This window comes from Salmo trutta, chromosome 23 (genome assembly GCF_901001165.1).
Source record: "Salmo trutta chromosome 23, fSalTru1.1, whole genome shotgun sequence".
Classification (NCBI taxonomy): domain Eukaryota; kingdom Metazoa; phylum Chordata; class Actinopteri; order Salmoniformes; family Salmonidae; genus Salmo; species Salmo trutta.
Window position 1 is genome coordinate 45,417,500 of NC_042979.1, and position 144,179 is coordinate 45,561,678.

Consider the following 144,179-nt stretch of genomic DNA (forward strand, 5'->3'; position numbering starts at 1 on the left):
TTTCCTACATGGCCTAATTGACAGGACAGAACAGTAATCATCTCAAGGGCAAAATGGTGGTGTAGATATTAGCGGGGGCTAACAGTAGAGGTTTTAAAACATTTTCAAATGCATTTCCTGCTATTCTCTACAGTTTGACTTATTCCTCTCTTGAGGGGTATTCTGAAAACACAGTATAAGTATAACCTTTTTGGGTGGGGTGAAACAGCTACCTTCCTGCATTTCAACGCATTTTGCCATGGGACAGAGTGAAAATGTGTAGTTTTATAATGCTATTCTACACATTTTGTCATGAGTCTGAGGTTTTTCTTTGCAGTTTTAAAGCTAATCTCCTGTTACTCTACACATTTTGTTATGAAGCTGAGATAAAATGTTGCAGTTTTAAAGTAACTGTCCACTTTTAAAAGTTAGTATTCTGTTGACTCATACTCAAATAATGTTGTTGACTCGTCCTATATTCGTATTTGTGGCTAAAGCATAAATTGGAGGGGGAAAAAAACATCACAAACTTGTTTCTCAAGCAGACTGCTTAATTAAAAAATGCTATTTCCTCATAGAGGATGATGTTTTGAACTTTAACATTAGGCATGTGACCCCTCTCACCATGTGACCCCTCTCACCATGCTGACCACTCTCACCATGTGACCCCTCTCACCATGCTGACCCCTCTCACCATGTGACCCCTCTCACCATGCTGACCACTCTCACCATGTGACCCCTCTCACCATGCTGACCCCTCTCACCATTCTGACCCTTTCTCAGTTGACAGTTTTTCCCAATTGTTTACACACTAAAACTGGAACTTGAAACGCAATCACTGAAACCTGAAACTCATGTACCAAATCCCTAAACAACTCTGCAAAATTGCAAGACACAATTCCTGCTTTACACTCAGTTTTCAATTCTATATCACACTTTTTGCAAAACACTACACACAGTTCTCGACATTAGGCACAACATTCAAAATTAAAATCTCGTTAGTCCCTTTGGAAAGCAACACCAATCACAATGCCAAGCTCTATACACCAATTGGCAACACCCACTCCTCACAGGTGTAAACACTAGTTGCTGAATTGTTCACTTAGAAATCAGAGCTTTAGCACTATAAAAGGCCACAGATGAGCTCTCCTGTTTTGGAGGAAAATGGAAGTCAATGGTGAAGGAGTGAAAGGAAGAAGAGGAGGATGAGGAAGGACGGCTGTCTCAGATGAGATCAGAGATCAGTTGACCACGTGCTCAACCATGGATTGAGTATGAGGGAGGCTGGGCAGAGTGTTCAGCCCAACCTGAGCTGCTACACGGTTACATCTATCATCCGTACATTCAGAAATGACAACCATCTACACTATGCTCTTTATGTATGTATACTGTTGTTTACTTCAGTCTGACATATCAGTAGGCCTATGTTACTTAGTGATTGTTGACCAATGTTACAGTAATGTAATTTCATATTGAAAGAAAATAGATTATTTTAGCTTACTGTAACCAATCATATCATATTTGTGGATCTTTTGCAGAACTGAGAGACGGCCAGACCACGGCAGAAGACACCGGCTGTTCACGCCAGAACAGGAGACCGCTATTGTGAACATGGTGGTGGCAAGAAATAACATTAGACTACGAGAAATCCAGAACCACATAATTGCAAACAACACAATATTCAATAACATTTACCAGGTGGGCTTGTCTACATTGGACCGTGTATTACAGTGCAACCGAATCCGGATGAAACAGGTCTACAGGGTGCCATTTGAACGAAATTCTGGGAGGGTTAAAGAACAGTGCTATGAATATGTGCCAGTAAATTCTACACTGTGAATTTACTATCATATCAGCACTGTATGGACACATTACAGTACTGTAATCCAGTGTATTGTGCCTCACCATATTGACTGATCTAGTTCTATGTCACATATTGTCTTGTCTGTTTCAGAGAGTCTTGGCGCTGGATGCCGCTGCAATTCAGTACGTTTATATTTACTTTGATGAGACTGACTTCAACCTAGCCAAAAGGGGACGAGGGACAGAACATTATTGGTCACTGTGCCATTGTGAATGTCCCTGGACAGCGTGGAGGGAATATCACCATGTGCACAGCCGTTAGCCAGCAAGGCATCCTCCATCACCATGCCAACCTTGGTCCCTACAACACCGCCCTTCTCACCACATTCCTGGACACATTATAGCAGATGGGTGGGACCAGAGCAGCCCAGGTATGTTGTCATCTGGGACAACGTGAGTTTCCACCGGGCTGCTCTGGTCCGCAACTAGTTCATTGACCACCCACAATTTATTGTTCTATATCTCCCACCATATTGATATTCCCCGTTTTCTAAACCCAATTGAAGAGGGTTTTTTCCCGCATGGCGATGGAAGGTGTATGGCCGCCATCCCCTCGCAGGCCTGCCTCTCTTCCAGGCAACGGAGGATGGATGTGGTGAAGTTGATGTGGGGGCTTCCGGCGGCTGGATCCGTCACTCCAGAAGATTCTTTCCCCGCTGTTTAGCCAGGGAGAACATCACTAGTGATGTAGATGAGGTGCTGTGACCAAAATAAGAGTCAGGATGCCACCTAATATCATTTTTCTTACATTTTGCATTTTTTTTTTGTTGTTGTACAGAAAACACTTTATCTTACTGAATGTTTTTCCTGGTTTTCTCCTGTTGGGTTTGGAAAGTGTTACATACAAAACACAAGTGTTAAAAAAATACTGCATTTTGGAAATAAATGACAATGTTACTGTATTGCATTTGTGTGTGTTTATTTATGTATATTTGAGTACTACATTACATTATGCTTGTTAAAAGATTGTTACATTACCATAATAATATTTTACAACCGGCTATAGTGTAACACTGAAAATGCAAAAGGCATAAACCTACTGCTGGGATATTCATAGTAGTGTCTTGTGTTGAGCACATCAGTGGGTTGTTGGTTGGTAGACAGATCTATTCATATAGATCTGTGTGTGTGTAGAACAGTTTTGAATGCAGTGTTTGCTTTTGCTAGAGATTTGTAGAGGTTTGTGGTTTTGTGTTTAGAGTTTGGGGAAAATGGGCCAAAGATTCAGCAAACGTGTGTAAACTGTCATACGGAAGAATTATGTTCTCTGGCACACAGTAGGAAGGATATCCTAACCCTTGTAGGCTATCCAGAGTGGAAGCAAAGACCTAGAAAATGGACAGAACCCACAGAATCAGAAGTTAGAACATATAGATGCAGTATATATCTATGTACGTACTACTCTGCTATGAGGTAACTGTCTGTCATTGTTAGAATAAACAATTCTCTGTGTACCTTGAAGCCTGTTTGCTGCCTCACTCTTCTCTCTCGCGCTCTCTCTCTCTCTCTCATACTATTAATAAAACATACCACTCCTCGTACTGTCTGTGATTTCACTGTAGCTTCGACTGACCTTCAGTAGGGACAGTCTATAAAAAGTCCTAGTAAGGAAAGAATCCAGAACACAGAAATAGAATCACTAAAACAATTCCATTGGTTCCATATGACTGACCTGCAGTAGGGACAGTCTATAAAAAGTCCTAGTAAGGAAAGAATCCAGAACACAGAAATAGAATCACTAAAACAATTCCATTGGTTCCATATTCCATATCAATGTCCTACATGTAATGCTATAATAGCCCGTTTTAGCAACAAGAAAACAGTTTTAAGGCGCTAAATGTGATCAGAAATAGAGATCTGTGATTGTGAGAAGGACCTGGACCAGGCGTCAGCCTGGGAGACCACTCTCTTGCTGTCTGTGACATCATCAATCCCAGACTGCATAGCTGCAGGGTCAGGGCCCCTTCTGCTGTTTCAGAGCACAGAGCTAAGCATGCTGGCAGAGTGCACTGAGTCAAATAACACTACACTTATGTCCTGTTATTTATGGGAACTTCTCCATGGATGATAGTGGGGAAAGTCAAGAAACAGTCTGGAAGTAAACACAGAAATAAAATGTTTTATTTTATTGTATTTGGACATATACACTACATGACCAAAAGTATGTGGACACCTGCTCGTCCAACGTCTCATTCCAAAATCATGGACATTAATATGGAGTTGGTCCTCCCCATTTACTGCTATAACAGCCTCCACTCTTCTGGGAAGGCTTTCCACTAGATGTTGGAACATTGCTGTTATAACAACCTCCACTCTTCTGGGAAGGCTTTCCACTAGATGTTGGAACATTGCTGCTATAACAGCCTCCACTCTTCTGGGAAGGCTTTTCACTAGATGTTGGAACATTACTGTGGGGATTTGCTTCCATTCAGCCACAAGAGCATTAGTGAGGTCAGGCAATGATTTTGGGCGATTAAACCTGGCTCACAGTCGGCGTTTCAATTCATCCCAAAGGTGTTTCATTGGGTTGAGGTCAGGGCTTTGTGCAGACCAGTCAAGTTCTTCCACACTGATCTTGACAAACCATTTCTGTATGAACCTCACTTTGTGCACGGGGGCATTGTCATGCTAAACAGGAAAGGGCCTTCCCCAAACTGATTCCACAAAGTTGGAAGCACAGATTCGTCTAGAATGTCATAGTATGCTGTAGCGTTAATATTTCCCTTCACTGGAACTAAGGGGCCTGAACCATGAAAAACAGCCCCAGACCATTATTCCTCCTCCACCAAAGTTTACAGTTGGCACTATGCATTGGGGCAGGTAGCGTTTTTCCTGTCATCTGCCAAACCCAGATACGTCCGTCGGACTGATAGATGGTGAAGCGTGATTCATCACTCCAGAGAACGCATTTCGACTGCTCCAGAGTCCAATGGTGGCGAGCTTTACACCCCTTCAGCTAACGCTTGGCATTGCGCATGGTGATCTTAGGCTTGTGTGGGGCTGCTCAACCATGGAAACCCATTCTATGAAGCTCACAACTAACAGTTTTTGTGCTGAAGTTGCTTCCAGAGGCAGTCTGGAACTCGGTAGTTGGTGTTGCAACCGAGGACAGACGATTTTTACAGCTCTCGGCAGTCCCGTTCTGGGAGCTTCTGTGGCCTACCACTTTGCAGCTGAGCTGTTGTTGTCCTAGACGTTTCCACTTCACAACAACAGCACTTATAGTTGACTGGGGCAGCTCTAGCAGGGCAGAAATTTTACGAACTGACTTGTTGGAAAGGTGGCATCCTATGACGGTGTCACCTTGAAAGTCACTGAGCTCTTCAGTAAGGCCATTCTACTGCCAATGTTTGTCTATGGAGATTGCATGGCTGTGTGCTCGATTCTATACACCTGTCAGGAACAGGTGTGGCTGAAATACCTGAATTCACCAATTTGAAGGGGTGTCCACATACTTATGTATATATAGTGTATGAAGGGGTGTCCAGTTGTGTTTTGGGTGATTGTCCTGTTGAAAAACAAATGATGGTCCCACTAAGCGCAAACCAGATGGGATTGCGTATCGCTGCAGAATGCTGTGGTAGCCATGCTGGTTAAGTGTCCCTTGAATTCTAAATAAATCACTGACAGTGTCACCAGCGAAGCACCATCCCACCTCCTCCTCCATGCTTCACGGTGGGAACAACACATACGGAGATCGTCCATTGTTTTCACTATATATTTTACCTCTTGGGGATGTCATTCGAAAACATAATGTTAAATTTCACTGCTATGCTGACGACACACAGCTGTACATTTCAATGAAACATGGTGAAGCCCCAAAATTGCCCTCGCTAGAAGCCTGTGTCTCAGACATAAGGAAGTGGATGGCTGCAAACGTTCTACTCTTAAACTCGGACAAAACAGAGATGCTTGTTCTAGGTCCCAAGAAACAAAGAGATCTTCTGTTGAATCTGACAATTAATCTGGATGGTTGTACAGTCGTCTCAAATAAAACTGTGAAGGACCTCTGCGTTACTCTGGACCCTGATCTCTCTTTTGAAGAACATATCAAGACTGTTTCAAGGACAGCTTTTTTCCATCTACGTAACATTGCAAAAATCAGAAACTTTCTGTCCAAAAATGACGTTGAAAAATTAATCCATGCCTTTGTTACTTCTAGGCTGGACTACTGCAATGCTCTACTTTCCGGCTACCCGGATAAAGCACTAAATAAACTTCAGTTAGTGCTAAATACGGCTGCTAGAATCCTGACTAGAACCAAAAAATTTGATCATATTATTCCAGTGCTAGCCTCCCTACACTGGCTTCCTGTTAAGGCAAGGGCTGATTTCAAGGTTTTACTGCTAACCTACAAAGCATTACATGGGCTTGCTCCTACCTATCTTTCCGATTTGGTCCTGCCGTACATACCTACACGTACGCTACGGTCACAAGACGCGGGCCTCCTAATTGTTCCTAGAATTTCTAAGCAAACAGCTGGAGGCAGGGCTTTCTCCTATAGAGCTCCATTTTTATGGAATAGTCTGCCTACCCATGTGAGAGACGCAGACTCAGTCTCAACCTTTAAGTCTTTACTGAAGACACATCTCTTCAGTAGGTCCTATGATTAAGTGTAGTCTGGCCCAGGGGTGTGAAGGTGAACGGAAAAGGCTGGAGCAACGAACCGCCCTTGCTGTCTCTGCCTGGCCGGTTTCCCCTCTTTCCACTGGGATTCTCTCTTTCTCTTTCTTTCTTTCTTTCTTTCTCTCTCTCGGAGGACCTGAGCCCTAGGACCATGCCTCAGGACTACCTGGCTTGATGACTCCTTGCTGTCCCCAGTTCACCTGGCCGTGCTGCTGCTCCAGCTCCAACTGTTCTGCCTGCAGCTATGGAACCCTGACCTGTTCACCGGACGTGCTACCTGTCCCAGACCTGCTGTTTTCAACTCTCTAGAGACAGCAGCAGCGGTAGAGATACTCTCAAAGATCGGCTATGAAAAAGCCAACTGACACTTACTCTTGTGTTACTGACTTGTTGCACCCTCGACAACTACTATGATTATTATTATTTGACAATGCTGGTAATTTATGAACATTTGAACATCTAGGCCATGTGCTGTTATAATCTCCACCCGGCACAGCCAGAAGAGGACTGGCCACCCCTCATAGTCTGGTTCCTCTCTAGGTTTCTTCCTAGGTTTTGGCCTTTCTAGGGAGTTTTTCCTAGCCACCGTGCTTCTACACCTGCATTGCTTGCTGTTTGGGGTTTTAGGCTGGGTTTCTGTACAGCACTTTGAGATATCAGCTGATGTAAGAAGGGCTATATAAATAAATTTGATTTGTTTTGATTTGATTCACCTACTCTGCGTCTCACAATGACACGGTGGTTGGAAGCAAAAATCGCAAATTTGGACTCATCAGATCAAAGGACAGATTTCCACTGGTCTAATGTCCATTGCTCGTGTTTCTTGGCCCAAGCAAGTCTCTTCTTCTTATTGGTGTCCTTTAGTAGTGTTTCTTTGCAGCAATTCGACCATGAAGGCCTGATTCACACAGTCTCCTCTGAACAGTTGATGTTGAGATGTGTCTGTTACTTGAACCTTATGGAGCATTTATTTGGGCTGCAAACTGAGGTGCAGTTAACTCTGGGTCTTCCTTTCCTGTGGCGGTCCTCATGAGAGCCAGTTTCATCATAGCACTTGATGGTTTTTGTGACTGCACTTGAAGAAACGTTGATGTACTTGAAATGTTCCGGATTGACTGACCTTCATGTCTTAAAGTAATGATGGACTGTCGTTTCTCTTTACTTATTTGAGCTGTTCTTGCCATAATATGGACTTGGACTTAAATAGGGCTATCTTCTGTATACCCCCCATACTTTGTCACAACACAACTGATAGCAGTGGATTGATACTAACACCATGCCACGTATGTTGGCATGTGCTTCTACACCTGCATTGCATGCTGTTTAGGGTTTTAGGCTGGGTTTCTGTACAGCACTTTGAGAAATCAGCTGATGTAAGAAGGGCTTTGTAAATACATTTGCTTTGATTTGAATAGGAATTCCTTTCCATCTGCATTCAGCATTCCCAGGCCCTTGCTTGCTAATGCATGAGATGTCTTTATGTAACTCAACATCGCCATCCTCTGGCCATCACCGAGCAGAGGACAGACACTTCATGAGCTATGCATAGTAGAAAGCGCAAAGCAGATTAACCCAAGCACAGCATTAAAATTCTACCAAACATCCTTAACTACAATCTACTCTTCAATCTACTCTTCAATCAACTCTTCAATCAACTCTTGAGTTGCCCCTTAATCTGCTTTTTATTTTTCCTCAATTCAGCTTTTAGTTGCAAATGTGTAGAAGTGCAAATAAACCTTACTATAAATGTGTTAATAACATGGTAATAACATTGTTACAATTGTTAATAGCATACAGTAATTCAGGAAAACCATTTTTTTGGAAAATGGTTCATTATTGTTATTTGATTTATTTTTCTATTTTTTGAGGAAGACTTGCAAAACATAGACATGCATACAATGCCTTCAGAAAATATTCACACCCCTTGACTTTTTTCACATTTTGTTGTTTTAGCAACAAAAAAAATGAAATACCTGTTTTTGATTTGTCATTAGGGGGTATTGTGATGTCATTATGTGGTATTGTGATGTCATTATGGGGTATTGTGATGTCATTATGGGGTATTGTGATGTCATTATGGGGTATTGTGATGTCATTATGGGGTATTGTGTGTAGATTGATGAGGTGAAAACTATTTCATAATCAATTTTAGAATAAGGCTGTAATGTAACAAAATGTGGAAAAAGTCAAGGGGTCTGAATACTTTCTGAATGCACTGTATAGCAGAACCCAGGATATGTAAAATATTTATTTTTTTAAATACAATCTAACAATTTCGTCACACTGATGCATATTATAAACCTTCCATCTGTCTGTTATACTGCGTCTGTATGGTCCATTCTGATATAACATGTGTATTTTCTTCTCGAGACCAGTCTTTCAACACACTCACACACACACTAGCTCTGAATATGAAAACAAAGAAAACATTACTTTTTGATCCTGGCTAATTCAGCCCAGCTGCTGTTAAGTCCTCCGGCGGATTTACCATTAGGCAATTGCCTCAGGCCTCACATCACCAAGAGGCCTCATGAGCTGGGCATAATATATATATATATATATATATATATATATACAGTACCAGTCAAAAGTTTGGACACACGTACTCATTCAAGGATTTTTCTTTATTTTTACTATTTTCTACATTGTAGAATAATAGTGAAGTCATCAAAACTATGAAATAACACATATGGAATCACGTAGTAACCAAAAAAGTGTTAAACAAATCAAAATATATTTAATATTTCAAATTCATCAAAGTAGCCACCCTTTGCCTTGATGACAGCTTAATCTGCTTTACAATAGGTGTAGAGCCTAACTGGCATACAGTTAGGCTCGAGTCACTCTTTAGGATGGTTTTTTTTCCCGCTAATTGATTGTAATTTTGGAACATTCGAGCTTATAGCCTACTGCTGTGTGTGCATTGCTGCGCTTCTAATGTGATGAAATAGCTTAATAGTTTGTTAACATTTTAAGCTAAACGTTCAGATTTGTTGAGTCATTGCTTTTAAACATTTTTTGCTAGTGGTTGTATTAATTTGGGATTCATCACATCCCACAACTGTTCCTATTTCTCACACAGAATAGAATAGGTCAACTTTTGTCCTATGGGGGATAGTAGATTGACATAGGGTAGTACTTTTTCTGTTCGTTAGGCCTACTCATTTTATTTGTTAAAGTAAAGTAAATGTGGACAGTTCTTCCAACATCTCTAAAATGCGCCTCAGAATTCGATGTGTCTGTCTTCACTTATAGCCTGTGAGAAGGACCCGATCACGTGACGGGCATTAGCAAATAAGAATTGAGATATCTGAGAGAGCCATGTAGAGTGAGAGGTGCTTCGGAGCATGCAGCGGGGAGAAGAGAATTATAATTGTTAGATTCAGCCTAAAGGGCACAACGGCCACTGGCTGCAAAAGGCATGGATTTTTTTAGGGGGCATTACTGCCACACAAAGGGGATACCGACAGGGAAATTCGAGGCATTATCAAGTGCTTGTCAAATTGTGAATGAGAGACTGATGAAGTGTGTACAGCCTGCGCAAAAAAAACTAAGCAGAGCTTGTGCCTTTCATGCGACTTTTTTGAAATCATCATTAGAATCACATCATGCAGCCTTAGAATGTATTACAAATCAAAATATTTAGCCCAATGTTTGTATCACAACTGAAGTTATATAAATAACTCTAAATTAATCATATAGGAGGACCAGTTTCTTTGTAAACCGCTCAACATAGAATACCTGCATGTGTGCACACTCTCTCAAATAATTTGGAGAAAATATCCTTTCTATTTTATTCAGCTATATTCAATTGTACTCTTCATACTATAAAATAATGCCACAGAATTCGAAGCACATCTTGTCTGCTAAATGAACTAGTGTAGCCCACAGCCATATGGCATAGCCAGATCAGGGCCGAACATAAGACTACATTTTCTTCATATCATGTTTCTTTAGACCTAAAAATAATGGATTTATTGTGAAGGTGTAGACTATATTACATGGATTTATTGTGAAGGTGTAGGTAGACTATATTACATGGATTTATTGTGAAGGTGTAGGTAGACTATATTACATGGATTTATTGTGACGGTGTAGGGAATAATACATGGATTTATTGTGACGGTGTAGACTATATTACATGGATGTATTGTGACGGTGTAGACTATATTACATGGATTTATTGTGAAGGTGTAGACTATAATACAGGGATTTATTGTGACGGTGTAGGTAGACTATATTACATGGATTTATTGTGACGGTGTAGGTAGACTATATTACATGGATTTATTATGAAGGTGTAGACTATATTACATGGATTTATTGTGAAGGTGTAGACTATATTACATGGATTTATTGTGACGGTGTAGACTATAATACAGGGATTTATTGTGATGGTGTAGACTATATTACATGGATTTATTGTGACGGTGTAGACTATATTACATGGATTGATTGTGACGGTGTTGGTAGACTATATTACATGGATTTATTGTGACGGTGTAGACTATATTACATGGATTTATTGTGACGGTGTAGGTAGACTATATTAGATGGATTTATTGTGACGGTGTAGACTATATTACATGGATTTATTGTGACGGTGTAGGTAGACTATATTACATGGATTTATTGTGAAGGTGGAGGCTATATTACATGGATTTATTGTGAAGGTGTAGACTATAACACAGGGATTTATTGTGACGGTGTAGACTATATTACATGGATTTATTGTGACGGTGTAGACTATATTACATGGATTTATTGTGAAGGTGTAGACTATATTACATGGATTTATTGTGACGGTGTAGACTATAATACATGGATTTATTGTGATGGTGTAGACTATATTACATGGATTTATTGTGACGGTGTAGACTATATTACATGGATTGATTGTGACGGTGTTGGTAGACTATATTACATGGATTTATTGTGACGGTGTAGACTATATTACATGGATTTATTGTGACGGTGTAGGTAGACTATATTAGATGGATTTATTGTGACGGTGTAGACTATATTACATGGATTTATTGTGACGGTGTAGGTAGACTATATTACATGGATTTATTGTGACGGTGTAGGTAGACTATATTAGATGGATTTATTGTGACGGTGTAGACTATATTACATGGATTTATTGTGATGGTGTAGGTAGACTATATTACATGGATTTATTGTGACGGTGTAGGTAGACTATATTACATGGATTTATTGTGATGGTGTAGACTATATTACATGGATTTATTGTGACGGTGTAGACTATATTACATGGATTTATTGTGACGGTGTAGGTAGACTATATTACATGGATTTATTGTGACGGTGTAGACTATATTACATGGATTTATTGTGACGGTGTAGACTATATTACATGGATTTATTGTGACGGTGTAGGTAGACTATATTAGATGGATTTATTGTGACGGTGTAGACTATATTACATGGATTTATTGTGAAGGTGTAGACTATATTACATGGATTTATTGTGACGGTGTAGACTATATTACATGGATTTATTGTGATGGTGTAGGTAGACTATATTACAGGGATTTATTGTGACGGTGTAGGTAGACTATATTACATGGATTTATTGTGATGTGTAGGCTATATTACATGGATTTATTGTGACGGTGTAGACTATATTACATGGATTTATTGTGATGGTGTAGACTATATTACATGGATTTATTGTGATGGTGTAGACTATATTACATGGATTTATTGTGGAGGTGTAGACTATATTACATGGATTTATTGTGATGGTGTAGACTATATTACATGGATTTATTGTGACGGTGTAGGTAGACTATATTACATGGATTTATTGTGATGGTGTAGACTATATTACATGGATTTATTGTGGAGGTGTAGACTATATTACATGGATTTATTGTGATGGTGTAGACTATATTACATGGATTTATTGTGACGGTGTAGGTAGACTATATTAGATGGATTTATTGTGACGGTGTAGACTAGGTTTTTGGCCTTTCTCAGGAGTTTTTCCTAGGGAGTTTTTCCCAGCCACCGTGCTTCTTTCACATGCATTGCTTGCTGTTTGGGGTTTTAGGCTGGGTTTCTGTACAGCACTTTGAGATTTCAGCTGATGTACGAAGGGCTATATAAATAAATTTGATTTGATTTGATTTGATATATTACATGGATTTATTGTGACGGTGTAGGTAGACTATATTACATGGATTTATTGTGATGGTGTAGACTATATTACATGGATTTATTATGACGGTGTAGACTATATTACATGGATTTATTGTGACGGTGTAGGTAGACTATATTACAGGGATTTATTGTGAAGCTGTAGACTATAGTACATGGATTTATTGTGACGGTGTAGGTAGACCATATTACATGGATTTATTGTGAAGCTGTAGACTATATTACATGGATTTATTGTGAAGCTGTAGACTATAGTACATGGATTTATTGTGATGGTGTAGACTATATTACATGGATTTATTGTGAAGCTGTAGACTATATTACATGGATTTATTGTGACGGTGTAGACTATATTACATGGATTTATTGTGGAGGTGTAGACTATATTACATGGATTTATTGTGATGGTGTAGACTATATTACATGGATTTATTGTGACGGTGTAGGTAGACTATATTAGATGGATTTATTGTGACGGTGTAGACTATATTACATGGATTTATTGTGATGGTGTAGACTATATTACATGGATTTATTATGACGGTGTAGACTATATTACATGGATTTATTGTGACGGTGTAGACTATATTACATGGATTTATTGTGACGGTGTAGGTAGACTATATTACATGGATTTACTGTGACGGTGTAGGTAGACTATATTAGATGGATTTATTGTGACGGTGTAGACTATATTACATGGATTTATTGTGATGGTGTAGGTAGACTATATTACATGGATTTATTGTGACGGTGTAGGTAGACTATATTACATGGATTTATTGTGATGGTGTAGACTATATTACATGGATTTATTGTGACGGTGTAGACTATATTACATGGATTTATTGTGACGGTGTAGGTAGACTATATTACATGGATTTATTGTGACGGTGTAGACTATATTACATGGATTTATTGTGACGGTGTAGACTATATTACATGGATTTATTGTGACGGTGTAGACTATATTACATGGATTTATTGTGACGGTGTAGGTAGACTATATTAGATGGATTTATTGTGACGGTGTAGACTATATTACATGGATTTATTGTGAAGGTGTAGACTATATTACATGGATTTATTGTGACGGTGTAGACTATATTACATGGATTTATTGTGATGGTGTAGGTAGACTATATTACAGGGATTTATTGTGACGGTGTAGGTGGACTATATTACATGGATTTATTGTGATGGTGTAGGCTATATTACATGGATTTATTGTGAAGCTGTAGACTATAGTACATGGATTTATTGTGATGGTGTAGACTATATTACATGGATTTATTGTGACGGTGTAGGTAGACTATATTACATGGATTTATTGTGATGGTGTAGACTATATTACATGGATTTATTGTGATGGTGTAGACTATATTACATGGATTTATTGTGACGGTGTAGGTAGACTATATTACATGGATTTATTGTGAAGCTGTAGACTATATTACATGGATTTATTGTGAAGGTGTAGGCTATATTACATGGATTTATTGTGATGGTGTAGACTATATTACATGGATTTATTGTGATGGTGTAGACTATATTACATGGATTTATTGTGATGGTGTAGACTATATTACATGGATTTATTGTGGAGGTGTAGACTATATTACATGCATTTATTGTGATGGTGTAGACTATATTACATGGATTTATTGTGACGGTGTAGGTAGACTATATTACATGGATTTATTGTGACGGTGTAGACTATATTACATGGATTTATTGTGACGGTGTAGGTAGACTATATTACATGGATTTATTGTGACGGTGTAGACTATATTACATGGATTTATTATGACGGTGTAGACTATATTACATGGATTTATTGTGACGGTGTAGGTAGACTATATTACAGGGATTTATTGTGAAGCTGTAGACTATAGTACATGGATTTATTGTGACGGTGTAGGTAGACCATATTACATGGATTTATTGTGAAGCTGTAGACTATATTACATGGATTTATTGTGAAGCTGTAGACTATAGTACATGGATTTATTGTGATGGTGTAGGTAGACTATATTACATGGATTTATTGTGACGGTGTAGACTATATTACATGGATTTATTGTGAAGGTGTAGACTATATTACATGGATTTATTGTGACAGTGTAGACTATATTACATGGATTTATTGTGGAGGTGTAGACTATATTACATGGATTTATTGTGATGGTGTAGACTATATTACATGGATTTATTGTGACGGTGTAGGTAGACTATATTAGATGGATTTATTGTGACGGTGTAGACTATATTACATGGATTTATTGTGACGGTGTAGGTAGACTATATTACATGGATTTATTATGACGGTGTAGACTATATTACATGGATTTATTGTGACGGTGTAGGTAGACTATTTTACATGGATTTATTGTGAAGGTGTAGACTATATTGCATGGATTTATTGTGATGGTGTAGGTAGACTATATTACATGGATTTATTGTGATGGTGTAGACTATATTACATGGATTTATTGTGATGGTGTAGACTATATTACATGCATTTATTGTGATGGTGTAGACTATATTACATGGATTTATTGTGATGGTGTAGGTAGACTATATTACATGGATTTATTGTGAAGGTGTAGGTAGACTATATTACATGGATTTATTGTGATGGTGTAGACTATATTACATGCATTTATTGTGATGGTGTAGACTATATTTGTCACGTCCTGACCATAGTAAGATGTTATTTTCTATGGTAGAGTAGGTCAGGGCGTGACAGGGGGTGTTTTTCTATGTTTTGTATTTCTATGTTCAGTTTCTAGTTTTGTATTTCTATGTTGGGTTTGTTTGGGATGATCTCCAATTAGAGGCAGCTGGTCCTCGTTGTCTCTAATTGGAGATCATACTTAAGTAGGGTTTTTTTTTCCAACTGGTGTGGTGGGATCTTGTTTTTGTATTGCTCAGTGAAGCCTGCAGAACATGATGTTCGTGTTTCTTTGTTTATTGTTTTGTATAGTGTTCTGAGTACAATAATAAATATTTATCATGAGAACTCAACACGCTGCACCTTGGTCTACTCCTTACGACGATCGTCACAGCAGATCCCACCACAAAAGGACCAAGCAGCGTGGTCAGGACAACTGGACATGGGAGGAGATTCTGGACGGGAAAGGACCCTGGAGTCAGGCTGGGGATTATCGCCGCCCGAGGGAGGAGATTGAGGCAGCAAGAGCAGAGCGGCGTTATTATGAGGCACTATACCAACCACGAGGCAAGCACGAGAGGCAGCCTCCCCAAATATTGGGGGGTGGGGCACACGGGGAGATTGGCAGAGTCAGGTTGGAGACCTGAACCAACTCCCCGTGCTTACCGTGGGGAGCGAATGACCGAGCAAGCACCGTGTTATGCCTGGATGCGCACCGTGTGGAAGCTTGGGCTGTAGCCCGGTGCGCTACAGCCCGGTGCGCTACAGCCCGGTGCGCTACAGCCCAAGCTTCCCGCAGTTGCCGTGCTAGAGTTGTCATTCAGCCAGGAAGGATTGTGCCGGCTCAGCGTTCCTGGTCTCCGGTGCGTCTCTTCGGCCCAGGTTATCCTGCGCCAGCTCTACGCACGGTACCCCCAGTTCGCCAGCACAAACCTGTGCAACCTGTTCCAATGCCCTGCGCTTGCCGAGCTACGGGGGGTATCCAGCCAGGACGGGTTGTGCCAGTCATAAGCTCCAGACCTCTAGTGCGCCTCCACGGCCCAGTATATCCTGCACCAGTTCTACGCACTGTGTCGCCAGTGCGCCTGCACAGCCCAGTTCGTCCTGTGATCCGCCCTTGCCAGACTAAAGGAAGTATCCAGCCAGGACGTGTTGTGCCAGTCATAAGCTCCAGACCTCCTCCAAGGCCCAGTATACCCTGTGCCTGCTCTGTGTACCCGGCCTCCAGCGACATTCCCTAGTCCGGTGAGACCTATTCCGGCTCCACGTACGAAGCCTCCAGTGGCCCGGAGCCTGTAGGGATGATCCATGGCAAGAAGCCTACAGTGGTGATCCATGGCACAGAGCCTGCAGTGATGATCCATGGCGTGGAACCTCCAGCGGTGACCTGCAGCCCGGTTCCTCCGACGATCCACAGTCCAGTGGTACAGAAGCAGAGGGATCAGCGGGCGTTACACCCCGAACCGGAGCCGTCTCCTCTGTGGGAAGATCCGCAGGATGAGAAGGTTATGGGTACTGCACCAGAGCCACCATAGACAATAGTTTGTTGTTTAGGTGCAGTCAGAGTCCACACCTTTGGGGGGGGTACTGTCACATCCTGACCATAGTAAGATGTTATTTTCTATGGTAGAGTAGGTCAGGATGTGACAGGGGGTGTTTTTCTATGTTTTGTATTTCTGTTCATTTTCTACTTTTGTATTTCTATGTTGGGTTTGTTTGGGATGATCTCCAATTAGAGGCAGCTGGTCCTCGTTGTCTCTACATTTTTACATTTTAGTCATTTAGCAGATGCTCTTATCCAGAGCGACTTACAGTAGTGAATGCATACATTTCATTTTTATTTTTATTTTTTTGTACTGGCCCCCCATGGGAATCAAACCCACAACCCTGGCGTTGCACACACCATGCTGGCATTGCAAACACCATGCTCTACCAACTGAGCCACAGGGAGACCGACACTAATTGGAGATCATACTTAAGTAGGGTTTTTTTTCCCACCTGGGTTTGTGGAATCTTGTTTTTGTATTGCTCAGTGAAGCCTGCAGAATGTGACGTTCGTGTTTCTTTGTTTGTTGTTTTGTATAGTGTTCTGAGTGTAATAATAAATATTTATCATGAGAACTCAACACGCTGCACCTTGGTCTACTCCTTACGACGAACATCACTATTACAGGGATTTATTATATTATTGATTTTAAAATGTAGCTGTTGCAAAGGTCTGCATCAGTGGCTTGTAGGTGATGCGTGGAAGACAGAAGACAAAATGTCATGACCGCCACAACCCTAAGGCTGACGTAGCCTGTACTGTTCAATTGTGAACACAATTATTGCTATGACAATTGGCCTACATACCCCGGTCTAGGCGCCGATGATCAGTGATACAGAGTCAGTTTGATATTACTTGATTACTGATCCCCCCCAACTCTCTCTCTCTCTCTCTCCTGTCTTTCCCCATCTCCTCTTTCTCTCACACTCACACAGTTCTGTCACTCAGCCCTATCCAGTGGACATGATGCTCTCAAGGTCCTGCACTACCACCTCCTACAACACCCTGATGAGAAGCAATAAGCCTGGCCCCATGACTCTATGTCTGCATATCTCTCTAACCCTGCTGTACCCGGCAGTACTGAGACAATAAGATTCTAGAACAGTTTTACACCATTTTAAATGGAATGCTCAACAGTGATTATTTGATGTCTGTCTTGACCATCCTCACAGACGGTGTGGTTGATAATACCTGCAGACCTGTTTTGAGGGACAGCTGGACAGAACATATCAAAAAATGTTTGGACCTCAACTGAGACCCTCCTCTCTTTCCCCATTCTTCAAGGAAATCTCCTTCTTTACACTTCCTGTTTGGCATGATGCTCTCAAGGTTTCTCTCTCGTGTCATGTGGTATTACCTATAGATGACTCCTAGACACTGTCAAGTTGTTTGAATGGTTGTCCACGTCAGGCTACTTACTTGTGTGAGCGGACCAAGTCATTTGGTGTTACTCTAAAGGTGGAATAAACGAGTCAGGATTAGGTTTTCTTAATTGAACAAAGTTCTCTATTGAGGGATTTCTTTCAACTCAAACACTCCAACACAATCAATGATGATCTCCCAAGGAAAACAGATTTTCTTCTTTACACGAAAAAGGAACACAAGACGAGTATCTTTAAACTACAACATCAATCACGGATTTGTCACCGTCTTAATGGTTCGTTCGTGGATAGCTCCCCTCTCGCGGTGGCCATCCCCCAGAGGTAGTTTGTCTTCTTCTTTTCGCCTTCCGAAAAGTACGTCTTCTCCTTTGGAGGAGCAAACACTCTTCCCCCCCTCCATCAGGTCCTAACTGCCTGGTACTCAGGTCCTAACTGCCTGGTACTCAGGGCTCTATTGTCCCTCCATCAGGTCCTAACTGCCTGGTACTCAGGGCTCTATTGTCCCTCCATCAGGTCCTAATGGCCTGGTACTCAGCACTCTATTATCCCTCCATCAGGTCCTAACTGCCTGGTACTCCGGGCTCTATTGTCCCTCCATCAGGTCCTAATGGCCTACTACTCAGGGCTCTATTATCCCTCCATCAGGTCCTAACTGCCTGGTACTCAGCACTCTATTTTCCCTCCATCAGGTCCTAATGGCCTGGTACTCAGGGCTCTATTGTCCCTCCATCAGGTCCTAATGGCCTACTACTCAGGGCTCTATTGTCCCTCCATCAGGTCCTAACTGCCTGGTACTCAGCACTCTATTTTCCCTCCATCAGGTCCTAATGGCCTGGTACTCAGGGCTCTATTGTCCCTCCATCAGGTCCTAACTGCCTGGTACTCAGGGCTCTATTGTCCCTCCATCAGGTCCTAATGGCCTGGTACTCAGGGCTCTATTGTCCCTCCATCAGGTCCTAACTGCCTGGTACTCAGCACTCTATTTTCCCTCCATCAGGTCCTAAAGGCCTGGTACTCAGGGCTCTATTGTCCCTCCATCAGGTCCTAATGGCCTGGTACTCAGGACTCTATTGTCCCTCCATCAGGTCCTAACTGCCTGGTACCTGTCGCACTGCAAGAGCCAGCTCCTCAAACAGTTTTTTGATGCATGTAATGAAATGTGTTCTTCTAAGCTCAGTCATGCAATTGCATGTGAAAACAGAGTTTTGATCAGTGGTGTAAAGTACTTAAGTAAAAAATACTTTAAAGTACAACTTAAGTAGTTTTTTGGGGTAGCTGTACTTTACTATTTATATTTTTGGCAACTTTTACTTTTACTTCACTACATTACTAAAGAAAATAATGTACTTTTTACTCCATACATTTTCCCAGACACCCAAAAGTACTCGTTACATTTTTAAATGCTTAGCAGGACAGGAAAATCAATCAAGTGTATTTATGAAGACCTTTTTAAATCAGCAGATGTCACAAAGTAGTGTTCAGAAACCCAGCCTAAAACTCCAAACAGCAAGCAATGCAGGTGTAGAAGCACGGTGGCTAGGAAAAACATCTCCATTCGCTATTCGAGTGCATACGGATGGCATGTCGTTTTTTCCCTACCCTGTTCCTACAGGTGCATACCCTGTTGATAATGGCGCATTCAAAATCAAATTATTTCACACATATTATTTAGTAGTCAAGATTGCAATGAGTATAGTCTGATGGGTGAGAATATTAGGCCTTGCACTTGTTGTGCAGAACAAGAACGAGTACACCATGAATCCCATATATGTTTGGATCTCAAAGACATTCTAAGGTTTCTATCACAACTAAAGTTGCCCAAATAACACTCTAAAATAAGCTTATATGACCCCTGGAACAGGGTTTGAGAGATCAGGCTTAACCTACAAAGCCTAGTGAAATGTGTTCTTATAGTCCAATCATTGCGCAATTGCTTGTAAAAAAACAAACAAAAAAAGAGTTTTGAATGGCCACTATTAAAAAGAGGAGGATCCCAGCTTTGTAGTGCTTCTTCATTTATTTATCAACTCCTAAAATAAACCCTGTTAATCCGCTTTACAACCGTAGTCGGCTACCTGGGATATTAAAAAAACGTAACCGCACAAAACACTTCCTCTATTCGCTAGTAGATTGTATAGGCTACGGATGACATGTCTATTTTTGGGGGGCCCAAATCTAAACTCATTTCACTCATACACTACATGACCAAAAGTATGTGGACACCTTCCTGTTGAACATCTCATTCCAAAATCATGGGCATTAATATGGAGTTGGTCCCCACCACTTTCCTGCTATAATAGCCTCCACTGTTCAGGGCATGGACTCTACAAGGTGTTGAAAGCGTTCCACAGGGATACTTGGGCCCATATTGACTAAAATGCTTCCCACAGTTGTGTCAAGTTGGCTGGAGGTCCTTTGAGTGGTGGACTATTCTTGATACACACTGAAAGCTAGGTTGAAAAACCCAGTAGCGTTGCAGTTCTTGACACAAACAGGTGCGCCTACCCACTACCATACCCCATTTAAAGGCACTTAAATATTTCGTCTTTCCCATTCACCCTCTGAATGGCACACATACACAATCCATGTCTCAATTGTCTCAAGGCTTAAAATCCTTCTTGAACATGTCTCCTCCCCTTCAGCTACACTGATTGAAGTGGATTTAACAAGTGACATCAATAAGGGATCATAGGTCCATCAGGGGTCCATCAGGGGTCCATCAGGGGTCCATCAGGGGTCCATCATAGGTCCATCAGGGGTCCATCAGGGGTCCATCAGGGGTCCATCAGGGGTCCATCATAGGTCCATCAGGGGTCCATCAGGGGTCCATCAGGGGTCCATCATAGGTCCATCAGGGGTCCATCAGGGGTCCATCATAGGTCCATCAGGGGTCCATCAGGGGTCCATCAGGGGTCCATCAGGGGTCCATCAGGGGTCCATCAGGGGTCCATCATAGGTCCATCAGGGGTCCATCAGGGGTCCATCAGGGGTCCATCAGGGGTCCATCATAGGTCCATCAGGGGTCCATCAGGGGTCATCTCGTTACCAAACATCCTTTAAGCCATCTCACAATATACACCACATAACCTCTCCCCCCCCCTCCCACACACACACACACACACACACACACACACACACACACACACACACACACACACACACACACACACACACACACACACACACACACACACACACACACACACACACACTTCAAAATTGAGTCCAGGGTCCATGGATAGAGGAACTTGTTGTTCAGACAGTGCGAGACCCTCCTACTTCAAAATCCAGCAACTCACAGTTAGAAAACATTCCTGACTGCATCGGGACCTGGTGACCTCATTCGTCTGAACAGGGGCCAGCGGGGGCCTCTAACGGTGTTCATTAACAGTGGATGAAGATGAGTATTTATCGCCCCAGTTCATCAAACACAACCACGGATACACTTTCAATAGCATCTCCATGCTGACTTATTGCATCATACAGTAACATTGACAAGCAGACAGAGGCTATTTTGAGACACTGAGAGGGGTAGCAAGCCCTGTGTTGTTCTACCCAAGAAAAATGTAATTATAATAGAGTCTAATTGTAGAATAGAATAGAAAATCTTTCTTTTCTGTCAGACTGATTGGTTATCTACATCTCAGTGTGAGAGGTGAGGCAATTGGTTTATAGCTGATTCATTACCTTCATTTCGACACAGTAACAAAGGAATGCAGATTAGTGTAAACACACTCCCTCTTAGTTGGAAACTTGTGCAACGTGTGTGTACTGTGAAAGCCTAGCCAACACTGTGGTCATCTAACCAGGACACGTCTGACTGACATAAATAACACATGGATAACCTGAGGGAGAATTTGAGAAAACCTAATACGTCGTTTTTCTTTTTCTTTTTTTGTTTTTTTAAGAGCTTTGATAATGTCAGGTAAGGTGTTACATCTATCCAGGCTACTCCTTTAAATACCAGCTCAGTCTAATACTCTCAACAGATGTCCTTACACTGATAAGGAAGCACATAACCCACTGGGCAAAGACGTCAATTCAACGTCTATTACACGTTGGTTTAACGTTAATTTCATTGAAATAATGTGGAAACAACGTAGATTCAACTAGTGTAAAAAGACTGTTGGATTTAGTCATCGGTCTACACGTACCCCAGCACCCCGACTTCCCCAATACACCTGCAAATATCGGACTATAAATAGTTCCTTCCTGTATTCTACTGATGCTAAAATGTTTTTTCTATTCTACTGCCATTTACTTCATGTTCATATTCTTATCTTGTATTTATTATCTTATTGTTGTATTGTCGAGAAGGAACCTGCAAGTTGGACGATGTATACCATACCTATCCTGTACATAGGACTAATACAATTGAATACAACTAAAACTAAATACAAAAGCAGTAATCTCATATTCACCCCTAATTTCGATGACGTGGTCAAGACACAAACACAATTACGGAAAGACGGCCTGGGATGGATGCTGTGTTTGCGCTTCCAGTATGTGTGTCAGGATAGTTAAAATAGACATTTCATGGTGTTGAATAAACTAAAGCACGTATGTAATTTGATTTCTGTACGATCTCGACAATTTGAGTTTTTAAGAAGCGGGCCGGGTAGTTTACGGTTTCCGCTAGTTACCACAATCACAAAGTCAAAATTGTCTATATTATAAAAAATATATCAAAACAACAATTCGCTTTTTTAGTCTTCATTTAAGATTAGGTTTAGGCATAAGGTTAACTGTGTGGTTAAGATTAAGGTTAAATATAAAATGACATTTTAAGACGAGAAATTGTAGAAATAAACGGGTTTTAGGACTTTGTTGCTGTGACGACCGTAGACTCCTCCTCTCGACACATGCGCACTACCCGACTTCAATCATTGACTGAGAGGAGATGACCGTTCTCCCAGCAGCAGGATATTATGCTGGCAGAACGATCGCGTATTTATTTTTATTAAATAAGAGTTCCCCTGCAAAGACATGCCAATCTGGGAATATATATATATATATATATATATATTATTTTTTTTACCTCCAGTACAGTACAACTGTTTTGTTAATTTTACGTTATTTTTTTAATTTTTTTTTTACATATTGTCACGTTCTGACCAGTAAAGGGGTTATTTGTTATTGTAGTTTGGTCAGGATGTGGCAGGGGGTGTTTGTTTTATGTGGTTCGGGGTTTGTTGGGCTATGTTCTTGTTAGTTTATTTCTATGTTAGTTCTCGTCTTTCTATGTCTATGTTTAATTAATGGGGTTGACCTTCAATTGGAAGCAGCTGCTCCTCGCTTCTAATTGAAGGTCTTATTTAAGAGGGGTGTTTTTTTCTATGGGATTTGTGGGTAGTTGTCTCCTGTTTTGTGTCTGTAGCACCTGACAGGACTGTTTAGTGTCGTTTGTTGTTTTGTATACGTGTTTCTTTTGTTTTTCCTTCTTTTGATTTAATAAAGAAGATGAATATACACGTTCCCGCAGCACCGTGGTCCAATCCTTACCACGCTCGTGACACATATTGTGTTATTTATTTCAGCATTTATTTTTTGAAAGTTTACACAAATACTTGTGTGATGAACGCGATTGTGTAGGCTGTATTTAAAGAAATTCATTTTTTAATAAAATACAAATATATGTTATTGGATTTACTCAATAGTCTGCAAAACTTAAGTGGGTCTCTTGTGCTTGGCAACAGGTTTAATACAGCTGACTCCTTACTCGACCCACTCCATTCACTGTAACGCAGTACACGGTATATGGGATTCTTATTGGCTTGTAGGGAGAACTTTTCTACCTGTCTCAGCTAAAGTGGCATGGGAAATACTCAGTAGGGTCTCTACTAACCAGATATAGTTAGTTTTGGAGCGAGGGACTGTGTCACAAGGCCTGCTGCTGCCTTTTATATTCTGCCCCCTCCGTAGCCCCCAATGCAATACTCTGTAATAGACTGTACATAGAACACATATTGGCTTGTAGTTATATGTGTGTTGCTTTTCTATCCAGGTTAGCAGTATACTGTAAAGCCCAAGTAAACCAATAACACAGACAAGATTGAAAGATAATGCATAACAACAGAGATGTGGTGATTATCAATCAAGGTCAGCAAAAGGCGCTTTCTGTAAAGTTTATAATGGATTCCGTAGTGATTTTTCTTTCTAACTGATGTAAACATACTGTCGCATGCCACTGTAACAAAACGTATTGGCATTGCCCTCTAATAAGACTGCTTTAGAGAATAAGCACACATAAACATCACAACTACTACCATCTGACTGTTTTCTAAAATAGGGGGCACCGATGAGAAAATTCATAGTTTAGTATTAGATGTTTAGACCTAGATGAGTTATTCTTTGTGCATTTGTGAGAGTACAGATGACTTTTGTCTTTCTGAAGACAATGTAGTACTTTTTCCACTGTGTTTTTGTTTTTGTATGATACCAGAAAGAACACAGCTTGTTTCAGGAATTATTGGACCCTCTCTAAGGTCAAGCCCACACTCGATGTTGATACTTGAGTGTAGTCGATATTCCAGCAGGACTTGGGCAGGAGCTCATCGGAGCTGAGTACCGGCACCTCAAATGTTATACAGCTTGAGCTCTTGTTCCTCTTGTAGAATATTAGCTATAAAGTATTGAGGAGCTCCTGCACTTAAAGGGAAACAGTACCGGCACCCAAAATGAGTACCAGAACCTATTGCAGTCCAAGTCAAGCACTGTGTACCGGAGCTTGTCGTGTAGTGTGTATGATTTTACAAATGGGTAATTATCTGGAAATGCTACAATACTGGATAGATTTACATTTTAGTCATTTAGCAGACGCTCTTATCCAGAGCAACTTACAGTAGTGGGTGCATACATTTCATACATTTTTTTTCTCCGTACTGGTCCCCCGTGGGAATCGAACGCACAACACTGGCGTTGCAAACACCATGCTCTACCAACTGAGCCACACTGGATAATTCTAAGAGGTGTATGTTATATATGAAGCAGGATAGATTAAAGCTCTTGGGTAAACAGCTCTTAGCTGGCCTGTCTACCTTCACAAGTAATGTCTTTGGAGAATGGATGACATTAAAGCTTGACTGTTGGAAGTTGTTGGCAGTTTTTACAAATCTTGTTTTGTTGGGATGCTATCAGTGAAAGACATTCTTTGATGCCTCTTACTGAAATATGTCTTAGTTCAACTATTTGTTATTTTACCCTGGCTATACATGGCTTTCTAGGACTGACTGCAATTTGGAGAGTATAAACTATGAATGTGGAGGAAATCATTGGCTAAGAAATGTGCAGGTAGCGTTTCCGTAACAAAAGATTCTATAATGTCACACATATATATATATATCGCTGTTTTAAAGCCTCTGATGAAGAAATGGTTTTGTAGTCTGTCCTGTTTTCACTGCATCCAACTGTGAAATGACTTTGCTGAATTTCTGATTTGGACTTCCTACTCTTTGCTTTAAGTAATCTTTCGTGACATTCTTTGAAAGCAAATGTTTTCTTCATGAAACGTGAAAAAAAAAACCCAGGAAAGGCTTTAACCTCAAGACGATATGGGGGAAATGGTTACACGTTGGAATAACATCAATATCTGAAACTGACTCACAGGACTGTCTGGTCACTGATAATCAGAGATCCTGGGAAGGCGCTCATTACATCATTCATAAATGATATTCTTCATCTTAAAAGAGCCAACTGCTAGAAGATCAATAAAGCGAGATGGGGGGGGGGGTTACATTACAGTGGTGACTTTTAACCCTACGGGAGAAACATAAAGTACAAGAATATCTGGAGTGGTGTTCCAAATTGTTTGTCTACTGTTTACTGCTGCATGTTTACTGCTGCGTGTTTACTGCTGCGTGTTTACTGCTGTGTTTACTGCTGCGTGTTTACTGCTGCATGTTTACTGCTGCATGTTTACTGCTGTATGTTGACTGCATGTTTACTGCTGCATGTTTACTGCGTGTTTACTGCTGCGTGTTTACTGCTGCGTGTTTACTGCTGCGTGTTTACTGCTGCGTGTTTACTGCTGCATGTTTACTGCATGTTTACTGCATGTACGTGGAGCTTCTCCCCTTTTCTAATAATTTGGTTGAAAATAATGTCAAGGGTGCCTTTTATGATTGGAAGTGGAACGCTAAACATTGTAGTTTCTAATAAGACAAAGGCCAAGTAATAATCACTTGTATTTTCTCACAAATGACAATTTGGCGAAATGGGCTATGATCCATGAATCAGTCCAAGACCCAAGTTCAAGAGGCCAACCTTAGGATTGTTGGCGACCAAAGTGGTTTTAAGAAAATCGTTGGAAGGCTATGCATAATTGTGGTGCTATAAACCTATAGCAACATGACATTACTAGGATAAAATATTTTATTTGCCAGGTCAAGCGGTTAACCTGATGCATTTTTTGCCACATGTCATGGCTGGCCTTGGGCTGATTTAAATGCAGTGGTGTAAAGTACTTAAGTTAAAATACTTTAAAGTTCAACTTAAGTAGTTTTTTGGGGGTATCTGTACTTTACTATTTATATTTCTGACAACTTTTACTTTTACTTCACTACATTCCTAAAGAAAATAATGTACTTTTTCCTCCATACATTTTCCCTGACACTCAAAAGTACTCGTTACATTTTGAATGCTTAGCAGGACAGGAAAATTGGACAGGAAACACAGTCCCCCTCCAAAAACGAATCATATTTGGTGAGTAATCATCAAATCAAATCAAATTGAATTAGTCGCATGCGCTGAATACAACAGGTGTAGACCTTACAGTGAAATACTTACTTACGAGCCCCTAACCAATAATGCAGTTGAAAAAAATACAGATAAGAATAAGAAATAAAAGTAACAAGTAGTTAGTATGTACATGAAGGTAGAGTTATTAAAATGACTATGCATAGATGATAGCAACAGAGAGTAGCAGTGGTGTAAAAGAGGGGAGGCAATGCAAATAGTCTGGGTAGCCATTTGATTAGGTGTTCAGGAGTCTTATGGCTTGGGGGTAGAAGCTGTTTAGAAGACTCTTGGACCTAGACTTGGCGCTCCGGTACTGCTTCGCCGTGCGGTAGCAGAGAGAACAGTCTATGACTAGTAGAGACCCTACTGGGTATTTCGCACCCCACTTTAGCTTGTTCACACAATACTAGTGGCCATTGATTAAAATTCAATATCATTTGAATAAACTATCCACATAGCAATATTTAGAAATTCGGACTTTTATTTAGAAGGTTTCTTCATTACCATACGAACGTGGCGTTCTCATTTGTGCTGTTGGCAGAATACTAGTGGCGAGGAGGGGGAGGCAAAACCTTATTTGCCGTTCTCCTTGCTGCAGTAAATTATCAAAACTTTGCATCTATGGAACTGGACTGGGGATGCTGAACCGCATCAAGGGAACAAGATTGATACAAATGTTGAATACTTCCATATTGTCAATCTATCGGGAATCAAGGTGGAACTTTCAGATAAAGTAGATGAATCAAGTGTCTGGTGCGCAAAACTTTTTTTTTCTTCTGACGGGGCAAATTGAGCAGATCCCTCTGCAACCAGCTCGCTGAGGAGAGGAGAGCGCTCGTCTTTCTTTCTCCCAGCCCAGTGGATTGTAGCAAACTCTATTGTGATGCTAAAATGAAGTCGTAAGAGGGAGAGGGACTGACCAACGATCAGAAGTGAAGCTATCCACGGGATTTCTGCTAATCCATTTGAACTAAACATGTTTTTGGGATTTGTTCCATCCATTTAATGTTATGTTTGTGGAGCGTTTCATTTTCACCGCTTGTTGTTGACTGTTGGAACGAAGTAAAAGTGTTTCAACACACAGACTGGAGCGAGAGAGAAGGAAAACCATGTTTCATTCGCTGACTAAGATTCAGTAGAGCTAGGAAATGATTCAGCCTGTCTGTTAGGAGTGGACATGCCCCTGTCGGTATGCGCTGCAGAAGACTTTAATAAGAAAAGAAAAATATAACAAATCATTTATTCAATCTTTTCCAAATCATTTCCCCTCTGCTGTGGGTCTGGTGGACTGAATAGGACCGAGCCACCAGGACCAGGCTGCCTCGGTACTGCTAGTGATTATGGAAAGCAGTCTCCCCAGCTACAGTACAGTCATACACCGAGGAAAGGCGCTGTTTGTGGAGGCCCGGCTCCTGGGTGGGGCGCCCTGGGGCTTTCAGCTCAAAGGAGGTCTGGAACATGGACAACAGTTGATCGTCTCGAAGGTAAGGAAGGTGTATGTCTATGTCAGGTGCACTACTAGTAGAGTTTACTTATACATATCCATGGAAGATATCCATATTTCCGGGATCTAAACTACAACTAGTACCAAGTTGTTACTTGGTACTAGTACCAAGTTGTTTGCAACGCCAGGGTTGTGGGTTCGATTCCCACGGGGGGCCAGTAGAAAGAAGAAAAAAAAATGCATGAAATGAAATGTATGCATTCACTACTGTAAGTCGCTCTGGATAAGAGCGTCTGCTAAATGACTAAAATGTAAATGTAAATGTAATATCAGGCCCTATGAACACAGCTGTCATAATTGGGATGAAGTGAAAAGTCCCTAAGGGCAACATTGTTACTACCCCAGGCTAGGTGGAAGGAAGGACTGTGACGTTGTTACAGTGTTACAATGTGTCTGTTTACAGTGTCGTGTTACAATGTGTCTATTTCATAGAAGAGGAATTGAGTAATTAACATTTTTCCGATTGTATTGGATCTGCAGTACATGTTGCGACAGACAAATCATGTCTAGAACTCATCCGCCGTCAGATGTTTTTCCGTGTGTCTCATCAAGTGTAGGTTTACAGTTAGTAGGAGCAGGACTGCCAACTTTTGATGAAAGCTTGGAGTGAGATTTTGCCTAGAAGGGGGACTGTGGGTCCTCCCCCAGATTTTTTTTTTTTTACAGTTTTAAAGCTAATTTCCTGCAATTCTATGTATTTTTTTTTTTTTTACATGGTTTAGGCTTATGACCAGGGGGGAAAACACAGGCCAGGTGAATTCAGAATACTTTGACCATTAAATGAACACAAACATTTTGACGACTTTGTTACTTTGACATTTTTGGGGGATGAAATTTAAAAGTATGCAAATATATATATTTTTTAACATATTTTTTTGAGATGGTTTGAAACTTTATTCAGACAGTAATGAAATTAGATGGGGAGACAGGCAAATGGCAGAAACAGTGAGAAGGTCGGTGGGAATGCTCTGCATAGGAAATACTAATATTAAAGGTTGATGGCAGTGGGTAACCAAATATTAGATTGCAGTCTCCTTGTCCATTGACTGCTGTCAAGGTAAGGACACAAACATTTGTGTCCTTACCTGCTGCCTAAACCTCTCGCTGCCTAAACCTCTCGCTGCCTAAACCACTCGTTGCCTAAACCACTCGTTGCCTAAACCTCTCGTTGCCTAAACCTCTTGCTGCCTAAACCTCTCACTGCCTAAATCTCTCGCTGCCTAAACCTCTCGCTGCCTAAACCTCTCGTTGCCTAAACCTCTTGCTGCCTAAACCTCTCACTGCCTAAATCTCTCGTTGCCTAAACCTCTCACTGCCTAAACCTCTCACTGCCTAAACCTCTCGTTGCCTAAACCTCTCGCTGCCTAAACCTCTCGTTGCCTAAACTTCTCGTTGCCTAAACCTCTCGCTGCCTAAACCACTCGTTGCCTAAACCTCTCGTTGCCTAAACCTCTCGTTGCCTAAACCTCTCGTTGCCTAAACCTCTCGCTGCCTAAAGCTCTCGCTGCCTAAACCTCTCGTTGCCTAAACCTCTCACTGCCTAAACCTCTCGTTGCCTAAACCTCTCGCTACCTAAACCTCTCGCTGCCTAAACCTCTCACTGCCTAAACCTCTCGTTGCCTAAACCTCTCACTGCCTAAATCTCTCGCTGCCTAAACCTCTCGTTGCCTAAATCTCTTGCTGCCGTGCTTTTGTCTGCACCAGAAATCTGAGGTCTCATGATCGGCTCCATGTGGTTTTACACCAGAAAGCTGAAGGTCTTTCACTGTGCTTTACATTACTACTGTTAGTAATAACTAGCTGAAGGCCTTTCACTGTGCTTTACATTACTACTGTTAGTAATAACTAGCTGAAGGCCTTTCACTGTGCTTTACATTACTACTGTTAGTAATAACAACTAGCTGAAGGCCTTTCACTGTGCTTTACATTACTACTGTTAGTAATAACTAGCTGAAGGCCTTTCACTGTGCTTTACATTACTACTGTTAGTAATAACTAGCTGAAGGCCTTTCACTGTGCTTTACATTACTACTGTTAGTAATAACTAGCTGAAGGCCTTTCACTGTGCTTTACATTACTACTGTTAGTAATAACAACTAGCTGAAGGCCTTTCACTGTGCTTTACATTACTACTGTTAGTAATAACTAGCTGAAGGCCTTTCACTGTGCTTTACATTACTACTGTTAGTAATAACAACTAGCTGAAGGCCTTTCACTGTGCTTTACATTACTACTGTTAGTAATAACAACTAGCTGAAGGCCTTTCACTGTGCTTTACATTACTACTGTTAGTAATAACAACTAGCTGAAGGCCTTTCACTGTGCTTTACATTACTACTGTTAGTAATAACAACTAGCTGAAGGCCTTTCACTGTGCTTTACATTACTACTGTTAGTAATAACAACTAGCTGAAGGCCTTTCACTGTGCTTTACATTACTACTGTTAGTAACAACTAGCTGAAGGCCTTTCACTGTGCTTTACATTACTACTGTTAGTAATAACTAGCTGAAGGCCTTTCACTGTGCTTTACATTACTACTGTTAGTAATAACTAGCTGAAGGCCTTTCACTGTGCTTTACATTACTACTGTTAGTAATAACTAGCTGAAGGCCTTTCACTGTGCTTTACATTACTACTGTTAGTAATAACTAGCTGAAGGCCTTTCACTGTGCTTTACATTACTACTGTTAGTAATAACAACTAGCTGAAGGCCTTTCACTGTGCTTTACATTACTACTGTTAGTAATAACTAGCTGAAGGCCTTTCACTGTGCTTTACATTACTACTGTTAGTAATAACAACTAGCTGAAGGCCTTTCACTGTGCTTTACATTACTACTGTTAGTAATAACTAGCTGAAGGCCTTTCACTGTGCTTTACATTACTACTGTTAGTAATAACTAGCTGAAGGCCTTTCACTGTGCTTTACATTACTACTGTTAGTAATAACTAGCTGAAGGCCTTTCACTGTGCTTTACATTACTACTGTTAGTAATAACTAGCTGAAGGTCTTTCACTGTGCTTTACATTACTACTGTTAGTAATAACTAGCTGAAGGCCTTTCACTGTGCTTTACATTACATCATATATTTCATAAAAACATTTTTTTACAGTCTTGAGAACAAATCACAGATCTGGAAGCGAAAGTCCATGAATTCTGTACACACACGCACGCACGCACGCACGCACACACACACACACACACACACACACACGCTCATTACCCATCACCCCTACTTGCTCATCTTCGGAGTCTTGATAGCGATAGTTCTGAACAGGTGGTGGTCATGGCTGCCCGTCTCACGGTGACTATTAATGAACAATGATGAGCCTTTGTAACATCAACATTTTAAAAAGTTAAATAAATCAATTTGATTTACAGCATCACAATAAATCCATGATTTATTTTAGTCAGGTTTAAAGAAACATTATGATATGAAGAAAATGTATTTCAGAAGAACAGAATATGAGTTGTCTGTATGTTATCTGGCTATGATATAGACTGTAGGCTTGTTCATTTATCAGACTAGATACTGTATGTTATCTGGCTATGATATAGACTGTAGACTTGTTCATTTATCAGACTAGATACTGTATGTTATCTGGCTATTCTTCATGATATAGACTGTAGGCTTGTTCATTTATCAGACTAGATACTCTATGTTATCTGGCTATGATATAGACTGTAGACTTGTTCATTTATCAGACTAGATACTGTATGTTATCTGGCTATGATATAGACTGTAGACTTGTTCATTTATCAGACTAGATACTGTATGTTATCTGGCTATTCTCCATGATATAGACTGTAGGCTTGTTCATTTATCAGACTAGATACTGTATGTTATCTGGCTATGATATAGACTGTAGACTTGTTCATTTATCAGACTAGATACTGTATGTTATCTGGCTATGATATAGACTGTAGACTTGTTCATTTATCAGACTAGATACTGTATGTTATCTGGCTATGATATAGACTGTAGACTTGTTCATTTATCAGACTAGATACTGTATGTTATCTGGCTATTCTTCATGATATAGACTGTAGGCTTGTTCATTTATCAGACTAGCTACTGTATGTTATCTGGCTATGATATAGACTGTAGACTTGTTCATTTATCAGACTAGATACTGTATGTTATCTGGCTATGATATAGACTGTAGACTTGTTCATTTATCAGACTAGATACTGTATGTTATCTGGCTATGATATAGACTGTAGACTTGTTCATTTATCAGACTAGATACTGTATGTTATCTGGCTATTCTCCATGATATAGACTGTAGGCTTGTTCCTTTATCAGACTAGATACTGTATGTTATCTGGCTATGATATAGACTGTAGACTTGTTCATTTATCAGACTAGATACTGTATGTTATCTGGCTATTCTCCATGATATAGACTGTAGGCTTGTTCATTTATCAGACTAGATACTGTATGTTATCTGGCTATGATATAGACTGTAGACTTGTTCATTTATCAGACTAGATACTGTATGTTATCTGGCTATGATATAGACTGTAGACTTGTTCATTTATCAGACTAGATACGGTATGTTATCTGGCTATGATATAGACTGTAGACTTGTTCATTTATCAGACTAGATACGGTATGTTATCTGGCTATGATATAGACTGTAGACTTGTTCATTTATCAGACTACATACTGTATGTTATCTGGCTATGATATAGACTGTAGACTTGGTCATTTATCAGACTAGATACGGTATGTTATCTGGCTATGATATAGACTGTAGACTTGTTCATTTATCAGACTAGATACTGTATGTTATCTGGCTATGATATAGACTGTAGACTTGTTCATTTATCAGACTAGATACTGTATGTTATCTGGCTATGATATAGACTGTAGACTTGTTCATTTATCAGACTAGATACTGTATGTTATCTGGCTATGATATAGACTGTAGACTTGTTCATTTAGTAGACAAGATATGCTTATAAGTCCCATTACATTATTTTATATTATATGATTTTATAGTGAGAAGAATATAATTGAACTTAGCTGAGTAAAATTGAAAGGATATTTTTCCCATTTCGGAGCGAATGCGCACAAGAAGTGGCTATGTTGAGCGTAAAAAGGATCATTTGAAACAGGTCCTATATGCTAGATTTAGAGTTTTTTTGGCAACTTTAGTTGTGAATGATACAATCCTTAGAATGTCTTACAAATTAAAACATATATGAGCTGCATGATGCGACTAGGAATTGATCGAAAAGAATCAGTCTGCGTTGAAAATAAAAAAAATAATAATTACAAAACAAAGTGTTTTAGTTCCGTATCTCAAAATGGACGGTGGCATATTGTTGTTCTGTCAAAGATATGCTCATGTGTTGGATTGTTAGAAAAGTCACTAGCTTTCAACCATCTTTCAGAGATTCAGTTGTTAGAGAAGCGGGGGACGTGTAGTCCTTTATGCCTGGATGATGCTTTATACCTGGATGATGCTTTATGCTTTATGCCTGGATGATGCATTATGCCTGGATGATGCTCTATGCCTGGATGATGCTTTATGCCTGGATGATGCTTTATGCCTGGATGATGCTCTATGCCTGGATGATGCTTTATGCCTGGATGATGCTTTATGCTTTATGCCTGGATGATGCTTTATGCCCGGATGATGCTCTATGCCTGGATGATGCTTTATGCCTGGATGATGCTTTATGCCTGGATGATGCTTTATGCCTGGATGATGCTTTATGCCTGGATGATCCTCTTAGTTGATTGATGATTTGAGAAAGTAGAAGAAGAAAAAGCTTGAGCTCAGATCCTTGCCTCCTCTCATCAAGTGGTCATATTTTCACCCATCACACTATTCTCAATTCTATCTAGTCTTTACTAATGCAGTACCAGTCAAAAGTTTGGACACACCTACTCATTCAAGGGTTTTTCTTTATTTTTTACTATTTTCTACATTGTAGAATAATAGTGAAGACGTCAACACTATGAAATAACACATATGAACCACACATGCAGAGATCATCCGTTCACCTACTCTGCGTCTCACAAAGACACGACAGGTTGAAACCAAAAATCTCAAATTTGGACTCCAGGCCAAAGGACAAATTTAGAGCGTAAAAAATCCTCTCTCCTCAGTTGCAACACTCACTACCGAGTTCCAACCTGCCTCTGGAAGCAACATCAGCACATGAACTGTTAGTCGGGAGCTTCATGAAATGGGTTTCCATGGCCAAGCAGCCACACACACAAGCCTAAGATCACCATGCGCAATGCCAAGCACCGGCTGGAGTGGTTGGACTCTGGAGCAGTGGAAGCACGTTCTCTGGAGTGAAAGCTCTGCTTTGGGGTATTCACCAGCACGTTCTCTGGAGTGAAAGCTCTGCTTTGGGGTTTTCACCAGCACATTCTCTGGAGTGAACGCTCTGCTTTGGGGTTTTCACCAGCACGTTCTCTGGAGTGAAAGCTCTGCTTTGGGGTTTTCACCAGCACGTTCTCTGGAGTGAACGCTCTGCTTTGGGGTATTCACCAGCACGTTCTCTGGAGTGAAAGCTCTGCTTTGGGGTATTCACCAGCACGTTCTCTGGAGTGAAAGCTCTGCTTTGGGGTTTTCACCAGCACGTTCTCTGGAGTGAACGCTCTGCTTTGGGGTTTTCACCAGCACGTTCTCTGGAGTGAAAGCTCTGCTTTGGGGTATTCACCAGCACGTTCTCTGGAGTGAAAGCTCTGCTTTGGGGTTTTCACCAGCACGTTCTCTGGAGTGAACGCTCTGCTTTGGGGTTTTCACCAGCACGTTCTCTGGAGTGAACGCTCTGCTTTGGGGTTTTCACCAGCACGTTCTCTGGAGTGAAAGCTCTGCTTTGGGGTATTCACCAGCACGTTCTCTGGAGTGAAAGCTCTGCTTTGGGGTTTTCACCAGCACGTTCTCTGGAGTGAAAGCTCTGCTTTGGGGTTTTCACCAGCACGTTCTCTGGAGTGAACGCTCTGCTTTGGGGTTTTCACCAGCACGTTCTCTGGAGTGAAAGCTCTGCTTTGGGGTATTCACCAGCACGTTCTCTGGAGTGAAAGCTCTGCTTTGGGGTTTTCACCAGCACGTTCTCTGGAGTGAAAGCTCTGCTTTGGGGTTTTCACCAGCACGTTCTCTGGAGTGAAAGCTCTGCTTTGGGGTTTTCACCAGCACGTTCTCTGGAGTGAACGCTCTGCTTTGGGGTTTTCACCAGCACGTTCTCTGGAGTGAACGCTCTGCTTTGGGGTTTTCACCAGCACGTTCTCTGGAGTGAAAGCTCTGCTTTGGGGTTTTCACCAGCACATTCTCTGGAGTGAACGCTCTGCTTTGGGGTTTTCACCAGCACGTTCTCTGGAGTGAACGCTCTGCTTTGGGGTTTTCACCAGCACGTTCTCTGGAGTGAACGCTCTGCTTTGGGGTATTCACCAGCACGCTCTCTGGAGTGAACGCTCTGCTTTGGGGTTTTCACCAGCACGTTCTCTGGAGTGAAAGCTCTGCTTTGGGGTTTTCACCAGCACGTTCTCTGGAGTGAAAGCTCTGCTTTGGGGTTTTCACCAGCACGTTCTCTGGAGTGAAAGCTCTGCTTTGGGGTTTTCACCAGCACGTTCTCTGGAGTGAACGCTCTGCTTTGGGGTTTTCACCAGCACATTCTCTGGAGTGAAAGCTCTGCTTTGGGGTTTTCACCAGCACGTTCTCTGGAGTGAAAGCTCTGCTTTGGGGTTTTCACCAGCACGTTCTCTGGAGTGAAAGCTCTGCTTTGGGGTTTTCACCAGCACGCTCTCTGGAGTGAAAGCTCTGCTTTGGGGTTTTCACCAGCACGTTCTCTGGAGTGAACGCTCTGCTTTGGAGTTTCCGCATTAATACTCCTCCTTTCTCAGGAAGAAAACAGTGATTTAGTCCTGCAATGTTACTGTGTGTTTGATGCAGCAGGAATGATGATGTTTTTTTTTTCCTAATATGTTTAGTGCATAATTACATTACACTTCCTGGTACCTGTATTGATCACATCTTATGCTGCAGAAATGTGCTTTAAAGCAGTATCCACTCCCATTTTATGCAGTGATCATAATGTAGAAGGCATATCTAGGAAAACCCAAATTCCAAAGATTGGACATGAAATTATTGTAAAAGCGATCATACAAGAGATTTTGCGATGATTCCTATGTGGAATATGTGAAAAATATTTGTTGTTCTGATAATGTAATGAGGAACAGTCTGGTCCAGTACTTATGAAAAAATGTTTAAGCATTTATGAAGTGGAGGCAAAGGTCACTCCGCTGGCCAAGAAGAGTTAAGCACCCTTTAGTCGTTCAAACAGCCAACCAATCAACCTGTTACCGGCACTTAGCAAATTTTTGGGGAAAATCGTGTTTGACCAAAATACAATATTATTTTACAGAAAACAAATTGACAATGGACTTTCAGCATGCTTATAGGGAAGGGCACGCAACATGCTTGGCATTGATACAAAGGACTGATGATTGGCTGAAATAAATGTATTATTAAGAAGATTGTGGACCTGTCTTGTTCGACTTCAGTGCAGCTTAAGATATCATTGATAATTAAAAAAATATATATATATTTAACTTTTATTTAACTCATAACCTTTTGCTGAAAAAATGTAGGTGTTATGTATTTGTAGGTGTTATGTATTTGAGTTACCTATCTAATAGAACACAGAGAGTTTCTTCAATGGAAGCCTCTCTAATGCAAATTCAGTTGAGTTTGGTGTACCGCAGGGCAGCTGGCTAGGGATATTATTGTTTTCTGTTTTTACTAATGACCTTCCACTAATCTTGAATATAGCCTGTGTGTGTCCATGTACGCTGATGACTCAACAGTAAACACGTCGGCTGCGACAGTAAAATGAAAAGCTCCGGTCAGTTTTAGAATGGGTAACTAGCAGTTTGGCTGGTGCTAAATATCTCAAATGTGTGTATTATGTAGTATGTAGTGTATTATGTAGTATGTAGTATGTAGTGTAGTGTATTATGTAGGATGTAGTGTAGTGTATTATGTAGTATGTAGTGTAATGTATTATGTAGTATGTAGTGTATTATGTAGTGTGTAGTGTAGTGTATTATGTAGTGTAGTGTATTATGTAGTATGTTGTGTAGTGTATTATGTAGTATGTAGTGTAGTGTATTATGTAGTATGTAGTGTAGTGTATTATGTAGTATGTAGTGTAGTGTATTATGTAGTATGTAGTGTAGTGTATTATGTAGTATGTAGTGTAATGTGTAGTATGTAGTATGTAGTGTATTATGTACTATGTAGTGTGGTGTAGTATAGTGCATTATGTAGTATGTAGTGTATTGTATTATGTAGTATGTAGTGTGGTATGTAGTGTACTGTAGTATGTAGGATGTAGTGAATTATGTAGTATGTAGTGTATTATGTAGTATGTATTATGTAGTGTATTATGTTGTGTATTATGTACTGTATTATGTAGTATAGTGTATTATGTAGTGTATTATGTATTATGTAGTGTATTATGTAGTATGTAGTCTATTGTATTATGTAGTGTAGTATGTAGTGTAGTGTATAGTGAATTGTGTAGTATGTAGTGTAGTATGTAGTGTGTAGTGTATTATGTAATATATTATGTAGTGTATTATGTAGTATGTAGTGTAGTGTATTGTGTCGTGTATTGTGTATTATGTAGTATGTAGTGTATTGTATTATGTAGTGTATTATGTAGTATGTAGTGTAGTGTGTAGTGTATTGTGTATTATGTATTGTGTCGTGTATTATGTAGCATGTAATATAGTGTAGTATGTAGGGTATTATGTAGTATGTAGGGTATTATGTAGTATGTAGTGTATTATGTAGTATAGTGTATTATGTATTATGTAGTGTAGTGTATTGTGTATTATGTAGTGTATTATGTAGTATAGTGTATTGTATTATGTAGTATGTAGTGTATTATATAGTGTGTATTGTATTATGTATTGAATTCTATTGTGTAGTGTATTATGTAGTGTATCGTGTAGTGTATTATGTAGTGTATCGTGTAGTGTATTATGCATTATGTAGTGTATTATGTAGTATGTAGTGTATTGTGTATTATGTATTGAATTCTATAGTGTATTATGTTGTGTGTAGTGTATTGTGTAGTGTGTATTGTGTAGTATGTAGTGTATTATGTAGTATGTAGTGTATTGTGTAGTGTATTATGTAGTATGTAGTGTATTGTGTAGTGTATTATGTAGTGTAGTATGTAGTATGTAGTGTATTATGTAGTATGTAGTGTATTATGTAGTGTGTATTGTGGTGTGTATTATGTTGTGTATTGTAGTATTTTTTTACATTTTTACATTTTTTAGTCATTTAGCAGACGCTCTTATCCAGAGCGACTTACAGTAGTGAATGCATATATTTCATACATTTTTTTCCCGTACTGGTACCCCATGGGAATTGAACCCACAACCCTGGCGTTGCAAACACCATGCTCTACCAACTGAGCCACTATGGGGTGTACAATATAGTAGTATATTATGTAGTATCTAATGTGTTATGTAGTGTATTATGTATTGAATTGTATTGTGTAGTGTATTATGTAGTGTGTAGTGTATTATGTAGTATGTAGTGTGGTGTATTTTGTATTGTGTAGTGTATTTTGTAGTGTATTATGTAATATGTAGTGTGTTATGTAGTGTGTGTATTGTGGTGTGTATTATATTGTGTATTGTGTAGTGTAGTATATAGTGTATTGTGTAGTGTAGTATGTAGTGTATTATGTAGTATATAATGTATTATATAGTGTATTATGTATTGAATTGTATTATGTAGTATTATGTAGTGTATTGTGTAGTGTATTATGTAGTGTGTAGTGTAGTGTGTATTGTGTAATGTATTATGTAGTGTATTATGTAGTGTATTATGCATTATGTAGAGCAGTGTATTATGTAGTATGTAGTGTATTGTGTAGTGTATTATGTAGTATGTAGTGTATTGTGAATTGTATTGTGTATTGTATTATGTACTGTATTATGTAGTGTAGTGTATTATGTACTGTATTTTGTATTATGTAGTGTGTAGTGTTATGTATTATGTAGTGCATTGTGTAGTGTATTATGTATTAAATTGTATTGTGTAGTCTATTTAAGTTATTTTGTATTATGTAGTGTATTCTGTAGTGTTATATAGTGTGTAGTGTATTGTGTTGTGGGTAGTGTTGTGTATTATAACAACTACACAGTCAAGGGTTTTTCTTTATTTTTACTATTTTCTACATTGTAGAATAACATATATGGAATCATGTAGTAACCAAAAAAGTGTTAAACAAACCAAAATATATTTTATATTTGAGATTCTTCAAAGTAGCCACCCTTTGCCTTGATGACAGCTTTGCACACTCTTGGCATTCTCTCAACCAGCTTCATGAGGTAGTCACCTGGAATGCATTTCAATTAACAGGTGTGCCTTGTTAAAAGTTAATTTGTGGAAATTCTTTCCTTCTTAATGCATTTGAGCCAATCAGATGTTTTGTGACAAGGTAGGGAGTATACAGAAGATAGCCCTATTTGGTTAAAGACCAAGTCCATATTATGGCAAGAACAGCTCAAATAAGCAAAGAGAAACGACAGTCCATCATTACTTTAAGACATGAAGGTCAGTCAATACGGAAAATGTCAAGAACTTTGTACGTTTCTTCAAGTGCAGTCGCAAAAACCATCAAGTGCTAGGATGAAACTGGCTCTCATGAGGACCGCCATAGGAAAGGAAGACCCAGAGTTAACTGCACCTCAGATTGCAGCCCAAATAAATGCTTCACAGAGTTTAAATAACAGACACATCTCAACATCAACTGTTCAGAGGAGACTGTGAATCAGGCCTTCATGGTCGAATTGCTGCAAAGAAACCACTACTAAAGGACACCAATAATAAGAAGAGACTTGCTTGGGCCAACAAACACGAGCAATGGACATCAGACTGGTGGACATTTGTCCTTTGGTCTGGAGTCCAAATTGGAGATTTTTGGTTCTAACCGCTGTGTCTTTGTGAGATGCAGTGTGGGTGAACGGATGATCTCCGCATGTGTATTTCCCACCGTAAAACATGGAGGAAGAAGTGTTATGGTGTGGGGGTGCTTTGCTGGTGACACTGTCTGTGATTTATTTAGAATTCAAGGCACACTTAACCAGCATGTCTTCAACAGCATCCTGCAGAGATACGCCATCCCATCTGGTTTGGGCTTAGTGGGACTATGATTTGTTTTTCAACAGGACAATTACCTAACACACCTCCAGGCTGTGTAAGGGCTATTTGACCAAGAAGGAGAGTGATGGAGTGCTGCATCAGATGACCTGGCCTCCACAATCCCCTGACCTCAACCCAGTTGAGATGGTTTGGAATGAGTTGGACCACAGAGTGAAGGAAAAAGAAGCCAACAAGTGCTCAGCATATGTGGGAACTCCTTCAAGACTGTTGGAAAAGCATTCCAGGTGAAGCTGGTTGAGAGAATGCCAAGAGTGTGCAAAGCTGTCATCAAGGCTATGTATGGTGTAGTGTATTGTCTATGTATTGTCTATGTATGGTGTAGTGTATTGTCTATGTATTGTCTATGTATTGTCGATGTGTAGTGTATTTGTCACGTCCTGACCAGTAAAGGGGGTTATTTGTTATTGTAGTTTGGTCAGGATGTGGCAGGGGGTGTTTGTTTTATGTGTTTTCGGGGTTTTTGGTTTATGTTCTATGTTAGTATATTTCTATGTTTATTCTAGTGTGTCTATTTCTATGTTTAGTTTCTTGGGTTGACCTTCAATTGGAGGCAGCTGTTCCTCGTTGCCTCTAATTGAATGTCCTATTTAGTAGGGGTGTTTTTTTCCTGTGTTTTGTGGGTGGTTGTTTCCTGTGTATTTGTGTATGTTGCACCTGACAGGACTGTTTTCGGTTGTTTGTTGTTTGTTTGATTTTGAGTTTAATAAAAGTAATTATGAGCACGTCACATACCGCGTCTTGGTCCCCGTTAGACGACCCCCGTTACAGTATTATGTATTTTATTCATTATATTTGTTGTATTCTGTTTCCTGTTTGGACCCCAGGAAGAGCTAATTGGGGATCTTAACGAAATACTAAATCCTGTTCATATGAATAAAGAGGAAGTGAAAGGTGAAAGAGGAAGTGAGAGTGGGGTGCGGCCGCGGCAGAACTCGTTGTGTGGCGGTGGTGATGTAGCTTTAATGTTACTGAGCGTGTCCTTTCAGCACTTCACACACTAAGCCGCTTTACTGCAGGGAGAGGAGAGGGGGGAGGGTGGGGGAGGGGAGATTTGCGGGGCCGCAGGGTGTTGCAGCACCACTACCAGTGTCAACAGCAGCAGTAGCAGTTCTACACAAAGACATGCTTCCACCGGTGGTCACACTGCAGAGAGCCCCGGAGGAACCCAGAGACAGAACCATAACAGAACCATAACAGGACCAGAGACAGGACCATAACAGAACCATAACAGAACCATAACAGAACCATAACAGGACCAGAGACAGAACCATAACAGAACCATAACAGAACCATAACAGAACCAGAGAGCAGGACCATAACAGAACCATAACAGAACCATAACAGGACCATAACAGGACCATAACAGAACCAGAGACAGAACCAGAGACAGGACCAGAGACAGAACCAGAGACAGAACCAGAGAGCAGGACCAGAGAGCAGAACCAGAGACAGGACCAGAGAGCAGGCCCTGAGAGCAAGCCCGGAGAGCAGAACCAGAGAGCAGAACCAGAGAGCAGGACCAGAGAGCAGAACCAGAGAGCAGGACCAGAGACAGAACCAGAGACAGAACCAGAGAGCAGAACCAGAGAGCAGGACCAGAGACAGAACCAGAGACAGAACCAGAGAGCAGGACCAGAGACAGAACCAGCGACAGAACCAGAGACAGGACCAGAGACAGAACCAGCGACAGAACCAGAGACAGAACCAGAGAGCAGAGCCAGAGACAGAACCAGAGACAGAACCAGAGAGCAGGACCAGAGACAGAACCAGAGAGCAGGGCCAGAGACAGAACCAGAGAGCAGGGCCAGAGACAGAACCAGAGAGCAGAACCAGAGTGCAGAACCAGAGAGCAGGACCAGAGACAGAAACAGAGACAGAACCAGAGAGCAGGGCCAGAGAGCAGGGCCAGAGACAGAACCAGAGAGCAGGACCAGAGAGCAGGACCAGAGAGCAGGGCCAGAGAGCAGGGCCAGAGACAGAACCAGAGACCGAACCAGAGAGCAGGACCAGAGACAGAACCAGAGACAGAACCAGAGAGCAGGGCCAGAGACAGAACCAGAGAGCAGGGCCAGAGACAGAACCAGAGAGCAGGGCCAGAGACAGAACCAGAGAGCAGGGCCAGAGACAGAACCAGAGACAGAACCAGAGAGCAGAACCAGAGTGCAGAACCAGAGAGCAGGACCAGAGAGCAGGACCAGAGACAGAACCAGAGAGCAGGGCCAGAGACAGAACCAGAGAGCAGGGCCAGAGACAGAACCAGAGAGCAGGGCCAGAGACAGAACCAGAGAGCAGGACCAGAGACAGAACCAGAGAGCAGGGCCAGAGAGCAGGGCCAGAGAGCAGGACCAGAGAGCAGGACCAGAGAGCAGGACCAGAGACAGAACCAGAGAGCAGGGCCAGAGAGCAGGACCAGAGAGCAGGGCCAGAGAGCAGGGCCAGAGAGCAGGGCCAGAGAGCAGGGCCAGAGAGCAGGGCATGGTAGTCTGGTGTAGGATAGGTCAGAAATTGCTAGCTGTCTGCTGGTGCTTGAGTTACTGGATGTCCAGCTAGTGTGATGCTCATTCTTGCTAGGCTTAATTCAGCAGATTTGAACGTGCTAAGACATCAAGCCTCCATCCAGACTCCTTGCCTTTCTGTGCCTGCAGCCCTAGTCTGGTTACCAGTCTTTGTAGCTAACATTCCACTCCTTGCCAATACTGTCATTTACCAAATGACAGGAGTGGAATGTAATAGCTGAACAGAGACAATAACCAGGCTATAATAGACAGGTCTATCCTGAGAATCTTTATAAACCAGGCTATAATATCTATAGAGTCTTTATAAACCAGGCTATAATAGACAGGTCTATCCTGAGAATCTTTATAAACCAGGCTATAATATCTATAGAGTCTTTATAAACCAGGCTATAATAGACAGGTCTATCCTGAGAATCTTTATAAACCAGGCTATAATAGACAGGGCTATCCTGAGAATCTTTATAAACCAGGCTATAATAGACAGGCCTATACTGAGAATCTTTATAAACCAGGCTATAATATATATAGAATCTTTATAAACCAGGCTATAATAGACAGGTCTATCCTGAGAATCTTTAGAAACCAGGCTATAATATCTATAGAATCTTTATAAACCAGGCTATAATAGACAGGGCTATCCTGAGAATCTTTAGAAACCAGGCTATAATATCTATAGAATCTTTATAAACCAGGCTATAATAGACAGGTCTATCCTGAGAATCTTTATAAACCAGGCTATAATAGACAGGCCTATACTGAGAATCTTTATAAACCAGGCTATAATAGACAGGTCTGTCCTGACAATCTTTAGAAACCAGGCTATAATATCTATAGAGTCTTCATAAACCAGGCTATAATAGACAGGTCTATCCTGAGAATATTTATAAACCAGGCTATAATATCTATAGAGTCTTTATAAACCAGGCTATAATATCTATAGAGTCTTTATAAACCAGGCTATAATAGACAGGCCTATACTGAGAATCTTTATAAACCAGGCTATAATAGACAGGTCTATCCTGACAATCTTTAGAAACCAGGCTATAATAGACAGGTCTATCCTGAGAATCTTTAGAAACCAGGCTATAATATCTATAGAGTCTTTATAAACCAGGCTATAATAGACAGGTCTATCCTGAGAATCTTTATAAACCAGGCTATAATAGACAGGTCTATCCTGAGAATCTTTATAAACCAGGCTATAATATCTATAGAGTCTTTAGAAAGCAGACTATAATAGACAGGTCTATCCTGAGAATCTTTATAAACCAGGCTATAATAGACAGGTCTATCCTGAGAATCTTTATAAACCAGGCTATAATAGACAGGTCTATCCTGAGAATCTTTATAAACCAGGCTATAATATCTATAGAGTCTTTATAAACCAGGCTATAATAGACAGGTCTATCCTGAGAATCTTTATAAACCAGGCTATAATAGACAGGTCTATCCTGAGAATCTTTATAAACCAGGCTATAATAGACAGGTCTATCCTGAGAATCTTTATAAACCAGGCTATAATAGACAGGTCTATCCTGAGAATCTTTATAAACCAAGCTATAATAGACAGGTCTATCCTGAGAATATTTATAAACCAGGCTATAATATCTATAGAGTCTTTAGAAACCAGGCTATAATAGACAGGCCTATCCTGACAATCTTTGGAGAGAGAGAGCAGAGAGAGAGAGGGAGCAGAGAGATGGGCAGAGAAAGAGGGGGAGTAGAGAGAGAGAGGGAGCAGAGAGAGAGGGGGAGCGGAGAGAGAGGGGGAGCAGAGAGAGAGGGGCAGAGAGAGAGAGGGAGCAGAGAGAGAGGGGGAGTAGAGAGAAGGGGAGCGGAGAGAGAGGGAGCAGAGAGAGAGAGGGGGAGTAGAGAGAGAGAGAGGGAGTAGAGAGAGAGAGGGGGAGTAGAGAGAGGGAGCGGAGAGAGAGGGAGCAGAGAGAGAGAGAGGGAGTAGAGAGAGAGGGGGGGAGTAGAGAGAGAGAGGGGGAGTAGAGAGAGGAGGGGGAGGAGAGAGAGAGGGGGAGGAGAGAGAGAGAGGGAGCAGAGAGAGAGAGGGGGAGTAGAGAGAGAGAGAGGGAGTAGAGAGAGAGAGGGGAGTAGAGAGAGAGAGGGAGTAGAGCGAGAGGGGGAGGAGAGAGAGAGGGGAGGAGAGAGAGAGGGGGGGGGAGAGAGAGAGGGAGCAGAGAGAGAGAGGGGGAGTAGAGAGAGAGAGGGAGTAGAGAGAGAGGGAATAGAGAGAGAGGGAGTAGAGAGAGAGAGAGAGTAGAGAGAGAGAGGGAGTAGAGAGAGAGAGTAGAGAGAGAGAGAGGGAGTAGAGAGAGAGAGGGAGTAGAGAGAGAGAGGGAGTAGAGAGAGAGAGGGAGTAGAGAGAGAGAGGGAGTAGAGAGAGAGGGGGAGTAGAGAGAGAGAGGGAGGAGAGAGAATGAGAGTGATAAAAAAAGGAATGTCAGCATCGGAATTTGCACCAAGAGCTCAGCTAGTCTGAATAGCAACACAAGGAGAGAGAGATTTAAAAAAAATATACTTAATCAGAACACAGTGTTGACAGAATACTGGTTTCTCATCAAATATTTCTAAGTTGTTATTTTATGTGGTTGTTATTGAAGGCCTGTATTGTTGACAGTCTATTAGCACTCAGAGATGCTGTCTCGCTGGCCTGTGACTTCTGGAAGAGGAGGCTTAAGGAAAGGTCAACATTTGTTTTTGTGTGCGTCCCAAATGGCACCCTCTTCCCTATATAGGTCACAGTGCCATTTGGGAAAGTCAAGTTAATAGGTTCATTGTCAGAGCCTTCGTAGCCCATCTGTAGTTAAAGAGGCATTTTCAGACACTTCCAGAGCAAGTTAATCAACCCCCCCCCTTTCCTGACTTTTCATTGGCTACAACTATTTACCACTAAGGAAGTGTAAAAACATATGCCTGCTTTTCTGATTATTGAAAATATTTCCTGTTTTGTGTTGTTCTATTCTGTCTGAGGGGCCAGTTCAGCTTTAGAATACAGAATGTGTTACCTGGCTGTTCTCAGTAAGGCTTGAATGGTAGAGGCTCTGCTTCTGTATGCCTTTGTCAAGACGGAGAAGAAAATCCAAGGAAGCTGTGATGGTTGGTTTGCCCATTTGTTCACCCCAAGTGGATGAACTGTATATTAGTTCTGTAATGTGCGACCCTGTGAGTTTAGCCCTGAGGATGGCTATAAGGCCTGTATTGTAATACTGTGATACAGTTTTGGGAGGGAAGAGCCCTGTTGAATGTTAATCTGCACGTTCCCCTGGAAATGGGTTTAATATTACCCCGAGCATAGATGTTTCCCTGGGGAATGGGTTTAACGTGACCCCAACCATGTCTATGTTTCCCTGGGGAATGAGTTTAATGTAACCCTGACCATGTCTATGTTTCCCTGGGGAATGAGTTTAATGTAACCCTGACCATGTCTATGTTTCCCTGGGGAATGAGTTTAATGTAACCCTGACCATGTCTATGTTTCCCTGGGCAATGGGTTTAATGTAACCCTGACCATGTCTATGTTTCCCTGGGGAATGAGTTTAATGTAACCCTGACCATGTCTATGTTTCCCTGGGGAATGAGTTTAATGTAACCCTGACCATGTCTATGTTTCCCTGGGGAATGAGTTTAATGTAACCCTGACCATGTCTATGTTTCCCTGGGGAATGAGTTTAATGTAACCCTGACCATGTCTATGTTTCCCTGGGGAATGAGTTTAATGTAACCCTGACCATGTCTATGTTTCCCTGGGGAATGAGTTTAATGTAACCCTGACCATGTCTATGTTTCCCAGGGGAATGGGTTTAACGTATCCCTGACCATGTCTATGTTTCCCTGGGGAATGAGTTTAATGTAACCCTGACCATGTCTATGTTTCCCTGGGGAATGAGTTTAATGTAACCCTGACCATGTCTATGTTTCCCTGGGGAATGAGTTTAATGTAACCCTGACCATGTCTATGTTTCCTGACCATGTCTATGTAAACTATCTGAAATGACTGGAGCATGTAAACTATCTGAAATGACTGGAGCATGTAAACTATCCTAAATGACTGGAGCATGTAAACTATCTGAAATGACTGGAGCATGTAAACTATCTGAAATGACTGGAGCATGTAAACTATCCCAAATGACTGGAGCATATAAACTATCTGAAATGACTGGAGCATGTAAATTATCTGAAATGACTGGAGCATATAAGCTATTTGAAATGACTGGAGCTTGTAAGCTTTCTAAATTGACTGGAGCATATAAACTATCTGAAATGACTGGAGCATGTAAACTATCCTAAATGACTGGAGCATATAAACTATCTGAAATGACCGGAGCATGTAAACTATCTGAAATGACTGGAGCATGTAAACTATCTGAAATGACTGGAGCATGTAAACTATCTGAAATGACTGGAGCATGTAAATTATCTGAAATGACTGGAGCATATAAACTATCCTAAATGACTGGAGCATGTAAACTATCCTAAATGACTGGAGCATATAAGCTATTTGAAATGACTGGAGATTGTAAGCTTTCTAAATGGACTGGCGCATGTAAACTATCTGAAATGACTGGATCATATAAAGAAACTATCCTAAATGACTGGAGCATATAAACTATCCTAAATGACTGGAGCATGTAAACTATCCTAAATTACTGGAGCATATAAACTATCTGAAATGACTGGAGCATATAAACTATCCTAAATGACTGGAGCATGTAAGCTATTTGAAATGACAGGAGCTTGTAAGCTTTCTAAATTGACTGCAGCATATAAACTATCTGAAATGACTGGAGCATGTAAACTATCTGGAATGACTGGATCATGTAAACAAACTATCCTAAATGACTGGAGCACATAAACTATCTGAAATGACTGGAGCATGTAAACTATCCTAAATGACTGGAGCATGTAAACTATCTGAAATGACTAGAGCATGTAAACTATCTGAAATTACTGGAGCATGTAAACTATCTGAAGTGACTGGAGCATGTAAACTATCTGAAATGACTGGAGCACATAAACTATCTGAAATGACTGGAGCATGTAAACTATCTGAAGTGACTGGAGCATGTAAACTATCTGAAATGACTGGAGCATATAAACTATCCTAAATGACTGGAGCATATAAACTATCTGAAATGACTGGAGCATATAAACTATCCTAAATGACTGCAGCATATAAACTATCTGAAATGACTGGAGCATGTAAACTATCCTAAATAACTGGAGCATGTAAACTATCTGAAATGACTGGAGCATGTAAACTATCTGAAATGACTGGAGCATGTAAACTCTCCTAAATAACTGGAGCATGTAAACTATCTGAAATGACTGGAGCATGTAAACTATCTGAAATGACTGGAGCATGTAAACTATCAGAAATGACTGGAGCATATAAACTATCTGCAATGACTGGAGCATGTAAACTATCCCAAATGACTGGATCATATAAACAAACTATCCTAAATGACTGGAGCATATAAACTATCTGAAATGACTGGAGCATGTAAACTATCCCAAATGACTGGAGCATGTAAACTATCTGAAATGACTGGAGCATGTAAACTATCTGAAATGACTGGAGCATGTAAACTATCTGAAATGACTGGAGCATGTAAACTATCTGAAATGACTGGAGCATGTAAACTATCCTAAATGACTGGAGCATGTAAACTATCTGAAATGACTGGAGCATGTAAACTATCTGAAATGACTGGAGCATGTAAACTATCCTAAATGACTGGAGGATGTAAACAATGTGTCCCACTCAGTCCCCTCTAGGGCTGTTACAGTGACCATATTACAGCCACACCGGCGGTCACAAGTCATGAAGGCAGTCAAATTCCATGTGACCGTTTAGTCACGGTAATTATTGTTCTCCAAGCTCTAATGCTGCTGATGGTCATTATTAGCCTACCAAACTTGTTAACTGCCTGGTACTCAGCACACTATTGTCCCTCTAATCACTCTGACATCAATGCAAATCTAATAAAAATCTAATAAAACACTTCATGAGAGCCCAGGAGCTCATGTTGCGGAAGTTTTGATGGCCTCTATTAAAAAGAGGAGGAACCCATCAGCTTTCTATAGGCTAGGCCTACCATTTATCAAATGTCCTAATATTGAGCGTATTGCTTGGCTTTACAACAGGAGTATAGCCTACCTGGATGGCATGAAAATGAACCACAGGAAAATCGTCCTCCGTTCGCTATTTAAGTGCATGACATGACAAGTAGATGACATGTATTTTTTCCCGCTGCCCGTTTCGAGACGGGTGCATGATAATGGTCCATTCTAAATCAAAACAAATTTCACACATACAGTACCAGTCAAAAGTTTGGACAGACCCACTCATTCCAAGGTTTTTCTTTATTTTTAAATTTTTTACATTGTAGAATAATAGTGAAGACATCAAAACTATGAAATAACACATATGGAATCATGTAGTAACCAAAAAAGTGTTAAATCAAAATATATTTTAGATTTTAGATTCTTCAAAGTAGCCACCCTTTGCCTTGATGACAGCTTTGCATACGCTTGGTATTCTGTCAACAAAATAAGTGTGACACCAATCAGGCCCCCGAGGACTGGAGTTGCCCAGGCCTGCCCTAGACCCACTCCAATTCCCATACCGCCCCAACAGATCCACAGATAACGCAATCTCAATCGCATTCCACACTGCCCTTTCCCACCTGGACAAAAGGAACACCTATGTGAGAATGCTATTCATTGACTACAGCTCAGCGTTCAACACCATAGTGCCATCAAAGCTCATCACTAAGCTAAGGACCCTGGGACTAAACACCTCCCTCTGCAACTGCCTTGACCACCACAGTCCTACTCCCACCCCAAGAACCCGAAGACCACCAACTGAAAAGCTGTTAGCTCAGTTCAGTTTCAGCTCAGTTTCAGTTCAGTTTCAGTTCAGTTTCAGTTCAGTTTCAGTTCAGTTTCACCAAAACCATGTGAATGTCATAATGTCTCTGTCAGCATTGTTGGTTAGTATAATCATTGTATGAATGGTGTGGGTACCATGAAGAGGTATGACTGACTTATTTATACAGTCAAAACAGCTTTATGATGAGCGATAGCTTCAAGAAGATGAATTGATGTTTGCAGTGAGTTAGCTTTGTTTTGGACAATATTTAAAATACAAATAAAAATGTAATTGAACCTTTTTTTAACTAGGCAAGTCAGTTAAGAATAAATTGTTATTTACAATGGCGGCCTACACCCAGCCAAACCGAGACGACACTGAGCCAACTGTGCGCCACCCTATTGGACTCCCAATCACGGCCGGATGTGATTCAACCTGGATTGGAACCAGGGACTGTAGTGACGTCTCTTGCACTGAGATGCAGTGTCTTAGACCACTGCTCCACTTGGGAGCCCACTGAGATGCAGTGCCTTAGACCGCTGCTCCACTCGGGAGATAGCCCACTGAGATGCAGTGTCTTAGACCGCTGCTCCACTCGGGAGCCCACTGAGATGCAGTGCCTTAGACCGCTGCTCCACTCGGGAGCCCACTGAGATGCAGTGTCTTAGACCGCTGCTCCACTCGGGAGGGAGCCCACTGAGATGCAGTGTCTTAGACCGCTGCTCCACTCGGGAGGGAGCCCACTGAGATACAGTGCCATAGACCGCTGCTCCACTCAGGAACCCACTGAGATGCAGTGTCTTAGACCGCTGTTCCACTCGGGAGGGAGCCCACTGAGATGCAGTGTCTTAGACCGCTGCTCCACTCGGGAGGGAACCCACTGAGATGCAGTGTCTTAGACCGCTGCTCCACTCGGGAGGGAGCCCACTGAGATGCAGTGTCTTAGACCGCTGCTCCACTCGGGAGGGAGCCCACTGAGATGCAGTGTCTTAGACCGCTGCTCCACTAGGGAGCCCACTGAGATGCAGTGTCTTAGACCGCTGCTCCACTAGGGAGCCCACTGAGATGCAGTGTCTTAGACCGCTGCTCCACTCGGGAGCCCACTGAGATGCAGTGCCTTAGACCGTTGCTCCACTCGGGAGGGAGCCCACTGAGATGCAGTGTCTTAGACCGCTGCTCCACTCAGGAGGGAGCCCACTGAGATGCAGTGTCTTAGACTGCTGCTCCACTCGGGAGTGAGCCCACTGAAATGCAGTGTCTTAGACCGCTGCTCCACTCGGGAGCCCACTGAGATACAGTGCCTTAGACCGCTGCTCCACTCAGGAACCCACTGAGATGCAGTGTCTTAGACCGCTGCTCCGCTTGGGAGGGAGCCCACTGAGATGCAGTGTCTTAGACCGCTGCTCCACTCGGGAGGGAACCCACTGAGATGCAGTGTCTTAGACCGCTGCTCCACTCGGGAGGGAGCTCACTGAGATGCAGTGTCTTAGACCGCTGCTCCACTCGGGAGGGAGCCCACTGAGATGCAGTGTCTTAGACCGCTGCTCCACTCGGGAACCCACTGAGATGCAGTGCCTTAGACCGCTGCTCCACTCGGGAACCCACTGAGATGCAGTGTCTTAGACCGCTGCTCCACTCGGGAGGGAGCCCACTGAGATGCAGTGTCTTAGACCGCTGCTCCACTCGGGAGGGAGCCCACTGAGATGCAGTGTCTTAGACCGCTGCTCCACTCAGGAGGGAGCCCACTGAGATGCAGTGTCTTAGACCGCTGCTCCACTAGGGAGCCCACTGAGATGCAGTGTCTTAGACCACTGCTCCACTCGGGAGGGAGCCCACTGAGATGCAGTGCCTTAGACCGTTGCTCCACTCGGGAGGGAGCCAACTGAGATGCAGTGTCTTAGACCGCTGCTCCACTCAGGAGGGAGCCCACTGAGATGCAGTGTCTTAGACTGCTGCTCCACTCGGGAGTGAGCCCACTGAAATGCAGTGTCTTAGACCGCTGCTCCACTCGGGAGCCCACTGAGATACAGTGCCTTAGACCGCTGCTCCACTCAGGAACCCACTGAGATGCAGTGTCTTAGACCGCTGCTCCGCTTGGGAGGGAGCCCACTGAGATGCAGTGTCTTAGACCGCTGCTCCACTCGGGAGGGAACCCACTGAGATGCAGTGTCTTAGACCGCTGCTCCACTCGGGAGGGAGCTCACTGAGATGCAGTGTCTTAGACCGCTGCTCCACTCGGGAGGGAGCCCACTGAGATGCAGTGTCTTAGACCGCTGCTCCACTCGGGAACCCACTGAGATGCAGTGCCTTAGACCGCTGCTCCACTCGGGAACCCACTGAGATGCAGTGTCTTAGACCGCTGCTCCACTCGGGAGGGAGCCCACTGAGATGCAGTGTCTTAGACCGCTGCTCCACTCGGGAGCCCACTGAGATGCAGTGTCTTAGACCTCTGCTCCACTAGGGAGCCCACTGAGATGCAGTGTCTTAGACCGCTGCTCCACTAGGGAGCCCACTGAGATGCAGTGTCTTAGACCACTGCTCCACTCGGGAGGGAGCCCACTGAGATGCAGTGTCTTAGGCCGCTGCTCCACTCGGGAGCCCACTGAGATGCAGTGCCTTAGACCGCTGCTCCACTAGAGAGGGAGCCCACTGAGATGCAGTGTCTTAGACCGCTGCTCCACTCGGGAGCCCACTGAGATGCAGTGCCTTAGACCGTTGCTCCACTCGGGAGGGAGCCCACTGAGATACAGTGTCTTAGACTGCTGCTCCACTCTGGAGGGAGCCCACTGAGATGCAGTGTCTTAGACCGCTGCTCCACTCGGGAGCCCACTGAGATGCAGTGCCTTAGACCGCTGCTCCACTCAGGAACCCACTGAGATGCAGTGTCTTAGACCGCTGCTCCACTCGGGAGGGAGCCCACTGAGATGCAGTGCCTTAGACCGTTGCTCCACTCGGGAGGGAGCCCACTGAGATGCAGTGTGTTAGACCGCTGCTCCACTCGGGAGGGAGCCCACTGAGATGCAGTGTCTTAGACCGCTGCTCCACTCGGGAGGGAGCCCACTGAGATACAGTGCCATAGACCGCTGCTCCACTCAGGAACCCACTGAGATGCAGTGTCTTAGACCGCTGTTCCACTCGGGAGGGAGCCCACTGAGATGCAGTGTCTTAGACCGCTGCTCCACTCGGGAGGGAACCCACTGAGATGCAGTGTCTTAGACCGCTGCTCCACTCGGGAGGGAGCCCACTGAGATGCAGTGTCTTAGACCGCTGCTCCACTCGGGAGGGAGCCCACTGAGATGCAGTGTCTTAGACCGCTGCTCCACTAGGGAGCCCACTGAGATGCAGTGTCTTAGACCGCTGCTCCACTAGGGAGCCCACTGAGATGCAGTGTCTTAGACCGCTGCTCCACTCGGGAGCCCACTGAGATGCAGTGCCTTAGACCGTTGCTCCACTCGGGAGGGAGCCCACTGAGATGCAGTGTCTTAGACCGCTGCTCCACTCAGGAGGGAGCCCACTGAGATGCAGTGTCTTAGACTGCTGCTCCACTCGGGAGTGAGCCCACTGAAATGCAGTGTCTTAGACCGCTGCTCCACTCGGGAGCCCACTGAGATACAGTGCCTTAGACCGCTGCTCCACTCAGGAACCCACTGAGATGCAGTGTCTTAGACCGCTGCTCCGCTTGGGAGGGAGCCCACTGAGATGCAGTGTCTTAGACCGCTGCTCCACTCGGGAGGGAACCCACTGAGATGCAGTGTCTTAGACCGCTGCTCCACTCGGGAGGGAGCTCACTGAGATGCAGTGTCTTAGACCGCTGCTCCACTCGGGAGGGAGCCCACTGAGATGCAGTGTCTTAGACCGCTGCTCCACTCGGGAACCCACTGAGATGCAGTGCCTTAGACCGCTGCTCCACTCGGGAACCCACTGAGATGCAGTGTCTTAGACCGCTGCTCCACTCGGGAGGGAGCCCACTGAGATGCAGTGTCTTAGACCGCTGCTCCACTCGGGAGCCCACTGAGATGCAGTGTCTTAGACCTCTGCTCCACTAGGGAGCCCACTGAGATGCAGTGTCTTAGACCACTGCTCCACTCGGGAGGGAGCCCACTGAGATGCAGTGCCTTAGACCGTTGCTCCACTCGGGAGGGAGCCCACTGAGATGCAGTGTCTTAGACCGCTGCTCCACTCAGGAGGGAGCCCACTGAGATGCAGTGTCTTAGACTGCTGCTCCACTCGGGAGTGAGCCCACTGAAATGCAGTGTCTTAGACCGCTGCTCCACTCGGGAGCCCACTGAGATACAGTGCCTTAGACCGCTGCTCCACTCAGGAACCCACTGAGATGCAGTGTCTTAGACCGCTGCTCCGCTTGGGAGGGAGCCCACTGAGATGCAGTGTCTTAGACCGCTGCTCCACTCGGGAGGGAGCTCACTGAGATGCAGTGTCTTAGACCGCTGCTCCACTCGGGAGGGAGCCCACTGAGATGCAGTGTCTTAGACCGCTGCTCCACTCGGGAACCCACTGAGATGCAGTGCCTTAGACCGCTGCTCCACTCGGGAACCCACTGAGATGCAGTGTCTTAGACCGCTGCTCCACTCGGGAGGGAGCCCACTGAGATGCAGTGTCTTAGACCGCTGCTCCACTCGGGAGCCCACTGAGATGCAGTGTCTTAGACCTCTGCTCCACTAGGGAGCCCACTGAGATGCAGTGTCTTAGACCGCTGCTCCACTAGGGAGCCCACTGAGATGCAGTGTCTTAGACCACTGCTCCACTCGGGAGGGAGCCCACTGAGATGCAGTGTCTTAGGCCGCTGCTCCACTCGGGAGCCCACTGAGATGCAGTGCCTTAGACCGCTGCTCCACTAGAGAGGGAGCCCACTGAGATGCAGTGTCTTAGACCGCTGCTCCACTCGGGAGCCCACTGAGATGCAGTGCCTTAGACCGTTGCTCCACTCGGGAGGGAGCCCACTGAGATACAGTGTCTTAGACTGCTGCTCCACTCAGGAGGGAGCCCACTGAGATGCAGTGTCTTAGACCGCTGCTCCACTCAGGAGGGAGCCCACTGAGATGCAGTGTCTTAGACCGCTGCTCCACTCGGGAGCCCACTGAGATGCAGTGCCTTAGACCGCTGCTCCACTCAGGAACCCACTGAGATGCAGTGTCTTAGACCGCTGCTCCACTCGGGAGGGAGCCCACTGAGATGCAGTGTCTTAGACCGCTGCTCCACTCGGGAGGGAACCCACTGAGATGCAGTGTCTTAGACCGCTGCTCCACTCGGGAGGGAGCTCACTGAGATGCAGTGTCTTAGACCGCTGCTCCACTCGGGAGGGAGCCCACTGAGATGCAGTGTCTTAGACCGCTGCTCCACTTGGGAACCCACTGAGATGCAGTGCCTTAGACCGCTGCTCCACTCGGGAACCCACTGAGATGCAGTGTCTTAGACCGCTGCTCCACTCGGGAGGGAGCCCACTGAGATGCAGTGTCTTAGACCGCTGCTCCACTCGGGAGCCCACTGAGATGCAGTGTCTTAGACCGCTGCTCCACTAGGGAGCCCACTGAGATGCAGTGTCTTAGACCACTGCTCCACTCGGGAGGGAGCCCACTGAGATGCCGTGTCTTAGACCGCTGCTCCACTCGGGAGGGAGCCCACTGAGATGCAGTGTCTTAGACCGCTGCTCCACTCGGGAGGGAGCCCACTGAAATGCAGTGTCTTAGACCTCTGCTCCACTAGGGAGCCCACTGAGATGCAGTGTCTTAGACCGCTGCTCCACTAGGGAGCCCACTGAGATGCAGTGTCTTAGACCACTGTTCCACTCGGAGGGGAGCCCACTGAGATGCACTGTCTTAAGCCGCTGCTCCACTCGGGAGCCCACTGAGATGCAGTGTCTTAGACCGCTGCTCCACTCGGGAGGGAGCCCACTGAGATGCAGTGTCTTAGACCGCTGCTCCACTCGGGAGGGAGCCCACTGAGATGCAGTGCCTTAGACCGCTGCTCCACTAGGGAACCCACTGAGATGCAGTGTCTTAGACCGCTGCTCCACTAGGGAGCCCACTGAGATGCAGTGTCTTAGACCACTGCTCCACTCGGGAGGGAGCCCACTGAGATGCAGTGTCTTAGGCCGCTGCTCCACTCGGGAGCACACTGAGATGCAGTGTCTTAGACCGCTGCTCCACTCGGGAGGGAGCCCACTGAGATGCAGTGCCTTAGACCTCTGCTCCACTCGGGAGGGAGCCAACTGAGATGCAGTGTCTTAGACCGCTGCTCCACTAGAGAGGGAGCCCACTGAGATGCAGTGTCTTAGACCGCTGCTCCACTCGGGAGGGAGCCAACTGAGATGCAGTGTCTTAGACCGCTGCTCCACTCGGGAGCCCACTGAGATGCAGTGTCTTAGACCGCTGCTCCACTCGGGAGGGAGCCCACTGAGATGCAGTGTCTTAGACCGCTGCTCCACTCGGGAGGGAGCCCACTGAGATGCAGTGTCTTAGACCGCTGCTCCACTCGGGAGGGAGCCAACTGAGATGCAGTGCCTTAGACCGCTGCTCCACTCGGGAGGGAGCCAACTGAGATGCAGTGTCTTAGACCGCTGCTCCACTCGGGAGCCTACTGAGATGCAGTGTCTTAGACCGCTGCTCCACTAGGGAGCCCACTGAGATGCAGTGTCTTAGACCACTGCTCCACTCGGGAGGGAGCCCACTGAGATGCCGTGTCTTAGACCGCTGCTCCACTCGGGAGGGAGCCCACTGAGATGCAGTGTCTTAGACCGCTGCTCCACTCGGGAGGGAGCCCACTGAGATGCAGTGTCTTAGACCGCTGCTCCACTAGGGAGCCCACTGAGATGCAGTGCCTTAGACCGCTGCTCCACTAGGGAACCCACTGAGATGCAGTGTCTTAGACCGCTGCTCCACTAGGGAGCCCACTGAGATGCAGTGTCTTAGACCACTGCTCCACTCGGGAGGGAGCCCACTGAGATGCAGTGTCTTAGGCCGCTGCTCCACTCTGGAGCACACTGAGATGCAGTGTCTTAGACCGCTGCTCCACTCGGGAGGGAGCCCACTGAGATGCAGTGCCTTAGACCGCTGCTCCACTCGGGAGGGAGCCAACTGAGATGCAGTGTCTTAGACCGCTGCTCCACTAGAGAGGGAGCCCACTGAGATGCAGTGTCTTAGACCGCTGCTCCACTCGGGAGGGAGCCAACTGAGATGCAGTGTCTTAGACCGCTGCTCCACTCGGGAGCCCACTGAGATGCAGTGTCTTAGACCGCTGCTCCACTCGGGAGGGAGCCCACTGAGATGCAGTGTCTTAGACCGCTGCTCCACTCGGGAGGGAGCCCACTGAGATGCAGTGTCTTAGACCGCTGCTCCACTCGGGAGGGAGCCAACTGAGATGCAGTGTCTTAGACCGCTGCTCCACTCGGGAGCCCACATGAGGAGTTCCTCTTGTAGGAGGATATGAGGGAGATAGGGATAGATCTATAGGTCCAAACAGAGAGTTGTAGCTCTGAAGTCAGGTGTTAGGTTAGTTTAGCCTTAGATCAATGAAGACCTTCATGCTGTAACTGTACTAAACTCAGACTCCTCTCTTTCTCGTGTGTGTGTGTGTGTGTGTGTGTGTGTGTGTGTGTGTGTGTGTGTGTGTGTGTGTGTGTGTGTGTGTGTGTGTGTGTGTGTGTGTGTGTGTGTGTGTGTGTGTGTGGAGTGATCTGGTATCAGTATCCTAGATGTTCGTTATTCTGCCATGTCCTTCTCAAAGCCTACATCTGCTCGAGGGGCTCCTCTACTGATTTCTGTCATCTGAAACAGAACTGTATTCTTCTCTCCTCTTCAATCCAGGTTGAGGGAGGTGGGAAGGCGGACCTGTTGGAACACCCCCTGTTGCCAGGTGACCAGGTGGTTGTCATTAACGACGTGGAGCTCAGTGGATTCAGGCAGGAAGCCATCTCATTGGTCAAAGGATCCTACAAGACTCTTCGACTCACTGTTCGTAGGTATGTGAACTAAAAACCCATCATCCAATCACTTGCTCTCTCTCTCTCTCTCTCTCTCTCTCTCTCTCTCTCTCTCTCTCTCTCTCTCTCTCTCACCGTAGCCACTATCAAACTGCCGATTCAGATTTCATGTTTTTGGTGGTCTTGTTTTTATCCTGCAAATCACACCAGGTGGAGAGGTGTTGGTTTGGTCACACCAGGTGGAGAGGTGTTGGTTTGGTCACACCAGGTGGATAGGTGTTGGTTTGGTCACACCAGGTATAGAGGTGTTGGTTTGGTCACACCAGGTAGAGAGGTGTTGGTTTGGTCACACCAGGTGGAGAGGTGTTGGTTTGGTCACACCAGGTGGAGAGGTGTTGGTTTGGTCACACCAGGTGGAGAGGTGTTGGTTTGGTCACACCAGGTGGAGAGGTGTTGGTTTGGTCACACCAGGTGGAGAGGTGTTGGTTTGGTCACACCAGGTGGAGAGGTGTTGGTTTGGTCACACCAGGTGGAGAGGTGTTGGTTTGGTCACACCAGGTGAAGAGGTGTTGGTTTGGTCGCACCAGGTGGAGAGGTGTTGGTTTGGTCTGTTGTCTATAGTGACCTCACCCTCCTCACCCTCCTCACCGTCCTCACCCTCCCCACCCTCCTCACCCTCCTCACCCTCCCCACCCTCCTCACCCTCCCCACCCTCCTCACCCTCCTCACCCTCCCCACCCTCCTCACCCTCCTCACCCTCCTGACCCTCCTCACCCTCCCCACCCTCCCCACCCTCCTCATCCTCCTCACCCTCCTCATCCTCCTCACCCTCCTCACCCTCCTCATCCTCCTCACCCTCCTCACCCTCCTCATCCTCCTCCCCCTCCTCCCCCTCCTCACCCTCCTCATCCTCCTCACCCTCCTCACCCTCCTCATCCTCCTCACCCTCCCCACCCTCCTCACCCTCCTCACCCTCCTCATCCTCCTCACCCTCTCCAGTCTGATGTCTATAGTCACCATGATTCAGAACTCACAGATAATAATAGTATAATAATAGGCCAGGCAGTGCTGGGTTCCAGTGTGTGTGTGTGTGTGTGTGTGTGTGTGTGTGTGTGGGGGGGTGAATATAGTACTTCCTGCTGGACACGCTGTGGAGCGGAGGGTGAATATAGTACTTCCTGCTGGACACGCTGTGGAGCGGAGGGTCAATATAGTACTTCCTGCTGGACACGCTGTGGAGCGGAGGGTGAATATAGTACTTCCTGCTGGACACGCTGTGGAGCGGAGGGTGAATATAGTACTTCCTGCTGGACACGCTGTGGAGCGGAGGGTCAATATAGTACTTCCTGCTGGACACGCTGTGGAGCGGAGGGTGAATATAGTACTTCCTGCTGGACACGCTGTGGAGCGGAGGGTGAATATAGTACTTCCTGCTGGACACGCTGTGGAGCGGAGGGTGAATATAGTACTTCCTGCTGGATATGCTTCTGTACCCACCTGACTGGGCCAAGTCAACCAGCATTAAGCCTTTCCTGCCTAACGAGCTTCAGAATAAGCCATAAATATAGGCAGCACACACTTCCTGGTTCACATGCAGACACACCCACACAACACTTACACCTCACACTGACGCTTTTATTGAGACTGAATGAGCTGTGTGTTAATATGTACAGTATATCTACCCACTACTGAATGAGCTGTGTGTTAATATGTACAGTATATCTACCCACTACTGAATGAGCTGTGTTACTCTATACAGTATATCTACCCACTACTGAATGAGCTGTGTTACTCTATACAGTATATCTACCCACTACTGAATGAGCTGTGTTACTCTGTACAGTATATCTACCCACTACTGAATGAGCTGTGTGTTACTCTATACAGTATATCTACCCACTACTGAATGAGCTGTGTGTTACTCTATACAGTATATCTACCCACTACTGAATGAGCTGTGTGTTAATATGTACAATACTCTTTCATCCATATTCACAGTAGTAGAGGATCAAGGATTTAGGTTTGTTAAGGAAGCTATTTCTTAACATGCTAATGCTAACGAAAAGCTGCGTGGAGTTTCAGCCAGGCAGTAATGTACTGCACTGTGTTTCCCCTAGGGGGAACACTCTATAGGAGTTCTCAGAGTGTGTTGTTTGAGAGACAGAGAGAGAGAGAGAGAATAACCCTGGATGTTGTTAGAGAGAGAGAGAATAACCCTGGATGTTGTTAGAGAGAGAGAGAGAGAATAACCCTGGATGTTGTTAGAGAGAGAGAGAATAACCCTGGATGTTGTTAGAGAGAGAGAGAATAACCCTGGATGTTGTTAGAGAGAGAGAGAATAACCCTGGATGTTGTTAGAGAGAGAGAGAATAACCCTGGATGTTGTTAGAGAGAGAGAGAGAGAATAACCCTGGATGTTGTTAGAGAGAGAGAGAATAACCCTGGATGTTGTTAGAGAGAGAGAGAATAACCCTGGATGTTGTTAGAGAGAGAGAGAATAACCCTGGATGTTGTTAGAGAGAGAGAGAGAGAATAACCCTGGATGTTGTTAGAGAGAGAGAGAGAATAACCCTGTATGTTGTTAGAGAGAGAGAGAATAACCCTGTATGTTGTTAGAGAGAGAGAGAATAACCCTGGATGTTGTTAGAGAGAGAGAGAGAGAGAATAACCCTGTATGTTGTTAGAGAGAGAGAGAGAATAACCCTGGATGTTGTTAGAGAGAGAGAGAGAATAACCCTGGATGTTGTTAGATAGAGAGAGAATAACCCTGTATGTTGTTAGAGAGAGAGAGAGAATAACCCTGGATGTTGTTAGAGAGAGAGAGAATAACCCTGGATGTTGTTAGATAGAGAGAGAATAACCCTGGATGTTGTTAGAGAGAGAGAGAATAACCCTGGATGTTGTTAGAGAGAGAGAGAATAACCCTGGATGTTGTTAGAGAGAGAGAGAATAACCCTGGATGTTGTTAGAGAGAGAGAATAACCCTGGATGTTGTTAGAGAGAGAGAGAATAACCCTGTATGTTATTAGAGAGAGAGAGAATAACCCTGGATGTTGTTAGAGAGAGAGAGAGAATAACCCTGGATGTTGTTAGAGAGAGAGAGAGAGCCTGGAGAGAAGAGAGAGGGAGAGAGAGAGAGCCTGGGGAGAAGAGAGAGGGAGAGAGAGTGAGCCTGGAGAGAAGAGAGAGGGAGAGAGAGAGCCTGGAGAGAAGAGAGAGGGAGAGAGAGAGAGCCTGGAGAGAAGAGAGAGGGAGAGAGAGAGAGCCTGGAGAGAAGAGAGAGGGAGAGAGAGAGAGCCTGGAGAGAAGAGAGAGGGAGAGAGAGAGCCTGGAGAGAAGAGAGAGGGAGAGAGAGAGAGCCTGGGGAGAAGAGAGAGGGAGAGAGTGAGAGCCTGGAGAGAAGAGAGAGGGAGAGAGAGAGAGCCTGGGGAGAAGAGAGAGGGAGAGAGAGAGAGCCTGGAGAGAGAGAGAGCCTGGAGAGAAGAGAGGGAGAGAGAGATAGAGAGAGTGAGAGCCTGGAGAGAAGAGAGAAGGAGAGAGAGAGAGCCTGGAGAGAAGAGAGAGGGAGAGAGAGAGAGCCTGGAGAGAGAGAGAGCCTGGAGAGAAGAGAGGGAGAGAGAGAGAGCCTGGAGAGAAGAGAGGGAGAGAGAGAGCCTGGAGAGAAGAGAGGGAGAGAGAGAGAGAGCCTGGAGAGAGAGAGAGCCTGGAGAGAAGAGAGAGGGAGAGAGAGAGAGCCTGGAGAGAAGAGAGAGGGAGAGAGAGAGAGCCTGGAGAGAGAGAGAGGGAGAGAGAGAGAGCCTGGAGAGAAGAGAGAGGGAGAGAGAGAGAGCCTGGAGAGAAGAGAGGGAGAGAGAGAGCCTGGAGAGAAGAGCGAGCACATCGCTACAACACTGTATATAGACATAATATTATCTTGGAACTTCTGTGAGTGTAATGTTTACTGTTCGTTTTTATTGTTGATTTCACTTTTGTTTATTATCTACTTCACTTGCTTTGGCAATGTTAACATATGTTTCCTATGCCAATAAAGCCCTTCAATTGAATTGAATTGAGAGCCTGGAGAGAAGAGAGGGAAAGGGAGAGAGAGAGCGATATGGGAACTGAAGATGGTGAATCTGTGTTTACCAGCCTCAGGCAGCTTTAAGGCACATGCTATGACCTCACTCTGACCGGCTAGCTAGGGTCTGTCCAGCCAGTCAGCAAGTCAGTCAGCAAGTCAGTCAGCAAGTCAGCCAGCAAGTCAGTCAGCAAGTCAGTCAGCAAGTCAGTCAGCAAGTCAGTCAGCAAGTCAGTCAGCAAGTCAGCCAGCAAGTCAGTCAGCAAGTCAGTCAGCAAGTCAGTCAGCAAGTCAGCCAGCAAGTCAGTCAGCAAGTCAGTCAGCAAGTCAGTGTGTCTCGTCCTGTCTAAACGGGGAGTGGGAACGACAAAGGCCAGGCAACCAAAGCATTCCAGACACTCTGCCACCACTGCACACAGGGAATAGGGTGCCATATAGGGAATAGGGTGCCATTTAGGGAATAGGGTGCCATTTCAGGCTGGATAGTCTGTCCCCATTGTCCCTGGCCCTGACTGAATGGATAGTCTGTCCCCATTGTCCCTGGCCCTGACTGAATGGATAGTCTGTCCCCATTGTCCCTGGCCCTGACTGAATGGATAGTCTGTCCCCATTGTCCCTGGCCCTGACTGAATGGATAGTCTGTCCCCATTGTCCCTGGCCCTGACTGAATGGATAGTCTGTCCCCATAGTCCCTGGCCCTGACTGAATGGATAGTCTGTCCCCATTGTCCCTGGCCCTGACTGAATGGATAGTCTGTCCCCATTGTCCCTGGCCCTGACTGAATGGATAGTCTGTCCCCATTGTCCCTGGCCCTGACTGAATGGATAGTCTGTCCCCATTGTCCCTGGCCCTGACTGAATGGATAGTCTGTCCCCATTGTCCCCAGACATCACTGGCTGGATAGTCTGTCCCCAGGGGTGCCCAACCAGTCGATCGTCAGATGATTATACATCTACTAAAATTCAACCACACAAATCAATGCCTATAATCTCTTTCTGTTTTGACATTCGACAGTCCTCCATTCACAGCAATGTCTGAAAAGTCACGTGATTTACATAAAATATGACCAGTCCCTGCCCACTTATTGACGTATGCCTAGTTGGCGCGGTCAGATGCTGCCTGCCTACTCCAAGTCGAGGTAACGGTGATGCCAGGCGGGTAGCTAGCTAGCTAACTTTGTAGCCAGATTCGTTGTTAAATGGTTCTTAAGTTGTGTGGTCGACAGACAGCAGCGTGAATGGAAGGAAACAAAAAAACAGAAAAAGTATCATTTCCACCAGGAATGGGAGGAGGATCATTTTTTCGTCATGTCAAACTCAAAATGTCTGTGTCTCATCTGCCGTAATGGCATCGCTATCCCAAAGAAAGGTAACATACAACAACATTTTATAACCACACACAAAACCCAGGAAAGAGATTTTCCAGCAAAGACTGAATTACGAAGAAGAACGGTACGAGAACTAACAAATCAGCTGGCAGCGCAGCAGTCAACTTTCACACGGCCTGTGACCAAAGGAAAGGCGGCAACAATAGCCTCTCATCGTGTGAGTCACGTTCTTGCTTTTTCTTACATAAAAAGTTGTTCAAAGATGGGGAGATGATCAAGGAAGTATTTACTGAGGCTGCAGAATCGCTGTTTGGGGATGTTAAGAATAAGACCTAAATTATGGCTGCCATCAATGACATTCAGTTGTCCAGAAATACGGTGACAAGAAGATGTGAGGGAATAGCAGAGAACCTCGAGGATCAACTGAGGGAGGATACTGACAACTGCGAGTGTTATTCCCTCCAGTTTAACGAGACCACAGATATGGTAGACGTGACACAGTTATACATTTTCATCAGAATGCTATTGGACAACATGATTACAAAAGAGGAACAACTCGCCATTTTGCCACTGAAAGGACGTACAAGGGGCGAAGATATGTTTCAAGCGTTTATGGAGTTCGCTGCAAACAAATTCCAGCTGCCCTTTTGTAAGCTTGTCTCCATTACTACGGATGGGGCGCCTGCTATGGTAGGCCGCATTAGTGGGTTCGTTGCATTGTGCAAACGAGAGGATTCTTTCCCGGACTTTCTTAGTTATCACTGCGGAATTCATCAGCAAGCTTTGTGCGGCAAGATGTTAAACATGAAAGAGGTGATGGATGTTGTGATGAAGATTGTGTGTTTTAATTCGAGCAAGAAGCCTCTACAGTGGAGGCTATTTCACTTAGAAGAGACTGAAGCGGAGCACACGGACCTGCTGCTGCACACGGATGTGCGGTGGCTGAGCCGAGGTACATTTTTAGGGAGATTCAGTGAGTTGTTGCCTGAAATCAAGGAGTTTCTCAAGGTCTCCAAACATGCAGAACATGTACAGCTAGAGGACACACAGTGGCTCCTGGATTTATCTTTTCTCACTGACCTAACTGCAAGGAAAAGGCAAACATGTAATAGACATGATCAGCTCTGTGAAACACTTTAAAAAAAACTACAACTGCTCACGAGAAAGCTGCAACGTAAGGACCTGCACTTCTGTCAACACATGTATTCAGAACCTGAACGTCAAGGACAAGGACGCAGCACAGCTTGACAGTGCACGTTACGTGCAGCACGTCCAGAGCATCTCATCTGAGTTTGACAATCGTTTCACTGACTTTTGCATCACTTCAGCCTATTGCCACTTTGTATGTGCTTTCCGTTTGACACAGACATAAATGTGGAAGTCATTAGCCTCCCAAAAATGGTAGCACTTTTTCAGTTGGAAACAACTATAGAAGAAAACTGAAATTGTCACCCTCCAAAATGACATTCAGCTGGAAATCCAGGGCAACCACTGAGATGAAGGAAGAATTCTGGGAGCTGCTGCTAGAGGAGAAGTATCCTAACATAAGAAGATGTGCTCTCAATTTATCAACCCTTTTTGGATCAACCTACCTCTGTGAGTCTGCATTGTCTCACATGAAGATAATGAAGTCCAAGTGCAGATCTACTATGTCTGATGACCACCTTGTGGCCTGCATGAGACTGGCAACAAGCTGCTACAGCCCTGACTAGGAAAAACTACTTGCCTCCAACCAATGCCAAAAGTCACATTAAAAGGTAGGAAATTAAATGAGTTTCACTTTATTTGTAGAAAACATGTTATTGGTGCAGGTTATATTTGGGTGGCAGATAGGTATCATGGCAACAGGTCCATACTCAGTGGTGTGTTGTGTTCCATACAGTTTGTTGGTTGGTTTAGAGACTGGTAGATCTCATCAGGCTGGCAAATGAAAAAGTAGATCTCACATCAAAGAATGTTGGGCACACCTGGTCTGTCCCCATTGTCCCCAGTCCTGACTGGCTGGATAGTCTGTCCCCATTGTCCCCAGTCCTGACTGGCTGGATAGTCTGTCTTCATTGTCCCCAGTCCTGACTGGCTGGATAGTCTGTCTCCATTGCCCCCAGTCCTGACTGGCTGGATAGTCTGTCTCCATTGTCCCCAGTCCTGACTGGCTGGATAGTCTGTCTCCATTGTCCCCAGTCCTGACTGGCTGGATAGTCTGTCTCCATTGCCCCCAGTCCTGACTGGCTGGATAGTCTGTCTCCATTGTCCCCAGTCCTGACTGGCTGGATAGTCTGTCTCCATTGCCCCCAGTCCTGACTGGCTGGATAGTCTGTCCCCATTGTCCCCAGTCCTGACTGGCTGGATAGTCTGTCTCCATTGTCCACAGTCCTGACTGGCTGGATAGTCTGTCTCCATTGTCCACAGTCCTGACTGGCTGGATAGTCTGTCTCCATTGTCCCCAGTCCTGACTGGCTGGATAGTCTGTCCCCATTGTCCCCAGTCCTGACTGGCTGGATAGTCTGTCTTCATTGTCCCCAGTCCTGACTGGCTGGATAGTCTGTCTCCATTGTCCCCAGTCCTGACTGGCTGGATAGTCTGTCCCCATTGTCCCCAGTCCTGACTGGCTGGATAGTCTGTCCCCATTGTCCCCAGTCCTGACTGGCTGGATAGTCTGTCTCCATTGTCCCCAGTCCTGACTGGTTGGATAGTCTGTCTTCATTGTCCCCAGTCCTGACTGGCTGGATAGTCTGTCTCCATTATCCCCAGTCCTGACTGGCTGGATAGTCTGTCTCCATTGTCCCCATTCCCGACTGGCTGGATAGTCTGTCTCCATTGTCCCCAGTCCTGACTGGCTGGATAGTCTGTCCCCATTGTCCCCAGTCCTGACTGGCTGGATAGTCTGTCCCCATTGCCCCCAGTCCTGACTGGCTGGATAGTCTGTCTTCATTGTCCCCAGTCCTGACTGGCTGGATAGTCTGTCCCCATTGTCCCCAGTCCTGACTGGCTGGATAGTCTGTCTTCATTATCCCCAGTCCTGACTGGCTGGATAGTCTGTCTCCATTGCCCCCAGTCCTGACTGGCTGGATAGTCTGTCCCCATTGTCCCCAGTCCTGACTGGCTGGATAGTCTGTCTCCATTGTCCACAGTCCTGACTGGCTGGATAGTCTGTATTCATTGTCCCCAGTCCTGACTGGCTGGATAGTCTGTCCCCATTGTCCCCAGCCCTGACTGGCTGGATAGTCTGTCTTCATTGCCCCCAGTCCTGACTGGCTGGATAGTCTGTCTTCATTGTCCCCAGTCCTGACTGGCTGGATAGTCTGTCTTCATTGTCCCCAGTCCTGACTGGCTGGATAGTCTGTCCCCATTGTCCCCAGTCCTGACTGGCTGGATAGTCTGTCTTCATTGTCCCCAGTCCTGACTGGCTGGATAGTCTGTCTCCATTGTCTCCAGTCCTGACTGGCTGGATAGTCTGTCTCCATTGTTCCCAGTCCTGACTGGCTGGATAGTCTGTCTTCATTGCCCCTGGCAGGATACAAACAGAGCTTTTCTTCTTCCTAATAAAAGGCCATAATAGCAGCCATTGTCCCACACCTGGCTTTGTCTGCAACCCTGGACTACACTACACTGGGTCTGTAACCCTGGACTACACTACACTGGGTCTGTAACCCTGGACTACACTACACTGGGTCTGTAACCCTGGACTACACTACACTGGGTCTGTAACCCTGGACTACACTACACTGGGTCTGTAGCCCTGGACTACACTACACTGGGTCTGTAACCCTGGACTACACTACACTGGGTCTGTAACCCTGGACTACACTACACTGGGTCTGTAACCCTGGACTACACTACACTGGGTCTGTAACCCTGGACTACCCTACACTGGGTCTGTAAACCTGGACTACACTACACTGGGTCTGTAACCCTGGACTACACTACACTGGGTCTGTAACCCTGGACTACACTACACTGGGTCTGTAACCCTGGACTACACTACACTGGGTCTGTAACCCTGGACTACACTACACTGGGTCTCTGGTTCAGCTGCCTGCCTGACTGGCTGGGTGGCTGTAGAGTAAAGAAGTCTCTCTCTCTCTCTCTCTGAAACTCTCTCTGAAACTCTCTCTCAGCTTCTCTCTCTCTCTCTCTCTCTCTCTCTCTCTCTTTCTCTCTCTCTCTCTGAACCTCTCTCTTTCTCTCTCCCTTCCTCTCTATCATTTAAATTAAATTCAAAGGGTTTTATTGGCATGGGAAACATATGTTAACATTGCCACAGCAAGTAAACTAGATAATAAACAAAAGTGAAATAAACAATACAAATTAACAGGAAACATTATTCACAAAAGTTCCCAAATAATAAAGACATTACAAATTTAACATTATGTGCAAATAGTTCTCTCTCGCTGTTACAGACTGAGAGGGGGAGGGGAGGGGAGGGGAGGGAGGAATCCGCCCGGCAACAGAGGGTGACAGGATGCTCATTTACATTGAAGTCCAGAGTCCATGATACGTTGGGAAGGAGAGAGAGAGAGAGACAGAGAGACAGAGAGAGACAGAGAGACAGAGACAGAGAGAGAGAGAGAGAGACAGAGACAGAGAGAGAGAGAGACAGAGAGACAGAGAGACAGAGAGACAGAGAGAGAGAGGGACAGAGAGAGAGACAGAGAGACACACAGAGAGACTGAGAGAGAGACTGAGAGAGAGAGACAGAGAGACTGAGAGAGACAGAGATAGAGAGAGAGACAGACACAGAGACACAGAGAGACTGAGAGAGAGAGAGACAGAGAGACAGAGACACAGAGAGACTGAGAGAGAGAGAGACACTGAGAGAGAGACAGAGACACAGAGACACAGAGACACAGAGAGACTGAGAGAGAGACAGAGACACAGAGAGACTGAGAGTGAAGTTGCAGGCTAGTCAGGGCAGTGTAGTGTTGGCTCTGTATTCCAGGAGGGTTCAGGTAGCTACAGTACCACTGGACCATACAGCACACTGACTGACTAACTGACTGACTGACTGACTGACTGCTGTACCGTAGGGTGTGCTGCTGCCTACCACTGTCTACCACTATCTACCACTGTCTACCAGGCTACCACTGCTTACCACTGTCTACTAGCCTACCCAGGGGCGGAAATCCCGGGGGGGACGGGGGGAACACGACCCCCCCATCATGGGAAAAATATGATTTGTCCCCCCCAATATATCACTGAAACATAACTATGTATTTTAAATAATATTAATAATACGCAATGAAAGCGATTGTGCTGATTATAGACACTTAATAGCGCGTTTTTAAGTTTCAAAAGATTGCGAACCCCCCACCCTTTGCCTCACAATGGTTTGATCCACTGCCAGTTCCTTAGCTTGCTAGGTAACAGAGAGGTCGTATCTACTGTCTGAAAGGCACTCAATGCACGTAACTGACGTGAGGTTAATCCAGTCAATCGCGCACACACACTAGCTGAATATGCAGAGCTAGCGCGCAAATATTAACTATTAAGCTAGCTAGTACCTATTCCATTTATGTGGCGTCGTCAAAGATGGAATCTTTGCAATCGTCAATTTATTCCAAGATCAGCATGCAGATGATGTAAGTTAGTGCTTCAAAGTCCCTGTGATAAGGTTAGCGATAAACTGAAATCCAAACTGAACAGAACTACACTCTCTTCTACCATTGTCTTAAATATATTTAATGGTCTCGTTGCAAAAGCTAAATTGTCGCAAGGGAACTTTTATTTATTTATTTTATTTCACCTTTATTTAACCCGGGTAGCAAAGATTATCGCAAACACCACTGAAACTGAATTGGTGCTCGCTAGCTTTGCAAATTCAGCTATTTTTGGAAGCCAGCCAATATGAAACAAACTATTAAAACTACAAAAGGTTGCGGCATATGTTGTGTAAATGGTGAACTCATACAGCTGTCAACTCTTGTCATTTTAATCCGTTTCACTATTACTAGCTACCTTTTAGATCGAAGCCCAAATAGAATGATTGAAGATGATAGAAGCCCATCTCCTACTGTAAATAACCTACACACTGTGTGTGTAGCCAGCCAGCCAGGTAGAAAAATGGCAGAAAAATAAAAGACGGACATCAGAGTATTTTTCAATACACCAAAACCCTAGTAGCCTAATATCTCAAAGACTAGTTGATAAAATGTTCATAAGAAAGAAATGAAATTCTAATGGAAATGTTTCACAATGATGTCATTAGGCAGAGCAGGCAACAGATGGCACACAGACAGCAGAGTTGGGGACAGATATGCAGGGACAGACTGGCAGAGACAGGGAGTCTCAGGTAAGTTTGTTGAGTCTTTGTTTGGCAACATTATGAAAGGTTCTCCATTTTTTTGACTTGTAAAATAGGAACATAATTGGAAAATGCCATGGATACCCCAAACTCTCAACTTAAACTGGTGACTGAACTAAGATTTGTTAAAGGCAATGGTATTGCTGTTGTGATTAGTTGTGTAGTTTTGGGTACCGGTAGTTAGGAGTACGGCAAACACCTTATTTCTTTGGTTCCTCAATATACATTTACCATATTACAATGTAGGCTATGTGTTACAGCACTACTTTTGGTGTCCCCCCCAGGAATTGCTCTTGAGAAAATGTCATGTAATTGTCCCCTCCAAAGTTGATATCAGATTTTCGCCCCTGAGCCTACCACTGTCTACCAGCCTACCACTGCCTCCTACTGTCTACCTGACTACCACTGTCTACCAGCCTACCACTGTCTACCAGCCTACCACTGCCTACTACTGTCTACCACTATCTACCACTGTCTACCAGCCTACCACTGCCTCCTACTGTCTACCAGCCTACCACTGCCTACTACTGTCTACCACTATCTACCACTGTCGACCACTGCCTACCACTGACTACCACTGCCTACCGCTGTCTACCAATGTCTACCGCATCCTACCACTGTCTACCGCTGCCTACCACTGCCTACCACTATCTACCACTGTCTACCACTGTCTACTAGTCTACCACTGCCTACCACTGCCTACCACTGCCTACTACTGTCTACCACTGACTACCACTGCCTACCACTGTCTACCTGCCTACCACTGTCTACCACTTCCTACCGCTTCCTACCACTGTCTACCACTGCCTACAGCTGCCTACCGCTGTCTACCGCTGCCTACCACTGCCTACCACTATCTACCACTGCCTCCCACTGTCTACTAGCCTACCACTGCCTACTACTGTCTACCACTGCCTACCACTGCCTCCCACTGTCTACCAGGCTACTACTGTCTACCACTGCCTACTACTGCCTACCACTGCCTACCACTGCCTCCCACTGTCTACTAGCCTACCACTGTCTACCACTGTCTACCACTGCCTACCACAGCCTACCACTGTCTACCACTGCCTACAACTGTCTACTAGCCTACCACTCTCTACTACTGTCTACCACTATCTACCACAGCCTACCACTGTCTACCGCTGCCTACCACTGCCTACCACTATCTACCACTGTCTACCACTGTCTACTAGTCTACCACTGTCTACCACTGTCTACCACTGTCTACCACTGCCTCCCACTGTCTACAACTGTCTACTACTCTCTACTACTGTCTACCACTGTCTCCCACTGTCTCCCACTGTCTCCCACTGTCTACCACTGTCTACTACTGTCTACCACTGCCTACCACTGTCTACCACTGCCTACCACTGTCTACAACTGTCTACTACTGTCTACCACTGTCTACCACTGTCTACCACTGTCTACTACTGTCTACCACTGTCTACCAGTCTACCACTGCCTACCACTGCCTACTACTGTCTACCACTGCCTCCCACTGTCTACCACTGTCTACTACTGTCTACCACTGTCTACTAGTCTACCACTGTCTACCACTGTCTACCACTGTCTACTACTGTCTACCACTGCCTACCACTGTCTACCACTGTCTACCACTGCCTACCACTGTCTACCACTGTCTACTACTGTCTACCACTGTCTACTACTGTCTACCACTGCCTACCACTGCCTACTACTGTCTACCACTGTCTACTAGCCTGCTACTGTCTACCACTGTCTACTAGTCTACCACTGCCTACCACTGTCTACTACTGTCTACCACTGCCTACCACTGCCTACCACTGTCTACCACTGTCTACCACTGCCTACTAGTCTACCACTGCCTACCACTGTCTACCACTGTCTACCACTGCCTACCACTGTCTAGTAGCCTACCACTGCCTACTACTGTCTACCACTGTCTACCACTGCCTACTACTGTCTACCACTGTCTACCACTGCCTCCCACTGTCTACCACTGTCTACCACTGTCTACTACTGTCTACTACTGTCTACTACTGTCTACCACTGCCTACCACTGTCTACCACTGCCTACCACTGTCTACAACTGTCTACTACTGTCTACTACTGTCTACCACTGTCTACTACTGTCTACTACTGTCTACCACTGTCTACTAGTCTACCACTGCCTACCACTGCCTACCACTGTCTACCACTGCCTCCCACTGTCTACAACTGTCTACTACTGTCTACCACTGTCTACTAGTCTACCACTGCCTACAACTGTCTACCACTGTCTACTACTGTCTACCACTGCCTACCACTGTCTACCACTGTCTACCACTGCCTACCACTGTCTACCACTGTCTACTACTGTCTACCACTGTCTACCACTGCCTACCACTGCCTACTACTGTCTACCACTGTCTACTAGCCTGCTACTGTCTACCACTGTCTACTAGTCTACCACTGCCTACCACTGTCTACTACTGTCTACCACTGCCTACCACTGCCTACCACTGCCTACCACTGTCTACCACTGTCTACTAGCCTACCACTGTCTACCACTGCCTACCACTGTCTACTAGTCTACCACTGCCTACCACTGTCTACCACTGCCTACCACTGTCTACTAGCCTACCACTGTCTACCACTGTCTACTAGTCTACCACTGCCTACCACTGTCTACTACTGTCTACCACTGTCTACCACTGTCTACCACTGTCTACCACTGCCTACCACTGCCTACCACTGTCTACCACTGCCTACCACTGTCTACTAGTCTACCACTGTCTACCACTGTCTACCACTGCCTACCACTGCCTACCACTGTCTACCACTGTCTACTAGTCTACCACTGTCTACCACTGCCTACCACTGCCTACCACTGCCTACCACTGTCTACCACTACCTACTAGTCTACCACTGTCTACCACTGTCTACCACTGTCTACTAGTCTACCACTGTCTACCACTGTCTACCACTGTCTACCACTGTCTACCACTGCCTACTACTGTCTACCACTGTCTACCACTGCCTCCCACTGTCTACCACTGTCTACCACTGTCTACTACTTTCTACTACTGTCTACTACTGTCTACCACTGCCTACCACTGTCTACCACTGCCTACCACTGTCTACAACTGTCTACTACTGTCTACTACTGTCTACCACTGTCTACTACTGTCTACTACTGTCTACCACTGTCTACTAGTCTACCACTGCCTACCACTGTCTACCACTGCCTCCCACTGTCTACAACTGTCTACTACTGTCTACCACTGTCTACTAGTCTACCACTGCCTACAACTGTCTACCACTGTCTACTACTGTCTACCACTGCCTACCACTGTCTACCACTGTCTACCACTGCCTACCACTGTCTACTACTGTCTACCACTGTCTACTACTGCCTACCACTGCCTACTACTGTCTACCACTGTCTACTAGCCTGCTACTGTCTACCACTGTCTACTAGTCTACCACTGCCTACCACTGTCTACTACTGTCTACCACTGCCTACCACTGTCTACCACTGTCTACTAGCCTACCACTGTCTACCACTGCCTACCACTGTCTACTAGTCTACCACTGCCTACCACTGTCTACTAGCCTGCTACTGTCTACCACTGTCTACTAGTCTACCACTGCCTACCACTGTCTACTACTGTCTACCACTGTCTACCACTGTCTACCACTGTCTACCACTGCCTACCACTGTCTACCACTGCCTACCACTGTCTACCACTGCCTACCACTGTCTACTAGTCTACCACTGTCTACCACTGTCTACCACTGCCTACCACTGCCTACCACTGTCTACCACTGTCTACTAGTGTGCCACTGTCTACCACTGCCTACCACTGCCTACCACTGCCTACCACTGTCTACCACTGCCTACTAGTCTACCACTGTCTACCACTGTCTACCACTGTCTACCACTGCCTACCACTGCCTACCACTGCCTACCACTGTCTACCACTGCCTACCACTGTCTACTAGCCTACCACTGTCTACTACTGTCTACTACTGTCTACCACTATCTACCGCAGCCTACCACTGTCTACCGCTGCCTACCACTGCCTACCACTATCTACCACTGTCTACCACTGTCTACTAGTCTACCACTGTCTACCACTGTCTACCACTGTCTACCACTGCCTCCCACTGTCTACAACTGTCTACTACTGTCTACCACTGTCTACCACTGTCTACCACTGTCTACTACTGTCTACTACTGTCTACCACTGCCTACCACTGTCTACCACTGCCTACCACTGCCTACTACTGTCTACTACTGTCTACCACTGTCTACTACTGTCTACTACTGTCTACCACTGTCTACTAGTCTACCACTGTCTACCACTGCCTCCCACTGTCTACAACTGTCTACTACTGTCTACCACTGTCTACTAGTCTACCACTGCCTACCACTGTCTACCACTGTCTACTACTGTCTACCACTGTCTACCACTGTCTACCACTGTCTACCACTGCCTACCACTGTCTACAACTGTCTACCACTGTCTACTACTGTCTACCACTGTCTACTACTGTCTACCACTGCCTACCACTGCCTACTACTGTCTACCACTGTCTACTAGCCTACTACTGTCTACCACTGTCTACTAGTCTACCACTGCCTACCACTGTCTACTACTGTCTACCACTGCCTACCACTGTCTACCACTGTCTACCACTGCCTACCACTGTCTACTAGCCTACCACTGTCTACCACTGCCTACCACTGTCTACTAGTCTACCACTGCCTACCACTGTCTACCACTGCCTACCACTGTCTACTAGCCTACCACTGTCTACCACTGTCTACTAGTCTACCACTGCCTACCACTGTCTACCACTGCCTACCACTGTCTACCACTGCCTACCACTGTCTACTAGTCTACCACTTCCTACCACTGTCTACCACTGCCTACCACTGTCTACCACTCTCTACCACTGCCTACCACTGTCTACCACTGTCTACCACTGCCTACCACTGCCTACCACTGTCTACCACTGTCTACCACTGCCTACCACTGCCTACCACTGTCTACCACTGCTTACTAGTCTACCACTGTCTACCACTGTCTACCACTGTCTACTAGTCTACCACTGTCTACCACTGCCTACCACTGCCTACCACTGTCTACCACTGTCTACCACTGCCTACCACTGTCTACCACTGCCTACCACTGCCTACCACTGTCTACCACTGCCTACTAGTCTACCACTGTCTACCACTGTCTACCACTGCCTACCACTGTCTACCACTGCCTACCACTGCCTACCACTGTCTACCACTGCCTACCACTGTCTACCACTGCCTACCACTGTCTACCACTGCCTACCACTGTCTATTAGCCTACCACTGTCTACCACTGCCTACCACTGTCTACCACTGTCTACCACTGCCTACCACTGCCTACCACTGTCTACCACTGTCTACCACTGTCTACCACTGTCTACCACTGCCTACCACTGTCTACCACTGCCTACCACTGCCTACCACTGCCTACCACTGTCTACCACTGTCTACCACTGTCTACCACTGTCTACTACTGTGGGATCAGAAGACTGAGGAGTAGTTTCACAATTTCAGACTTTGGACACAGCAGTTCTCTGGGAGGACTTTAGGGGAAGGGAGGGACGTGGACAAGGAGGCATGATAATTACCTAAGAACAGGATTCATTCCAGGTTACTGATGCTGGAGTTAACAGTGATTACAGGATTCCAGGTTACTGATGCTGGAGTTAACAGTGAGTACAGGATTACAGTGAGTACAGGATTACAGGTTACTGATGCTGGAGTTAACAGTGAGTACAGGATTACAGTGAGTACAGGATTCCAGGTTACTGATGCTGGAGTTAACAGTGAGTACAGGATTACAGTGAGTACAGGATTACAGGTTACTGATGCTGGAGTTAACAGTGAGTACAGGATTACAGGTTACTGATGGTGGAGTTAACAGTGAGTACAGGATTACAGGTTACTGATGGTGGAGTTAACAGTGAGTACAGGTTACTGATGCTGGAGTTAACAGTGAGTACAGGATTACAGTGAGTACAGGATTACAGGTTACTGATGCTGGAGTTAACAGTGAGTACAGGATTACAGTGAGTACAGGATTACAGGTTACTGATGCTGGAGTTAACAGTGAGTACATGATTACAGTGAGTACAGGATTACATGTATAATTGGTATGGGAAATCATATCCCACCAGCCTATGCTAACCTGTTCAGCTGTGGGACACTGACTGAAAACAGATGAATCTGCCTGGAAGGAACCCAGATGGATTTCAGTGTAGATCTGGACCTCAGTTGACATGCTCTAGTCATGAACTTGTATCTCTCTATCAGCTGTGATGTAACACAGCCATTATCAAGTCTGTTTGTCTGGTCCTGCTGACTGATGGTGACTCTCTCTCTGTGTGCTGTGGACTAGCTGAACCCATTCTGAGGTGACAGAAAGAAGTACTTTGGATATTGTAATTGTCCTATGTGGATAGGACTTGGGACTTGGGACTTGGGACTTGACTCTGGTCATTATTGGATGGAATAATCAGAGGAGAACCCAGACAAACCTAACAGCAGGTAGATCTACAGGTATGTGGATGGCCTCTGTACAAACCTAACAGCAGATAGATCTACAGGTATGTGGTTGGCCTCTGTACAAACCTAACAGCAGATAGATCTACAGGTATGTGGATGGCCTCTGTACAAACCTAACAGCAGATAGATCTACAGGTATGTGGTTGGCCTCTGTACAAACCTAACAGCAGATAGATCTACAGGTATGTGGTTGGCCTCTGTACAAACCTAACAGCAGATAGATCTACAGGTATGTGGTTGGCCTCTGTACAAACCTAACAGCAGATAGATCTACAGGTATGTGGTTGGCCTCTGTACAAACCTAACAGCAGGTAGATCTACAGGTATGTGGTTGGCCTCTGTACAAACCTAACAGCAGGTAGATCTACAGGTATGTGGTTGGCCTCTGTACAAACCTAACAGCAGGTAGATCTGCAGGTATGTGGATGGCCTCTGTACAAACCTAACAGCAGGTAGATCTACAGGTATGTGGTTGGCCTCTGTACAAACCTAACAGCAGGTAGATCTACAGGTATGTGGTTGGCCTCTGTACAAACCTAACAGCAGGTAGATCTACAGGTATGTGGATGGCCTCTGTACAAACCTAACAGCAGGTAGATCTACAGGTATGTGGTTGGCCTCTGTACAAACCTAACAGCAGGTAGATCTACAGGTATGTGGTTGGCCTCTGTACAAACCTAACAGCAGGTAGATCTACAGGTATGTGGTTGGCCTCTGTACAAACCTAACAGCAGGTAGATCTACAGGTATGTGGATGGCCTCTGTACAAACCTAACAGCAGGTAGATCTACAGGTATGTGGTTGGCCTCTGTACAAACCTAACAGCAGGTAGATCTACAGGTATGTGGTTGGCCTCTGTACAAACCTAACAGCAGGTAGATCTACAGGTATGTGGTTGGCCTCTGTACAAACCTAACAGCAGGTAGATCTGCAGGTATGTGGTTGGCCTCTGTACAAACCTAACAGCAGGTAGATCTACAGGTATGTGGATGGCCTCTGTACAAACCTAACAGCAGATAGATCTACAGGTATGTGGTTGGCCTCTGTACAAACCTAACAGCAGGTAGATCTACAGGTATGTGGTTGGCCTCTGTACAAACCTAACAGCAGGTAGATCTACAGGTATGTGGTTGGCCTCTGTACAAACCTAACAGCAGGTAGATCTACAGGTATGTGGTTGGCCTCTGTACAAACCTAACAGCAGGTAGATCTACAGGTATGTGGATGGCCTCTGTACAAACCTAACAGCAGGTAGATCTGCAGGTATGTGGATGGCCTCTGTACAAACCTAACAGCAGGTAGATCTGCAGGTATGTGGATGGCCTCTGTACAAACCTAACAGCAGGTAGATCTGCAGGTATGTGGAAGACCTGTATCTGTCTATCTGTACCTAAAAAGCTAGACTATTTCATTTAGTTTTTAACGAAGGTACCACCTAATCCTTTGTAGGATTGTAAGATCAAAACGGTTTCTGCTCACTTGCTGCTCAGTGCTCAGTGCTCAGTGCTCTCTCTCTCTCTCCCTCTCTCTCTCTCTCTCTCTCTCTCTCTCTCTCTCTCTCTCTCTCTCTCTCTCTCTCTCTCTCTCTCTCTCTCTTTCTCTTTCTCTTTCTCTTTCTCTTTCTCTTTCTCTTTCTCTCTTTCTCTCTCTCTCTCTCAGTTCAAAAGGCTTTATTGGCATGGGAAACATGTTTACATTACCAAAGCAAATGGAATAGACAATTAACAAGGGAAACATTAGTGAACATTACACTCACAATAGTTTTAAAAGAATGTAGACATTTGAAATGTTATATTATTGGCTATGTACGGTGTTGTAACACTGTGCAAGTAGTTGACGTGTGAAAGGTAAAATAAACAGATACATATGGGTTGTATTTATAATGTTGTTTGTTCTTCACTGGTTGCCCTTTTTGTCATGGAAACGGAACACACATCTTGCTGCTGCTGCTGTGACGGCACACTGCGGTATTTAGCCTGACAGATATGGGAGTTTATCAATGTTTGATTTGTTTTCAAATTCTTTGTGGGTCTTTGTAATCTGAGGGAAATATGTGTCTCTAATATGGTCATACATTTGGCAGGAGGTTAGGAAGTGCAGCTCAGTTTCCACCTCATTTTGTGGGAAGTGGGCACATAGCCAGGTCTGCCTACGGCGGCTTCTCAATAGCAAGGCTATGCTCACTGAGTCTGTACATACAGCACAAGGCAAAAGTTTAGACACACCTACTCATTCAAAGATTTGTCTTTATTTTTACTATTTTCTACATTGTAGAATAATAGTGAAGACATCAAAACTATTAAATAACACATATGGAATCATGTAGTAACCAAAAAAGTGTTAAACAAATCAAAATATATTTTATATTTGAGATTTTTCAAAGTAGCCACCCTTTGCCTTGATGACAGCTTTGCACACTCTTAGCATTCTCTCAACCAGAAACCAAAGCGCTAACTCCAGTCACAGAGAGCAGAGAGGGCTAACTCCAGTCACAGAGAGCAGAGAGGGCTAACTCCAGTCACAGAGAGCAGAGAGGGCTAACTCCAGTCACAGAGCGAATAGGGAGCTAACTGCTAACTCCCTCCAGTCCAATGTGACACTCTGGAATGCTGTAAATATTTAACAATGCCTTGTAAGACTGCTGCTGAGGTGCCAGATGTCTCCTCCTATCACCTGACAGGACAGTGAGTGCCGTTAGCACCAATTCAACCCGGCTCAACTTGACAGACACTCCTATTCGTTTAGTATCAACTGTTAATATGTAACCTGTGCAAGATGCCAACTGTTATTCAATATACTTGATTGTTGCATAGTAGGTGGCAACAAAGCAGGTTTTAAAGTATGTCTTGTGCCTTTGATGGCAACTCACATGGCAAACAATGACTTCACATATGTCTCCTGCTCATTTAGAAATCATCAGCCGGCTGTCTGGTACTGAAGATTTAATGAGACATGGTGCAGCCTGCACAGCGCAGGGCAGGAAGGGGACAGTCGACTGCCCACCTGTCATGTTCTTTATTCCTACACTCTTAGACAAAAGACTTCCAAAAATTTGATTCTGCTGTCCCCATAGGAGAACCCTTTTTGGTTCCAGGTAGACCCCTTTTTTTGTTTCAAGGTAGAACACGTTTGGGTTCCACATAGAACCCTCTGAGGAAAAGGTTCTACATGGAACCCAAAAGGGTTCTAACGAAAAGGGTATTACCTAGAACCAAAAAGGGTTTTCCTATGGGGACAGTTGAAGAACCCTTTTAGGTTCTATAATCGAAAGTCAGGGTGACATAATCAAACGTCAGGGTGACATAATCAAAGGTCAGGGTGACATAATCAAAGGTCAGGGTGACATAATCAAAGGTCAGGGTGACATAATCAAAGGTCAGGGTGACATAATCAAAGGTCAGGGTGACATAGTCAAAGGTCAGGGTGACATAATCAAAGGTCAGGGTGGCATAATCAAAGGTCAGGGTGACAATCAAAGGTCAGGGTGACATAATCAAAGGTCAGGGAAATTGCAGGCAAAAGAGGCTTTTGATCGCAAACGCATTATCATTGAAAATGTTTCACTAAAAACCAAATGTTCTTTAATTCATTTACAAATAATTTGTTATCGACTTTCCAAATAATTTCCTTCCAATTTTCTTGTTGCTGTCAAAACTTTGGGGTTTATTTTTTTGAACGTCACCCTGCCCTTCGATTATACGTCACCCTGACCTTCGATTATAGGTCACCCTGACCTTCGATTATAGGTCACCCTGACCTTCGATTATAGGTCACCCTGGCCTTCAATTATACGTCACCCTGACCTTCGATTATAGGTCACCCTGACCTTCGATTATACGTCACCCTGACCTTCGATTATAGGTCACCCTGACCTTCGATGATACGTCACCCTGACCTTCGATTATACGTCACCCCGCACTTCGATTATACGTCACCCCGCCCTTCGATTATAGGTCACCCTGACCTTCGATTATACGTCACCCTGACCTTCGATTATACGTCACCCTGACCTTCGATTATACGTCACCCTGACCTTCGATTATACGTCACCCTGACCTTTGATTATAGGTCACCTTGACCTTCGATTATAGGTCACCCTGACCTTCGATTATACGTCACCCTGACCTTCGATTATAGGTCACCCTGACCTTCGATTATACGTCACCCTGACCTTCGATTATACGTCACCCTGACCTTCGATTATACGTCACCCCAGCCTTTGATTATAGGTCACCCCGACCTTTGCTTTCGCTGCCTTTATTTTGCGGTTGCAAGTTTTTTAAATTCATTCCAGCAGCATAGCACCCTGCATCCTGCTGCTGGCTTGCCTCTGAAGCTATAAGCCGAGGCAATGGGAGACCATATGTTTCTGGTTAAATCCAATGCCTTGGGGGCAGTGATGGGGACATTGCCCAGGTAGGGCGCCGTCTTTCGGATGGGACGTGAAACGGATGTCCTGACTCTCTGTGGTCATTAACAATCCTACGGCACTTATTGTAAGAGTAGGAGTGTTGTCGCTGGTGTCAAATCAAATCAAAGTTTATTTGTCAAGTGCGCTGAATACAACAGGTGTAGACCTTACAGTGAAATGCTGAATACAACAGGTGTAGACCTTACAGTGAAATGCTGAATACAACAGGTGTAGTAGACCTCACAGTGAAATGCTGAATACAACAGGTGTAGTAGACCTCACAGTGAAATGCTGAATACAACAGGTGTAGTAGACCTCACAGTGAAATGCTGAATACAACAGGTGTAGACCTTACAGTGAAATGCTGAATACAACAGGTGTAGACCTTACAGTGAAATGCTGAATACAACAGGTGTAGACCTTACAGTGAAATGCTGAATACAACAGGTGTAGACCTTACAGTGAAATGCTGAATACAACAGGTGTAGACCTTATAGTGAAATGCTGAATACAACAGGTGTAGACCTTACAGTGAAATGCTGAATACAACAGGTGTAGACCTCACAGTGAAATGCTGAATACAACAGGTGTAGACCTTACAGTGAAATGCTGAATACAACAGGTGTAGACCTCACAGTGAAATGCTGAATACAACAGGTGTAGACCTCACAGTGAAATGCTGAATACAACAGGTGTAGGTAGACCTCACAGTGAAATGCTGAATACAACAGGTGTAGACCTTACAGTGAAATGCTGAATACAACAGGTGTAGTAGACCTCACAGTGAAATGCTGAATACAACAGGTGTAGTAGACCTCACAGTGAAATGCTGAATACAACAGGTGTAGTAGACCTCACAGTGAAATGCTGAATACAACAGGTGTAGTAGACCTTACAGTGAAATGCTGAATACAACAGGTGTAGTAGACCTCACAGTGAAATGCTGAATACAACAGGTGTAGTAGACCTCACAGTGAAATGCTGAATACAACAGGTGTAGTAGACCTCACAGTGAAATGCTGAATACAACAGGTGTAGACCTTACAGTGAAATGCTGAATACAACAGGTGTAGTAGACCTCACAGTGAAATGCTGAATACAACAGGTGTAGACCTTACAGTGAAATGCTGAATACAACAGGTGTAGTAGACCTCACAGTGAAATGCTGAATACAACAGGTGTAGACCTCACAGTGAAATGCTGAATACAACAGGTGTAGACCTCACAGTGAAATGTGTAAAGAAATAAAAACAACCGTAAAAAGACAGTGAAAAATAACAGTAGCGAGGCTATATACAGTAGCGAGGCTATATACAGTAGTGAGGCTATAACAGTAGAGAGGCTATATACAGTAGCGAGGCTGTATACAGACACCGGTTAGTCAGGCTGATTGAGGTAGTATTTACAGTCGTGGCCAAACGTTTTGAGAATGACACAAATATTAATTTTCACAGTCTGCTGCTTTGGTGTCTTTAAATATTTTTGTCAGATGTTACTATGGAATACTGAAGTATAATTACAAGCATTTCATAAGTGTCAAAGGCTTTTATTGACAATTACATGAAGTTGATGCAAAGAGTCAATATTTGCAGTTTTGACCCTTCTTTTTCAAGACCTCTGCAATCCGCCCTGGCATGCTGTCAATTAACTTCTGGGCCACATCCTGACTGATGGCAGCCCATTATTGCATAATCAATGCTTGGAGTTTGTCAGAATTTGTGGGTTTTTGTTTGTCCACCCGCCTCTTGAGGATTGACCACAAGTTCTCAATGGGATTAAGGTCTGGGGAGTTTCCTGGCCATGGACCCAAAATATCAATGTTTTGTTCCACGAGCCACTTAGCTATCACTTTTGCCTTATGGCAAGGTGCTCCATCATGCTGTTATTTTCTACTTCCTGTATATAGCCATGTTATTTTCTACTTCTCAGGCCAGAGGCACAATGTATGAATTTATGATTGGATCAGAATCACCGTTATAATCATTGGCCAGTACAGAGAATTAAGTAAAACCACAAGTCCAAATCCTTATCTCTGTATATGACGTTTTCTTGGTGTGAAGCCAAATCCAAACTGGCTTCCCTTGACACTTTTCACGTCGTTTGCACTCACTCAGCCAATCAGCATTGAGCTAAACTATTTTTATTGTATTTTTTTTATCAAGGAAAGCCAAATGCTCGCTGGCTTCCCTTGCATTCAGTGCTACGGGCTGCAACAATGTCATACTCTTTTTGACCAGACTGCATCAGATAGATGGCCTACACATACTGAGACAGAGGGAGCGCTGTTTCACTCGCTCAGAAGCTTTCTCCGGTGAGATACATTCAGCCTCTTGCGAATTGAAGGAAAATGATCAAACACACAGAGAGATGAAAGATACATGATTTTATTATTGGGAGGAAGTCTGGCTTCCCTTGGCATCCATGAATACACCTCACTGTACTCAAGTCACTTCCTGATATGTGTTTATTGGGCTATCAGTGTGTGTGTGTGTGTGTGTGTGTGTGTGTGTGTGTGTGTGTGTGTGTGTGTGTGTGTGTGTGTGTGTGTGTGTGTGTGTGTGTGTGTGTGTGTGTGTGTGTGTGTGTGTGTGTGTGTGTGTGTTTGTGTGTGTGTGTGTTTGTGTGAGATGCTGTTAGTTTGGGGCCAGGTGCAGAATGGTGCAGACAGGTGCTGCCCGCCTCTTCAGTTTCAGCTTAAACAAAAGATCTGCTATGACGTGTGTTTGAGACCCGCTCCACCTTCATGACTACTTCACACCTGGAGTTCCAAACAGCTCTCTGATCAGTTACCTGTGATCTCACCTGAACAATGATTTAACAAGCTAAAGGTTATATGATCTCATGCTGTGTTGATGTGTGTGATTCACGTAGAGGTAGAGAGGTAGAGAGGTGGAGAGGTGGAGAGAGAGAGAGAGAGAGAGAGGTAGAGAGAGAGAGAGGTAGAGAGAGAGAGAGAGAGAGAGAGAGAGAGAGAGAGAGAGAGAGAGAGAGAGAGAGAGAGAGAGAGAGAGAGAGAGAGAGAGAGAGACATCCATCTATCTTAGTGTCATTCACCTACCGGTCCCCAGCCCACACGGGACACTACAGAACAAAATAACATTTAATCATTTATACGCATACAATGATCATGGCCAGTACAGCTACCATCTAGCCCCACTACACAACCATCTACCATCTAGCCCCACTACACAACCATCTAGCCCCACTACACTACCATCTAGCCCCACTACACTACCATCTACCATCTAGCCCCACTACTCTACCATCTAGCCCCACTACACAACCATCTACCATCTACCCCACTACACAACCATCTACCATCTACCCCACTACACAACCATCTACCATCTAGCCCCACTACACTACCATCTACCATCTAGCCCCACTACACAACCATCTACCATCTAGCCCCACTATACAACCATCTACCATCTAGCCCCACTACACAACCATCTACCATCTAGCCCCACTACACAACCATCTACCATCTACCCCACTACACAACCATCTACCATCTACCATCTAGCCCCACTACACAACCATCTACCATCTACCCCACTACACAACCATCTACCATCTACCATCTACCCCACTACACAACCATCTACCATCTACCATCTAGCCCCACTACACAACCATCTACCATCTACCATCTAGCCCCACTACACAACCATCTACCATCTACCATCTAGCCCCACTATACAACCATCTACCATCTACCATCTAGCCCCACTACACAACCATCTACCATCTACCATCTAGCCCCACTATACAACCATCTACCATCTACCCCACTACACAACCATCTACCATCTACCATCTACCCCACTACACAACCATCTACCATCTACCCCACTACACAACCATCTACCATCTACCCCACTACACAACCATCTACCATCTACCATCTACCATCTAGCCCCACTACACAACCATCTACCATCTACCATCTACCCCACTACACAACCATCTACCATCTACCATCTAGCCCCACTACACAACCATCTACCATCTACCATCTAGCCCCACTACACAACCATCTACCATCTAGCCCCACTACACAACCATCTACCATCTACCCCACTACACAACCATCTACCATCTACCATCTACCATCTAGCCCCACTACACAACCATCTACCATCTAGCCCCACTACACAACCATCTACCATCAACCATCTACCATCTACCATCTAGCCCCACTACACAACCATCTACCATCTAGCCCCACTACACAACCATCTACCATCTACCATCTAGCCCCACTACACAACCATCTACCATCTACCATCTAGCCCCACTACACAACCATCTACCATCTACCATCTAGCCCCACTACACAACCATCTACCATCTACCATCTAGCCCCACTACACAACCATCTACCATCTAGCCCCACTACACAACCATCTACCATCTAGCCCCACTACACAACCATCTACCATCTACCATCTAGCCCCACTACACAACCATCTACCATCTACCATCTACCATCTACCATCTACCATCTAGCCCCACTACACAACCATCTACCATCTACCATCTAGCCCCACTACACAACCATCTACCATCTACCATCTAGCCCCACTACACAACCATCTACCATCTAGCCCCACTACACAACCATCAACCATCTACCATCTACCATCTAGCCCCACTACACAACCATCTACCATCTACCATCTAGCCCCACTACACAACCATCTACCATCTACCATCTAGCCCACTACACAACCATCTACCATCTACCATCTAGCCCCACTACACAACCATCTACCATCTAGCCCCACTACACAACCATCTACCATCTACCATCTAGCCCCACTACACAACCATCTACCATCTAGCCCCACTACACAACCATCTACCATCTACCATCTACCATCTAGCCCCACTACACAACCATCTACCATCTAGCCCCACTACACAACCATCTACCATCTACCATCTACCCCACTACACAACCATCTACCATCTACCATCTAGCCCCACTACACAACCATCTACCATTAGCCCACTACACAACCATCTACCATCTACCATCTAGCCCCACTACACAACCATCTACCATCTACCATCTAGCCCACTACACAACCATCTACCATCTACCATCTAGCCCCACTACACAACCATCTACCATCTACCATCTAGCCCCACTACACAACCATCTACCATCTACCATCTACCCCACTACACAACCATCTACCATCTACCATCTAGCCCCACTACACAACCATCTACCATCTACCATCTAGCCCCACTACACAACCATCTACCATCTACCATCTACCATCTAGCCCCACTATACAACCAATACATTTCCCGTCCTCCGCCAGGCTTTGTGAACAAACTGAGCAATCTCAAACACGCACTGTCTGAAACAAAATTCAGGCCTCTGTTCGTCGCGTACCCAGAATATGTTTTACTTTTTTATTTTTAACCTTTTCTATAACAAGGCAAATCAGTTAAGACCAAATTCTTATTTACACTGATGGCCTACCCCGGCCAAACCCTCCCCTAATCCTTCAGTGTTATCACCAACATCACCATACAGAGGCTAATAAATCACTACATGGATTTACTTTTCCATTTCCCCCAAAATCACACGGTAGATAAATGATCTTCTCTTCAGGCACTGTGTTAAATCTTCCCGTCTACCTGTTCCAATACACAAGTTGTCTGTACTTCTCTGCACACCTTTCTTTCTGAAATAGACAATCTGGGTTTTCTCTTGATTTCTCTCTGATCTCCGTCGGGTTCACCATAAATTAACAATATTCAAAAGAATATGTCATCAGCGTACAGCAAGGTGCCCAGGAATATATCAGCAACTTTAACACCTAGTCTAGAATGTTTACTTTGTAGGGCTGAGACATTAGCATATAGTGTAAATACAATGGTTGAGAGTACAGCTCCATGCTTTCCACGGTAAGGGGTTTGGAAACCAGCCAGTCCTGAGGTCATTGACCTGAACACAGCCCGAATAAAGACCTCTGAAGTGAAGGCATCATAGAATCTTCCATCAAGTCTCATTTTAATTAGTCTAAAAGCAAGAAAGTATCTTATTCACCCAATCAAAAGCCTTTTTTTTTTAATCTATAAAACAGGCAAAAGTTGGTTCTTTCTCTTGAGTTTTGGTCCGTACCACTGTAGAGACAGTATAGATATGGTCTGTACACACTCAGGCTTTCCCGAAAGCCATTCTGTTCATCAGCAAGCTGACCTCACTGTTCTAGATCGTAGGAAAGCCTGTATTTAGAATACAATAATACAATTTACATACAGTACTAATGAGATTTATCCCTCAATAGTTCAATGGAATTTTAGGGTCATTTTTGGAGGATTTGGGGATAGGCTTGATTATAGATTTGTACCATACAGATGGAATAATGCTATTCCTTAAAACAAGCCTGCAAGAGTTGAAATAGTATTTGGAACAATTTAGGTGACTTCAAAACTGCATTAGACAAATCATCAATTCCTGTAGTTTTCTCTGGTTTAGCACGCTCAACCAGCATTCTGACCTCTTCAAGGGTAAGACTGGCATTCAGGTACTGGTTAGGAGAGTAGGACTCCCTCTGCATTCAGATACTGGTTAGGGGAGTATGACTCCCTCTGCATTCAGGTACTGGTTAGGGGAGTATGACTCCCTCTGCATTCAGATACTGGTTAGGGGAGTATGACTCCCTCTGCATTCAGGTACTGGTTAGGGGAGTATGACTCCCTCTGCATTCAGATACTGGTTAGGGGAGTAGGACTCCCTCTGCATTCAGATACTGGTTAGGGGAGTATGACTCCCTCTGCATTCAGATACTGGTTAGGGGAGTATGACTCCCTCTGCATTCAGATACTGGTTAGGGGAGTATGACTCCCTCTGCATTCAGATACTGGTTAGGGGAGTATGACTCCCTCTGCATTCAGATACTGGTTAGGGGAGTATGACTCCCTCTGCATTCAGATACTGGTTAGGGGAGTATGACTCCCTCTGCATTCAGATACTGGTTAGGGGAGTAGGACTCCCTCTGCATTCAGATACTGGTTAGGGGAGTATGACTCCCTCTGCATTCAGATACTGGTTAGGGGAGTATGACTCCCTCTGCATTCAGATACTGGTTAGGGGAGTAGGACTCCCTCTGCATTCAGGTACTGGACTCCCTCTGCATTCAAATACTGGACTCCCTCTGCATTCAGATACTGGACTCCCTCTGCATTCAGATACTGGACTCCCTCTGCATTCAGATACTGGACTCCCTCTGCATTCAGATACTGGTTAGGGGAGTAGGACTCCCTCTGCATTCAGATACTGGTTAGGGGAGTAGGACTCCCTCTGTATTCAGGTACTGGTTAGGGGAGTAGGACTCCCTCTGCATTCAGATACTGGTTAGGGGAGTATGACTCCCTCTGCATTCAGATACTGGTTAGGGGAGTATGACTCCCTCTGCATTCAGATACTGGTTAGGGGAGTAGGACTCCCTCTGCATTTCCTCCTCCAACTAATTTGTACAAGAACATGTTTCTTAATTTTTTTTAAATAATCAAACATAGAAGGGCTGTTAAGTGCGAAATCTCTTTCCCATTTCCACTTAACAATATCAGTTTGATAGTGTAGTTATCCATTTTCCAATGCAATTTCCATGTGAATTTGCTTAACCTTTTTGGGGCCCAACTTGTTTATCTCGCTCCAAAACTGTTGTGGGTTGTCAGTCTGTAGCTGCTACAGTTGGAATATAACATCATCAGACCTGTGTTGTGCTAATTGTTGATATCTCTTCTTTATTCTCTCATCAATCCAGAATCCAACCCATGACTTGACAGAATTAGGAAATGCATTATTGTATTGTTATTGCATTGTATTGCATTGCATGTTATTTTCAGTCGTTTGGTCACTGTATGTTGAGTGTCTCAGGAACACCTCATCACTGTGACAACTACTTTTCAGCTTCTATTTCAAATATCCAAATATCCTCCCTGTTCCGTTGTTAACTTAGCAGATGTTTTCCTAGCTTAGCAAACCACCCCGTTCCGTTGTTAACTTAGCAGATGTTTTCCTAGCTTAACAAACCACCCCGTTCCGTTGTTAACTTAGCAGATGTTTTCCTAGCTTAGCAAACCACCCTTTCCGTTGTTAACTTAGCAGATATTTTCCTAGCTTAGCAAACCACCCTGTTCCGTTGTTAACTTAGCAGATGTTTTCCTAGCTTAGCAAACCACCCTGTTCCGTTGTTAACTTAGCAGATGTTTTCCTAGCTTAACAAACCACCCTGTTCTGTTGTTAACTTAGCAGATGGAAAAATAGAGAAAGAATGTTAGCTCAGTGACTAAAGAGACTGTGGAGATCTGAGAGGATTTGACCGGTGCAACCAATATGCTACTGGCTCCACCTTGCTCTCTGATAGGCTAGGTGGAAGTTTCACCATATTTCTCATAACCAACCAAATCCTCTCAGATCTGCACAAGTGCATGGGGTGTAGGACTTAATGGTTGATTTGGGATCTTCTCTCACTTCCCTCACTCTCTTGGTCCCGCCCATCTTTTGTCTCTTATGCTCTAACTTCCTCCCATCTTCTGCCACTGTCCTTCTAATTGAGACATATTGTTAAAACCTGTCAGTCTATGGAGCTGTTTTGATCTAACACCTATTAGACAGAATTCCCTGGCTGGTGCTACAGTAGCAGTGAGAGGCCAGAGGAGAGGCCAGAGGAGAGGCCAGAGGAGAGGCCAGAGGACAGGCCAGAGCTTCAGGGTTATGTCTGTGTTCTTCTGTTCCACAGCCCAGGTGCTGCATTTATAGAAGTTGCGTATGCACCAAAACATGAATGTGCCAGTTTTTCAAGCAAAAATGTGGCATTTATAAAAACTGAACTTGATGTGACAGTGCATATCCTCCCGCAAACTGTATACCATGTGTACACACAGTTTATAATCAAATCAAATCAAACTTTATACCATGTGTACACACAGTTTATAATCAAATCAAATCAAACTTTATACCATGTGTACACACAGTTTATAATCAAATCAAATCAAACTGTATACCATGTGTACACACAGTTTATAATCAAATCAAATCAAACTTTATACCATGTGTACACACAGTTTATAATCAAATCAAATCAAACTTTATACAGATAGCTAAATATAATAACAGATCGCTAAATATAATAACAGATAGCTAAATATAATAACAGATAGCTAAATATAATAGCAGATAGCTAAATATAATAACAGATAGCTAAATATAGTAGCAGATAGCTAAATATAATAGCAGATAGCTAAATATAATAACGGATAGCTAAATATAATAGCAGATAGCTAAATATAATAGCAGATAGCTAAATATAATAGCAGATAGCTAAATATAATAGCAGATAGCTAAATATAATAACGGAGAGCTAAATATAATAACAGATAGCTAAATATAATAGCAGATAGCTAAATATAATAGCAGATAGCTAAATATAATAGCAGATAGCTAAATATAATAACAGATGGCTAAATATAATAACAGATTGCAAAATATAATAGCAGATAGCTAAATATAATAGCAGATAGCTAAATATAATAGCAGATAGCTAAATATAATAACAGATAGCTAAATATAATAACAGATAGCAAAATATAATAGCAGATAGCTAAATATAATAACAGATAGCTAAATATAATAGCAGATAGCTAAATATAATAACAGATAGCTAAATATAATAACAGATAGCTAAATATAATAACAAGATGCCATTTGTCGTTAGTGAGAAGAGAGCGAAAATCTATTTATTTTCTTTGCATTTTAAAATAATTATAAATAGGCATGTATTTCCTATTATTGATGCAATTTAAATTATCACTGCAGAATATATAACTCTTATTTTTTTTTCATTGAACCTTAAACTAAGCCATGATGAGTTCATATTCCCCAAGTAGCGATAAAACAAATGACCATTCACGTCTCATTTAATTGGGGCCGGTTATATAAGCTATTATAATTTCACGTTATAATTTTCACTCCGAAAGGCAGCGCGGTTTATAATATACAGTAGAATTTAACAGGTGAACAGACAGTTCATATTTTACATTGAAGTGTGTAAGTTACTGTAGTTTACTTTGTTATTATTATGAGTGGCCATTGTTTCAGAATTCGCAGGGCAGTGCAGCATATTTAGGTTTTGGGGAGAAAAAAACAATGCAAGCCATTATTTGAATTCAAATGATCTGTTTACAGGTCCACAACAATGTGGAATTGTTTTTGTCTTTTAGCAAATGTCACTGCAAAAGACAACATTCTGCCAACACCTCCAAAGTCATTTGATTAAGTTCACTACTGCTATTTCCCCTGAACAAGACAGTTAACCCACTGTTCCCCTGAACAAGACAGATAACCCACTGTTTCCCTGAACAAGGCAGTTAACCCACTGTTTCCCTGAACAAGGCAGTTAACCCACTGTTCCCCTGAACAAGGCAGTTAACCCACTGTTCCCCTGAACAAGACAGTTAACCCACTGTTCCCCTGAACAAGGCAGTTAACCCACTGTTTCCCTGAACAAGGCAGTTAACCCACTGTTCCCCTGAACAAGGCAGTTAACCCACTGTTCCCCTGAACAAGGCAGTTAACCCACTGTTCCCCTGAACAAGACAGTTAACCCACTGTTCCCCTGAACAAGGCAGTTAACCCACTGTTCCCCTGAACAAGACAGTTAACCCACTGTTCTCCTGAACAAGACAGTTAACCCACTGTTCTCCTGAACAAGACAGTTAACCCACTGTTTCCCTGAACAAGGCAGTTAACCCACTGTTTCCCTGAACAAGGCAGTTAACCCACTGTTTCCCTGAACAAGGCAGTTAACCCCACTGTTCCCCTGAGCAAGGCAGTTAACCCCACTGTTCCCCTGAGCAAGGCAGTTAACCCCACTGTTCCCCTGAGCAAGGCAGTTAACCCACTGTTCCCCTGAACAAGGCAGTTAACCCACTGTTCCCCTGAACAAGGCAGTTAACCCACTGTTCCCCTGAGCAAGGCAGTTAACCCACTGTTCCCCTGAGCAAGACAGTTAACCCACTGTTTCCCTGAACAAGGCAGTTAACCCCACTGTTCCCCTGAACAAGACAGTTAACCCACTGTTCCCCTGAACAAGGCAGTTAACCCACTGTTTCCCTGAACAAGGCAGTTAACCCACTGTTCCCCTGAACAAGGCAGTTAACCCACTGTTCCCCTGAACAAGGCAGTTAACCCACTGTTCCCCTGAACAAGGCAGTTAACCCACTGTTCCCCTGAACAAGACAGTTAACCCACTGTTCCCCTGAACAAGGCAGTTAACCCACTGTTCCCCTGAACAAGACAGTTAACCCACTGTTCTCCTGAACAAGACAGTTAACCCACTGTTCTCCTGAACAAGACAGTTAACCCACTGTTTCCCTGAACAAGGCAGTTAACCCACTGTTTCCCTGAACAAGGCAGTTAACCCACTGTTTCCCTGAACAAGGCAGTTAACCCCACTGTTCCCCTGAGCAAGGCAGTTAACCCCACTGTTCCCCTGAGCAAGGCAGTTAACCCACTGTTCCCCTGAACAAGGCAGTTAACCCACTGTTCCCCTGAACAAGGCAGTTAACCCACTGTTCCCCTGAGCAAGGCAGTTAACCCACTGTTCCCCTGAGCAAGACAGTTAACCCACTGTTTCCCTGAACAAGGCAGTTAACCCCACTGTTCCCCTGAACAAGACAGTTAACCCACTGTTCCCCTGAACAAGGCAGTTAACCCACTGTTCCCCAGGTGCCGAAGACGTGAATGTCTCTGATTCAGAGGGGTTGGGTTAAATGAGGAAGACACATTTCAGTTGAAGGCATTCAGTTGTACAACTGACTAGGTACCCCTGTTTCCCCTTTCCCCTCCCCCTTTCCCTTATAAGGGGAAACATGACGTGCGCCGTATGTATAAATCTGAATATTTTATTGCGTGCTCAGTGTTCAGAAGTGGAGGAGGAGGAGAATCTGTTCTGAGACATCGCATCAATAGGCTCCATCGATTTAGCCCTGCGGAGCATGTGATTGGTTGGGAGGAGGGCAGTAATTTGAACTGCCTCTCAGTCGCTAAAGGCTGCTGAAGCCTACTGTGTGTGTGTGCGTGTGCGTGTGCGTGTGCGTGTGCGCGTGCGTTTGTGTGTGTGTTTTGTATGTGAGACGTGACTCTCCTAGTTCTACATGGTGGAATCAGTCTCTCGTCTTTGTTGTAGAGAGAGGTAGTTAGTTGCTGCTGTACTGTATGTGAAGCAGGTGTGTGTGTGTGTGTGTGTGTGTGTGTGTGTGTGTGTGTGTGTGTGTGTGTGTGTGTGTGTATGTGTGCGTGCGTGCGTGCGTGTCCGTGTGTGCACGCGCGCGTGCGTGCGTGTTGAGGAATTTGCTACTGTTGGCGTGGAGTGTTGGAGGAGAGGCGAACAGCGACAGAGGGAAACTGTGTTGTTTTGTCTCAGCCGTGTCTTGTATCTCTGGAGAGTTACATCTGCTTTTTGATATCTGATCCTTGATGACTAAGGTAAACAGCTCACCTGTGCTGCTACGGCTGCCCGACTAACTCACCCTTATAAAACGTATCTGAGCTCTTTTAAACCTCTCAGGCTATAATTATCCTTCATGATCAGGATCAGTTTCACCACAATTTGCATAGTCATGTGTCATGATGTTTTTCCTTGGCAGGCTGAGGGAAACAAAGGGTTATCTTTCACTGGTGACAGAAGCAATAGAGCTATTTTGGATCAGGACTAAACTGGAATTGTTTGATCTGGGGGAGGGAGGGAGGGAGGGGTGGGAGGGAGGGAGGGGAGGGAGGGACGGAGGGTGGGTGGGAGGGAGGGAGGGAGGGACGGAGGGTGGGAGGGGAGGGAGGGAGGGGAGGGAGGGACGGAGGGTGGGAGGGAGGGAGGGGAGGGAGGGACGGAGGGTGGGAGGGAGGGTGGGGTTAGATGAAAAGAGTGTTTTTTTCCCCCCAGATCTTTCCAGAAAGTGCCTGAAGTCAAAGAGCAACCATCCACTTCACTTCAAAGAGAACTTTTGAGATCAACTATATTTTCTTTGCACGTGAGTCACGTGACTTTAGTCTGGGGACATTGTTTTGAATAGCTTTTGTTCACCATTCAATCTCTGTCCCCACATGTAAATGTACAGGTGCAGTGCTTTTATTGTGACTAGTTTTCCAACCAGGAAATAGATCATCCTTTAGGTAACATCGTTAGTGTTTTATGTGGCCCGCCATTGATCTGCTTTATTCAGTACTGGAAGTGTTAAGATGGTAATATAAACTAACTGAATATTCGTAGCAGGTTAGGAGAATTAGGTTAAGGTTAGGGTTAGGGTTAAGGTTAGGAAGAGGGTTAGGGTTAGGGTTAGGGTTAAGGTTAAGGTTAGGGTTAGGGTTAATGTTAGGAAGAGGGTTAGGGTTAGGGTTAAGGTTAGGAAGATGGTTATGGTTAGGGTTAATGTTAGGAAGATGGTTAGGGTTAGGGTTAAGGTTAGGAAAAGGGTTAGGGTTAGGGTTAATGTTAGGAAGATGGTTAGGGTTAGGGTTAAGGTTAGGAAGATGGTTAGGGTTAGGGTTAATGTTAGGAAGATGGTTAGGGTTAGGGTTAAGGTTAGGAAGATGGTTAGGGTTAGGGTTAATGTTAGGAAGATGGTTAGGGTTAGGGTTAAGGTTAGGAAGAGGGTTAGGGTTAGGGTTAATGTTAGGAAGATGGTTAGGGTTAGGGTTAAGGTTAGGAAGATGGTTAGGGTTAGGGTTAATGTTAGGAAGATGGTTAGGGTTAGGGTTAAGGTTAGGAAAAGGGTTAGGGTTAGGGTTAATGTTAGGAAGATGGTTAGGGTTAGGGTTAAGGTTAGGAAGATGGTTATGGTTAGGGTTAATGTTAGGAAGATGGTTATGGTTAGGGTTAATGTTAGGAAGATGGTTAGGGTTAGGGTTAAGGTTAGGAAAAGGGTTAGGGTTAGCTAAAATGCAAACCTTTTCCCGCGACACCACTTCATTTGACATAAATAGTATCCCATCTAGCCATAACCCTAGAGAAGCAGGCCTTTCTGTCTTGTGAGATACATCATCAATAACTAACAGAGGAAACTAATGATCCCCAAAACACATTTACTTGATCAACAGCCTGGTACAAGTCTGGTAAAGAAAAAGAAGAAAAGAATGACGGTTTTGTGCTGTTTGTGTCGTCATTCTGTTACCAAACACTGCATCTGCACTGTTCTTCAAGTTACATTTCCAGTAGAAATGGTTCAAAGTAATACATATGCATAGAATTGTATGGTTTGTTTAACTTTGCAGTCATTGGTTTTTGTTTGACATACATTTGAAAGTGAAAAAATCTGAGTCTCAGCATTACTCTTGTTATCGTGGAATTGCCCCATAACCATCCACATCCTCCCACATTGTCTCAATTACTTTTCCCAAAGTTTGGAACCTCTTAGAGTCTCCTGGCTGACGTTGGTTGGTCGATGCCCCACTGAGAACCTCCAGGAATGCCAACCAGGGTCCTGGGTTTGTGTGTGGGGGGGGGGGCTGATCCTAGATCAGCACTCCTACTCTGAAACGCTTTCTGCAGGACCCTGGCTGGCATTCCTGGATCTGTGGGGGCTGGGCTCTGGGCCTCGGGCCAAGGCAGCTGTGGTGTGATCCAGCTTAGAGCTTGTTCATTTACCTCTAGTCCTGAGTAAGCCTGTGTTAAGAACAGGAGGTGTAGGCTAATTACTGCTGAGTGCAGGAGGAGGGGCAGCCAGTAGCTAGCTGCACTGACAGACCGTAACACCAGCCCCGTACTGACCCCTCTTTGTGGGCCCAGCTGAGTCTTACTATCAGAATGTCAATGCTAAGGAGGGAGAGGGGAGAGAGGAGAGGGGAGAGAGGAGAGAGGAGAGGAGGGAGAGGGGAGAAGAGAGGGAGAGGAGGGAGAGGGGAGAGGAGAGGGGAGAAGAGAGGGGAGAAGAGAGGGAGAGGAGGGAGAGGGGAGAGAGGAGAGGGGAGAGAGGAGAAGAGAGGGAGAGGAGGGAGAAGAGAGGGAGAGGAGGGAGAGGGGAGAAGAGAGGGAGAGGAGGGAGAGGGGAGAAGAGAGGGAGAGGAGGGAGAGGGGAGAGAGGAGAGGGGAGAAGAGAGGGAGAGGAGGGAGAGGGGAGAGGGGAGAGAGGAGAGGGGCGAGGGGAGAAGAGAGGGAGAGGAGAGGGGCGAGGGGAGAAGAGAGGGAGAGGGAGAGAGAGAGAGAAGGGTAAAACAGGACTTGTCGTGTAGCCAATGTTTTTGCATTATGGTTTACCCAACAGGTTTTATCACTACCATCCTTTAGGCAATATCCTTTTGCTTTTTGAAAGACCTGACATTTTATAATGGTATCAGTTATTTTTTGATTTATGAGAAGTGTCATGTGGAATGTGCATTATTGGTTTTTTATCTCTGATAAGTTATTGTCTCTCTGTCATCATACGGCATCTCACTGACTGCTGTTTTCCATTCCATCAGCTGAAGGAATCTCACTCTCTCACTCTCACTCTCTCACTCTCATTCTCTTACTCTCACTGTCTGCTGTTTTCCATTCCATCAGCTGAAGGAATCTCACTCTCTCTGAGGGTTTCTCCCCAGCAGTATGCTCTCTGAGGGTTTCTCCCCAGCTGAAGCACTCTCACTCTCTCTGAGGGTTTCTCCCCAGCAGTATGCTCTCTGAGGGTTTCTCCCCAGCTGAAGCACTCTCACTCTCTCTGAGGGTTTCGCCCCAGCAGTATGCTCTCTGAGGGTTTCTCCCCAGCTGAAGCACTCTCACTCTCTCTGAGGGTTTCGCCCCAGCAGTATGTGTTTTGGATTTTGGATTTTGAAAGTGAGCGTTCAAACGTATCATCCACTACTTTGTATAGTTCAGTCCAGAAGTGATTGAGGACTGGGCCGGACTGTAGTATGTGGGTGTGATTAGCCCTGCTCTCCCCACGGTTACCCAGCAACTTGGCGTGATGTCACGGTTACCCAGCAACTTGGCGTGATGTCACGGTTACCCAGCAACTTGGTGTGATGTCACGGTTACCCAGCAACTTGGCTTGATGTCACGGCTACCCAGCAACTTGGCTTGATGTCACGGTTACCCAGCAACTTGGCTTGATGTCACGGTTACCCAGCAACTTGGCTTGATGTCACGGTTACCCAGCAACTTGGCTTGATGTCACGGTTACCCAGCAACTTGGCTTGATGTCATGGTTACCCAGCAACTTGGTGTGATGTCACGGTTACCCAGCAACTTGGCTTGATGTCACGGTTACCCAGCAACTTGGTGTGATGTCATGGTTACCCAGCAACTTGGTGTGATGTCACGGTTACCCAGCAACTTGGCTTGATGTCACGGTTACCCAGCAACTTGGCTTGATGTCACGGTTACCCAGCAACTTGGCTTGATGTCACGGTTACCCAGCAACTTGGCTTGATGTCACGGTCACCCAGCAACTTGGCTTGATGTCACGGTTACCCAGCAACTTGGTGTGATGTCACGGTTACCCAGCAACTTGGCGTGATGTCACGGTTACCCAGCAACTTGGCTTGATGTCACGGTTACCCAGCAACTTGGCGTGATGTCACGGTTACCCAGCAACTTGGCGTGATGTCACGGTTACCCAGCAACTTGGCTTGATGTCACGGTTCTATTTGATTGTATTATAGGAGTAATGAAAAATCTTGACTGTTTTGCTGATTTAATCCCCCATCCCGATCCTTTCTGGCTCTCAGCCTGCTGAGGAGGAACCAGCCTGGGTTCAAGTACTATTTGAAATCGTTCAAATACTTTGAGTGTTTCCTTTCGCCTGACTTAAGCGCCACAGTGCCAGCCGCCAGGTGGACAATGTTTTATTTTCTATTGGTACCATTGCAACAGGCAAGTTCAATCAAGACAAAGTGTATTTGAAATCATTTCAAATATTATTTGAACCCAGGTCTGGGAGAAGCATTTCAGTGCAATGGCTTTTCTCTTTGATTTCTGTTTTTACATTCCAGTTACATTCCAGTTACATTCCAGTTACAAGTTAAACTGGTTTGTGTTTGAAGCGTGTGTTAAACAGAATTGATCACTTTAGTTGAGTCACATATTCTATGCTCAGCAGCGTTCCATAACTATGCTACTAGATAATGTGTTGTATTCATCATCACTTTGTTTGGCCTCTATTCCTTTGTAATTCATTATAAGAAGTCATTGAATATGTCAACGAACTGGGCGTGTGGAGATTTGCTTTAAACGTCATTAACAGGTACACACCTGGCATCATTTGTTTGCCTGCTTCATTTAGCCAATGCTACATGTACTCTATAAGCATCAATCTACATACTATTTCTATAGCTATTTCCATGTTAAAGGACCCATGAGCATTGCCATGTTAAAGGACCCATGAGCATTTCCATGTAAAAGGACCCATGAGCATTTCCATGTAAAAGGACCCATGAGCATTTCCATGTAAAAGGACCCATGAGCGTGTCCATGTTAAAGGACCCATGAGCATTTCCATGTTAAAGGACCCATGAGCATTTCCATGTTAAAGGACCAATTAAAGGACAACATGTAAAGTTTATAGGAGCATGTTAGCATGTGTGTCAAATGAGTCTTAATGTTTTGACAAAATTAAGTAATATTTAAAAACGTTAAACCCCTTTTCCATCCTAAAAAAAATAGGAATAAGCAAATGGCTTTGATTTCTGGTCAAACAGATGGAAACGGGGTCTTAGACAACATCTACCAGAAATCTAATTCTATTGGTCATAAACATATTTAGCAGATGTTATGGTGGGTGTAGCGAAAAGGATGTGTTCCTAGCTCCAACAGCGTAATAGTGTCTAACAATTCACGACAATACACACAAATCTCAAAGTAAAATAATGGAATTAATAAATATATAAATATTAGGACGAGCAATGTCGGAGTGGCACTGACTAAAATACAGTAAAATAGAATACAGGATATACATATGAGATGAGTAAAGCAGTATGTAAACATGATTAATGTTACTAGTTTTACATTATTAAAGTGACCAGTGTTCCATTATTAAAGTGACCAGTGTTCCATTATTAAAGTGACCAGTGTTCCATTATTAAAGTGACCAGTGTTCCATTATTAAAGTGACCAGTGTTCCATTATTAAAGTGACCAGTGTTCCATTATTAAAGTGACCAGTGTTCCATTATTAAAGTGACCAGTGTTCCATTATTAAAGTGACCAGTGTTCCATTATTAAAGTGACCAGTGTTCCATTATTAAAGTGACCAGTGTTCCATTATTAAAGTGACCAGTGTTCCATTATTAAAGTGACCAGTGTTCCATTATTAAAGTGACCAGTGATTCCATGTCTATGTACATAGGGAAGCAGCCTCTAAGGTGCAGGGTTGAGTAACCGGGTGTTAGCCGGCTAGTGACATTGACTAAGTTCAGGGCAGGGTACTGGGTGGAGGCTGCCTAGTGATGACTATTTAACAGTCTGATGGCCTTGAGAGAGAAGCTGTTTATCAGTCTCTCGGTCCCAGCTTTGATGCACCTGTACTGACCTCGCCTTCTGGATGATAGCGGGGTGAACAGGCAGTGGCTCGGGTGGTTGATGTCCTTGATGATCTTTTTGGCTTTACCTCAGTTAAGGGCTTTACCTCAGTTAAGGGCTTTACCTCAGTTAGATGCTGGTGATGAGAGAAAGGGCTTTACCTCAGTTAGATGCTGGTGATGAGAGAAAGGGCTTTACCTCAGTTAGATGCTGGTAAGGGCTTTATCTCAGTTAGAGGCTGGTGATGAGAGAAAGGGCTTTACCTCAGTTAGATGCTGGTAAGGGCTTTACCTCAGTTAGATGCTGGTAAGGGCTTTATCTCAGTTAGAGGCTGGTGATGAGAGAAAGGGCTTTACCTCAGTTAGATGCTGGTAAGGGCTTTACCTCAGTTAGATGCTGGTGAGGAGAGAAAGGGCTTTACCTCAGTTAGATGCTGGTGATGAGAGAAAGGGCTTTACCTCAGTTAGATGCTGGTAAGGGCTTTACCTCAGTTAGATGCTGGTAAGGGCTTTATCTCAGTTAGATGCTGGTGAGGAGAGAAAGGGCTTTACCTCAGTTAGATGCTGGTAAGGGCTTTATCTCAGTTAGATGCTGGTGAGGAGAGAAAGGGCTTTACCTCAGTTAGATGCTGGTGAGGAGAGAAAGGGCTTTACCTCAGTTAGATGCTGGTGAGGAGAGAAAGGGCTTTACCTCAGTTAGATGCTGGTGAGGGCTTTACCTCAGTTAGATGCTGGTGAGGAGAGAAAGGGCTTTACCTCAGTTAGATGCTGGTAAGGGGAGAAAGGGCTTTGCCTCAGTTAGATGCTGGTAAGGGCTTTATCTCAGTTAGATGCTGGTAAGGGGAGAAAGGGCTTTGCCTCAGTTAGATGCTGGTGAGGAGAGAAAGGGCTTTACCTCAGTTAGATGCTGGTAAGGGCTTTATCTCAGTTAGATGCTGGTAAGGGGAGAAAGGGCTTTGCCTCAGTTAGATGCTGGTAAGGGCTTTATCTCAGTTAGATGCTGGTGAGGGGAGAAAGGGCTTTACCAAAGACAGTACAGTATAAGGTTCAGTAACTCTGTGGCTTTACCTCAGAATGTGTCGGAAATATGAGTGCTGCTAGTGCTAACGAGAACGTTGAGTTAGTGACAAAGAAAAGCGTGTCTACAGTGGTATGGCAGTATTTCAGCACATCTTCGGTGGTATGGCAGTATTTCAGCACATCTTCAGTGGTATGGCAGTATTTCAGCACATCTTCGGTGGTATGGCAGTATTTCAGCACATCTTCGGTGGTATGGCAGTATTTCAGCACATCTTCGGTGGTATGGCAGTATTTCAGCACATCTTCAGTGGTATGGCAGTATATTCAGTGGTATGCCAGTATTTCAGCACATCTTCAGTAGTATGGCAGTATTTCAGCACATCTTCGGTGGTATGGCAGTATTTCAGCACATCTTCGGTGGTATGGCAGTATTTCAGCACATCTTCGGAGGTATGGCAGTATTTCAGCACATCTTCAGTAGTATGGCAGTATTTCAGCACATCTTCAGTGGTATGGCAGTATTTCAGCCCATCATCAGTGGTATGGCAGTATTTCAGCACATCTTCAGTGGTATGGCAGTATTTCAGCCCATCTTCAGTGGTATGCCAGTATTTCAGCACATCTTCAGTGGTATGGCAGTATTTCAGCCCATCATCAGTGGTATGGCAGTATTTCAGCCCATCTTCAGTGGTCCGCCAGTATTTCAGCGCATCTTCGGTGGTATGGCAGTATTTCAGCACATCTTCAGTGGTATGGCAGTATTTCAGCACATCTTCAGTGGTATGGCAGTATTTCAGCCCATCTTCAGTGGTATGGCAGTATTTCAGCCCATCTTCAGTGGTATGGCAGTATTTCAGCACATCTTCAGTGGTCCGCCAGTATTTCAGCGCATCTTCGGTGGTATGGCAGTATTTCAGCCCATCTTCAGTGGTATGGCAGTATTTCAGCCCATCTTCAGTAGTATGACAGTATTTCAGCTCATCTTCAGTGGTACGGCAGTATTTCAGCACATCTTCAGTGGTATGGCAGTATTTCAGCACATCTTCGGTGGTATGGCAGTATTTCAGCCCATCTTCAGTGGTATGGCAGTATTTCAGCCCATCTTCAGTGGTATGGCAGTATTTCAGCCCATCTTCAGTAGTATGGCAGTATTTCAGCCCATCTTCGGTGGTATGGCAGTATTTCAGCACATCTTCAGTGGTATGGCAGTATATTCAGTGGTATGGCAGTATTTCAGCCCATCTTCAGTAGTATGGCAGTATTTCAGCACATCTTCGGTGGTATGGCAGTATTTCAGCCCATCTTCAGTGGTATGGCAGTATTTCAGCACATCTTCAGGGGTATGGCAGTATTTCAGCGCATCTTCAGTGGTTTGGCAGTATTTCAGCGCATCTTCAGTAGTATGGCAGTATTTCAGCACATCTTCGGTGGTATGGCAGTATTTCAGCACATCTTCGGTGGTATGGCAGTATTTCAGCACATCTTCGGTGGTATGGCAGTATTTCAGCACATCTTCGGAGGTATGGCAGTATTTCAGCACATCTTCAGTAGTATGGCAGTATTTCAGCACATCTTCAGTAGTATGGCAGTATTTCAGCACATCTTCGGTGGTATGGCAGTATTTCAGCACATCTTCAGTGGTATGGCAGTATTTCAGCACATCTTCGGTGGTATGGCAGTATTTCAGCACATCTTCGGTGGTATGGCAGTATTTCAGCACATCTTCGGTGGTATGGCAGTATTTCAGCACATCTTCAGTGGTATGGCAGTATATTCAGTGGTATGCCAGTATTTCAGCACATCTTCAGTAGTATGGCAGTATTTCAGCACATCTTCGGTGGTATGGCAGTATTTCAGCACATCTTCGGTGGTATGGCAGTATTTCAGCACATCTTCGGAGGTATGGCAGTATTTCAGCACATCTTCAGTAGTATGGCAGTATTTCAGCACATCTTCAGTGGTATGGCAGTATTTCAGCCCATCATCAGTGGTATGGCAGTATTTCAGCACATCTTCAGTGGTATGGCAGTATTTCAGCCCATCTTCAGTGGTATGCCAGTATTTCAGCACATCTTCAGTGGTATGGCAGTATTTCAGCCCATCATCAGTGGTATGGCAGTATTTCAGCCCATCTTCAGTGGTCCGCCAGTATTTCAGCGCATCTTCGGTGGTATGGCAGTATTTCAGCACATCTTCAGTGGTATGGCAGTATTTCAGCACATCTTCAGTGGTATGGCAGTATTTCAGCCCATCTTCAGTGGTATGGCAGTATTTCAGCCCATCTTCAGTGGTATGGCAGTATTTCAGCACATCTTCAGTGGTCCGCCAGTATTTCAGCGCATCTTCGGTGGTATGGCAGTATTTCAGCCCATCTTCAGTGGTATGGCAGTATTTCAGCCCATCTTCAGTAGTATGGCAGTATTTCAGCTCATCTTCAGTGGTACGGCAGTATTTCAGCACATCTTCAGTGGTATGGCAGTATTTCAGCACATCTTCGGTGGTATGGCAGTATTTCAGCCCATCTTCAGTGGTATGGCAGTATTTCAGCCCATCTTCAGTGGTATGGCAGTATTTCAGCCCATCTTCAGTAGTATGGCAGTATTTCAGCCCATCTTCGGTGGTATGGCAGTATTTCAGCACATCTTCAGTGGTATGGCAGTATATTCAGTGGTATGGCAGTATTTCAGCCCATCTTCAGTAGTATGGCAGTATTTCAGCACATCTTCGGTGGTATGGCAGTATTTCAGCCCATCTTCAGTGGTATGGCAGTATTTCAGCACATCTTCAGGGGTATGGCAGTATTTCAGCGCATCTTCAGTGGTTTGGCAGTATTTCAGCGCATCTTCAGTAGTATGGCAGTATTTCAGCACATCTTCGGTGGTATGGCAGTATTTCAGCACATCTTCGGTGGTATGGCAGTATTTCAGCACATCTTCGGTGGTATGGCAGTATTTCAGCACATCTTCGGAGGTATGGCAGTATTTCAGCACATCTTCAGTAGTATGGCAGTATTTCAGCACATCTTCAGTAGTATGGCAGTATTTCAGCACATCTTCGGTGGTATGGCAGTATTTCAGCACATCTTCGGTGGTATGGCAGTATTTCAGCACATCTTCGGAGGTATGGCAGTATTTCAGCACATCTTCAGTAGTATGGCAGTATTTCAGCACATCTTCAGTGGTATGGCAGTATTTCAGCACATCTTCAGTGGTATGGCAGTATTTCAGCCCATCATCAGTGGTATGGCAGTATTTCAGCACATCTTCAGTGGTATGGCAGTATTTCAGCCCATCTTCAGTGGTATGCCAGTATTTCAGCACATCTTCAGTGGTATGGCAGTATTTCAGCCCATCATCAGTGGTATGGCAGTATTTCAGCACATCTTCAGTGGTATGGCAGTATTTCAGCCCATCTTCAGTGGTATGCCAGTATTTCAGCACATCTTCAGTAGTATGGCAGTATTTCAGCACATCTTCGGTGGTATGGCAGTATTTCAGCCCATCTTCAGTGGTATGGCAGTATTTCAGCACATCTTCAGTAGTATGGCAGTATTTCAGCCCATCTTCAGTGGTCCGCCAGTATTTCAGCGCATCTTCGGTGGTATGGCAGTATTTCAGCACATCTTCAGTGGTATGGCAGTATTTCAGCACATCTTCAGTGGTATGGCAGTATTTCAGCCCATCTTCAGTGGTATGGCAGTATTTCAGCCCATCTTCAGTGGTATGGCAGTATTTCAGCACATCTTCAGTGGTCCGCCAGTATTTCAGCGCATCTTCGGTGGTATGGCAGTATTTCAGCCCATCTTCAGTGGTATGGCAGTATTTCAGCCCATCTTCAGTAGTATGGCAGTATTTCAGCTCATCTTCAGTGGTACGGCAGTATTTCAGCACATCTTCAGTGGTATGGCAGTATTTCAGCACATCTTCGGTGGTATGGCAGTATTTCAGCCCATCTTCAGTGGTATGGCAGTATTTCAGCCCCTCTTCAGTGGTATGGCAGTGTTTCAGCCCATCTTCAGTAGTAAGGCAGTATTTCAGCCCATCTTCGGTGGTATGGCAGTATTTCAGCACATCTTCAGTGGTATGGCAGTATATTCAGTGGTATGGCAGTATTTCAGCCCATCTTCAGTAGTATGGCAGTATTTCAGCACATCTTCGGTGGTATGGCAGTATTTCAGCCCATCTTCAGTGGTATGGCAGTATTTCAGCACATCTTCAGGGGTATGGCAGTATTTCAGCGCATCTTCAGTGGTTTGGCAGTATTTCAGCGCATCTTCAGTGGTATGGCAGTATATTCAGTGGTATGGCAGTATTTCAGCCCATCATCAGTGGTATGGCAGTATTTCAGCGCATCTTCAGTGGTACGGCAGTATTTCAGCACATCGTCAGTGGTATGGCAGTATATTCAGTGGTATGGCAGTATTTCAGCCCATCATCAGTTGTATGGCAGTATTTCAGCCCATCTTCAGTGGTATGGCAGTATTTCAGCACATCTTCAGTGGTATGGCAGTATTTCAGCGCATCTTCAGTGGTTTGGCAGTATTTCAGCGCATCTTCAGTGGTATGGCAGTATATTCAGTGGTATGGCAGTATTTCAGCGCATCTTCAGTGGTATGGCAGTATTTCAGCGCATCTTCAGTGGTATGGCAGTATATTCAGTGGTATGGCAGTATTTCAGCGCATCTTCGGTGGTATGGCAGTATTTCAGCTACAGGCAAACCGATATCAACCAAATGCAAGTGTTGTGAAAAAGGTGCCTCAGAGTTGTGGTAACAACAAGAGGCAACACAACACATTTATTCAATCATTTGAAGAATAAACTCCCCCTACTTTACGACGATTGCGTTCAGCCACCTACGTTAAACAGGTGTTGATTGCCAATGCGTTTTCACGTGTAACGCCATATGAAAAACCCACAGACGCTATCACCTATCATCTATCACATAGGCCGTCATTTTAAATAAGAATTTGTTTTTAAACTGACTTGCCTAGTTAAATAAATGTTATATAAAATAAATAAATGTTAAATAAAATAAATAAATGTTAAATAAAATAAATAAACGTTAAATAAAATAAATAAACGTTAAATAAAATAAATAAACATTAAATAAACATTAAATAAAATAAATAAACGTTAAATAAAATAAATCAACGTTAAATAAACGTTAAATAAACGTAAGCAAAGACCTGTTCCTATTTACACAGTCAGTAAAGACCTGGTTCCTATTTACACAGTCAGCAAAGACCTGGTTCCTATTTACACAGTCAGCAAAGACCTGGTTCCTATTTACACAGTCAGCAAAGACCTGGTTCCTATTTACACAGTCGGCAAAGACCTGGTTCCTATTTACACAGTCAGTAAAGACCTGGTTCCTATTTACACAGTCAGCAAAGACCTGGTTCCTATTTACACAGTCAGCAAAGACCTGGTTCCTATTTACACAGTCAGCAAAGACCTGGTTCCTATTTACACAGTCAGCAAAGACCTGGTTCCTATTTACACAGTCGGCAAAGACCTGGTTCCTATTTACACAGTCAGCAAAGACCTGGTTCCTATTTACACAGCCGGCAAAGACCTGGTTCCTATTTACACAGTCAGTAAAGACCTGGTTCCTATTTACACAGTCAGCAAAGACCTGGTTCCTATTTACACAGTCAGCAAAGACCTGGTTCCTATTTACACAGTCAGTAAAGACCTGGTTCCTATTTACACAGTCAGCAAAGACCTGGTTCCTATTTACACAGTCAGCAAAGACGGCATCAAGATGATGATAAACAAGCTGGACAGGAGGTGCAAGATTCCATCTCGCACATATTTCTCCCAAGTTGCCATTCCAACACTATAACAAATTACGAGAGGAGATGAAACATGTCGCGTTGAATGACTGGACCAGACTTCAATGTTTTGGACACGGGCTGCACCTTAAAATCGGTAGGCTACATTGTTACATGTTTTTTTTAAGGCCCTTTGACTTCAACATTTCCATTGTAATAACGATTGAGCCTACTTACTAATACATAATTACACAATTATCAGCTTCCTATTCCATCTGCAGCCTATGGCTGCCTGAATACATTATTCACTTAGGTTATTTAAGAACTCATAATGGTAAAATAGAAAATAGTAACTTATAATGTGATTAATTAATTAATAGGTATATTCATAATTAATATAGCACACTATATTCTGATGATTACGTTAAAATGGTATGTTTGTTAATATTACTATGTATCATTAGGTAGGTGTAGTGTTCCCATCTATTATCATATGTAACCTATAACAATGGTGGACAATATTAGTTTCATTTAGTTTAGTATTCAGTTACAGGTGATGTTCTCTACCCTGACAGTATGTATTCATTCATATGATCTTATTTTAGAAGTGATGTTTTCTACCCAGACGCTCGTTTTAACTCAGTCTGATGAAATTACCAAGTTTTCAGCCAAGTGTCATAACTTATAATTGCAATATCTGCCCCACCCCCCCTAAAAAAAAGCAATTAGATATTTTGTCCAAATTGTGCAGCCGTACCACAAAGGGCCGTCACCCCCACCAGTCTGGTGTGTGTGGGGGGGAGGGGGGGTGACGTGACCGACCATAGGGGCGCGTGGTTGCTCTGTCATTATGGATACCATCCAGCTTGTCCTGTCGTCAGGGCGGGTTGCCATGTGAGGAATGTGAAGGGAACACTTGAACAGAAGGTTAGAGGGGTGCATCTCTCCCCCCCTCTCCCCCCCTCTCCCCCCATCCCCCTTAACTCCTGTTGTCTGGTTTTAATTAGACTCGTTAAATATGTAAATATGATGAGAGACAGTCACAGGGAGATGGAACAAACACAACTCTTCTTCAGAGAACATTGACTTTTCTTTTCAAGGAACAAACTACTGTAAAATGTCACATAACAGGAAAATCAGGAAATGTTTAATTTGTTTCCCCATTAATTGTCTGTAAGTTCTGAGCTGGTCTAGTTTATATAGCAGCCATCCATCTGTGCAGTGGTGATGAGGGAGAGGTGTGAGTAGTGGTGATGAGGGAGAGGTGTGAACAGTGAGTAGTGATGATGAGGGAGAGGTGTGAGTAGTGGTGATGAGGGAGAGGTGTGAACAGTGAGTAGTGATGATGAGGGAGAGGTGTGAGTAGTGATGATGAGGGAGAGGTGTGAGTAGTGGTGATGAGGGAGAGGTGTGAGTAGTGGTGATGAGGGAGAGGTGTGAACAGTGAGTAGTGGTGATGAGGGAGAGGTGTGAACAGTGAGTAGTGGTGATGAGGGAGAGGTGTGAACAGTGAGTAGTGACACACCCTCTCCCCTGCCTTTCACTTTCAGTCTAAGGAATTTAGTTCAGTTGGGTTTACTGGCTTTTGTTCGTCTGTTTTCTGAACGAGAGAGCAGTAGTCTATAGATGGATACCAAGCAGCACAGTTTTTACACAGCGACTGGAGCCGGTTTTAGATTACTGTCCTTTCCAGGTCAGCTTCATCCATATTCATTGATGGTAGTAGTTACAATTTAGACATAAGCTGATGATACTGTATTTACCGTATGTCTTTACTTTATGGAGTGGCAGGTAGCCTAGTGGTTAGAGCGTTGGCCCGGTAACTGAAAGGTTGCTAGATCGAATCTCCGATGTGACAAGGTAAAAATCTGTCGTTCTGCCCTCTGAACAAGGCAGTTAACCCACTGTTCCTAGGCCGTCATTGTAAATAAGAATTTGTTCTTAACTTACTTGCCTGGTTAAATAATAAAAATGTAATAATACTACTACTAATATGGTCTCAGTGAGCATTTGAGTGATATAGTGTATTAGTGTTCATGACATAAAAATCAGTCTGGTAATAAGGCCTGTAAACTGAGCTCTCTCTGTAGGAGAGGCTATATTTTAATTAACATAATATCTTCCAAATCGGGATTCAGTGTATTCCGTTAAAGCTACTCATTGTATTAGGCTGAGATCAGTAGCTGGAATATTGAACGTTGGGGAACTACCCAGATCCTCAGGATGAAACACTGTTTCAAAATACAGCGGGACAGAAAGCAGAAGCAATAGAGGCGTTCCCTGGAAGCTGTCATGTTTCATCTGGAGGATGTAATGTACTGTATAATGTAATGTACTGTTTAATGTAATGGACTGTGTGTGTGAGAGTCATATGTGATCTGGTTGGTTATTGGCTACTAGCATCTTTGTCAAGGGGATGTTCTTGTACTACAGAAACAGGAGACAGGCTCCTGCCCTATGGGCCGTTCAGTGTGTGTATATATCTATATATATATACAGTTGAAGTCGGAAGTTTACATACACCTTAGCCAAACACAGTTTTTCACAATTCATGACATTTAATCCTAGTAAAAATTCCCTGTTTTAGGTCAGTTAGGATCACCACTTTATTTTAAGAATGTGAAATGTCAGAATAATAGTACAGAATGATTTATTTCAGCTTTTATTTATTTTATCACATTCCCAGTGGGTCAGAAGTTTGCATACACTCAATTAGTATTTGGTAGCATTGCCTTTAAATTGTTTAACTTTGGTCAAACATTTTGGGTAGCCTTCCACAAGCTTCCCACAATAAGTTGGGTGAATTTTGACCCATTCCTCCTGACAGAGCTGGTGTAACTGAGTCAGGTTTGTAGGCCTCCTTGCTCGCACACACTTTTTCAGTTCTGCACACAAATGTTCTATAGGATTGAGGTCAGGGCTTTGTGATGGCCACTCCAATGCCTTCACTTTGTTGTCCTTAAGCCATTTTGCCACAACTTTGGAAGTATGCTTGGGGTCATTGTCCATTTGGGACCCATTTGCAACCAAGATTTAACTTCCTGACTGATGTCTTGAGATGTTGCTTCAATATATCCACATAATTTTCCTTCCTCATGAAGCCATCTATTTTGTGAAGTGCACCAGTCAATCCTGCAGCAAAGCACCCCCACAACATGATGCTGCCACCCCCGTGCTTCACAGTTGGGATGGTGTTCTTCGGGTTGCAGCCTCCCCCTTTTTCCTCCAAACATAACGATGGTCATTATGACCAAACAGTTCTATTTTTGTTTCATCAGACCAGAAGACATTTCCCCAGAAAGTACGATCTTTGTCCCCATGTGCAGTTGCAAACCGTAGTCTGGCTTTTTTATGGCGGTTTTGGAGCAGTGGCTTCTTCCTTGCTGAGCGGCCTTTCAGGTTATGTTGATATAGGACTCGTTTTACTGTGGATATAGATACTTTTGTACCTGTTTCCTCCAGCATCTTCACAAGGTCCTTTGCTGTTGCTCTGGGATTGATTTGCTCTTTTCGAACCAAAGTACGTTCATCTCTAGGAGACAGAACGTGTCTCCTTCCTGAGCGGTATGACGGCTGCGTAGTCCCATGGTGTTTATACTTGCGTACTATTGTTTGTACAGATGAATGTGGTGCCTTCATGCGTTTGGAAATTGCTCCCAAGGATGAACCAGACTTGTGGAGGTTTACAATTTTTTTTCTGAGATCTTGGCTGATTTCTTTTGATTTTCACATGATGTCAAGCAAAGAGGCACTGAGTTTGAAGGTAGGCCTTGAAATACATCCACAGGTACACCTCCAATTGACTCAAATTATGTCAATTAGCCTATCAGAAGCTTCTAAAGCCATGACATCATTTTCTGGAATTTTCCAAGCTGTTTAAAGGCACAGTCAACTTAGTGTATGTAAACTTCTGACCCACTGGAATTGTGATACAGTGAATTATAAGTGAAATAATCTGTCTGTAAACAATTGTTGGAAAAATTACTTGTGTCATGCACAAAGTACATGTCCTAACCGACTTGCCAAAACTATATTTTGTTAACGAGAAATTTGTGGAGTGGATGCGTCTCATTAGCCTAGTTGTCTACTGTACTGCTCTAGAGAGAGGGGAGGGAGAGGTCAAATATTATTTTACAGGTCGCATACACATATTTAGCAGAGGTTATTGCAGATGCAGCAAAATGCTTATAATTGCTGTGTCCCAAATTACACCCTATTCCCTATATATTGCACTACTATGAACAGGGCCTATAGGGCTCTGGTTGAAAGTAGTGCACTATGTATGGAATAGGCTTCCATTTTGGACGCGAACCATTGTCTTAACGTCAGTTAGTACGACAGCTGTCTGCAGTGCTAGTTCAGGTCAAAGTTTTACGTTAGGATCACGTTGCTGTTATAAGACAATGAAGCTAGAGGAGAATTTGGTGGAATGCCGTAATGTGGCTTCCTGATCACAGGAGAATTTTGGTGAAATGCCGTGATGTGGCTTCCTGATCACAGGAGAATTTGGTGGATTGCCGTGATGTGGCTTCCTGATCACAGGAGAATTTGGTGAAATGCCGTGATCACAGGAGAATTAACTTTTTGGGGGGGGGTTCATTGGATTAGAATAATATCTAGGAGAGAGTGATGACATTTGTATTTTTTAACCTTTATTTAACCTTTATTTAACCTTTATTTATCTAGGCAAGCCAGTTAAGAATAATTTCTTATTTACAACGACGACCTACACCGGTCAAACCCTAACCCAGGGGACTGGATTCCAACCCATGCTGCAGCGGTATATGTTCTGTGGAGACAGAGGCTTCACTAGGCCAGAGGAGAATTCAATCATAGTTTATGATCTAAGGGATGACCCCAACAAAATGTTGACCTTCTCACTACAGATGAATACAGAGATTGGGAACCAATGTAGTATGTACCAACCCAGCATGAACTCTGTACGTCTGTTACGGCAGCAGCTACACTGGTAGACTAGACTCTGGCTTAACCACCATACTAAAAAATACACACAAGCCACTAGCCAGCCAGCCATATATCATGAGTTACAAGTTAAATTATGAAGTTATTATTTAAGAATTAAGAGCATTAAAGATAAATCACAATCAGCAACAACAAAAAATAAAAATCCAGCTAGCTAAATAGCAGATTTACATCAATAATCAACATCAATGATGAGCTGATAGCCTTCCCTATTTTACTGATGTCAATGTATTTAGAAGGTACTCTAACTAGATTGCTTACAATTTGTGATGAGTGTGTCGTTGCAGAAATAAATACGCCTATGCTAAAAAAATAGATATCTCTTTTTTTTCTTTACAGAAGCAGTTGTATGTATTTTTTTGTTGAGCACTTGCCTCCTGAAAGATCTATGCACGACTCTGATTATGAGTCATATCCAGAACTAAATCCTTCCTCACCACACTGTTTGCACTCCCAGTCCTTATCTGTGCAATAAGAAGCAACCGACACATTTTTTTCTTTCTTCTCAGCACTCCCAGTCCTTATCTGTCCAATAACCAGGAAATCCCATGAGTTTTGTGTTTCCTCAAACAGGTCCCATCTGAGTCAAAGGTGCAACGATCAAGAGCCTTCATAGCCGTATAAAAAAAAAAACAGAAGGTGTTATTTCACATATTGTAACGTCCGTTGTTGGAATGAGACCAAGGCGCAGCGTGGGTTGGGTTCATCATATTTGAATATAAACGGTGAACCAGCAAAAACCAAAACAAGAAGCAACACAGCGAACAAACAGTTTCGCAGGTTTCTCACAGCAATGCAAAAACAACTTCCCACAAAAGACAGGTGGAAAAAGGGCTACCTAAGTATGGCTCCCAATCAGAGACAACGATAGACAGCTGTCCCTGATTGAGAACCATACCAGGCCAAAACCAAAGAAATACAAAACATAGATAGGAAACATAGAATGCCCACCCCAACTCACGCCCTGACCAAACCAAAATAGAGACATAAAAAGGAACTCTAAGGTCAGGGCGTGACACCATATGCTGTTTTACAGAAACCGATGACCTGGGCTGGTCTAGTGGGTTACTGCCGCTGCCTTTCAGACCAGGAGAGAATTGGTTTGAATCGGAGCTCTTCCAACACTTCATTACCACTGTCCAATAAACAGGAAAAGAAGCAATGGCCTTTTGCCAGTCAGGTGACTAAACCTAAAAATGGATCAGCTCGTGCTTTCTAGTATGATACTCCTACAGCATGTTGAGAGTCTGGCTTGGCACGTTGCCAACTACTAGATCCCACATTATAGCCTAACCACCAGAGGTTGTTTAAGTAGGAAGGTGCTCAGGTCTCTACAGACATCACAAACCAACTGTCAAAACCACTTCACACATGTTTGCTTGATGTACTACATTTACATTTTAGTCATTTAGCAGACACTCTTATCCAGAGCGACTCACAGTAGTGAATGCATACATTTCATTCATTTTTTCCCCCCCCGTACTGGTCCCCCGTGGGAATCGAACCCACAACCCTAGCATTGCAAACACCATGCTCTACCAACTGAGCCACACGGGACCACTAGCTGTTGACTCTTGGTTAGTGTGGTGTGGGAAAATGTGTGGAAATGGTAAACCACATAGTAAATAGTTGTCTCCTAGTTGCTTTCTCGCCATGACAAGAGCCATGTTCCCTGCTGACTGTTCTGTCCCTGTTTCTCCTCTATAGGGAGTCCTGTTCCCTGCTGACTGTTCTGTCCCTGTTTCTCCTCTATAGGGAGTCCTTCCCAGGCCCCTGCTGACTGTTCTGTCCCTGTTTCTCCTCTATAGGGAGTCCTTCCCCCTGCTGTCTGTTCTGTCCCTGTTTCTCCTCTATAGGGAGTCCTTCCCCCTGCTGACTGTTCTGTCCCTGTTTCTCCTCTATAGGGAGTCCTTCCCCCTGCTGACTGTTCTGTCCCTGTTTCTCCTCTATAGGGAGTCCTTCCCCCTGCTGACTGTTCTGTCCCTGTTTCTCCTCTATAGGGAGTCCTTCCCCCTGCTGTCTGTTCTGTCCCTGTTTCTCCTCTATAGGGAGTCCTTCTCCCTGCTGACTGTTCTGTCCCTGTTTCTCCTCTATAGGGAGTCCTTCCCCCTGCTGACTGTTCTGTCCCTGTTTCTCCTCTATAGGGAGTCCTGCTCCCTGCTGACTGTTCTGTCCCTGTTTCTCCTCTATAGGGAGTCCTTCCCCCTGCTGACTGTTCTGTCCCTGTTTCTCCTCTATAGGGAGTCCTTCCCCCTGCTGACTGTTCTGTCCCTGTTTCTCCTCTATAGGGAGTCCTTCCCAGGCCCCGGCTGACTGTTCTGTCCCTGTTTCTCCTTATAGGGAGTCCTTCCCCTGCTGACTGTTCTGTCCCTGTTTCTCTCTATAGGGAGTCCTTCCCCCTGCTGACTGTTCTGTCCCTGTTTCTCCTCTATAGGGAGTCCTGCCCCCTGCTGTCTGTTCTGTCCCTGTTTCTCCTCTATAGGGAGTCCTTCCCCCCTGCGACTGTTCTGTCCCTGTTTCTCCTCTATAGGGAGTCCCTTCCCCCTGCTGACTGTTCTGTCCCTGTTTCTCCTCTATAGGGAGTCCTTCCCCCTGCTGACTGTTTCTGTCCCTGTTTTCTCCTCTATAGGGAGTCCTTCCCCCTGCTGACTGTTCTGTTCCCTGTTTCTCCTCTATAGGGAGTCCTTCCCCCTGCTGACTGTTCTGTCCCTGTTTCTCCTCTATAGGGAGTCCTTCCCCCTGCTGACTGTTCTGTCCCTGTTTCTCCTCTATAGGGAGTCCTTCCCCCTGCTGACTGTTCTGTCCCTGTTTCTCCTCTATAGGGAGTCCTTCCCCCTGCTGACTGTTCTGTCCCTGTTCTCCTCTATAGGGAGTCCTTCCCCCTGCTGACTGTTCTGTCCCTGTTTCTCCTCTATAGGGAGTCCTTCCCCCTGCTGACTGTTCTGTCCCTGTTTCTCCTCTATAGGGAGTCCTTCCCCCTGCTGACTGTTCTGTCCCTGTTTCTCCTCTATAGGGAGTCCTTCCCCCTGCTGACTGTTCTGTCCCTGTTTCTCCTCTATAGGGAGTCCTTCCCCCTGCTGACTGTTCTGTCCCTGTTTCTCCTCTATAGGGAGTCCTTCCCCCTGCTGACTGTTCTGTCCCTGTTTCTCCTCTATAGGGAGTCCTTCCCCCTGCTGACTGTTCTGTCCTGTTTCTCCTCTATAGGGAGTCCTTCCCCCTGCTGACTGTTCTGTCCCTGTTTCTCCTCTATAGGGAGTCCTTCCCCCTGCTGACTGTTCTGTCCCTGTTTCTCCTCTATAGGGAGTCCTTCCCAGGCCCCTGCTGACTGTTCTGTCCCTGTTTCTCCTCTATAGGGAGTCCTTCCCCCTGCTGTCTGTTCTGTCCCTGTTTCTCCTCTATAGGGAGTCCTTCCCCCTGCTGACTGTTCTGTCCCTGTTTCTCCTCTATAGGGAGTCTTCCCCCTGCTGACTGTTCTGTCCCTGTTTCTCCTCTATAGGGAGTCCTTCCCCCTGCTGACTGTTCTGTCCCTGTTTCTCCTCTATAGGGAGTCCTTCCCCCTGCTGACTGTTCTGTCCCTGTTTCTCCTCTATAGGGAGTCCTTCCCCCTGCTGACTGTTCTGTCCCTGTTTCTCCTCTATAGGGAGTCCTTCCCCCTGCTGGACTGTTCTGTCCCTGTTTCTCCTCTATAGGGAGTCCTTCCCCCCTGCTGACTGTTCTGTCCCTGTTTCTCCTCTATAGGGAGTCCTTCCCCCTGCTGACTGTTCTGTCCCTGTTTCTCCTCTATAGGGAGTCCTTCCCCCTGCTGACTGTTCTGTCCCTGTTTCTCCTCTATAGGGAGTCCTTCCCCCTGCTGACTGTTCTGTCCCTGTTTCTCCTCTATAGGGAGTCCTTTCCCCCTGCTGACTGTTCTGTCCCTGTTTCTCCTCTATAGGGAGTCCTTCCCCCTGCTGACTGTTCTGTCCCTGTTTCTCCTCTATAGGGAGTCCTTCCCCCTGCTGACTGTTCTGTCCCTGTTTCTCCTCTATAGGGAGTCCTTCCCAGGCCCCTGCTGACTGTTCTGTCCCTGTTTCTCCTCTATAGGGAGTCCTTCCCCCTGCTGTACTGTTTCTGTCCCTGTTTCTCCTCTATAGGGAGTCCTTCCAGCCCCTGCTGACTGTTCTGTCCCTGTTTCTCCTCTATAGGGAGTCCTTCCCCCTGCTGACTGTTCTGTCCCCTGTTTCTCCTCTATAGGGAGTCCTTCCACCCCTGCTGACTGTTCTGTCCCTGTTTCTCCTCTATAGGGAGTCCTTCCCCCTGCTGACTGTTCTGTCCCTGTTTTCTCCTCTATAGGGAGTCCTTCCCCCTGCTGACTGTTCTGTCCCTGTTTCTCCTCTATAGGGAGTCCTTCCCCCTGCTGACTGTTCTGTCCCTGTTTCTCCTCTATAGGGAGTCCTTCCCCTGCTGACTGTTCTGTCCCTGTTTCTCCTCTATAGGGAGTCCTTCCCAGGCCCCTGCTGACTGTTCTGTCCCTGTTTCTCCTCTATAGGGAGTCCTTCCCCCTGCTGACTGTTCTGTCCCTGTTTCTCCTCTATAGGGGGTCCTTCCCAGGCCCCTGCTGACTGTTCTGTCCCTGTTTCTCCTCTATAGGGAGTCCTTCCCCCTGCTGACTGTTCTGTCCCTGTTTCTCCTCTATAGGGAGTCCTTCCCCTGCTGACTGTTCTGTCCCTGTTTCTCCTCTATAGGGAGTCCTTCCCAGGCCCCTGCTGACTGTTCTGTCCCTGTTTCTCCTCTATAGGGAGTCCTTCCCCCTGCTGACTGTTCTGTCCCTGTTTCTCCTCTATAGGGAGTCCTTCCCCCTGCTGACTGTTCTGTCCCTGTTTCTCCTCTATAGGGAGTCCTTCCCCCCTGCTGACTGTTCTGTCCCTGTTTCTCCTCTATAGGGAGTCCTTCCCCCTGCTGACTGTTCTGTCCCTGTTTCTCCTCTATAGGGAGTCCTTCCCAGGCCCCTGCTGACTGTTCTGTCCCTGTTTCTCCTCTATAGGGAGTCCTTCCCCCTGCTGACTGTTCTGTCCCTGTTTCTCCTCTATAGGGAGTCCTTCCCCCTGCTGACTGTTCTGTCCCTGTTTCTCCTCTATAGGGAGTCCTTCCCCCTGCTGACTGTTCTGTCCCTGTTTCTCCTCTATAGGGAGTCCTTCCCCCTGCTGACTGTTCTGTCCCTGTTTCTCCTCTATAGGGAGTCCTTCCCCCTGCTGACTGTTCTGTCCCTGTTTCTCCTCTATAGGGAGTCCTTCCCCCTGCTGACTGTTCTGTCCCTGTTTCTCCTCTATAGGGAGTCCTTCCCCCTGCTGACTGTTCTGTCCCTGTTTCTCCTCTATAGGGAGTCCTTCCCCCTGCTGACTGTTCTGTCCCTGTTTCTCCTCTATAGGGAGTCCTTCCCAGGCCCCTGCTGACTGTTCTGTCCCTGTTTCTCCTCTATAGGGAGTCCTTCCCCCTGCTGACTGTTCTGTCCCTGTTTCTCCTCTATAGGGAGTCCTTCCCCCTGCTGACTGTTCTGTCCCTGTTTCTCCTCTATAGGGAGTCCTTCCCCCTGCTGACTGTTCTGTCCCTGTTTCTCCTCTATAGGGAGTCCTTCCCCCTGCTGACTGTTCTGTCCCTGTTTCTCCTCTATAGGAGTCCTTCCCAGGCCCCTGCTGACTGTTCTGTCCCTGTTTCTCCTCTATAGGGAGTCCTTCCCCCTGCTGACTGTTCTGTCCCTGTTTCTCCTCTATAGGGAGTCTTTCCCCCCTGCTGACTGTTCTGTCCCTGTTTCTCCTCTATAGGGAGTCCTTCCCCCTGCTGACTGTTCTGTCCCTGTTTCTCCTCTATAGGGAGTCCTTCCCCCTGCTGACTGTTCTGTCCCTGTTTCTCCTCTATAGGGAGTCCTTCCCCCTGCTGACTGTTCTGTCCCTGTTTCTCCTCTATAGGGAGTCCTTCCCCCTGCTGACTGTTCTGTCCCTGTTTCTCCTCTATAGGGAGTCCTTCCCCCTGCTGACTGTTCTGTCCCTGTTTCTCCTCTATAGGGAGTCCTTCCCCCTGCTGACTGTTCTGTCCCTGTTTCTCCTCTATAGGGAGTCCTTCCCAGGCCCCTGCTGACTGTTCTGTCCCTGTTTCTCCTCTATAGGGAGTCCTTCCCCCCTGCTGACTGTTCTGTCCCTGTTTCTCCTCTATAGGGAGTCCTTCCCAGGCCCCTGCTGACTGTTCTGTCCCTGTTTCTCCTCTATAGGGAGTCCTTCTCAGGCCCCTGCTGACTGTTCTGTCCCTGTTTCTCCTCTATAGGGAGTCCTTCCCAGGCCCCTGCTGACTGTTCTGTCCCTGTTTCTCCTCTATAGGGAGTCCTTCCCCCTGCTGACTGTTCTGTCCCTGTTTCTCCTCTATAGGGAGTCCTTCCCCCTGCTGACTGTTCTGTCCCTGTTTCTCCTCTATAGGGAGTCCTTCCCAGGCCCCTGCTGACTGTTCTGTCCCTGTTTCTCCTCTATAGGGAGTCCTTCCCCCTGCTGACTGTTCTGTCCCTGTTTCTCCTCTATAGGGAGTCCTTCCCCCTGCTGACTGTTCTGTCCCTGTTTCTCCTCTATAGGGAGTCCTTCCCAGGCCCCTGCTGACTGTTCTGTCCCTGTTTCTCCTCTATAGGGAGTCCTTCCCCCTGCTGACTGTTCTGTCCCTGTTTCTCCTCTATAGGGAGTCCTTCCCCCTGCTGACTGTTCTGTCCCTGTTTCTCCTCTATAGGGAGTCCTTCCCCCTGCTGACTGTTCTGTCCCTGTTTCTCCTCTATAGGGAGTCCTTCTCAGGCCCCTGCTGACTGTTCTGTCCCTGTTTCTCCTCTATAGGGAGTCCTTCTCAGGCCCCTGCTGACTGTTCTGTCCCTGTTTCTCCTCTATAGGGAGTCCTTCCCCCTGCTGACTGTTCTGTCCCTGTTTCTCCTCTATAGGGAGTCCTTCCCAGGCCCCTGCTGACTGTTCTGTCCCTGTTTCTCCTCTATAGGGAGTCCTTCCCCCTGCTGACTGTTCTGTCCCTGTTGGTCGCCTCTATAGGGAGTCCTTCCCCCTGCTGACTGTTCTGTCCCTGTTTCTCCTCTATAGGGAGTCCTTCCCCCTGCTGACTGTTCTGTCCCTGTTTCTCCTCTATAGGGAGTCCTTCCCCCTGCTGACTGTTCTGTCCCTGTTTCTCCTCTATAGGGAGTCCTTCCCCCTGCTGACTGTTCTGTCCCTGTTTCTCCTCTATAGGGAGTCCTTCCCAGGCCCCTGCTGACTGTTCTGTCCCTGTTTCTCCTCTATAGGGAGTCCTTCCCAGGCCCCTGCTGTGATGAACCCACCCCTCTGACACTACCTTCCATCGCCCCTCCCTTGGACCACCTCGCCCCCCCCCAAGGAGACCCGTGGAGGATGTTCTGGAGGAGTCAAACTACGTATCAAGAACAGGTCAGTCCTGGTCCAGTCTCTGTATGCCTCTATGGGCCAGTTTCTTGGTCACAGATAGTATTTTAGATTCTCCTTGACTGTCTAGTTTTTATTTTGGTGATTGTTAGTTCTCAAAGATGATCTTATTATTTTTTTATATATATATAGCTACATTATCTTTTCTACATACTTTATATCTGGTTTTAGTCGTTTAAGTTTACACAAACGCTTTACCATCCAGAATTTGTTGGTTTTTTGTTTTGTATAGTTTTTTGTACTTTTACCCCTTTTTCTCCCCAATTTTGTGATATCCAATTGGTAGTTAGTCTTGCACTCCTTCTTGGCAATTTCTCGCATGGAATAACCTTCATTTCTCAGAACAAGAATAGACTGCCGAGTTTCAGAAGAAAGTTCTTTGTTTCTGGACATTTTGAGCCTGTAATCGAACCCACAAATGCTGATGCTCCAGATACTCAACTAGTCTAAAGAAGGACAGTTTTATTGCTTCTTTAATCAGCACGGCAGTTTTCAGCTGTGCTAACATAATTGCAAAAGGGCTTTCTAATGATCAATTAACCTTTTAAAATGATAAACTTGGATTAGCTAAGACAACGTGCCATTGGAACACAGGAGTGATGGTTGCTGATAATGGGCCTCTGTACGCCTATGTAGATATTCCGTTCAAAATCATCCATTTCCAGCTACAATAGTCATTAACAACATTAACAATGTCTATACTGAATTTCTGATCAATTTAATGTTATTTTAATGGACAAAAAATGTGCTTTTCTTTTAAAAACAAGGACATTTCTAAGTGACCCAAACATTTGACGGTAGTGTATATATCTACACAGTTACCAGTCAAAAGTTTGAACACGCCTACTCATTCAAGGGTTTTTCTTTATTTGTACTATTTTCTACATTGTGTAATAATAGTGAAGACATCAAAACTATGAAATAACACATATGGAATCATGTAGTAACCAAAAAAGTGTTAAACAAATCAAAATATATTTTATATTTGAGATTCTTCAAAGTAGCCACCCTTTGCCTTGATGATAGCTTAAATTAAATTAAAATAAAATTTAAACCTGTTTTTGATTTGTCATTATGGGGTATTGTGTGTAGAATGCTGAGGATATTTATTTATTTAATCCCTTTTAGAATAAGGCTGTAACCTAACAAAATGTTGAAAAGGTCAAGGGGGTCTAAATACTTTCAGAAGGCACTGTATATGGGGAGAGAGAGAGAGAGATGGGGAAAGAGAGAGAGAGATGGGGAAAGAGAGAGAGAGGGAGATGGGGAAAGAGAGAGAGAGAGATGGGGAAAGAGAGAGAGAGATGGGGAAAGAGAGAGAGAGGGAGATGGGGAGAGTGAGATATCTAGACAAACCAAGAGATTTAGAGAGAAAAAAATGAGAGAAAGAGGGAGGTAAAAAGGTCAAAAGGTCAGATATTTATAGCTCTCGGCCCTGTCACCGTTTCCTGTCTGCTTCAGGAAGAGAAGGTGTTTTGTCCCAAATTGCACCCTGTTCCCTATATAGTGCATTACTTTAGACCAGAGCCCCACATAGGCCCTGTTTAAAAGTAGTGCACTTTACAAGAAATAGGGTGCTATTTTGGGACACAGGAAAGGAAGATCTGATCTTAGGGATGCACCATTATTATGCCCACTTCCTCCTCCGCGTGTCTCGCGCCGCACGGGGAACATGAAACGGAGAGGAATTTACTCAGGAACTAAAGACTGACTCTCTCCACTGGAGCGTCTCTCCTCTTGTGCGCTTTCCAAATTCTCGCCAGTTGAGAGCGCTTTGTTTTCCACATTGAAAATGTTTGCTGGTGCTTTCACAAGTTAAAAAGGATATTTGTTAAATCCATACTTCGTATTATTCTACTATGATTGCTAGCGTTTGACCATTCCGTGCCCTTGCCGTTTTTCTGATTCATGTTTGATACAGGCTACATTGTTACGTTTTCATTTTCCTCTTCTGATGTTTATAGTGCACATCAGCGTTCGCAACACGAGGGAGAAGTTATTATGTCACGAGGGAGAAGTTATTATGTCACGAGGGAGAAGTTATTATGTCACGAGGGAGAAGTTATTATGTCACGAGGGAGAAGTTATTATGTCACGAGGGAGAAGTTATTATGTCACGAGGGAGAAGTTATTATGTCACGAGGGAGAAGTTATTATGTCACGAGGGAGAAGATATTATGATCATTTTATTTTTGTATTTGTTTGCCGTTTAGTCCTGGAAGCTTCTCAGGCTCCGTCTTGTCACTGTGAACGTAGACGTGCCTTGCCGGCACGCCAGAATAGGTGTGGACAAATGTATTAAAGTGCCTGTTTGGGTATGCTCTGGTCAGTTGGGTTTTGGTAATCAGTAGGGGAGGCTGTATCACAGCCTGGTAGACCACACCTGTGTCTTGTTGGTAAAGACAGGTTTTCCCTGCTTATAGGTTTTTTGGGGCTTTTGAAGACTGACCATTTAAAGTTATAATTTTGTATTGTAAAATCTTCACCATCACCAGTGCCACCCGTTACACCTCTGTCTGCCTCCTGCAAAATGTTGTGTCCTTAGGACTGCTATAAAGTCCCTATTTTACAATGCCACTGTGTACGTTTCCTGTCCTCTGGTTGTGTGGCATCCTGGTTGGGAAAACTGTTAGCCTTAGTCACTGGCTTGAACTTTTAAAGAAATCAGTGTGTGTTTTGATAGTCATTGTGTGTGTGAAGGCTGATGGCACCATATCGTTACTGTGTTTGACTACAGGAGTTAGCGTAGCTTAGGACTCCATACCGTTACTGTGTTTGACTACTGGAGTTAGCGTAGCTTAGGACTCCATATCACTGATGTGTTTGACTACTGGAGTTAGCGTAGTTTAGGACTCCATATCACTGATGTGTTTGACTACTGGAGTTAGCGTAGTTTAGGACTTCATATCACTGATGTGTTTGACTACAGGAGTTAGCGTAGCTTAGGACTCCATATCACTGATGTGTTTGACTACAGGAGTTAGCGTAGCTTAGGACTCCATATCGTTACTGTGTTTGACTACTGGAGTTAGCGTAGCTTAGGACTTCATATCACTGATGTGTTTGACTACAGGAGTTAGCGTAGCTTAGGACTTCATATCACTGATGTGTTTGACTACAAGAGTTAGCGTAGCTTAGGACTTCATATCACTGGTGTGTTTGACTACAGGAGTTAGCGTAGCTTAGGACTCCATATCATTGATGTGTTTGACTACTGGAGTTAGTGTAGCTTAGGACTCCATATCACTGATGTGTTTGACTACTGGAGTTAGCGTAGCTTAGGACTCCATATCGTTGCAGTGTTTGACTACAGGAGTTAGCGTAGCTTAGGACTCCATATCGTTGCTGTGTTTGACTACTAGAGTTAGCGTAGCTTAGGACTCCATATCGTTACTGTGTTTGACTACTGGAGTTAGCGTAGCTTAGGATTCCTGCTGCTTTCCTCTGTAGAGAAGAGAGATGACATCCATCCTAGCATCTTCATATCTCGTATCTCATCAAAACAAAACACCTCACTGCTGCTCCTATCCAGTTTCTATTCTCCTCCATCCTCATCACAACAGAACAGTTTCTATTCTCCTCCATCCTCATCACAACAGAACAGTTTCTATTCTCCTCCATCCTCATCACAACAGAACAGTTTCTATTCTCCTCTATCTTCATCACAACAGAACAGTTTCTATTCTCCTCTATCCTCATCACAACAGAACAGTTTCCATTCTCCTCCATACTCATCACAACAGAACAGTTTTAAGAGTTCTTCTGTGCATAAATAAAAGCAGAGCTCTGTGCAAACAGGCAGAAAGTCTATAAATACGACCTCAGAAACAGATCAGTCGTTGAGTTTCATCCTAATATGGCTGTCCTGTTAAGTTGATTTCACGTGACGTAGTGGATTGGAGCGCCGGCCGTTTCAGTTGGTTCCGTTTCAGTGGAATGTTCAAAGTGAACGGAATAATTCAACAATGTTCTAGACGTTCTGTATCTTTTCTGTTGTCTCTCTGTGTGTCCAAAATGGCACTCTGTTCCCTATGTAGTGCACTATTTTTGACCAGAGCCCTATGGGTCCTGGTCAAAAATGGTGCACTTTAAAGGAAACAGGATGCCATTGGGGATACAGACACTGATAAATAGATGGATGTTATTGGAGGACTTGTGGAGGCATTGCCATGGAGACCGCCTGTAATACCATGGCACCGTAGTTTCACTGTGTACACAACACTACCACCCAGATCTCTCTGTGTATACCTAGGCTAGGGCCTCGCTGTGTTACGGTTCTGCAGTGCACTGTACGTAGAGTGAAAAAAGGACTTACTAAGAATTTAGAAGCTTTGGCTTCTGTGTAAACTGGCCCTTAACTGTGGGAGCAGAGCAGACTGGTTGGACCTTAGTTTTTCAATCTACTGTATGTGAGATGGCAGTTTGAACTTAGAACCCAGTTGCTATGGGTGACCTTTGTTATCTTAAATCGGATATTCTAGAGTTTACTGAAGATTCTCTCTCAGAATGTAAACAGTTCTAGAATCGTAAGTCTTTAATGAAATATTGAATGCAGACAAGCGTTACACTGAATGTACAAAACATTAGGAACACCTTCCTAATATTGAGTTGCACCCCCTTTTGCCCTCAGAACACCCTCAATTCGTTGGGGCATTGGACTACAATGCTGGACTACAACGCTTTCAACAAGGTTGTGTCAAGTTGACTGGATGTCCTTTGGGTGGTGGACCATTCTAGATACAGGGAAACTGTTGAGCGTGAAAAACCCTGCAGTGTTGCAGTTCTTGACACAAACCGGTGCGCCTGGCACCTACTACCATAACCGGTTTAAAGGCACTTACATATTTTGCCTTGCCCATTCACCCTCTGAATGGCACACATACACAATCCATGTCTCAAGGCTTAATAATCCTTCTTTAAACTGTCTCCTCCCCTTCATCTACACTGGTTGAAGTGGATTTAACAGGTGACATCAGTAAGGGGTCATAGTTTTCACCTGGTCAGTCTGTCATGGAAAGATATTCCTAATGTTATGTACACTCAGTGTATAATGTGATTAAGTTGTATTTATCCAACGGATCTATCAGATAATATAGTATATTTATCCCTTGTGATCAGTCTGAGGTTAGGCCCATAGATATAGAACTATATATATGGTATATCTCTATGTTATAGAACTATATATATGGTATATCTCTATGTTATAGATATAGAACTATATATATGGTATATCTCTATGTTATAGAACTATATATATGGTATATCTCTATGTTATAGATATATAACTATATATATGGTATATCTCTATGGTTATAGATATAGAACAATATATATGGTATATCTCTATGTTATAGAACTATATATATGGTATATCTCTATGGTTATAGATATAGAACTATATATATGGTATATCTGTATGGTTATAGAACTATATATATGGTTTATCTCTATGTTATAGAACTATATAAATGGTATATCTCTATGGTTATAGATATAGAACTATATATATGGTATATATCTATGTTATAGATATAGAACTATATATATGGTATACCTCTATGTTATAGATATAGAACAATGTATATGGTATATCTCTATGGTTATAGATATAGAACTATATATATGGTATATCTCTATGTTATAGAACTATATATATGGTATATCTCTATGTTATAGAACTATATATATGGTATATCTCTATGGTTATAGATATAGAACTATATATATGGTATATCTCTATGGTTATAGATATAGAACAATATATATGGTATATCTCTATGGTTATAGAACTATATATATGGTATATCTCTATGGTTATAGATATAGAACTATATATATGGTATATCTCTATGTTATAGAACTATATATATGGTATATCTCTATGTTATAGAACTAAATATATGGTATATCTCTATGTTATAGAACTATATATATGGTATATCTCTATGTTATAGATATAGAACAATGAATATGGTATATCTCTATGGTTGTAGAACTATATATATGGTATATCTCTATGTTATAGAACTATATATATGGTATATCTCTATGGTTATAGATATAGAACAATATATATGGTATATCTCTATGGTTATAGAACAATATATATGGTATATCTCTATGGTTATAGAACTATATATATGGTATATCTCTATTTTATAGATATAGAACTATATATATGGTATATCTCTATGTTATAGAACTATATATATGGTATATCTCTATGGTTATAGATATAGAACTATATATATGGTATATCTCTATGGTTGTAGAACTATATATATGGTATATCTCTATATTATAGAACTATATATATGGTATATCTCTATTTTATAGATATAGAACTATATATATGGTATATCTCTATGGTTATAGAACTATATATATGGTATATCTCTATGGTTATAGATATAGAACAATATATATGGTATATCTCTATGGTTATAGAACTATATATATGGTATATCTCTATATTATAGATATAGAACTATATATATGGTATATCTCTATGGTTATAGAACTATATATATGGTATATCTCTATGTTATAGAACTATATATATGGTATATCTCTATGGTTATAGAACTATATATATGGTATATCTCTATGGTTATAGAACTATATATATGGTATATCTCTATGGTTATAGAACAATATATATGGTATATCTCTATGGTTATAGAACTATATATATGGTACCTTCTCATTGAAGTGTTTTTCACTGTTGAAAGGGAAAGTTGTACAACTGAATGTATTCAACTGAAATGTGTCTTCTGCATTTAACCCAACCCCTCTGAATCAGAGAAGTGCGGGGGGGCTGCTTTAATCGACATCCACGTCTTCGGCGCCCGGGGAACAGTGGGTTAACTGCCTTGTTCAGGGGAACAGTGGGTTAACTGCCTTGTTCAGGGGAACAGTGGGTTAACTGTTAGCCTTGCTCAGGGGAACAGTGGGTTAACTGCCTTGTTCAGGGGAACAGTGGGTTAACTGTTAGCCTTGCTCAGGGGAACAGTGGGTTAACTGCCTTGCTCAGGGGAACAGTGGGTTAACTGCCTTGTTCAGGGGAACAGTGGGTTAACTGCCTTGTTCAGGGGAACAGTGGGTTAACTGCCTTGTTCAGGGAAACAGTGGGTTAACTGCCTTGCTCAGGGAAACAGTGGGTTAACTGCCTTGTTCAGGGGAACAGTGGGTTAACTGCCTTGTTCAGGGGAACAGTGGGTTAACTGCCTTGCTCAGGGGAACAGTGGGTTAACTGCCTTGTTCAGGGGAACAGTGGGTTAACTGCCTTGTTCAGGGGGCAGAACGACAGATTTTTACCTTGTCAGCTCGGGGATTCGATCCAGCAACCTTTCGGTTACTGGCCCAACGCTCTAACCACTAGGCCATAAGAGTGAAGACATCAAAACTATGATATAGCACATATGGAATCATGTAATAACCAAAAAAAGTGTTAAACAAATTAAAATATATTTTAGATTCTTCAAATAGCCGCCCTTTGCCTTGATGACAGCTTTGCAAACTCTTGGTCCTTCAACAAAGTACTGAGTAAAGGGCCTGAATACTTATGGAAATGTCATATTTCCTTTTATGTTTTGCAAAGAAATTCTAAAATCCTGTTTTTGCTTTGTCATTATGGGATATTGTGTGGATATTGATGAGGACAAAATTGAATAGAATAAGACTGTAACGTAACAACAACAAAAAAGTCATGGGGGCTGAATACTTTCCAAATGCACTGTGTATGGTATATCTCTATGGTTAGGCCTAGATCGTGCTCTGTTTAAAGGTTTACAGTACACAGTCGAATGCCTCACCTCTCTTCACAGAGCCTTTCATTGTTAGATAAACACCATGGATCAGCATAGCTGTTCCTGGTTGGACGGCTTCCCAGCTCATTGTTAGAGGCAGAAACAGTAACACAATACTGAATGATGTGATTTGACCACTCCTCAACCAAGCCTGGATGTAATGTGTAGGCCTACATATGTGCCTGAAGAGTGAAGACAACCAAGCCCCGAAACAAGATTGTCAGTATAGCTATGTTGTGTAGTGGGACGGACAGGGAGATGGGTTAGTCGGCGGAGTGGTGTTATCTTGTGGGAGCACTTTGCCTTTTTTTTTTTACTTTGTCTGAGACTCAAAGTTGTCTTCAGGGTGTTTATTGTAGTTAGTCAGGATATTAGAAGGTTATTTTGAATTCTAACCAAGCGTTGTAAAGAGTGCTAGACAGACAGTTGGTGCATTCTGGTCCCATGATGTTGCTGCTGCCTCCCTGTAGGGCCAGTGGAGCTCATCTCATGGTCACGACGTTAGTTTGGTATCCCATCAGCCCCTTTGTGCCAGCCTGTTATCAGATAGTTCTAAGCAGAGGGCCATGCTCTGATAGAGACGGGGAAGGGGGGGGGCTGAAACGGGGCAAGGGGGGCCAGAGATGGAGCTGTACAGCCTGGGCCAGGGGTTTAGAGGGACCAGAATGGCGGTTGGGCAGGGGGAAGGAACAGGGGCTTAGGCAGGAAGTGAGCCATTGGGCCCTCAGGGGACAAATATACACACGTCCTTCGTCTCTCCCTGATGTCCCTCCCTTCTTTGCTGTCTGTTCTCTCTCTGAGACATGGGCACACAGAGTTCCGTTAACTCTCTCTCGCTCTTTCTCTCTCTCTTTCTCTCTTTCTATCGCCTCCTCTTGCCTCCCACACTTCCCATTTCCTCCATCTTGTCTCTCTCTCTCTCTCTCTCTCGTTTCTTCCTTGCTATGTTATTTTGATGAAAAACAAGTGCTAGGACCTAGTATCCCTCAGTTCCCCTGGACTCCTCACTCTAAAACCCAGATGATGATGGACCTAGCAGCAGACGCAGAAGGTGAGGTGACTGGTCAGACAGTACAGTGTGGACCTGCTCCTCCTCTCCTCCTCCTCCTTCTCCTCCTGGTCTGGTACAGTGTTGACCTGCTCCTCCTCTCCTCCTCCTCCTCCTCCTCCTGGTTAGGTACAGTGTTGAGATGCTACTCTTCCTCTGACCTGTCCTTTCTTGCCTCCTCCATCCTCTCCTCCACCATCCATCTAATCCCTCTCCAATTTCAGTTTCCTCTCAGATCAAAAGATCAACCAGGAAGCCTGTTCGTTCCCACAGAGCAGATAAGGTTTCTGTTCCGAGACACACCCTGTGTGTCTGTCTCTCTGTGACTCTCCATGGCCTGCCCACAGATTCCAGAGAACAGCCTTTCAATGGGGGGATGATGATGTTGAGAAAGAAACCAGCCCTAAGATGTTTCTGTTGCTCTGAATGTGTGTCTCAAATGGTATTCTATGACCTCTATAGTAGTGAACTACTACCAGAGCCCTCTGAGCCCAGGTCAAAGGTAGTGGACTATATAGGTAATAGGGTTTCATTTGGGCCTCTGTCCTGTGCCTCTCTGACAGCCTAGAGTTCCATTTGGGCCTCAGGCCTCCTCTGCCTCTCTGACAGCCCCTCTTCTCTCTCTTTTTTCTCCACACTCCGGACGTGAAATTCCCAAAGGTTGGGTTTCATGGGAGTGTCGGCAGGAGAATCTGAGGGATTATGGGACACCATGGACATCCGTCCCTTTGTAGAAGGTTGAATTGGGTGACATGGCTGTTCAGTAGCTTTGTTACACACTTCAGTTCCAATTCTCAGGCCAGGCCCTGTGGCTACTAGAGGTGTGTGTGGGTAGGTATGTGTGACTGGGTGTGTGTGTGTGTGTGTGTGTGTGTGTGTGTGTGTGTGTGTGTGTGTGTGTGTGTGTGTGTGTGTGTGTGTGTGTGTGTGTGTGTGTGTGTGTGTGTGTGTGTGTGTGTGTGTGTGTGTGTGTGTGTGTGTGTGTGTGTGTGACCTGACCGTATTACCGCCACACCGGGGGTCACGAGTCATGACGGCAGTCAAATTCCATGTCACCGTTTAGTCACGGTAATTATTGTTCTCCAAGCTCTAATGCTGCTGATGGTCATTATTAGCCTACCAAACTTGCTAAGTGCCTGGTACTCAGCACGCTATTGTCCCTCTAATCACTCTGACATCAATGAAAATGTAATGAAAATCTAATCAAACACTTCATGAACTCATGTTGTGCAACATTACTATAGGCTATGCAATTGCGAGAGAAAACAGGTTTGATGGCCTCTATTAAAAAGTGGAGTATCCGATCAGCTAGGCCTACAATATTTATTTCTCAACTTTTCTAATATTAAACACATTGCTTGTCTTTTCAACAGGACTTTGACTCTACATTCATGTACATACTACCTCAATTGGGCCGACCAACCAGTGCTCCCAAACATTGGTTAACTGGGCTATCTGCATTGTGTCCCGCCGCCCACCACCCACCAACCCCTCTTTTACGCTACTGCTACTCTCTGTTCATCATATATGCATAGTCACTTTAACCATATCTACATGTACATACTACCTCAATCAGACTGACTAACCGGTGTCTGTATGTAGCCTCGCTACTGTATATAGCCTGTCTACTGTATATAGCCTGTCTACTGTATATAGCCTCTCTACTGCTACTCTCTGTTCATCATATATGCATAGTCGCTTTAACCATATCTACATGTACATACTACCTCAATCAGCCCGACTAACCGGTGTCTGTATGTAGCCTCTCTACTGTATATAGCCTCTCTACTGTATATAGCCTCTCTACTGTATATAGCCTCGCTACTGTATATAGCCTGTCTTTTTACGGTTGTTTTTATTTCTTTATTTACCTATTGTTCACCTAATACATTTTTTTGCACTATTGGTTAGAGCCTGTAAGGTCTACACCTGTTGTATTCGGCACACGTGACAAATAAACTTTGATTTGATTTGAGTATAGCCTACCTGGCAGGCGTGAAAATGAACCACAGGAAAAGTGTCCTCAATTCGCTATTTAAGTGCAGAGATGACATGGATTTTATAAAACAATTTGAAACAGGTGCATGATAATGGTTCATTTCTAAATCAAAACAAATTTCACACATATATTATTTAGTATATGTAAAGACAAGATTAAATCAAGAATAGTCTCGTTGGTGACAATATTAGTCTATCCCTTGTGAATGATACATTATCAATTGTGAATGATGCCCAGCTTGTGTGCAGTAAGGCAAGAAACAGCACATGCCTTTTTTTGGCGACTTTTTCAAATCATAGTATCACACCTCATGTAGCCTAGTCTATAGTCCTATATGTTTTAATAAGGTTAGTATCACCCCTCATGTAGCCTAGCCCATAGTTCTATATGTTTTAATAAGGTTAGTAGCCCATAGCCCTATATGTTTTAATAAGGTTAGTATCACACCTCATGTAGCCTAGCCCATAGTCCTATATGTTTTAATAAGGTTAGTATCACCCCTCATGTAGCCTAGCCCATAGTCCTATATGTTTAATAAGGTTAGCAGCCCATAGTCCTATATGTTTAATAAGGTTAGTAGCCCATAGGCCTATATGTTTTAATAAGGTTAGTATCACCCCTCAGCCTAGCCCATAGTCCTATATGTTTTAATAAGGTTAGCAGCCCATAGTCCTATATGTTTAATAAGGTTAGTAGCCCATAGTCCTATATGTTTTAATAAGGTTAGTAGCCCATAGTCCTATATGTTTAATAAGGTTAGTAGCCCATAGGCCTATATGTTTGAATAAGGTTAGTATCACCCCTCATGTAGCCTAGCCCATAGTCCTATATGTTTTAATAAGGTTAGTATCACCCCTCATGTAGCCTAGTCCATAGTCCTATATGTTTTAATAAGGTTAGTAGCCCATAGTCCTATATGTTTTAATAAGGTTAGTAGCCCATAGGCCTATATGTTTTAAGAAGTTTAGTATCACCCCTCATGTAGCCTAGCCCATAGTCCTATATGTTTTAATAAGGTTAGTAGCCCATAGTCCTATATGTTTAATAAGGTTAGTAGCCCATAGTCCTATATGTTTTAATAAGGTTAGTATCACCCCTCATGTAGCCTAGCCCATAGTCCTATATGTTTTAATAAGGTTAGTATCACCCCTCATGTAGCCTAGCCCATAGGCCTATATGTTTGAATAAGGTTAGTATCACAGCTAAAGTGGCCAAATAAATTCTTAAAATGAAGCACATTAATCCGCTTTACAACGGGGTTTAGAGCCTAACTGGCATACATACGTGGAACATTTATGCTTATAGCCTACTGCTGTGTGCGCATTGCTGCGCTTATAATGTGAAGAAATAGCCTAATAGTTGATTTTAAGCTAAATGCTCTCATCTAGTTGTGTCAGGCTCATTGCTTAAAACAGGTTTTTTTTAGGCTAGTGGTTGTATTAATTTGGGATGTATCGCATGCCACTGCCCAGACTATGTTTGAATATTTATTTCTCACACAGAATAGAATAGGTCAACTGTTGTACTACAGGGGATAGTAGATTGACATAGGCTAGTGCTTTTGCTGTTCGTTAGGCCTGCGGATCTTGTTGGCTGACGAAAAGTAAATGTGGACATTTCTTTCAATATGTGCCTCATGCAGCCTAAATGAAAACATACAGCTCAACATTTGTATCACAACTAAAGTTACATAAATAACTGTAAATTAATTAATTAATTAATTAATTATTTGTTAACAGCTCAACACAGAATAGCTGCATGTGCCCACTCCCTCAAATCGTTTGGAGGAAAAAATATCCTTTCTATTTTAATCAGCTATGTTCAATTTTATTCTTCGTACTATAAATTAAAATATAAAATAATGCCACGGAATTCTAAGCAAATCTTGTCTGCTAAATGAACTAGTGTAGTCCACAGCCACACGGCACAGCCACATCAAGACCTGCTAAATGAACTAGTGTAGTCCACAGCCACACGGCACAGCCACATCAAGACCTGCTAAATGAACCAGTGTAGTCCACAGCCACACGGCACAGCCACATCAAGACATGCTAAATGAACTAGTGTAGTCCACAGCCACACGGCACAGCCACATCAAGACATGCTAAATGAACTAGTGTAGTCCACAGCCACACGGCACAGCCACATCAAGACCTGCTAAATGAACTAGTGTAGTCCACAGCCATATGGCCTAGCCACATCAAGACCTGCTAAATGAACTAGTGTAGTCCACAGCCATATGGCATAGCCAGATCAGGACCTGCTAAATGAACTAGTGTAGTCCACAGCCATATGGCATAGCCAGATCAGGACCTGCTAAATGAACTAGTGTAGTCCACAGCCATATGGCATAGCCAGATCAGGACCTGCTAAATGAACTAGTGTAGTCCACAGCCATATGGCATAGCCAGATCAGGACCTGCTAAATTAACTAGTGTAGTCCACAGACATATGGCATAACCAGATCAGGACCTGCTAAATGAACTAGTGTAGTCCACAGCCATATGGCATAACCAGATCAGGACCTGCTAAATGAACTAGTGTAGTCCACAGCCATATGGCATAGCCAGATCAGGACCTGCTAAATTAACTAGTGTAGTCCACAGACATATGGCATAACCAGATCAGGACCTGCTAAATGAACTAGTGTAGTCCACAGACATATGGCATAACCAGATCAGGACCTGCTAAATGAACTAGTGTAGCGCCACAGACATATGGCATAACCAGATCAGAACCTGCTAAATGAACTAGTGTAGTCCACAGCCATATGGCCTAGCCAGATCAGGACCTGCTAAATGAACTAGTGTAGCGCCACAGACATATGGCATAACCAGATCAGGACCTGCTAAATGAACTAGTGTAGTCCACAGCCATATGGCATAGCCAGATCAGGACCTGCTAAATTAACTAGTGTAGTCCACAGACATATGGCATAACCAGATCAGGACCTGCTAAATGAACTAGTGTAGTCCACAGACATATGGCATAACCAGATCAGGACCTGCTAAATGAACTAGTGTAGTCCACAGCCATATGGCCTAGCCAGATCAGGACCTGCTAAATGAACTAGTGTAGCGCCACAGACATTTGGCATAACCAGATCAGGACCTGCTAAATGAACTAGTGTAGTCCACAGCCATATGGCATAACCAGATCAGGACCTGCTAAATGAACTAGTGTAGTCCACAGCCATATGGCATAACCAGATCAGGACCTGCTAAATGAACTAGTGTAGTCCACAGCCATATGGCATAACCAGATCAGGACCTAACATAAGGACAACTCAGAGTATGCTATTCTGTTTCTTCTTAACCGCTGTGTGACTTGACATGAAACTAGACTAGAGGTTTAATCCCAGTGCTGAGCTAGTGTGTAGCAGCTAATTGTTGTATGACACGTGTTTGTAGAATGTTCAGTCCCCTATTGACTGAGGTGAATGAAGATACAGCAAGGTGATCATGGGCTGGAGTCGATTTGGCTTGTTTTTTGCTGTTCTCCAAAGAGCATTTTTAGAGTTTTAAACTGTGTAGAAATGCAGTAAATTAACTTCAATTTGATAAAAACAAATCCAGGGCTCTTGTCTAAAGTAGTGCGGGAATAGGGAATAAGCTGCCATTTTGGACGCAGGCAGAATTGGAGAAGAGAAGAGGAGAGATGGGGCCATAGAGAGCGTCTTTGTTCTGCTCTGTGAATGTGTGACCACATGTTATCATGTGTTCTGTTTCCCCTCCCAGCGTTCAAATTCATGTCTGGGCCTTGGACATTCAATAAGGACTCTCTCTCTCCATTTCCCCTTTCTCTCCATCGCTCTCTGTTTCTCTGTGTCTCTCTCTCCCTCTGACCTACTCTCTCTTCCTTACCATCTCCCCCCTCTCTCTCTCTCTCTCTCTCTCTTCCCCCCTCTCTCTCTCTCTCTCTCTCTCTCCCTCTCTCTCTCCCTCTCTCTCTCTCTCGCTCTCTCTCTCTCTGTCCAACTCCGTCTGTCTCTCTATCTCTCTCTCGCTCTCTGTCCAACCCCCTCTCTCTCTCTCCCTACCTCTCTCTCTCTCTGTCCAACCCCCTCTCTCTCTCTCCCTACCTCTCTCTCTCTCTCTGTCCAACCCCCCTCTCTCTCTATCTCCCTTTCCCTCCCTCTCTCTCTCGCTCTCTCTCTCTCTCTGTTAGTTCCCAGTGCCCCTGTACAGTGCATCGAAGGGCAGGATGTTTATTTCATGCTTTATCATACGTTAGCGAGGTAATGACGTTTAATTGCGTGCTCGTTTAACGACCTCCGATGCTAACCCTCCTTCGCTAGCCTATCACGCCAGCCTCTGCCCACCAACTGCCATTTTGGAGTTTGGCATTAAAGCGGTAGCGTTAGGGGACGAAGCAGTGTATATCAGACCGTACCATGGAGCTGCTTGGGGCCTTTTATAGGAGGAAGCTCCGGAGGAAACAGAAAGTCCTGGGGACAGAGACAGGGGGGCTGGGGAGGTCAGACAGGGTGCTGTGTAAGTCCCCTTCTGAGACCAGTGTCAACCACCTGGCCACCGGACTCATCTCCAAGGTTCTACGCTTCACCAGGTAACACGGAGGAGGGGGTTTGGTTGGGCTTAGTATTAAAGTTAAACATGACTCCACTTCACACTTTGCGACGTGGACTTGACTTAAGTCTTGACCCATTCTAATTGGACCTTCTGACGCGAATAAGAGTGACTTGGTCCCACCTAGGGTAACATCCTGGAGGTAGGCTGGGCCGGCTCCAGCCATAAGCGACGTAAGCGGTCTACTTAGAATAGTAGAAGACACAAGACACAAGGTAGAAGTTCGAAATGTAGTTGTACATCATTCATTTTTTTCCTCTTGTTGTTATGTTAGTCACTGACAGTCCTCCGTCAGCTTAACATGTTTTAGATTGGTAAACGAGTCTAGCCAGCTATCTAAACGTGTAGTGATCACGATCGAGTACCGACCGTTCACGCAGGGCACGTTCCCAGGGGCCCCAATTTTGATTTTGTTAGTCACTCTCACTCAGATATCATTAACATGGCGTTAAGTCATGGCAAAATGTGTACAATTGTAGGAAATTCACTTTAAAATGTATGTTTAGGCCGCGAGGTGGGTAGCCCCCAACCAAATCTCGCTTAGGGACTCCTGGAGGTAGGGTTAGTACTAGGGTATCATACTGGTAGGGTTAGTACTTGGGTAACATACTGGTAGGGTTAGTACTAGGGTAACACTGGTAGGGTTAGTACTAGGGTATCATACTGGTAGGGTTAGTACTAGGGTAACATACCGGTAGGGTTAGTACTAGGGTAACACTGGTAGGGTTAGTACTAGGGTAACACTGGTAGGGTTAGTACTAGGGTATCATACTGGTAGGGTTAGTACTAGGGTAACATACTGGTAGGGTTAGTACTAGGGTAACATACTGGTAGGGTTAGTACTAGGGTATCATACTGGTAGGGTTAGTACTAGGGTATCATACTGGTAGGGTTAGTACTAGGGTATCATACTGGTAGGGTTAGTACTAGGGTATCATACTGGTAGGGTTAGTACTAGGGTAACATACTGGTAGGGTTAGTAGGTAACATACTGGTAGGGTTAGTACTAGGGTAACACTGGTAGGGTTAGTACTAGGGTATCATACTGGTAGGGTTAGTACTAGGGTATCATACTGGTAGGGTTAGTACTAGGGTAACATACTGGTAGGGTTAGTACTAGGGTATCATACTGGTAGAGTTAGTACTAGGGTATCATACTGGTAGGGTTAGTACTAGGGTAACATACTGGTAGGGTTAGTACTAGGGTATCATACTGGTAGGGTTAGTACTAGGGTATCATACTGGTAGGGTTAGTACTAGGGTAACATACTGGTAGGGTTAGTACTAGGGTAACATACTGGTAGGGTTAGTACTAGGGTATCATACTGGTAGGGTTAGTACTAGGGTAACACTGGTAGGGTTAGTACTAGGGTAACATACTGGTAGGGTTAGTACTAGGGTATCATACTGGTAGGGTTAGTACTAGGGTAACACTGGTAGGGTTAGTACTAGGGTAACATACCGGTAGGGTTAGTACTAGGGTATCATACTGGTAGGGTTAGTACTAGGGTAACACTGGTAGGGTTAGTACTAGGGTATCATACTGGTAGGGTTAGTACTAGGGTAACATACTGGTAGGGTTAGTACTAGGGTAACATACTGGTAGGGTTAGTACTAGGGTATCATACTGGTAGGGTTAGTACTAGGGTATCATACTGGTAGGGTTAGTACTAGGGTATCATACTGGTAGGGTTAGTACTAGGGTAACATACTGGTAGGGTTAGTACTAGGGTAATACTGGTAGGGTTAGTACTAGGGTAACACTGGTAGTGTTAGTACTAGGGTATCATACTGGTAGGGTTAGTACTAGGGTAATACTGGTAGGGTTAGTACTAGGGTATCATACTGGTAGGGTTAGTACTAGGGTAACACTGGTAGGGTTAGTACTAGGGTATCATACTGGTAGGGTTAGTACTAGGGTAACATACTGGTAGGGTTAGTACTAGGGTAACATACTGGTAGGGTTAGTACTAGGGTATCATACTGGTAGGGTTAGTACTAGGGTAACACTGGTAGGGTTAGTACTAGGGTAACACTGGTAGGGTTAGTACTAGGGTATCATACTGGTAGGGTTAGTACTAGGGTAACACTGGTAGGGTTAGTACTAGGGTAACATACTGGTAGGGTTAGTACTAGGGTATCATACTGGTAGGGTTAGTACTAGGGTATCATACTGGTAGGGTTAGTACTAGGGTAACACTGGTAGGGTTAGTACTAGGGTAACACTGGTAGGGTTAGTACTAGGGTATCATACTGGTAGGGTTAGTACTAGGGTAACACTGGTAGGGTTAGTACTAGGGTAACACTGGTAGGGTTAGTACTAGGGTATCATACTGGTAGGGTTAGTACTAGGGTAACATACTGGTAGGGTTAGTACTAGGGTAACACTGGTAGGGTTAGTACTAGGGTATCATACTGGTAGGGTTAGTACTAGGGTATCATACTGGTAGGGTTAGTACTAGGGTAACACTGGTAGGGTTAGTACTAGGGTATCATACTGGTAGGGTTAGTACTAGGGTAACATACTGGTAGGGTTAGTACTAGGGTATCATACTGGTAGGGTTAGTACTAGGGTAACATACTGGTAGGGTTAGTACTAGGGTAACACTGGTAGGGTTAGTACTAGGGTATCATACTGGTAGGGTTAGTACTAGGGTATCATACTGGTAGGGTTAGTACTAGGGTAACATACTGGTAGGGTTAGTACTAGGGTATCATACTGGTAGGGTTAGTCCAATTTGTAAGTCGCTCTGGATAAGAGCGTCTGCTAAATGACTTAAATGTAAATGTAAATGTACTAGGGTATCATACTGGTAGGGTTAGTACTAGGGTATCATACTGGTAGGGTTAGTACTAGGGTATCATAATGAGACTGTTTTTTTGGGACACTCGTCTTCTAATGAGACTGGTTTAGTGGGACACTCGTCTTCTAGTGAGACTGTTTTTTTGGGACACTCGTCTTCTAATGAGACTGGTTTATTGGGACACTCTTCTTCTAATGAGACTGGTTTATTGGGACACTCATCTAATGAGACTGGTTTATTGGGACACTCGTCTTCTAATGAGACTGGTTTATTGGGACACTCATCTAATGAGACTGGTTTATTGGGACACTCGTCTTCTAATGAGACTGGTTTATTGGGACACTCATCTAATGAGACTGGTTTATTGGGACACAGGATTAGAATAGAAGGTGTTGTATTTTCAGTTTGTGGATTGGATTCCATGCACAGGCGTGGTGTCGGGGAGGGACTTTCTGCAGTTTTAGAATTTTTGTTAATGTTGCTCATTGTGTCTGTTATGTACCTAAATTGTTTTGTTATTGTTAAGTAAAGTTGGATAAATGGTAAAAGAAAATGCTGGAATGTTGTAGAAATATGTGTTACGTGATGAATCACTATAGCGGTGTAAACAATGGCTACTTTCATGTATCTCTAGCTGGACGAAGGTGAAGATAGCATCGTTTCCTGTTTGTATTCCACACTAAGTGTTGTGGGTTTTTGGGATCAAGACGATCTTCTGGAATATGATGGCTGTTTGTTAGACAGCTAGTAGAAAGAATAGCATAGCTGAGAAGAGCTGTTGTTTCCAATCAGGAGAGGTTGGAGAGCTTGAATGATTTTTCTGGATGTGGGAGTTAGGGACCGCCTGGTGTGTACTCTGCTTAAATCAGACTACTGTGAAAGCTTGGTTGTGAAGCTGCAGTGTTGATAGCTTGGCCTCCAGTGCTTCTGGTGAGAAGGGAGGACAAGGGGGAGGTAGAGCCAGAAAGAGGGAGAGTCACACCGCTGTCCTGGCTGTCAACACAGTGATGGCATGCAGCTGGACTCTCCTGTGGCTCAGGGCCATCCCAGCTGGCAGTAGGCCTCACCATCCCAGCTGGCAGTAGGCCTCACCATCCCAGCTGGCAGTAGGCCTCACCATCCCAGCTGGCAGTAGGCCTCACCATCCCAGCTGGCAGTAGGCCCACCATCCCAGCTGGCAGTAGGCCTCACCATCCCAGCTGGCAGTAGGCCTCACCATCCCAGCTGGCAGTAGGCCTCACCATCCCAGCTGGCAGTAGGCCTCACCATCCCAGCCTGCAGTAGGCCTCACCATCCCAGCAGGCAGTAGGCCTCACCATCCCAGCTGGCAGTAGGCCTCACCATCCCAGCTGGCAGTAGGCCTCACCATCCCAGCTGGCAGTAGGCCTCACCATCCCAGCCTGCAGTAGGCCTCACCATCCCAGCTGGCAGTAGGCCTCACCATCCCAGCTGGCAGTAGGCCTCACCATCCCAGCCTGCAGTAGGGCTAGCCCCAGCCTGCAGTAGGGCCAGCCCCAGCCTGCAGTAGGGCCAGCCCCAGCCTGTTTGGACGGGGTGAGGCATGGTCCATCTCAGTCCTCTGTTATGTTTTTTTTGACACAAGATGTCCCCTCACAGGAGAAATAAAGCTTCAGTAGGGTCACTACTGTTATCCCAACCTCCTCTCACAAGGGTTCTGTATATCCAGTAGTGTTCAATATCAGGGTTTCAACCGGATGTCTTGACAAAACATACTCCCAGCAGTGGCACACAATGTACAATGCAAGCTGCGTGTGGTGTAGGCAGCTCATTGGATAAAGGGTGTATGGGTATTGGTGTCGGCAGATCATTGGATAAAGGGTGTATGGGTATTGGTGTCAGCATATCATTGGATGAAGGGTGTATGGGTATTGGTGTAGGCAGCTCATTGGATAAAGGGTGTATTGGTATTGGTGTAGGCAGCTCATTGGATAAAGGGTGTATTGGTGTAGGCAGATCATTGGATAAAGGGTGTATGGGTATTGGTGTAGGCAGCTCATTGGATAAAGGGTGTATTGGTATTGGTGTCGGCAGCTCATAAGGATAAAGGGTGTATGGGTATTTCCTGTTAAGGGATCAAAGGCCTTCTGGGAACCAGTCAAATGTGGTTCGTACAAGAGCTGTTTCTTGTTGCCATGGTTAATCTCAAGCAACAATTCACTTCTCAAAGATTAGTATTTGTTAGTCACTGTTTCACTGTTGCATCCTGGTTGCTGTTAAATGATTGCGTTTGTGTTGTAGCACAAAGTAGCAGTCTGGTAATCTGGCGTGAGAAGTGGTTATAAAAACAGCAACCGCTCAGGGCTTCTGTTGAAGAAGATAACAGATTGGGTTGGAAACAATACGATTACTTCTTCATGATGCGTCCTTGTATAGTGACCAACAAACCCACCGGCTGATGTTTAGTTGGCCATTCATCACCATTCACTGCAGGCCTGGGTTCAAATGCTATTTGAAATCATTTCCAATACCTTGGCTGGGCATGATTACGCCTGCCTGGTGCAATGGAACCAATAGAATAGTACCAATAGTGCAAACTAGTAACCCCTGTCCATCAGGGGACTCCAGACAGACTAGTAACCCCTGTCCATCAGGGGACTCCAGGCAGACTAGTAACCCCTGTCCATCAGGGGACTCCAGACAGACTAGTAACCCCTGTCCATCAGGGGACTCCAGGCAGACTAGTAAACCCCTGTCCATCAGGGGACTCCAGACAGACTAGTAACCCCTGTCCATCAGGGGACTCCAGGCAGACTAGTAACCCCTGTCCATCAGGGAACTCCAGACAGACTAGTAACCCCTGTCCATCAGGGGACTCCAGACAGACTAGTAACCCCTGTCCATCAGGGGACTCCAGGCAGACTAGTAACCCCTGTCCATCAGGGGACTCCAGGCAGACTAGTAACCCCTGTCCATCAGGGGACTCCAGACAGACTAGTAACCCCTGTCCATCAGGGGACTCCAGACAGACTAGTAACCCCTGTCCATCAGGGGACTCCAGACAGACTAGTAACCCCTGTCCATCAGGGGACTCCAGACAGACTAGTAACCCCTGTCCATCAGGGGACTCCAGGCAGACTAGTAACCCCTGTCCATCAGGGAACTCCAGACAGACTAGTAACCCCTGTCCATCAGGGGACTCCAGACAGACTAGTAACCCCTGTCCAGCGGGGGACTCCAGACAGACTAGTAACCCCTGTCCATCAGGGGACTCCAGGCAGACTAGTAACCCCTGTCCATCAGGGGACTCCAGACAGACTAGTAACCCCTGTCCATCAGGGGACTCCAGACAGACTAGTAACCCCTGTCCAGCGGGGGACTCCAGACAGACTAGTAACCCCTGTCCATCGGGGGACTCCAGACAGACTAGTAGAAAAAAACCGCTTATAGTATTTGAAAGATTTCAAATGATATTTGAACCCAGGCAGTGTTCACAGCTGTAATGAATCATCAACAAATTGTCATAAACCCTCTGAGGCGATGCGATCTGAAATGACTAACTACGTTAATATGTTGGTTCGCTCAACACTGTGATTCCCTCTGTGCTTCCCTCCAAACGCTAATATCTTCCAGCTTGTAGTTTCCATAACAATACATACGCCTTGACAATGATTAGATTATAGCAGAGCCATGCATGGAAGGACAATATGGGGCTCTGGGCCGTACACCTTTATGTGTATTATTAGATATAAAGACTTTATGTAACACAGACTCTTTTTCTTTGTTTAGTTGTGGCCCGTACATAAGGCTTTGTGTTATTAGTCATACATAAGGCTTTGCATTACCAGCCATACATAAGGCTTTGCATTACCAGCCATACATAAGGCTTTGCATTACCAGCCATACATAAGGCTTTGTGTTATTAGTAATACATAAGGCTTTGCGTTATCAGTCATAGATAAGGTTTAGCGTTTTCAGCCATAAATAATGCTTTACATTATCAGCCATATATAAGGCTTTGAGTTATCAGTCATAAATAAGGTTTAGCGTTTTCAGTCATAAATAATGCTTTACATTATCAGCCATAGATAATGCTTTGCATTATCGGTCATCAATAAACCTATTTGGATTCCTATTTGACTCAGTCATGCCTCCTTGGCCGTCCAACATTTCCTCATCTTCCACCCCCTCTAATGCGACTAGCCCCGATGCTCCTCCCTCTTTTCCACCTGCATCCACTACAAAGGTCCTCCCTGCGGGCAGTCCCTGAGTCCGAGGTGCTAAAGGAGCTCCTGAAACTAGACCCCCCCAAAAAACATCTGGGTCAGATGGTTTAGACCCTTTCTTCTTTAAGGTTGCAGCCCCTGTCATCACCAAGCCTATTTCTGACCTTTTTAACCTGTCTCTCCTCTCCTTAACCTGTCTCTCCAAGCAATGGGATGTACCCATTGCTTGGAAGGCAGCCACGGTGCATCCTTTATTTAAAGGGGGAGATCAAGCTGATCCTAACTGTTACAGGCCCATTTCTATTTTATCAAAAGTGTTGGGAAAACTTGTCAATAATCAACTGACTGGCTTTCTTGATGTCAATAGTATTCTCTCTGGTATGTAATCTGGTTTCCGCTCAGGTTATGGATGTGTCACTGCAACCTTAAAGGTCCTAAATTATGTCACCATTACTCTTGATTCTAAGCAATGTGCTGCTATTTTTATTCACTTGGCCAACGCTTTTGATACGGTAGACCATTCTATTATTGTGGGCCTGCCAAGGAGTATTGGTGTCTCTGAGGGGTCTTTGGCCTGGTTTGCTAACTACCTCTCTCAAAGAGTGCAGTGTATAAAGTCAGAACATCTGCTGTCTCAGCCACTGCCTGTCAGCAAGGGAGTACCCCAAGGTTTGATCCTAGGCCCCACGCTCTTCTCAATTTCTTCTAGGGGTTTGAACGTTTAGTTCAAGGATCTCACAGCAGCCTAAAAGACATTGGTATGATTACTGGTACATCTTTGTTGTTTGTTGTATTGGAAATCAGGAGAGTGTGTACTGCTTTCCTTATTGTTGGTGTGTGTCATATTGTTCTGTTTTTGTTGTTATGCTATGTGTGTGTTTGTGCATGCCTGTGTTCGCGTGTGTGACTGAGTTCATGTGTGTGACTTAGCATGCATAGTCCTCTCCCTCTATCTGAGCTATCTCCCTCCTCAGACGCAGCGAGCCCGTCTCCAGACCTCACTTTCTGTTCTGTTCTACAGACGCAGCGAGCACGTCTCCACACCTCACTTTCTGTTCTGTTCTACAGACGCAGCGAGCCCGTCTCCACACCTCACTTTCTGTTCTGTTCTACAGACGCAGCGAGCCCGTCTCCAGACCTCACTTTCTGTTCTGTTCTACAGACGCAGCGAGCCCGTCTCCACGCCTCACTTTCTGTTCTGTTCTACAGACGCAGCGAGCCCGTCTCCACACCTCACTTTCTGTTCTGTTCTACAGACGCAGCGAGCCCGTCTCCACACCTCACTTTCTGTTCTGTTCTACAGACGCAGCGAGCCCGTCTCCACACCTCACTTTCTGTTCTGTTCTACAGACGCAGCGAGCCCGTCTCCAGACCTCACTTTCTGTTCTGTTCTACAGACGCAGCGAGCCCGTCTCCAGACCTCACTCGTGGCACTCCACCAAACTAGGCGAGGGCCAGCCAGACCCCAGCATGGTGCAGATATCCCAGGGCACCATAGACCCTCCCTGGCATCACACATACAACTCCAGGTTAGTCAATCAATCAATCAAGTAATAAAGCGATCAATTAAGTAATCAATAATTCAAATATATTTATAAAGCAATTTTTTTAACAGTTGTCATAAGCCACACCTCTACTAATATCACCAGGTGATCAGACTGTAGAATGTACCTTAAGCCACACCTCTACTAATATCACCAGGTGATCAGACTGTAGAATGTACCTTAAGCCACACCTCTACTAATATCACCAGGTGATCAGACTGTAGAATGTACCTTAAGCCACACCTCTACTAATATCACCAGGTGATCAGACTGTAGAATGTACCTTAAGCCACACCTCTACTAATATCACCAGGTGATGAGACTGTATAATTAATGTACCTTAAGCCACACCTCTACACACATCACCAGGTGATGACACTGTATAATTAATGTACCTTAAGCCACACCCCTACACACCTCACCAGGTGATGACACTGTATAATTAATGTACCTTAAGCCACACCTCTACACACATCACCAGGTGATGACACTGTAGAATGTACCTTAAGCCACACCTCTACTAATATCACCAGGTGATCAGACTGTAGAATGTACCTTAAGCCACACCTCTACTACTATCACCAGGTGATCAGACTGTAGAATGTACCTTAAGCCACACCTCTACTACTATCACCAGGTGATCAGACTGTAGAATGTACCTTAAGCCACACCTCTACTAATATCACCAGGTGATCAGACTGTAGAATGTACCTTAAGCCACACCTCTACTAATATCACCAGGTGATCAGGCTGTAGAATGTACCTTAAGCCACACCTCTACTAATATCACCAGGTGATCAGGCTGTAGAATGTACCTTAAGCCACACCTCTACTACTATCACCAGGTGATCAGGCTGTAGAATGTACCTTAAGCCACACCTCTACTACTATCACCAGGTGATCAGACTGTAGAATGTACCTTAAGCCACACCTCTACTAATATCACCAGGTGATCAGACTGTAGAATGAACCTTAAGCCACACCTCTACTAATATCACCAGGTGATCAGGCTGTAGAATGTACCTTAAGCCACACCTCTACTACTATCACCAGGTGATCAGACTGTAGAATGTACCTTAAGCCACACCTCTACTAATATCACCAGGTGATCAGACTGTAGAATGAACCTTAAGCCACACCTCTACTAATATCACCAGGTGATCAGGCTGTAGAATGTACCTTAAGCCACACCTCTACTACTATCACCAGGTGATCAGACTGTAGAATGTACCTTAAGCCACACCTCTACTAATATCACCAGGTGATCAGGCTGTAGAATGTACCTTAAGCCACACCAGGCGATCACTACCGAACATCTAATGTATCAAGAAATATGTAAAGTACGGATAATTAAGGGACTAAAATATATATTTCCTGGGATGTACATCTGTCCACATTATACAGCTAGCCAGCCATATGCTAGCTATGGGGATTCTTTAAAGTCCCAAAATAAGTAAAAAATTGTCCAAACCCGAAACGGTCACAACTGAAACCATAGAGATATATAGAGGTCTCATCTTTGTATTTGTGCCATTATGGCATCATTATGGCAGCGCCATTGAGGCTATTTCCATTTTAACATTGCATGTGCCATGCTCTAACAACTGAGCTACAGAGGACCACCATATGGGTAGTGAACAAGTGCATACTTCAGGAAAATTTTTAGAGTATTGAGATGCATAGTTAGTAAGGGGTTCCAACCCTCCAAGAGCCCAAACATTGACGTCTGTTTGCCCAAAACATAGACGTCTAT

At 44.3% G+C, this 144,179-nt stretch overlaps 2 protein-coding genes across 3 annotated transcripts in view; both read left to right on the plus strand.

The window, feature by feature from the left end:
• Positions 1-27,522: 27,522 nt before the first annotated feature.
• On the plus strand, positions 27,523-120,220 carry LOC115159829 (protein Shroom2-like). Its single transcript, XM_029709883.1, has 5 exons — positions 27,523-28,473; positions 57,924-58,078; positions 118,297-118,438; positions 118,796-118,836; positions 120,217-120,220. The coding sequence occupies exons 1-5, from the start codon at positions 28,330-28,332 to the stop codon at positions 120,218-120,220; spliced, it is 486 nt and encodes a 161-aa protein (XP_029565743.1). The 5' UTR covers positions 27,523-28,329.
• Positions 120,221-133,645: 13,425 nt separating this feature from the next.
• Positions 133,646-144,179, plus strand: part of LOC115160145 (protein Shroom3) — a 47,312-nt gene continuing 36,778 nt past the window's right edge. Inside the window, exons 1-2 of one of the 2 annotated variants that reach the window (XM_029710504.1) lie at positions 133,646-133,874; positions 142,280-142,411. In XM_029710504.1, coding sequence (XP_029566364.1) covers positions 133,702-133,874; positions 142,280-142,411 — 305 coding nt within the window. In that variant the 5' untranslated portion in view covers positions 133,646-133,701. The remainder of the gene's footprint in view (positions 133,875-142,279; positions 142,412-144,179) is intronic. The other variant, XM_029710503.1, reaches the window with a different exon arrangement.

What these genes read in the sequence shown, in the direction of transcription:
- LOC115159829 (XM_029709883.1), top strand. Translation starts at nt 28,330, where the DNA reads ATGGAAAGCAGTCTCCCCAGCTACAGTACAGTCATACACCGAGGAAAG. An exon ending in AACAGTTGATCGTCTCGAAG is followed by an intron (nt 28,474 to 57,923) that starts GTAAGGAAGGTG and finishes TCTTCAATCCAG; the next exon opens with GTTGAGGGAGGTGGGAAGGC. An exon ending in CTTCGACTCACTGTTCGTAG is followed by an intron (nt 58,079 to 118,296) that starts GTATGTGAACTA and finishes TCTCCTCTATAG; the next exon opens with GGAGTCCTTCCCAGGCCCCT.